The 138,059-nt window shown below is 52.5% G+C and overlaps 5 protein-coding genes and 1 long non-coding RNA gene across 9 annotated transcripts in view; 4 read left to right on the top strand and 2 right to left on the bottom strand.

The window, feature by feature from the left end:
• Positions 1-13,657, top strand: part of EIF3L (eukaryotic translation initiation factor 3 subunit L) — a 20,734-nt gene extending 7,077 nt beyond the window's left edge. Inside the window, exons 6-13 of the mRNA XM_069581606.1 lie at positions 956-1,025; positions 1,223-1,296; positions 3,849-4,020; positions 5,534-5,688; positions 6,415-6,585; positions 7,658-8,155; positions 12,502-12,582; positions 13,441-13,657. Coding sequence (XP_069437707.1) covers positions 956-1,025; positions 1,223-1,296; positions 3,849-4,020; positions 5,534-5,688; positions 6,415-6,585; positions 7,658-8,155; positions 12,502-12,582; positions 13,441-13,479 — 1,260 coding nt within the window. The 3' untranslated portion in view covers positions 13,480-13,657. The remainder of the gene's footprint in view (positions 1-955; positions 1,026-1,222; positions 1,297-3,848; positions 4,021-5,533; positions 5,689-6,414; positions 6,586-7,657; positions 8,156-12,501; positions 12,583-13,440) is intronic.
• A 14,178-nt stretch (positions 13,658-27,835) lies between these two features.
• On the top strand, positions 27,836-32,032 carry LOC138436093 (uncharacterized). Its single transcript, XR_011255331.1, has 2 exons — positions 27,836-27,928; positions 29,323-32,032. It is a non-coding gene; the product is annotated as an uncharacterized lncRNA (long non-coding RNA).
• A 4,097-nt stretch (positions 32,033-36,129) lies between these two features.
• Positions 36,130-63,632, top strand: MICALL1 (MICAL like 1). 3 transcript variants are annotated; one of them, XM_069581616.1, is made up of 16 exons: positions 36,130-37,219; positions 40,880-40,928; positions 41,384-41,525; positions 45,757-45,848; positions 46,901-47,043; positions 48,228-48,673; positions 50,639-50,696; positions 51,374-51,735; positions 53,134-53,549; positions 56,729-56,863; positions 57,415-57,541; positions 57,668-57,758; positions 57,912-57,985; positions 60,516-60,630; positions 60,804-60,850; positions 61,850-63,632. In XM_069581616.1, exons 1-16 carry the CDS (start codon positions 37,179-37,181, stop codon positions 61,969-61,971), a joined length of 2,460 nt encoding a protein of 819 aa, XP_069437717.1. In that variant the 5' UTR covers positions 36,130-37,178; the 3' UTR covers positions 61,972-63,632. The 3 variants fall into 3 exon arrangements, with proteins under 3 accessions (XP_069437717.1, XP_069437715.1, XP_069437716.1); XM_069581614.1 differs by having other exon boundaries at positions 36,130-36,637; XM_069581615.1 differs by having other exon boundaries at positions 36,130-36,637; positions 45,760-45,848.
• A 1,041-nt stretch (positions 63,633-64,673) lies between these two features.
• C3H22orf23 (chromosome 3 C22orf23 homolog) lies at positions 64,674-72,655 on the bottom strand. Of its 2 annotated transcripts, none has more exons than XM_069581617.1 (7): positions 72,420-72,655; positions 72,008-72,119; positions 70,729-70,791; positions 67,072-67,254; positions 65,764-65,895; positions 65,441-65,541; positions 64,674-65,291 (listed from the first exon to the last, which is right to left on the bottom strand). In XM_069581617.1, exons 2-7 carry the CDS (start codon positions 72,108-72,110, stop codon positions 65,220-65,222), a joined length of 654 nt encoding a protein of 217 aa, XP_069437718.1. In that variant the 5' UTR covers positions 72,111-72,119; positions 72,420-72,655; the 3' UTR covers positions 64,674-65,219. The 2 variants fall into 2 exon arrangements, with proteins under 2 accessions (XP_069437718.1, XP_069437719.1); XM_069581618.1 differs by having other exon boundaries at positions 72,328-72,508.
• Positions 71,418-82,114, top strand: POLR2F (RNA polymerase II, I and III subunit F). The gene is made up of 5 exons (XM_069581619.1): positions 71,418-72,795; positions 73,268-73,337; positions 76,078-76,208; positions 80,605-80,676; positions 81,170-82,114. Exons 1-5 carry the CDS (start codon positions 72,587-72,589, stop codon positions 81,258-81,260), a joined length of 573 nt encoding a protein of 190 aa, XP_069437720.1. The 5' UTR covers positions 71,418-72,586; the 3' UTR covers positions 81,261-82,114.
• A 2,945-nt stretch (positions 82,115-85,059) lies between these two features.
• On the bottom strand, positions 85,060-95,634 carry SOX10 (SRY-box transcription factor 10). Its single transcript, XM_069581613.1, has 4 exons — positions 95,437-95,634; positions 94,417-94,928; positions 89,294-89,562; positions 85,060-86,838 (listed from the first exon to the last, which is right to left on the bottom strand). The coding sequence occupies exons 2-4, from the start codon at positions 94,848-94,850 to the stop codon at positions 86,135-86,137; spliced, it is 1,407 nt and encodes a 468-aa protein (XP_069437714.1). The 5' UTR covers positions 94,851-94,928; positions 95,437-95,634; the 3' UTR covers positions 85,060-86,134.
• Positions 95,635-138,059: the final 42,425 nt, after the last annotated feature.

Consider the following 138,059-nt stretch of genomic DNA (forward strand, 5'->3'; position numbering starts at 1 on the left):
CATAATCTCATTTTTCAGAGAGATTAAATACCTTGTCAGACCCCATGGTTAGTAAGCTGTGGGACTGAGACTCCAAGGCAGTGTTCTTTCCAGTCCATCAAAAATACACCGTTCGTCATGTTGTTCCCCTGCTCAGACATGACCCGTGGTTCTCATTTACCAACAGTGTGAAGTCTAGCTCAGGGGTCAGCAGCCTTCTATGTACAGAAGCAGTTAGTAAGTATTCTGGGCCTCATTCAGAATCTGTTCACCTCTGTAGTAGCCATGGACAGTGAGTGTGCATAGCTGTGTTCCAGTTGAGCTTTTTATTTACCGAAACAGGTGATGGTGGATTTACTGAACCCCTGGCATAATTCTTGTTTGGCCCTAAAAGACCTCTGCATTTCTGGCCCATTGAAGCCCAGTGTAGCATTGTCTGCCTTACTCCCCAGCCCTCAAGCACCATCCACAGTTTTATCTCTTTGCCTCTGTTAGTCCTGTTTTTCCTTCCCCTTGCTCCTCTGCTTGCCAGATGTGCATGCCTGGTGTCTAAAGGTCAGTTAAGGGTTTTGGCATAAAATTTGACCCTTAGGGTCAGATACTCAGGATCACTTTGAACTGCTGTAGCACTTACTGTCTTCCCTATCACTGGAGTGCTCTTTACATGCTAAGAAGGGGGGAGCAGACACAGTTCTCATGTATGTTTGACCCTTGAACAACACAAGTTGGAACTATATGGGTCCACTTACATGCAGGTATTTTCAGTAAATATACTACAGAGTTGACTTTGCAGATAATGGAAAAACCAAGTGTATGGAGGGCCGACTCTGTTATACATAGATGTTTGACCAGAGGGTTGGCACCCCTGACCCGCGTGTTTTCAAAGGTCAGCTGTATTTGTCTTCAGCTGTCGGTGGCAGGCCGTGAGTGGAGTCCATGAGGTTAAATGTCCTTCTGTCTTCTGCTCTCTTTACAGGGAGGACCCTCCTTGGAGCAGAGGTTTGAATCGTATTACAACTACTGCAATCTCTTCAACTACATTCTTAGTGAGTCTGAGGTTATGATGAAACCTAATATTTGTCTTCATCTCTTTTTAACAGGATTTTAACATGCAGGTGGGAAGAGAGGAGGTCTTGAGATTCATGGTCCTTTTAAGAGAGGAATTAAAAATTGTGTTCTGCAGCCTTGCTGAATGGGCATAGTCGTTGACTTGAGTCTGACTTTTCTGTGGTCTTCTGCACAGATGCTGATGGTCCTGCTCCCCTTGAACTTCCCAACCAGTGGCTCTGGGACATCATCGATGAGTTCATCTACCAGGTAGCTGGTCAGCCTTGGCTTAATTTGAAATATTCAATAACTCGTCCAAACAAAGAACAGCTGTTAACAGTTGTTTGTGTTATTAAAAAGATATAGGGGCACTCTCCGTCCCCCTTCTGATGTCTGTGTCAGAAGCTTTTTCTGTCCTTTTTCACTTTAATAAAACTGCTACACACACACACAGAAAAAGATACATAATATAAAACTATCCCAGCATAGTGAGAAATAACCCTGTCACACTGAACTCTTTGTTGTGGTTTTCTGAGGAATTCAATGAGGTCTGAGAGCTCCATTCTAAACTTGGAAGTCAGGAGAGTTGAGCTCCAGACTTCTAACACTTTCTTGCCTGACCTTGAGAGGTGGTCTGTCTGATAGGAAGAATACAGGTTTCCTAGGCTTTGGAGTCAGCTAGAAGTGGGGTCTTGTGGGGTGTGGCCAGCTGGTGTCTCTGTAGTAGTGACATGTTTTTTCAGCTTTCTGAGCCTCACTTGGATCACCTACGGATCACAAAGTTTTTATATCTTGATTGTGGTGTTGGTGATGTGAGTATATTCTGGATTAGAGTAAAACAGGACATTTTTACCAAAGGGGAAATATTACCTAAGAGAACTATTACTAAAAAAAGGAAGTTGAACTTGGGGAAAAATTTTTTTCTAGTGTTTTACTGAGATAACATAGCTCTTACTGGGTATTTCAGGAAAAATCGGTTTGTTAATAAAGCTCTTATTTGAACTCCATGGATCAAAGAGACTCTAAATACCAAGTGCTGATGCGTTGTGATTGGAGAGCTGAGGAAACCTTCCTAGGGCCCGGTGAGAAAGAGGCTTCTTGCTCAAGACAGGCTTCAGTGCCTGTGGCCAGTGAGGGCCACAGAGCACACCGGCCCTATTTGCCTTCTCTAGCTCCTTGTCTTGTTTTGTTGTTGTTGTTGTTTGTAATTTATTTATTTGGCTTTACCTGCTGTTAGTTGCAGTTCATGGGATCTTCACTGTGGTATACAAACTCTTAGTTGAGGCATGTGGGATCTAGTTCTCTGACCAAGGATCAAATCCAGGTCCCCTGCTTTGGGAGCATGGAATCTTAGCCACTGGACCACAAGGGAAGTCCGTCCCTTGGCTTGTTACTTGGCATAATTTTAGAAGGTTGGCCATCCTGTTGGCTCACAGCAAGTCAGAGTCTGTGCTAAGGTTCTTCATCTGACTAAAGATAATCCTAATTCCCTAGGCTTAAGTGGTGCTCTGTTAACAGGTTTAAGTGCTCTCACTTCTAACAAAGACTCCCACTATGGGCTAGGTATGATTCCTCCAGCCAGTCTTTGTGAGAAGTGAGAGTGCTGTTAAGCCGCTTAAGAAAATGCCAGCTATATACCTCATGGGGTGAGTGGCTCCTCCCTACCACTTGTTCCTTTTAAAAAGAAGTGTTTTCTTTTTTTCTCTTTATTCCCCACCACTTTCATTTATTTGTGTTGATATAGTAATATATGAATTTGTTATTACTGACTTTTTTTAACTGCAGATTAAGTGAAAGTGTCTTCCTGCCTTGCCTTTGCAGAGATATCAATTAGGATCTGCAAAGACAATCAGCGTATAAAGGCCTGCCGTATTTTTTTGTGCCATCCATGTGATGTACCACTCTTCTGATCTATGTGCTACACATAAGTCTGTTTCTGGAGATGACTGGAAGTAGAGTTGTTGGCTGAAGGATATTTGCTTCTTAAATTGTTTTAAATCAGGTTTATAGAGTCATAAATTGCACGCAATAAAATATACCAATCTTAAGAATATAGTTGAGATCTAACGAATATATACACAGCCACAATCAAGAAATAAAACATTTTTGTCACTTCGAATTTTATTTATTTATTTATTTGAATTTTAATAAATAGTAATTACTACTCTCAAAAGGCTGTGTCAAATTATACTACTACTATCAGCATTAGAAAGCAAGATTTCTGTATTGGATGTTATTGGTCTAATTTTTGTCAATTTGATAGGAAAGAAATGGTAATCATTTTAATTTACATTTCTCTGAAAAGATTGAGCATTTTCTCTACTAACTGACCAAGCCTGTTCAAAGTAATTATCAGTATTCTTTGCCTGTTTTTCTGTTGGATAATCTTCCTCTTTTTGGCTTAATGAGAATTCCTTCTACATTCTGGATACTATTCTTTGTTTATTGTTAATTTAGAAACGTTTTCTCCTGCCTTCTTAGAGGAAGATGATGTTTTGAAGTTGAAGAGTGATCTTAGGTCATCTAGAACTTAGCTTCTAGCGGCCAGCACTGTGATGTCCAGAGACATTGAGTAACTAGACTGTGTTTGACTCCAAATTGAATGTTTTCTTTTTCCCACTACTTGTCATTTTAGAGATATTTATTTCACTGTGGAATAAGTAATATAGTAACGAACAAAATTCACAGCTTAATCACAGACGGCTTTCACAGAGCCAGCAGTGAGCGCGCAGATTGCTGTCGCGGAAGAAGTGGTGGCAGGAGCGCTGTGCTGTCCCTCTGGGTTTGATGCCCCTGCTACATCTCTCCCTCTTCCTCAACAGTTTCAGTCGTTCAGTCAGTACCGCTGTAAGACCGCCAAGAAGTCAGAGGAAGAGATCGACTTCCTTCGCTCCAATCCCAAAATCTGGAATGTCCACAGCGTCCTCAATGTCCTTCACTCCCTAGTGGACAAGTCCAACATCAACCGGCAGCTGGAGGTGTACACGAGCGGAGGTGAGCGCTGCCCGCTGTCGGTTCCCCAGGCACTGTGGCGTGGGTAGGAGGAGCCGCCGTCTCTCGGGTGATGGGCTGCTCCTCTGGTGTCTGGGGGCGAGTAGGAGCTGAGTGCTGATTTGGAGGCTGCTGGGCTTGGCCATCTGTTGGCTGACAGAATGAACCAGTACTTCCTAAGAGCTGCATTTGTAAACACTTCTGCTGCTGCCTCTCCAGGGCCTTTGTTTAGATAAGCACTTCTCAGACATTTTGGTGTGAGGACCACTTGACACTCTAAAAGATTAAGAATCCCAAAGTTTATCTCTATAAGCATTTTGTTCCAGTGAGAAGAGTGGTGGTTTTACAAACCTCTTTAAATGTGGCTTTGGGGAAGAGTGCTGGAGGAGTCTTCTGCCTCTTCCCTCAGTGTGTGGCAAGACACTGCTCTGGTTGATGTATCTGAGGGGACTCTGGCCTCACACAGATATTTAATTGGGACGGGGAAAAGAAACTTTGTTTATCAGCCTTTTCGCATAGCCCAGCTCTTCTTTGATTCTACACCACAACTTGACCATGGTAGTTTCTATAGGTTAGTTGCAGTGTGGAATCTGAAACCTTATCAGTAAACTTTTACTTTCTCATGTTAAGGTTTACTAGTCTGTCCTGCAGCCTGAGTGAATTTTTTTATCCATGCATGATTTTGTAAAATGAGCTAGCAAGATTTTCTGAAAGTTGACACATTTTATTATACAGTTTTTTGAAACCATATCTGTTACTTTGACCATCAACCTCATCAGATAAGTCCTTATTTTGGGAAGCTGTTTTTCATAGTAGCAGATAGAAGTTTTATGAAATTCTAATCTTTACTTAAAAGTTGATAAATCGGTTCATTGATACTTAACAGACATTGGTATCTTAACAAGTTCACTGAACTCATTTTTGAGAAAATGTCTGCTAAATACCCATGTCTGAATAGTCATAGTTTGTATATCAGTTATTCTTTTAAGTAACAATGGGGTTTTGTGAAAAAAGAGCGGCTGGTTCTTCATTGCAGGTGAGCGGTGGTAAAAAATACAGTGACGATAGTAGAGTTCGGTGCCACTGTCTGATTGATGCTAAGTTGCCAGTGGTTTTACCCGCATTGTTTCTGCACCATCAGTGCAAATGTCAACTCAGTGAGAAAGGCACGTGGTATCTTAGTGTTACTAGGAAGATAGCTTTGATCTCGTGGACATCCTGAAAGGAGGGGCCTTAGTGAGGAGCTCTTATTGATGAGAGGGGTCCTTTTGTGTTCTCAGGTGTGTGAGGGGACTGCCCCCCGCCCCCCCCGCCGACCAGGTGACATAACTGGTGAATGTAAGATTAGCACAGCTGGCGTGCTTCTTCCTGTTCATTCAAAGGCAGAGTTATTTCCTTTTGCAGAAAGCTTTGGAGACTGGCGGTAGGTTAAGAGTTCACTGAGTGACATTGAAGGTTCAGGCCTGCCCTTGTTCCCAGCCTCCCCTGAAGTGTACACTGTCTGTCTGTCCCTCAGGCGACCCAGAGAGTGTGGCCGGGGAGTACGGACGGCATTCCCTCTACAAGATGCTTGGCTACTTCAGCCTGGTGGGCCTCCTGCGACTGCACTCGCTCTTGGGGGATTACTACCAGGCCATCAAGGTGCTAGAGAACATCGAACTGAACAAGAAGGTAACTCCCTGTTTCCTCTGGCCCACATTTGCAGGGCCTTAAGAGAACATCTGATCTATTAGGACAGATTTCAAGGAGAAAAAATGAGTGACTCCTCCCCAGGGAACATTGAGACAAGAATTGGAAAACTACTGCAGGGAAAACCTGAATCTGGACAGTGTGGTTTTCTCTTTGATGCTTAATAACACCTCGGATATTCACCACTCCTATTGATAATATTTTCAAATCAGAATGATTAGGCAGATTTTTACCTTTCAGCTTTCACCAAAGAATTAACAAAATACTTAAGAAGTTCGGAGGTGGGAGAGAGAAGGTATGTTAGCAGTGGTTGTTTGCCTCACGATAGAAACATGATACATTTTTTGTTTGATGTATGTATCTTATCAGTCTGTTCCTTTATAGGGCTTATTTGGAAAAGCAAGAAAGAATGTACAAGTGAGGTGTAGAGGATTTCAGAGTTGAAAGAAATTTTAGGGTCACTTGGTCCAGTCTTTTTCTCTTACAGCCAAGGAAATGGAGTCTTCAGGTCACATAATCAGTTAGTGGTACGATCTACTCGGAGCCTCCAAGTCCAGAGCCAGGGCTTCCTCTGAGTAGTTCAGGGACTCTGCAGGGATCTCTTGATGCTTTTGCTTTGGTTAACACTAGGCCCTGCTGATTTTTACATCCTAGCTGGGATGAGTTGGTCTTAAGACTCATGGATGCCGCTTCTGCCCCCTTCCACAGAGCATGTATTCCCGCGTGCCCGAGTGCCAGGTTACCACATACTATTATGTTGGTTTTGCATATTTGATGATGCGTCGCTACCAGGATGCCATCCGGGTCTTTGCCAACATCCTCCTCTACATCCAGAGGACCAAGAGCATGTTCCAGAGGACAACATACAAATATGAGATGGTAAGGAGGCCTCTGACCAGCTGACACACCAGTGCCAACAGTTTTTGGGTAAACCAAAATTTTGCTATTTTGCCTGCTTTTTCAATAGGATGATTTCTTAATGGTTAGCCTATGCTGAGTTTCTTTTGTTACACACATTACTTTGGATCCTTAACACCTTGATGATCAGGACAGTAGTATCTTTTCTTTTACTTTTATCCCCCAGCAGTATCTAGGATGTTCACTGGGCTGTGGGTACTTAAAATCAGTTAGATATGGGTACTGCACTCGAGCCGTTTGCTTGGAGGATGATGGATCCAAAATAGGCCTAGGATTGAAATGATGGTGTGAGTGATTGAAACACAGGTGTGTGTGCTCAGCCACTCAGTCATGGCCGACTCTTTGCGACCCCATGGACTGTAGCCTGCCAGGCTCATCTGTCTGTAGGATTTTCCAGGCAAGAGTACTGGGGTAGGGTGCCATTTCCTTCTCCAGAGGATCTTCCCGATCCAGGGATCAAACCCACGTCGGCAGGCAGATTCTTGACGCTGAGCCACCTGGGAAGCCAGAACTGGGGGGAGGTTTCTAAGTAAAGCAGCGATGTTGAGACTTGGAAGTGTGACCATGTAGCAGCACAGTAAACCAGCTGGACTGAAAGGCAGAAGAAGAACCAGACTAGGGTGTTAGATTTTGTGATAACCTTTACTAGTCAGCTAAAGTATTTAATCTGTATTCTACAGGAGTTAAGTACCATCAAAAATTTCTAGATATTATAAGAAACAATTAAAATATTTTTCAAAAAATATTTCTAGATGACTTGATCGTAATTGGTGTAGGATTGACCTGCCTTGGTACATAGGGTGGACTGTGAGACAGAGACGGGGCTACCAGTAAAGAATCCAGGAGACAGGGAGGACCTGGAACCAGACCAGAAGTTCACTGGAGCTAGAGGGAGGATTGGGAGAGACATTGGGAAACTCAGCTGCTGGGTGTAAGGCAAAGGGAGAAGTCAGGAGGTCTGAACAGAGAGCGTTTGGGAGGGTACAGGGTCCTTTTCATGGGACCCTGCAGCAGTCTGTCCCCCTACCCCCAGATCAACAAGCAGAATGAGCAGATGCACGCGCTGCTGGCCATCGCCCTCACCATGTACCCCATGCGTATTGACGAGAGCATTCACCTCCAGCTGCGTGAGAAATACGGAGACAAGATGCTGCGCATGCAGAAAGGTGACCCGCAGGTCTACGAGGAACTTTTCAGCTACTCCTGCCCCAAATTCCTGTCGCCGGTAGTGCCCAACTATGACAACGTGCACCCCAATTACCACAAGGAGCCCTTCCTGCAGCAGCTGAAGGTGTTTTCTGACGAGGTGCAGCAGCAGGCCCAGCTCTCGACCATCCGCAGCTTCCTCAAGCTCTACACCACCATGCCCGTGGCCAAGCTGGCCGGCTTCCTGGACCTCACCGAGCAGGAGTTCCGAATCCAGCTTCTTGTCTTCAAACACAAAATGAAGAACCTGGTGTGGACCAGTGGTATCTCCGCCCTAGATGGAGAATTTCAGTCAGCCTCCGAGGTTGACTTCTACATTGATAAGGTATGGCTGGCCCCCCGCCCCACCCTGCCAGGCTAGGTTCTCAGGATGCTGCTCACTGTTGTATGCATCTGGGACATACTGAACAAAATCAACAAAGATTTCTGCCCTTGTGCTGATATTCTAGTGTTTAAAAAGTAGGTGGTAAACATTATCATTAATCAAACCATGTAATAGTTTAGATGTTGCCACTTGGCTGTGGAGTAAGTCAGATTGGTGGTAGTAGAAGCCACAGGTTGCAGTATTAAATAAGATGATGAGGATAGACTTTGTTGGGAAAGTGAACTGGCAGCTTAGCCTTGAAGGAGGTGCAGAAATTAGCAAGCAGATACCTGGAGGAAGAGCATTCCAGGCAGAGGGAGCAATTAGAGCAAAAGCCCTGAGGCCAGAGCGAGCCCAGACAGCGGCAGTGCGGTGCCAGAGAGGAGGCTGGGGTGGGAGAAGAAAGGGGGATGATGCTTTGTAGACTGTTGGAAGTACCTTACTGGCTAGGAAGCCATTGTCCCGAGTTGTACCACCCTAGCTGGGTGCTAGTGATTTTGAACTTCTTTTAAGGGAATTACGCAGGATGTGCTCTTTTCTGGCTGACTTCTTTGGCTCGACATTATATTTGAGAGAAATCACCATCTAGCGTTGTCCTATGGCGCAGTAGTTCAGTCATGCCTGTTCTGTGGTGGTCTGACATGTACTGCAGTTATTGACTGCAGCGTTTCCATTCTTCTGCTGGTGGACATTTGGGTGGTGGTATGATTTTATAGAGTGGCTGTCGATCGTCCATTTAAGTTTTTTTTTTTAATGATATATGTGCTTGTATATGCAAAGAGTCATTTCTGGAAAGATGCAGAAGCAATATAATGCATAGCGAAAGGCAGTTTGAGGAATATTGTTATTTGGTTTTTAATAATATTGTGTATAATATTGGTATTTAATAATATTGTGTTTGGTTTTTAATATTTATTAATTTATTTGGCTACTGCAGGTCTTAGTTGCAGACCATAGGACCTTCCTTGCGTCATGTAGGATCTTTTGTTGTGGCTCGTGGGCCTCTTTCTAGCTGTGGTGTGGGGCGCCCCTGGAACACACAGGCTCAGTAGTTGTGGTGTGTGGGCCCAGCTGCTCTGCGGGTTGCGGGATCTTAATTCCCAGACCAGGAATCAAACCTGTGTGCCCGGCTCTGCAAGGCACATTCTTAACCACTGGACACCAGGGTCGTCCCTCCCTGTTAGAGTTTACCTTCAAGCTGAACATTTTAATGTACTTGTAAGTTTTGTGTTTTTTTTTCCCTAAGTTGTTTTAAGTGAGTTTTTCCAGGCTTAAAATATGCTGGACTTCTCCAATTGTTCTTTGCATGAAATATCACCTTTCCCCTGTTTGTTTGCACCATGTACATAATACTCAAAAATGAATGAAACATTCTTTTTTCCCCTCTTTTCTTTTTGGGCTCATGGTATCTCAGTTCTCTAACCAGGGATTGAACCTGAGTCATGACAGTGAAAACCCAGAATCCTAACCACTAGGCCACCAGGGAACTCCCAAGAAAACGTTGTATTCAGACATGTTTAGAACCCTGATAAAGACTGAAAGAATCTGTTAAAAGTTAGTAGATCAGTATCTTTCATCTCTTCTGGAATATTCTTAGCCAGTAAGTCTTAGGTATTGTTTCTGTTCTATTCTCCTTCTGGAATTCTTTAATCTATGTTAGACCTCTATCCTTCATGTCTCTTAAACCTTTCTTCCATCTTTTTGTCTCCTCTCTTCTGGATACTTTTGATTAAAAACATCCTGTACCTCTTTCATCTCTCCCTCCAGTTCTGTTTCTAGCTTTCTCTTTTAAAAAGAAAAAAAAACTAATGGTGCAGTGTTTCCATATGTGCTTGGTTATTATTGTTCTTTTTTACTACATATGATTCGTTGTCCTTGAAAAAATATTTGTTGATATTCTTTGAAGCCAAGGATGAACATCTGTTCCTGTGAAGGGAATTTGTTTTTGCCTCCACAAGGTGCCTGGGAATATTCTTGGTCTGGGACCACCGTAGACTGAACTCAGCAGACTGAGGTTCCTGGGAGCAGCTGGGTGGCAAGGCCAGGCGGTAGACTGTCAAAAGAATATGTCTCAGAGAGGAGTCTCTTTTATGCTTCTTGCCCCACCCTTGGCAGGCTTTGCTTGGTGTCAGGAGTGGGATGGCAGTTCACTTCTGGATCACCTGTAGCTGAGGATGCAGCTCTTTAGGATCTCAGCGTTACAAGGATGGTCTTCCGCCCAGGTTTTCTAGGATTAGCAAATCCCCTCAGTGCAGAGGGGCTTCTGTGTTTTGCTCGCAGAATGGTTTGTTTTCTCTTAAATGATTCTTCATTCTCTTGTCAGCTCTTTGCTGCTATGAGGCAGTTTTTTTAAAAAATATCCTACATTTTTGGTCGCTTTCAGAAAGTATAATGTATTTAAATATAGTTGATTTCCAGTGTTGTGATGTTGTGTTAATCTGTGCTGTACAGCAGAGTGATTCAGTTACGCATATGTATATATTGTTTTTCATATTCTTTTCCATTGTAGTTTATTGCGGAATGTTGAATATAGTTCCCTGTGCTGCCCAGTAAGACCTTGTTTATCCATCCTGGATATAATAGTTTACTTCTGCTAATTCCAAACTCCCCATCCATCCTTCCCATACCCCCCTCTCCCTTGGCAACCACAAGTCTGTTTTCTACATCTGTGAATATAACAACTGCTTTTTAAAATTAACTCTTAGACCCATGTTCCAACAAAAATAACCAATCAACACAAAACTTACTTTGAAACTATCAGATTAAAAAAGTATTCATGTTCAGAAAACTAGTATGTCATTTGACCCATTCACCTTTGTGGATATTGTGATACCCTTATAAAAGGCAGAAAATCAGCTTAGCACAGCTGAGGCGGGGCTTGAGGGGTGAAAAAGGGAAGAAAGTGTGTTGTTCTAAACATATTACTTTTTGCTGGCAGTTTTTAAAGCTAAAATTAATAACAAACTTTCCTGGGTAAAATTCCATGATTAATTAGTATATTCACCATGTTGGGCAGCCATCTCTGCTCTAATTCCACAACATTTCTGACATCCCCCGAAAAGGAATCCCTGTCCATTAGCAGCATTCCCAGTTCCCCTGCCCCCACAGCCTCTGGCAGATCAGTAATTTGCTTTCTTTCTACCTCTGGATTGGTCTCTTCTTAATATTGTCTGAAAACTAGAATCATGAAATGTGTGGATTTTTGTGTTTAACTTCTTTTATTGAGCGTCTTTTCAAATTTCATCCAGGTTGTAGCAGGTATCAGTGCTTTATTCCTTTTTATGGCTGAATAGCATCTCACGTTTTGGACAAACCACACTTTGTTTATCCGCTCATTAGTTGGTGGACAGTTGAGCTGTTTTCACATTTTGGTCATTATGGGTAACACTGCTATGAAGTTTTGTGAACCTGTTCTCTTGGGTTTATGTACCTAGTTCTAGAATTGCTTGGACCGTTTGGGTAGTTTGCTTTTGGAAACTTACCTTGCTAAACCAGGTCCTCTCATTTTAGACTTCATGGCTTTTGGGAGGATTAGTGTTCAGTTCTTGGCTATCCCTGCCATGAACAGAAGCACCAAAAGTAGAGATGTGTCAGTAGTGAAAGTTTTAAGTTGTGTGGGTTTTGTTTTTTGGTGGTGGTGGTGGTGGGAAATTTTGGGGTTTTTTTGTTTGTGCTTTTTGCCATGCAGCTTGATGGATCTTAGTTCCCAAGTCATGTTTTTAAAAATCAAAACCGCCTCCCCCCTGCAGTGTTGCATCAGCTACGTAAAATTCTGTTTGAATTTATTCCCAATGCCTGACACTCTTGGGCCATATCAGTTACCTGCTACATTCCTTTTAGTGAGCAGACGAACTAGTCCCAGCCATCTCTGGATTGTCTTCTTCCAAGAGTTAGCAAGTTCTTTTTTTTTTTTTTTTCATTCTTGACTTGAAAAAAATCAAGAGATTCAAGAAGTTCTTGGGTCCTAAACTAGATTATGTAGGAATTTACAGATAAACAGAGCTCCACAAAATATTTTGAGCTAAAAAATCATTTAAAATCTAAACTAATTTGGAACTTATAAACAGTATATGAGAATAAAATGGTATGTTTTAAATGTTACTATTGCCACCAGATTCATGTTCATTAAAAAGACCAGAAAATAAATGAGTTAATGTGAAGTAAAACTCAGCATCTACAAAGAGCAGCACCTAGCTGTTAATGCTCCCCCATAGATAGGGGTTTATCTGGCACTTAGCACCACTGCTATCTGCAGAGTCCGTCAGTGACTCCTCCTCAGTGCTCCTCTGTGGTTGCTTTTCCCACAGGACATGATCCACATCGCAGACACCAAGGTCGCCCGGCGCTATGGGGATTTCTTCATTCGGCAGATTCACAAATTTGAAGAGGTGAGAGGTGTGGAGAGTGGTGTGGGGGCTGGAGACAGGAGTTGGGAATGGAGTGGGGAGCTTTTAAGTGTTTTATTTCTCATTTCTGTTTTCAAGAAAGCCTGAAATTGGCCTTTGAAGTTTCTGAGCTAGACTGGCTGGCTCCCTGGGGTCCGGGGGGTGGGGCTGGGCCTGTAGGAGTTGCTGCATCAGCCTTCTTTGGAGCATCTTTTCCCAAGATCTCTCTCTGCGGGTGGCCGGCTCTCACTTCCCTCCCTGTTATTTCCTAATATGGGTGGATTCACTGCCTGCTCTTACCCGTCCCTCCCCATCTGGCAGTTGGTTACTCTACAACTTAGACAGGTCTGGCCAGTCTTTACAGGCAGATACCTTGAAGCTCTGTTTTGACAGACTTGGTGCATTCCACGCCCTGCCTTCAGAGAGGCCTTGCGGGTCGCTGTTTGCGCCCATAGCTGGAGCCACAGCGTCCTGGTGCTTTGAGTCCTCCAGCAGAGGTCACTGCTGTGCTGTGGGCCATGCTACTGGATGACTCTGCAGGACAGTAACACAGTCCTGGCAAGTCTAGCCACCCTGAGGCCCTTTCCTATCTATAAAATGATTAGAGCAGTATAAGGTGTGTGTCCAGTGTGAAAGGCAGATAGAACAAGCTGCATGAACTGTGCGGCATTATGAGAATGTCGGGTGGAGGACCCAGCACTGTGATGGTAGACGCTGTGTTAGTAGTGATGCCGTGATAGTAGACGCTGTGACGTGTCTGCATCAGAGGGGTGGCTTGGTGTGGCCTCGTGATCATGCACACCATAGGAAAAGGTTAGGGGAAAAAGCCAATATCTGACTTTGCTTTTCCTTCCCTTCCAGCTTAACCGAACCCTGAAAAAGATGGGACAGAGACCCTGAGTATATTCACACTTGACACTACTCAGAGTAGGGGCTTATCTTGATGTCATTGTAGGGCATGTTCTGCCACCATGAAGGCTTTACCCAGCTCAGCCATTGGCCAGTCACCTGAGTTGAAGTTTTTTGAATTAAGGACTGAAGTGTTTTAAGTCGTTCTTAATAAAGGATCTTCTTTGGAGTCAGATTTGTCTTCTTGTTGGGGAGCGTCTGTGAACAAGAATACTATATGTAATTTCCCATGTGTCATGAGATATTATTTCCTGATGCATTAGTTATTGATGTTTAAATTGAATTACTTAATTCCTATATTCATAAAGCATTATACGGTATACAGGACAGTTTCATATTTAGTGTCTTATCTGCATCTCAAAGAAATCCTGTGAGCATTAATGACCTGCCGAAATTTGCATGCATATTTGTGCAAGTGCTGGGTGTTTGGTGGCTCAGAGGTTAAAGCGTCTGCCCGCAATGCGGGAGACCCCAGTTCGATCCCTGGGTCGAGAAGATCCCCTGGAGAAGGAAATGGCAACCCACTCCAGTATTCTTGCCTGGAGAATCCCATGGAGGAAGGAGCCTGGTAGGCTACAGTCCACGGGGTCGTAAAGAGTCGGACACGACTGAGCGATTTCACTTCACTTCTTCACTGAACACCTACTGCCAGGACTGTCCTGGGGAGTCCAGGTACACTTCCTGTACTGTACAGCTCAGGTTTGGTAGTAGGGGCCCCATTTTGTTGAAACAGACCTGGGGAGTTAAGTGACATAATCAAGGTCATGCAGTTATATTGGGTTGAGCAAAAGGTTTGTTTGGCTTTTTCTATAAGATGGCTCTAAATTCTACTGTGTTATGCTGCTAAGGTCTTGTGATTCTTCACACTGAAAACTTATGTTAAACAACAACAACAAACTTATGCAGTAGGCAGCTTCTCCCACCCGCAGTGAGTTTGAAACTACTGCTTGTCTGCCAGAACCATCACAGCCAGTCACTACGAAGCTGTGTCTGCTTTTCACATTCTTTCCCATCCCTCCTGTAAATGACCATATGGGATCTGCCATCTTGGAGACTTCTTTGAGATGGCATCTTCACCTCAAAACCTAGCAGCCTACACTATTATCGGAGCTGATTTCTAATCTTATCTTTTCTAACAGTTAAAGCACAGATCATATAGATCTGTGAAAGCTTCATTGAAGTTGTCTCAGGTAGCTCACCTAACCTACACAACAAAGATCAAGTGTTCCTGGATCTGTAGAAATCTTGTATTCAGAGGTGAGCCCTCAGAATGGTCTGCACACCATTTATGCATTATCTCACTCCAAAGATGTGGAATCCTGAACTTACTGATGAGGCTCCTTTGTCCATGGGGATTCTCCAGGCAAGAATACTGGCGGGTTGCCATGCCCTCCAGGGAATCTTCCCAACCCTGGGATCAAACTCAGGTCTCCTGCACTGCGGGCAGATTCATTGCCATCTGAGCCACCAGGGAAACTCAAGGAAAGAGGCTTAATTAAGTAGCTTGCCCAAGTCAAAGATGGTAGGTAGTGAAGACTGGTCTTTCATTTCCCAAACTTGTGTTTTTATCTTAGAAAGTCCTACCCTAAGACTGGTAGCAAGAAGAGCTTCGCTGGTGGCTCAGGGGTAGTCTGCCTGCCAGTGCACGAGATGTGGGTTTGATCCCTGGTCCAGGAAGATCCCACATGCCACAGAGCAACTAAGGTGGTGCCCCACAACTACTGAGCCTGTGCTCTAGAGCCCGGGAACCGCAACTGCTGAAGCCTGAGCAACCTAGAGCTCGTGCTCCGCAATGAGAGAGGCCGCTGCAGTGAGAAGCCCTTGCATTGCAACTGGAGAACAGCCCCTACTCACTGCAGCTAGAGAAAAGCCTGTGCAGCAACGAAGACCCAGCACCACCAATGATAATTAATTACAGAGCATCACATCCTTTAAAAAGACTGGTGGCAAGAGGTTAAATAGTAGCTATACCGTCAAGATCTGCAGGGTCTATATATCCCCTCCAAAGCAATTTCCCGGAACTTGGGAGGGGGTGGCTGGTGAGGCTCCTGCCTGCCACCCAGTGACAAGGTGGTTGTGAATTCTGAAGCTAGGCTTTGTGCTCACTTGGTACATGGCTGGTTTCTTTTAAGTTTTCTGGTTATAAGGAGGCTAGAGAACATGGAAGAGCCACTGTTTGGAAGGCATCACACCTGGATTCGAGTCTGAATTGTGTCACTAATTTACTGTGCAACCTCTGGGCTGGTAGACGTAGCTGAAAATTGAGATCTGCCTGCCCTCTGTTGAGAGATGAAGTGAGGAGGATTGGCCGTGTTGCTCACTGCTGTGCACCCGCTTGAGGATCCCTAGAGTCTGCAGCTGGGCAGATCTGGGCCTGGTCCATGGCCTCCGTGTTGGGACAGCGGTGGCTGGAACTGGTCATCTGGCTTCCTTATCTGGGATGTCGCCTGTCACCCTGGGGTGGATACCTGTATGGCTCTTGGGGCGGAAGCTCCTGCTCTCAGGTCAGTTCATCACTGCGCACTGTTCTTTGCTTGTAAATGAGGATGTTGTCTGATATCGCTCAGTCGTGTCTGACTCTTTGCAACCCCATGGCCTGGGGTTGTAGCCCACCAGGCTCCTCTGTCCATGGATTCTCCGGGCAAGAATCCTGGAGTGTGTTGCCATTCCCTTCTCCAGGGGATTTTCCTGACCCAGGGATTGAACCTGAGTCTCCTGCGTTGCCGGCAGATACTTTACCATCCGAGTCACCAGTGAAGTAAATGAGGATAGAGTCTGCTTTAATGGGGAGTCAGGACTAAAGGTGGACAAGGAAATGGCACCCCACCCCAGTGTTCTTGCCTGGAGAATCCCAGGGACAGCGGAGCCTGGTGGGCTGCCAACTATGGGGTCACGCAGAGTCAGACACGACTGAAGCGACTTAGCAGCAGCAGCAGCAGCAGGACTAAATGAGATGCTGTTATTTTTCCCACCCCCAACACTTTTAATTCATAAACTCTTCTGTGTCCTTGCTTCCTATTGATATGAATGCTGGTAGTTCATTCGGTAGTTACTGAATGCTGGTCCCCGAAAAGATACGCACATGTCCTAACCCCTGGAACCTATCACTGATGTTTGGAAAAAGGTCTTCACAGATGTGAGTTAAGTATCTCAATTTGACTTATCCTGGATAATCCAAGTGGCCCGTAAGTCCAATGACATGTGTCCTTAGACTCAGAGACACACAGGGAGGAAGAGGGCCACAGAATGGTAGAAATTAGAGAAAGGCAGCCACAAGCTAAGGGGCACCTGGAGCCCCCGGAAGCTGCAAGAGCCAAGGGAGTGCTCTCTGCCAGAGCTGGTACCTTGATTTTGGATTTTCAGCCTCCAAAGCTGTGAGAATAAGTTTCTGTTCTAACCACCAACTTTGTGGTAATTTGTTACAGCAGCTCTAGGAGTCTAACAATGCCTGCTGTGTATCAGGCCCGTTGTAGGATTTCATGCACAGAAGATTGGATCCTTTTTTCACCTGGTGAGCCAACCAGGTGTTGCTAGGCATGAAAGAAAGGAAGTGGGTAAAAAAGCAAAACCCATAAAAAACAAATAATTACTTTTAATTAAAAAGAAAAAAATAAAGTCCCTGGCCTCATCTTAAATTCTAATGGGTGGAGGCAGGTTATAAACCACGCAGAGCATGTTGGGTGGTGATGTATCTTATAGAGAAAAATCAAGGATAGGAGTTACTGTTTTGAACTGGATGGTCATCACCCTAATTGGCATCATTTGGGCAGAGAGGCAAGGAGGCAATGTTGCAGATACTTGGAGAATGTGTTAGGGAGAGAAAACTTGCAAGTGCAAGGGCCCTGAGGCCAGAGCATGTTTTATATGTTGAGAGAACGTAGTGAGAAGGCCAGCTGGAGCAGAGCCAGCAAGCGTGAGGGAGGAAGAGGTTCTGGGTCATATATAGGCCTTGTGGAGACTATTAGGGCTGTGACTGTGTCCGAGCTGGGAGGCCTTTCTCCACCAGGGAAGTTACATGACTTGTCCAAGTCCCAGGAACTAAAGAGGACCGAGGACAGAACGCAGGTCAGCCCAGTTTGAAAGCCTGTGCTGTCTCTGAGACGCAAGGAAAGCCAAAGGCAGGCTCTTTGTTAATATGTAATAAATCCAAACATTCAGAGAGCTCTTGGTAGTTTTCCAAACACTTCATCTGTTAGCTTGCTGGATTCTAACAAGTGGCAGAGTTGGGATCCAGTGCCAGCCAGGCCTCCTTACCACCCCCTCCCCAGGGCCTGTCCATTCTCTGGTCCCTGGCCTTCTTAAGGAGGGCTCGTGCAGTGTCATCTCTCCTGTGCCCACCACCCGTCCTGACACTGGGCAATGGTGCCTCACAGGATACAGACGCACCTGGGCGCCCCTGGCGTTAACTTGTTTTGAACTCACCACCAGAGATGCATAGTTCATGTCGGAGTCTCCTGTCTCCACCACTGAAATTATGCTGGCTCAAGGTGTGCCGTGTCTGACCCAGCCCCTCAGCACTCTTCTTACCAGGAGGCAGGCCATTTCAGGAGCCCAAGGTCACACAGAACCACTGTGTAAGCGCCTGGCTTGGGCCGCTTCCCAGTGTCTTGGCACACGTCCAGCCACAGTGCTGGGCAGCCGGCAGGCCTAGTGAGGGGGCAGGCACAGCTGAACTCCGCCTGGTACTGCTTGAGGAATGCAGGGCACCGAGCAGCTGCAGTCAGCTCGCAAGACTTTTATTCCAGCTTGTCTGGAGTGGAAGAAGCAGGCTTATGATCCTCCCATGTGTAATGGGAGTGAGGATTTTTTTGTTTGTTTTTAGGTTTAATTGACTGCACCAGGTCTTAGTTGTAGCGCACACAATCTTTTTGCTGTTGTTGTGGGCATGTGGGATCTAGTTCCTCGACCAGGCATTGAACCCTGGCCCCCTGCATTGGGAACGTGGAGTCTTAGCCACCGGACCACCAGGGAAGTCCTGATGGTCCCGTTTTACGATTTTATTAGCTGGGAATGGGGAGCTCTGGGTGGTGCCACTTACCAAACCTTCCTGTTCCAGAAACAGAAAGCAGCCCAGCAAAGTGTGTGGGCTCGGGCTTGGTCAGACCTGGGTTTGAATCCCGACTCCACACACTAGCTGTGTAACCGTGGGCCAAGTTACTTAGCTTCTCAATGCTTTATTTGTTCATCTATAAAACAGGGGGTAGTAGCATTTCCCTCAATTAAATTATATGAAGTACTTAGCATAGCACCTGGCCATCATGTGCAATGAACGAATGAAGTCCATTGTTATTAGCTGGTCATGACCTTGGAATTCAGAGTCATAGATTATATGGATAAGCAAGGCTGTTTCTTGGTGGAGCTCAGACTCGGGGCCTACTGACTCACCCAAGGGCTTTCTCTATTCCCTATTCCTGGGTGGACCCAAGGCAAGTCTGTGTTGAGACAGGGTAGAGGCCAATTCACAGAGAGGCTGAGGTGCTTGTCTAGAGTAGCCCAGCCATAGGGGAGCTCTTGCAGGGTGCTGGCAGGGGAAGGGAAAGAGATGACCAGTCCTCTGGCTTTTGCAGCTGAGGAGACAGTGGAACCTCCCATGAGATGGGGGCAGATGGGGCAGCTTGAAACAGGAAGCATGTGCAGGTGGGTAGAGAACTGGGTTCAGACATGCACTCAAGGCCCTGTGAGATGTTTAGGTGGACATGCCCAGGGCGTAAGAACTTGGGCAGCGGCCCTGAACAGCTGGGGCCGGAACCCTGATTGTCAGATCCCAAGGCTGCAGCTGGTTCCTCGCCACACAGACCAGCCTCTGGTGGCCTTGGCTCCCTGTCCACAGCGTGGACCGGACCGCAAGCCTGAGATGGGGCTGCTCTTCCCGGAATGGCCTTGACCTCGGTGGATGCTAACCATTTCCTCATCTGCAAAGTCAGTGGGACCAGCTGTTGTCCAAAGGCTGCAGCCCGACAGTTTTAGAGTGCTGGGTAAGACTGTGGGATCTAATGGGCCAAGACCTCCCCTGAACACCAGAGAAAAGGGGGCAGCAATGCGCTTTGCAGTAAGGAGAAATAGTTGGATGAATGAACGAATGATGAATACACGAGGAAGTGAGTGAATGAGGCTTATCAAACGAAACAATGTGAGTGTGTCAGTAAGTGGCGTGCTTTAAGTCCTTTCTAGAAGGCAGAGGCACAGGATGAATAAATGCTGAATGTATTCACCCTCTCCAGCAAACGGAGAGTGTGGGTGGGCCTGCGCTGTCTCCTATTCTCTGTGACCTTTCCGCCCCACCCTCACCTGCCCTGTGCACTGGAGAGGGGCTGGCATGGGCTGTTGCTTGGAGTCAGGAGCCAGGCTTTGGGATGAAGGGCATCAGGAAGAAGCTGTGAGGGAGGCAGAGGGCGGCCAATTTGAAGATCCTGTCAACTACAAATTGACACTGGCCAAGAGAATTTGCCAGCAAATGAACAAGAACAATAAGGGCATTTGCCGTCTGCCTAGAGGAGACTGAACCCTGTGTTGCTGCAGCTGATGGCTTTCAATACCCGCTGAGGGAGTTCAGGGTGGAGTGAGGCCCTCTGTGTTCCAGGGAATCTGGTGGGTCGGGCCTTTAGATAGATGTTTTCAGGAACTGATTTCATGACCCCAATCTCTGCATTTCTTCATATCTGTTGTTGTTGTTCAGTCGCTCAGTCATGCCCGACTCTTTGTGACCCCATGGACTGCAGCACGCCAGGCTTCCCTGTTCTTCACCATCTCTCGGAGTTTGCTCAAACTCATGCCCATTGAGTTGGTGATGCCATCCAACCATCTCATCCTCTGTTGTCCCCTTCTCCTCCTGTCCTCAATCTTTCCCCGCATCAGGGTCTTTTCTAATGCATCTCTGTGCATCAGGTGGCCAAAGTACTAGAACTGCAGCTTCAGTTTCAGCATCAGTCCTTCCAGTGAATTTTCAGGACTGATTTCCTTTAGGATTGACTGGTTTGATCTCCTTGGTGTCCAAGGGACTCTCAAGCATCTTCTCCAACACCACAGTTCAAAAGCACCAGTTCTTCGGCGCTCAGCCTTCTTTATGGTCCAACTCTCACAACCATACTGTTCAGTTCAGTCGCTCAGTCATGTCCGACTCTTTGTGACCCCGTGAATCGCATCACGCCAGGCCTCCCTGTCCATCACCAACTCCTGGAGTTTAGGAGTTTATTCAAACTCATGTCCATTGAGTCGGTGATGCCATCGAGCCACCTCATCCTCTGTCATCCCCTTCTCCTCCTGCCCCCAATCCCTCCCAGCATCACAGTCTTTTCCAATGAGTCAACTCTTCGCATGAGGTGGCCAAAGTATTGGAGTTTCAGCTTCAGCATCAGTCCTTCCAATGAACACCCAGGACTGATCTCCTTTAGAATGGACTGGTTAGATCTCCTTGCAGTCCAAGGGACTCTCAAGAGTCTTCTCTAACACCACAGTTCAAAAGCATCCATTCTTCGGTGCTCGGCTTTCTTCACAGTCCAACTCTCACATCCATACATGACTACTGGAAAAACCATAGCCTTGACTAGATGGACATTTGTTGGCAAAGTAATGTCTCTGCTTTTCAATATGCTATCTAGGTTGGTCATAACTTTCCTTCTAAGGTGTAAGCGTCTTTTAATTTCATGGCTGTAATCATCATCTGCAGTGATTTTGGAGCCCCCAAAAATAAAGTCTGACACTGTTTCTACTGTTTCCCCATCTATTTCCCATGAAGTGATGGGACCAGATGCCATGATCTTCGTTTTCTGAATGTTGAGCTTTAAGCCAACTCTTTCCCTCTCCTCTTTCACTTTCATCAAGAGGCTCTTTAGTTCTTCTTCACTTTCCGCCATAAGGGTGGTGTCATTTGCATATCTGAGGTTATTGATATTTCTCCCAACAATCTTGATTCCAGCTTGTGTTTCCTCCAGCCCAGCATTTCTCATCATGTACTCTACATATAAGTTAAATAAGGAAGATGACAATATACAGCCTTGACGTACTCCTTTTCCTATTTGGAACCAGTCTGTTGTTCCATGTCCAGTTCTAACTGTTGCTTCTTGACCCGCATACAGGTTTCTCAAGAGGCAGGTCAGGTGGTCTGGTATTCCCATCTCTTTCAGAATTTTCCACCATTTATTGTGATCCACACAGTCAAAGGCTTTGGCATAGTCAATAAAGCAGAAATAGATGTTTTTCTGGAACTCTCTTGCTTTTTCCATGATCCCGCAGATGTTGGCAATTTGATCTCTGGTTACTCTGCCTTTTCTAAAACCAGCTTGAACATCTGGAAGATCACGTATTGCTGAAGCCTGACTTGGAGAATTACTTAAGCATTACTTTACTAGCATGTGAATGAGTGCAGTTGTGCAGTAGTTTGAGCATTCTTTGTTTGGCATTGCCTTTGTTTGGGATTGGAATGAAAACTGACCTTTTCCAGTCCTGTGGCCACTGCTGAGTTTCCCAAATTTGCTGGCGTATTGAGTACAGCACTTTCACAGCATCATCTTTCAGGATTTGAAATAGCTCAACTGGAATTCCATCACCTCCACGAGCTTTGTTTGTAGTGATGCTTTCTAAGGCCCAGTTGACTTCACATTCCAGGGTGTCTGGCTCTAGGTGAGTGATCCCACCATCATGATTATCTGGGTCTTGAAGATCTTTTTTGTATAGTGCTTCTGTGTATTCTTGCCACCTCTTCTTAATATCTTCTGCTTCTGTTAGGGCCATACCATTTCTGTCCTTTATTGAGCCCATCCTTCGTGAAATGTTCCCTTGGTATCTCTAATTTTCTTGAAGAGATCTCTAGTCTTTCCCATTCTATTGTTTTCCTCTATTTCTTTGCATTGATCCCTGAGGAAGGCTTTATTATCTCTCCTTGCTATTCTTTGGAACTCTGCGTTGAGCACTATCTGGTCTAAATTTTGGAAGAACTGATCTCTTTAGTACTCTTCCCCTGTGGGAATAGCTCCTCTTATACCTTGGCCTTGAGACCAGAGCTCTCTGAATCACTTATTTAGACGATCTCCAATTCCTGAAACTGAAGAGGGAAAAAAGGGAAAGAAGCCTTTTTAATATTTGTTACTCCAAGTGTTATTTACAATTAGTGAGCTTTATATTGTGAAGTCTGATTCATAACTAAGTTGGGAAAGCAAAGCTGAGATCTCTTGTGTCTATTTGAATACATGTATGTCTCAGTACGTGTTTTTGTCTTTGGATAATGTTGCTGATTGCTGAGATCAGTTTGTAATGGGCTCTAATCTAATTGGCCTAAAGAAGAGTTGCTGCTCAGTTGCCTGGTCCCGTCTGACTGCTTTCCTGCCAGGAAGCAGCCGTCTGCTACTTTCATGGGTGCAGTTGCCACCCGCAGTGATTGTGGAGCCCAAGAAGAGGAGCTCTGTCATTAGAAAGAAAAGTTAAGTGCTTACAAATCAAACAATTCTAAATACAAGAGAAGTCAACCTAAATGAATTTCAGGTTCACGAGAACTGGGAAATACTCAGTGTTAAATACCTGGTGTTAATCTTTGTGATATAATATAGACAAGTCTAAGAGTTATTAACATTAAGCATAATATTTTCATTGTGCCTAGGTTTAATGTAAGTTAAATATTATTATATATTAATATATTACATTATATTTAATGTAAGTTAAATATTATTATATATATAATATTATATATTATTATATCTGTTACAAGTTTGTCAGCAAGGAAATAACTCAAGTGAAGAAACTTTTAAGGAAAGAAAATGTAAATGAAGCTTTTAGAAAAACTCTATTAAAAATTATACTTTAGGAATGTCTAAAATAGTCTCTCCAGATTTTGGTAACCTGAATCTTCAGCGTTGCGCTAAATGAAGTGATGAAAGTTTATTGAATAGCTAGGTCATTTCCAAATGAAATAAGATTCTGAAACACTGATTACTGAAAACTAATTTCCTCTTAAAGAGAAATGAAAGGGATTTTTGACTATTAATGAATAATGTTTGGTGCCATCCTGAGACGCTTTCTTTAAGAAAGCAAAGGTTTTTAAGAAATTATCCCTGGTCGTTACGCCCACCAATCTATAGAATGCTAATATAAAGGTAAGTTCTTCGCTGCTTAAGGCAAGTAGGATGCGGTTTTCAGTAAAGGTACAAGGAATGGAATTGCATTTTATGAAGGGAAAAGGAGGTAGGTCTGACTTACAGGTGGCTGTTTCAGGATGGGAAAACAAAGTAATGGGGACAGAAAGTAACAAGCTTTGTGGAAAGTGGACCCTGCAAAAGAGTTTTGGGTATGGTTAGGACTGACTAAATTTAATATAAATTTAGTTAAGCTTACTTTTAAATGAATTTAAAACTTGAATTCGGCTTTTCTCTCTGTTAAGGGAACACACTTTCTTCAGATGCTGGACTGCTTTTGATAATAGATTTAAGTTTCTTTACCTCTTAAATGATCTATTCTATATTTGTCTTTGAAATCCTTTTTTGTTACTTTGGCTTAGTGAATAAGCTATTGTTTCACAGTGACCTATAATCCCACCTAGACAAGGTCAGTTTTCATTGTGATCCCAAAGAAGGGCAATGCCAAAGAATGTTCAAACTACTGCACAACTGCCGTCATTTCACATGCTAGCAAGGTCATACTCAAAATCTTCCAAGCTAAGCTTCAACATTACATGAACTGAGAACTTCCAGATGTTCAAGCTGGATTTAGAAAAGGCAGAGGAACCAGAGATCAAATTGCCAACATCTGTGGGATCATAGAAAAAGCAAGAGAATTCTGGAAAAACATCTACTTCTGCTTCACTGACTAAGCTAAAACTTTCCACTGTGTGAATCTTAAAGCCTTCAGCTGTGTGAATCAACAAATTCTTAAAGAGATAGGAATACCAGACCACTTTACTGGCCTCTTGAGAAACCTGTATTTAGGTCAATAAGCAACAGTTAGAACTGGACATAGAACAGCAGACTAGTTCAGAATTGGGAAAAGAGTATGTCAAGGCTGTATATTGTCACCCTGTTTATTTAACTTATATGCAGAATGCATTATGCAAAATGCCAGGCTGGATGAAGCACAAGCTGGAATCAAGATTGCTGGGAGAAATATCAATAATCTCAGATACACAGATAACACCACCCTTATGGCAGAAAGTGAAGAGGAACTAAAGAGCCTCTTGATGAAAGTGAAAGAGGAGAATGAAAAAACTGACTTAAAACTCAACATTCAAAAAATGAAGATCATGGCATCTGGTCCCATCACTTCACGGCAAATGGGTAAACAATAGAAACTGTGACAGACTTTATTTTCTTGGGCTCCAAAATCACTGCAGACGGTGACTGCACCTATGAAATTAAAAGACACTTGCTCCTTGGAAGGAAAGTTATGACCAACCTAGACAGCATATTAAAAAGCAGAGACATCAGTTTGCCAACAAAAGTCTGTATAGTCAAAGCTATAGTTTTTCCAGTGGTCATGTACGGATGTGAGAGTTGGACCATAAGGAAGGCTGAGCACCAAAGAATTGGTACTTTTGAACTGTGGTGTTGGAGAAGACTCTTGAGAGTCCCTTGAACAGCAAGATCAAACCAGTCAATCCTAAAGGAAATCAACCCTGAAAATTCACTGGAAGGACTGATGCTGAAGCTGAAGCTCCAATACCTGGCCACTTTATATGAAGAACCGAATCATTGGAAAAAATCCTAATGCTGGGAAAGATTGAAGGTGGGAGGAGAAGGGGACGACAGAGGGTGAGATAGTTTGACTGCATCACCGATTTGATGGACATGAGTCTGAGTAAGCTCTGGGAATTGGTGATGGACTGGGAAGCCAGGCATGCTGCAGTCCACAGGGTCACAAAGAGTCGGACTCGACTGAGTGACTGAACTGAACTGAACTGATTTCTTCTGGGTACTAGAACTACCCAAGGCTTGGTGGTGTTATCCCCTCTAAGGCTCTGATTGGATGCCCCCTAGGAAATTTATTTTAGAAGAGAGTTAGGTCCTGTTCTGTGTACTCATGATATTACTAGATGGGATGCTGTCATCTGGCAAATTAACAACATCTGCTCTGACCCTGGTCACAAATTTAAGTTTTCTCTTAGGATCACTCAGACTCAATGAGAGCAATGAACTAAGTCAATCAAATACTGTAACCTGTCATCTATTAAAAGGAAAACTTCCACAATTATGGGATGGATCTCTATGGTTAACACCAGGCTATGATCATTTACATTCAAAAGCTTCTCTATGTTGGGAACAATTAAATCATACTAAGGACAATCAACCTAGTTACATTAGGAAATGAGGCTAGGTGCCTTATGAACTATGCTTATTATTACCCTTAGGGACAGTGATTGGTATGGAACTGACTAGGTCAGATGACCAGAGATTCACTGGATTGCATCTAATGGAACTCAGTACATTTGTGGTACTAATTTATGGCCTTGGCTTTTACTGGGATGGATAGGAAGGCATAGCCTGGGAGTCCTATGAACTCAAGGTCGTGTACGCAACAAATTGGAGGAAACTCCAGCCAATCTAACATTGATGTGAGCTTGATGAGTCAAGAGGTCTGTATTCTACTGGTATGACCATTCAGCAGCTATTTTTGTGCCTTCACTAGGATTAGAGGATATAATTGGCCATATTGAAGTCTTAAGAACTTTCAGTCAACAAGCTTTAAATGGTAGTAGCCCGGCTATCAGCTTCTTGAACTCTGAGGTCTCTATAAGGGAGGTGGTGCTACAGAAGCGCAAGGCCCTTGACACCTTACAGCATCTCAGGGAGGTGCCTGTGCCATAATTCAAACTGAATGTGGTGTTTTCATACTTGAGTCGTCCTCTAATATAACACGTTTGATGAACCATATGAAAAATCAGATTTCTGCCTTAAGTGACCCGTTCCCTAGTCTTGAAGATCTTTAAAAACAAACAAAAAACCAAAAAGAACTGGCTTGGTATGGGAGGCTCATAGCTGAAATATTTACTTATAAGTCCACTAATGTTATTAGCTACACTGTTTGTATTTTGCCTGATTTACAAGATTATTGTTTCCTGTTTTATCAAGTGTATAATGGAGCCTCCCATGAAAATAATGATAACTAGACAAACGCATAGCTTGATATGTGATCAATGGTAATAGTGTAACTCTAGATACGGGAAGATGCATTGAGAGGGAATACTTTCCTGAGCCGTAACTAGGAGACAGGTGTCCAGAGATCTTTGACTGTTAAGACCTAGTCAAGGAATAGCATATTGAGCAGTCCACCAGCAAAATCTTCTCCAGAACTAGGAGTGGGCCTTCCCAGCAACATGGGACAAAATAGTCATGAATGCCTCCTAAAGTATAGTTGGATTTATGACCGTGAGGGGGCCCTATCAACTACAAATTGGCACTGGCCGAGAGAATTTTCCAGCAACTCAACAACAACAAGAGCATTTGCCATCTGCCTCTGCAGAGACTGAACCTTTTGCTGCTGCAGCTGCTGACCTTCAAGATCCCCTGAGGGAGTTCAGGGTGGAGTGAGACATTTTCAGGTGGACAGATATTTTCAGAAACTGATTTCATGATCCCAATCCTTACATCTCTTCATACCTAGAAAAGCATTAAATCCCTTCATGATGACATCCGAAGAATGGTGACTGGCAAAAAAAACCCCTTGTGAAATAAGCACTTGATTGCATTGAACTCCCCCTTCATCAAAATCTTACATATAGACCTTGCCCCACTACCTCTTTGGAGCAGTCTCTCAGAGCTATCTGAGGTGCTGTCTCCTGGGATGCAGTGCTCATTTTGCCCCAAATAAAACTTAACTTGCAACTCTGAAGTTGTACTTTCTTTTTAGTCAAGAATCCAAAGTCTGACCAGCAAGTTTCCTGATTTTTCCAGAAGGCAGTGGTAAGGAAAGCAGCAAGTCCGCCTGGTTCCTATGGCTTCACACATTCCTGTCAAATCTGCAGCTGAAAAACCCAGCTTTCTGTATTTCCGGCCTCGCCCTTGATTAGGATACCTCCCTGCTGTTCCTACCCCCACTCCTATATCTCTCCCTGGGGCTATGGACCTAGCCGGTGGACTTCTCCCCTCTCTGGTCAGGCAGGCGGCCCAGCTAAACATGTCCTGACACTGCCCTCTTAGAAGCCGGGAGATTTCAGGCAGGTTGCTTAACTTCTCTGGGCCTCTGCCTCCTCATCTGTCAATGGAGAGAATAGTTCCCCCCCACCTGCCTCCCCGGGCCCCTCTAAGTCTCAGCACATGGAGCTGGAGCCGACACCAGTGTTTGCTGTTACTCCTGTCCGTCCCAGCTCTGTTGTGTTGCGTCATCTGGAGATGAGGTGTGCTCTCGCTAACATCTGTTCTACTTACAGGAAAAACAAGTTGCTCAGAGCTTCTGCAGAAAAGTCTCACTTTCTGTTTCAGACGGGAAGAGCTGCCTTGCTCAGTTTGGTGTAGACAGTCAGGTAAACGGGAGACAAACCGTCCTTTTCTAGTGTCTGACAGCCTTGGCAGGGGATCTGACCTTCTGGCTGACTGAAATCTCTCCAGCCTGACAGCCCCTTCCTTGTCACTCGGTCCTCAGAGGCGAGATGACCTTCCAGGGTCAGGAAGTCTCAGAAACCATTTCCCACCCTGCCTGCTTTTCACTAGCAAAGCTGGCCGGGTTGATTCTGAGGGGTAGTTGAGAGGGCTCCAGCACCCGTGACCTCTACTGTAACCCCCAGTCATCCCTAAAGAGTCTAAACCTAAACGGGGACTGGCTTTGCAGACCCAACTATAATCAGGCCTTCTGATCTCCCACCCCCTCCTTCCTGCCAAATTTCTGTTGCCAAGCCCCACTGCACAACCACAGGAGCCCAACTCTTAGGGCCTAGAACATCCCATTTGCATCCAAGCACCAAACTTATTAGCCTTCAGGAAGAACCCCAGTACCAGTCCCGTTTATTGCTGTCAGAAGTGAGTTGGAACAGCTGCTGGGGGCTGTGGACCTGGGGTCCCTGGGAGGGTTCTTGCTCAAAAAGCTCACTGGTACATAACAGCGAATGAACTTTCAGTGAAAATAATGTGTGCAGAGGCGAACCTGACACAAGGCAGGCCTCAGTCCACCAGCGGCACATCCTTGCGGTGAAAGTTTTTTTTGAAGTCAGAACCAGATAGAGTCCTGACCACCTTTTGACAGCTGTGTGGCTTCGAGCAGGAATTACCTCTCAGAGTCTTACCCTCATTGTAAATGGGGATCACATGACGCTCACAGAGTGGTGAGAAATCAAAGAGGGGGTGTACATCAATAAGAAAACACCCACCCCCAACAACACACACACACACACACACACACACACAATGTCTAGCGTAAGGTTGCTGCTGCTGCTGCTAAGTTGCTTCAGTCGTGTCCGACTCTGTGCGACCCCATAGACAGCAGCCCACCAGGCTCCCCTGTCCCTGGGATTCTCCAGGCAAGAACACTGGAGTGGGTTGCCATTTCCTTCTCCAATGCATGAAAGTGAAAAGTGAAAGCGAAGTTGCTCAGTCATGTCCAACTCAGCATAAGGTTAGTGCTCAATAAAGATTAGCTATCAATATTCTTAAGGAATATTGAATATTTTCAATATTCAGAAAACGAAGATCATGGCATCTGGTCCCATCACTTCATGGGAAATAGATGGGGAAACAGTGGAAACAGTGTCAGACTTTATTTTTGGGGGCTCCAAAATCACTGCAGATGGTAACTGCAGCCATGAAATTAAAGGACGCTTACTCCTTGGAAGAAAAGTTATGACCAACCTAGATAACATATTGAAAAGCAGAGACATTACTTTGCCAGCAAAGGTCCATCTAGTCAAGGCTATTGTTTTTCCAGTGGTCATGTATTGATGCGAGAGTTGGACTGTGAAGAAAGCTGAGCGCCGAAGAATTGGTGCTTTTGACCTGTGGTGTTGGAGAAGACTCTTGAGAGTCCCTTGGACTGCAAGGAGATCCAACCAGTCCATTCTGAAGGAGATCAGCCCTGGGATTTCTTTGGAAGGAATGATGCTAAAGCTGAAACTCCAGTACTTTGGCCACCTCATGCGAAGAGTTGACTCATTGGAAAAGACCCTAATGCTGAGAGGGATTGGGGGCAGGAGGAGAAGGGGAAGACAGAGGATGAGATGGCTGGATGGCATCACTGACTCGATAGACGTGAGTTTGAGTGAACTCTGGGAGTTGGTGATAGACAGGGAGGCCTGGCGTGCTTCGATTCATGGGGTTGCAAAGAATTGGACATGACTGAGCGACTGAACTGAACTGAACTGATTCTTAAGGATCTCACAGTCCAATGGGGAGAGACACATATACACAAATAAATGCCACATAATGGGAGCCACTGTTCAAATGCCACTTTCTCCACGCAGCATTCAGGGATGTGCCCTCAACCCCCAGCCAGGAGAGGAGAGGCTCCCTGTGGAAGTACTGTGGCGCTTTGTCCATTTCTATATCACCTCCCTTGTCTTGTCTTTCTGTGACTGTTTATTGTGATTATTTACATTCTGTCTCCCACACTGGCCTGCCAGTCTCTCCAGGGTAGGCCTGTGGAAAGGCCTCTCTGATACTGGCAAGGATATCCCCTTTAGTTTCCAGCTAATTCAAGGGTGGGATTCGGTGAGAAGACCTAGAGTTGTGGCTTCTATCTGGGTCTATCAGGGAAGGCTTTAGGGAGGAGGTGACATCTAGGTTGGACCTTGATGGCTGTGTAGGATTTGGAAAAGCAGCAACAGGCATTTCAGGGGAAGCCAAAAGGGGCGAGGGACAGTGTGGCAGGCTGAGACCTTGCAGGCAGTCTGTAGCTTGGAGAGCAAGGGTCAGGGGGAGGGGGTTCAGCCCCAGCCTCTCCTCAATGGCCTGTACCACCTTAGGTAAACACCTTCCCTCCTTGGCTCCAGTCTCCTATACCCAGAAGGTCTTTGCTAGATACTCCCTAGGGGTCCTTTCCGGCCTGGATATTTCAATGGCTTCTTTGGCCTTCCTTCCTTCCTGGGACAGACTCAAAAGGCAAAGTATTTCCCAGCTCAGAGAGAACCCTCCCAGTGCTGGGCAGTTGTGGTTCTCTCTACTCTGGAAGGTTCAGCTGCAGAGTTGCTTCATTTTGGAGTAAGGATGCAAACCTACTTGCGCAATCCCAGACAGATTTTCCAGAATGTGTCTGTGTGGGGAGCAGTAGGGCCTATGGAGAGTGGCTTGGAATAACTGCCTATCCTAGACTTTGCCGGGAATCTCGACTCATCCAGGTTGGCTGGGGCGGGGACGCAGGGTGCTGTCCTGACGTGCTCAGGGCATGCCTCTGGCCCACCGAGGATGAGGAGAGCTACGAAGCGGCTGCCACTCCTGTCTCCCGAGCTTCCCACATGCCTCTCGCTGCCCCCAGGCCCCGGCTTCCAAGTTTCCACAATGCTCCTATTGTCCACAGCTCTGCCAGGCTGCCCCCTGGAGAGCAGCTCAGAGCCAAGGGGCCGGGCCGGGGGCCTGATGCCTGGGGTGCAGTCTGGAAGGAAAAGCAGTGTGGTCAGATCCACGTGGATCTTGGAGTTGGAGAAGCTTAGAAAAACGAAATCCTAGAATTGGAAGCTCACAGGTGCCGGGGCTCTGGGCTGCCTAGACTGGAAGGATGGCCCAGTTCCTAAAGTCCTGCCTGTCATCTGTTCACTTTTTCACGATGAAGTTATGCTTGTTCTACCTGACTTACCCGGATTTCTTGTCTTCCAGTGATCTTCTGCGGCCCTGGTGCTGTGTGAACAAATTTCCTCTTGCTCATTTGGGGCTGATTTTATTTTAAAATTAGAGCCCCATTTGTTTCTAGCACCATTAATTAAACTGCAAATAATGTTGTGTTGGTATGGGAAAGTTCTCTGTTTTTTCAAGTGACTGGTTAAGATTATGACCAGAGCAAGAATCTAAACATTACTCAACAGCAAATATTGAATGATTCCACTTACAGGAGGTACCTAGAGGAGTTGAGGGCTGCCCTTGTGGCTCAGCTGCTAAAGAATGCACCTGCAATGTGGGAGACCTGGGTTCGATCTCTGGGTTGGGAAGATCCCCTGGAGAAGGGAAAGGCTACCCAGTCCAGTGTTCTGGCCTGGAGAATTCCATGGACAGTCCATGGGGTCACAAAGAGTCGAACATGACTGAGCGACTTTCACTTTCATTTTCAGAGGATTTGAGGGCTTCCCTGGTGGCTCAGTGGTGAAGAAGCTGCCTGCCAACGCAGGTGACTTGAGTTCAGTTCTTGGGTTGGGAAGATCCCTTAGGAAAGGAAATGAAAACCTACTCCAGTATTCTTGCCTTGGAAATCCCATGGACAGAAGGAGCCTGGCAGACCTGGCAGTCCATGCCATGGTGTTGCAAAAAGAGTCAGACCCAACTTAGTGACTGAACAACAAGGAGGAGGAGGTGAATACACAGAAAGTGAATATTGGTCACCAGGGGCTGGGCAGGGAACTTGGGGGAAGGGCATTGGGAGTCAGTACTAAATGGGTACAGAGTTTTGGGGTGATGAAAATATTCTAAATAAAATAATGATAATGGTTGCACAACTCTGTGAATATACTTAAACTCGCTGAATTGTACAGTTCACAAGAGTGAATTTTATGGTATGCAAATTATAATCTCTAAGCTGTCATTTTAAAGTTAAGCCTGCTGTTGTTACAAATTCAAACCATAATGACTTGTAAAAAGTGAGTCTACCACACTCCTATCTCACTCCCAGAATGAACCACTGACAGCATTTGGTTAGATTTTTTTCCCTTTCTTCTTGATGTTTTAAAACTCCATGTATCTGCATATGTAAATGTTTATATACATAAATATACATGATTTATATGTTTTATATGGGCTTTCCTGGGGGCTCAGTCGGTAAAGAATCCGCCTCCAAAGGGGGAGACCTGGGTTCGATCCCTGGGTTGGGAAGAGTCCCTGGAGGAGGGCATGGCAACCCACTCCAGTATTCTTGCCTGGAGAATCCCGGTGGACAAGAGGAGCTGGGGGGCTAAAGTCCACGGGGTCACAAAGAGTCGGACACGACTGAGTGACTAAGCACAGCACAAGAGGGTCCCCAGAGGCAATGATATTCTTTCCCCTCAGCCGCTGCAGGTGCCCTCCATGGCCGTTCCTCTCCCCTCCATCTTTCTGAAATGTACCCTGAGATTTGCATGTGAAAACAAATGTAAGCTGGGGGACTTCCCTGGTGATCCTGGTGGCTAAGATTTCAAGTTCCCAATGCAGGGGGGCAGAGTTTGATCCCTTGTCAGGGAATGAGATCCCGCATGCCGCAACCAAGAGTTCACCTGCCACAATGAAAGAGTCCACAAGCCACCGGGAAGGTCCTGAGTGCCCCAACTAAGACCCAGAGCAGCCAAATAGACAGATACACGAAATGAATGAATATAGATTAAAATATGAACTATAGGCCCTGGTCATGCATTCACTCAGCCATCCCCGTCCGAGCTCATTCTGCATTAGCTCCCTACCCCTTGGGCTTTTTTTTCATCCTCCCTTTACACTCGCGCCTTCACAGCCCTCCTTGCAAAGCAGCCTGGAAGGAAGAATGGGAAGTAAAAAGCCTTGCCCCCTTTCCCAGACTAGTCAGGGTCCTCCTTTAGACGCCTGTTCTTCCTTAGGGCTTCCTTTTCCCTTGCCCCTTATGCTGGACAAAGAGCATTCACTAGTCTGTCTCACTCACCACACCAGTCAGCGCTTCCCTGCCTAGATCCTGCCTGGCACTGTTACTGGGAATTTTTAGAAGTCAAACTACCTGCAGTGACATCTCTCACTGGCTTGCTTTTGACTTGCTTTCTTAGGGGGATGGGTATCACTCAGCTCAAATGTCCCCACCACAAGGAGGACGTCCCTGGCTGCCCTGACTGTTCCCATGGTTCTCAGTCACACTGTCTTGCTTTACTTTCTTCTAAGCCCCTTTCACCATCTGAAATGATCTTCGCTGATTTACTTGCTCCCTGCCTGCCTGCCCCGCTAGAACGTTAGTTCCATGAGGGCAGGGATCCTGTTCTATTCATACCTCATCTCCCCTTGAGCTCCCCAGCCAAGAAGTAGGTGCTGGGTCAAAATCTGTAGATCCATGTCTGAATATAAAAGCATGCACAAGGTCTGGAAGGCTTGGCTTCAAACTGACAACTGTGACTACATCATAGGAGGGGACTGGGGTTGAGGGAGTCAGTCAAATAGGAAATCTAGCTTTATATTGTTTTTAAGTTTTTGATAAGGAGAATGTATTTACTTAATGGGTAGTTAAAAAAATAAATACACCAGATGAAGAGCCCAAATCCCTCAATCCTAATCCTGAAATTGTGGCATGATTTGGGCCCATGACCTGACTTGTGTAACTATCTGTGGCTTCTGAACTCACCTGTAAGCACAGTCCCACCTCTAACCTGAATCCTGGATTGACAGTCTGCACAGCATTTTTACATTCATTATCTCACCTGATTACCCACAGCCCTGGGATGCAGGCAAGGCAAAGATTATTATGTCAATTTTATAGGGTAAGAAATTGGGGTTCAGAGGGGTGAGTTGTCTGGGCTGTGGTCATGCAGGCCCTTACTTCCCATCATGGTGAGCTGACTCAGATAATGAGTTTATAAACCCTACAAAGGCTAATTTGGACCGAGTCTGGGCTGGGTGAGCTATTATCATGGCAATGGGATCAAGGTTAGGTCTGAAGCTGTCTTCAGGGACCTGAAGGGAGCCCTTTAGGCCGGTGAGGACAGGATATAATCCCTCCTGGGTTTTAATGAAGAATATTGGTGGTCTTTGAAGGCCAAGGAGGGTGCTGGTATCAGAGTCCTGAGCCCAAGTCTCTGATTTAGTGAGAACACCTGGAACCCTCCTTTCTTAGAGGTGCTTTCCCACAGCGACAGGGCCGGAGGTGGCAGGGAAAGGCTGGTGAGGGGCCAAGAGGGCTGGCCAGGCAGCCTGGCTCATGGCAGCCCTTCCCTAGGTAACCTAAGAGTCTGTGTTCTGGGCAAAGATGGTGGCCTTCCAGTCTTGTTACAGATCTAGGGTGTGAGGCTCCCCCAGGTGGCAACCTGGGGTGCCCCACCCTGAGTCATAATTGTATTCTGGGCTGGAACTCAGTGAACCTTTGAGGAGGAAAGTGAAAGAAAGTGAAGTCACTCAGTTGTGTCCGACTCTTTGTGACCCCATGGATAGTAGCCTGCATCAGGCTCCTTCGTCCGTGGTATTTTCAAGGCAAGAATACTGGAGTGGGTTGCCATTTCCTTCTCCAGGGAATCTTCCCAGCCCAGGGACTGAACCCAGGTCTCTCACATTGTAGACAGACGCTTTACCGTCTGAGCCACCAGGGAAGTCCAGAGGAGGAAGGATTCCCCAGATCAGCCTCTTTCCTCCATAGTTTACTCAAAAAGGTCCAGGGGACAAGCTGGGTAACAAAACGTTTTCAATCCATTTTACGGCATTGTTATCAGGCGCTGGATATCAAGTTAGAATTTATGAGTGATGACTAATGGTGAGGCACCTCTTACTCCTCTCAGCCACTGTGTAAAGCAGGAATTACCTCATTTTTAAGATGTGGAAGCTAAGGTTCATGGAGACACAAAATCACATGGCTGAGTGAGCAGGAAAAGCCAGGATTCAAGCCTGAGTGGATATGACTCCCAAGCCCCTGTTCTCTCCATTCTTCCCAGGGCTGATGGCTGACAGAAATGACTAGGGCCCTGCTCCTTCCTATGGGGAGCGGTGAGACAGACTCATCCCGGCTTCAAAGTGATGTCACTGCCACGGCAGCCTAATGGAAGCTGATTCATCTCTCCTGGAGGTCATTAGAGGCTTTTGGGGAGGGTGGACCCAGGTCTTGATGAGGGAGCAGGAGAATGAGGCTTCAGAGGTTCCAAGGCCAGACACCCAAGGCCCCACCAGACAAGGGCCTGCTTCCCATAGGTCCTTCCCATGGAACCCCAATCCTCCACCACTCCAATCAGGATGCCCCAGTGGGGAGGGGTGAGATCCCTGAGCCTACACAGGGGGCAAGGAAAACTCTGCAGGACCCATTGTGAGGCTCAGTACATCACTGGGTAGACAGCTGGACTGACAGCGGTGATGGCGGGTGGGGTGGGGCGGGGGAGTCTCCCGCTCAGGCTCTGGGGAAGAGGGGGTAGAACTACCTGAAGTCAACGGTGCTTTGGAGTGGTGAGACACGGTGAACAAAGCTAGTGGTCAGCCGGTGAACAAAGCTAGTGGTCAGCCGGGGGTGCTTTGGGGGCTGCAGAGGAACTGCCTGATTGACTTGAGGTGGAGGGAATGCCTCCCCCCGAACTTCAGGCCAGGGGAATGTGAAGGATTTTCAGGTTCTTAGGCCAAAGAGTGGGAAGCACTCAGGATGGGGGAAAGAGGGTTCCCAGTGGGCAGCGTGGTGGAGATGGAAGAAGTCATTGTGGGGAGGGGCTAGTTTGCGGTGGGTGAAGGGTTCAGGGGCCATCTCAGAGCTCTTTAAGAGGGGGGCACCTACGGTGGGGGTGGTGGGTGACCGGGATCTCCAAGGAGAGGGGCGGTGGGGTGCTGGCCCATGTGTGTGGGAAGGGGGAGCCTGGGGGCGGGGGTCCGCGTCTGGGGGGCGGAGCCGCAGCTGGGTGGGGCGCCAGGCCACCGCCCCCTCCCCGCTCCCGGGCGGCGGCGGGCGGGGACCGAGATCAGCGGGACGCCCGGGGCCGGCCCACAGCTAGGGGAGCGGGCGGCGGTGAGTAGGCGGCGGCGGCCGGCCGGGCCGGGCCTCGCGGGCGGCGGCTGCTTGGGCAGGTCCGGACGGGCAGCCGGCAGCCGAACCAAGACCCTGCGCCGGGAGCCCGAGCGAGGACTCCCAGGCCGCGGCCCCGCCTCCTCCCCGCCTTAGCGCCCGCCGCCCGCGGGTCGCTCCCCGAGCTCCTAGCGGCGCCGGGGCAGAGCCGAGCCGCAGCCGCAGCCGGAAACCGGCCCGAGCCGAGCCTGCGGGTGAAGTCCCCGGGCCCGAGCCCCGCGCTGCTCATGGCGGGGCCGCGGGGCGCGTTGCTGGCCTGGTGCCGCCGCCAGTGCGAGGGCTACCGCGGCGTGGACATCCGCGACCTTAGCAGCTCCTTCCGGGACGGCCTGGCCTTCTGCGCCATCCTGCACCGGCACCGGCCCGACCTGCTGTGAGTGCCGGGAGGGCGGGCGGCCGGGGCGCAGGGCGGCGCGGGCTCGTTGCTGGGGACCCCCCGCCCCCCTCAGTGACGCGGAGCCGGGGCGGTGGCAGACGCCGCCCCCAGAGGCCGAGACGCCCACCCTTCGGCGGACCCCCAGCCCCTCGCGGGACGCCGAGACCCTCCGATCCAGGGCACCCCTCCCCCACTTGGCCCCTGACCCCGCCCACTGGAACGCTGAACCCGCCCCGCGTGCTGGTCCCTCTACCGGGGGCCTGGCCCCGCCCACAGGGCTCTGATTTCCGCCAAAGGGACACCGAAGCCCCCAAGGCATGGACTCTTTGAAAAGGCACCCGCGCCCTCCTCCGGGACCCTGGGCCTTTCTTACACTAAACAGGAGCTCTGAGCGGCCCCCTCCCCGTTCGGCATTGAGGTTCCCGTTCTCTTTGTGGGGCCCCCTTGCTTTGATTCCCCTGGGCCATCTCTTCTCCAAGGCACTAGCACAGTGCCTGGCACAGAGGAGTCCCTACTTTAGCAGAGGTCAGATGAATGGATGGAACACCCCTCCCCCCAGGACACAGCCCTGCCTCCCAGGTGTGTGCCTCAGGACCCAGCTGTCCTCCATGGGGCAGGGGGGCTGAATGAAGACTGCCAGGGTTGGACCTGCAGCCCTAAAGGGCTGCTCCAGGGTGTGAAATGGCTCTTTCTTGCCCTCAGCTGCCCAGTTTCCAGGCTCCGTCGGAGATTTTATCCAGAGCCCCCAGGGCAGTTGACTTGGGGTTTCTGCTCCCCCTACCTGGGGCCCTGGAACCTCTTCCACTCATTCATTCATAAAACAATACATGCTTATCTGGCACCTGCTGTTTTGGGGACAAGAGTCATGGTCCTTGCCCATCTTGCTTACAGCCCCTCGGATGGGGCTTCCCTGGCAGGGTCTGGAACCTTCTGTGTGTCTGTTCCACCTTCAGACCTGTGCTCCCCAAAGACAGCACCTGGGTGGCTTTGATGAAGGAGAGAAGGAAGGGAAGGATGAAGGATTTGATCCTTCATCAAGGAAGGGAAGGATGACCTCAAGGATTCGATAGTGTAGATGCTCTTAGTTTATTTTGTACCACGTGGTACCATGTCTGTGGGTGGTGGGTCAGGCCCTGGGGTGTGCCCTGGAGGAGAGGGTGTGGGTGTAGAAGTGAACGAGATGGGGTGGAGATGTAGGTGGGCCACTGTCTGCCGTGGGGCATGTGACATGGGGTAAGGGGGCTTAGGAGCCAGGGCTTGAAGGATGGAGAAGGGTACCCGGACTGGACCCACAAATTAGAGTGGAGGCCTGCAGGGGTCTTCTGTTTTGGCTGGAGGGCAGGTGGTGAGACAGGGCCAGGGTGTGAAAGGTCTCAAGTGTCAAGCTAAGCTACATCGTGGACTTGAGCCTGCCAGCCACAAAATGCAGGCTGCTTGGTTTGTGGTCAGCTCCTCTGTGTCCTAGGTGTGGGAAAACTAGTAGATCCCATCCGGCATCAGTTTCTTCACCTGTAAAGTGGGCTTGACAATAAGACCTAACCTCCCAGGATTGTTGTGAGGATTAAATAAGATGATGAACATTCAGTTAACATTAGTGATCGTAAGTAGTGTTATTAAGCAGGAAGGGATGATGCAAGTGTATTATTCCTTCATTTATTCCCAAAAGTGTCTGCAGAGTTATACTCTGTGCTGGGCACTGAACCTGCCGATGGAAATAGCTTCCAATCAACCAAGAGACAAACCCTACACAGTCTCCTATGGCCTGTGGGGGTGATAGATATATAAGCAGTGCTGAGAAATCCACGTGGGAAGTGCTGTGTCAGAGGGGCCAGGCTGGGGTGGCCTGGTCACCTCATCTTCAAGGAGATCGCAGGAGCCAGGTCAGAGAAGGGCCTTCCAGGCAGAGGATATCATGAGCAGAGATACAGGCAGCGCTGTTGGAGCCCGTAGCACAGGGCGGGGAAAACCGGGACATGTGGCTGGGCCAGAGTGCTTAGGGCCTCCAGCAGGCCAAGGAGGGTGGGTGGGGCCACAGGGAGGGACGTGGCATTAGTGTGGAGCAGAGAGGGGCTTCCCTCTGAGAAGAGATCCGGAATCAGGTCCGATCATTCATTTGCAAGGCAGGCCAGCATCTGGGCTGCCAGCCCATTGCACAGGATGAAAACTTGAGGCCCAGGTCCTACATGAGGCACAGAGAGGACCTCAGTGATAGGTAGGGGAAGATCTCCGTGAGAGTAGGGCTGGGGTAGGGGTAAGGACAAGCACTATCTTCTTAAGTGGTTCAGGCTGCTGGAGCGTTGGGCCCAGGCCTCTGCTGGAGGTGGGTGAGGGGGCTGACCCATCCCGCCTTTCCCGATTCAGGCATCTTTAAGCTCCCATGCGGGCAGGACCATGTGGGTTTCATTTTTGTGCTCCTCATCTCCCCCATGGCCAAATAGAACTTCCCAGGCCTTTGAAAACTCTCAGAAAATAGGCTTCCCAACCCCAGGTGTTGATTAGGGGCCAAGGTGGGGGAGGGAGAAGAAGCAGAGGAAAAATTGAAGCATCCTGGGGACCTGGACAGTTTTCACGCTGTTCCCATCATGTATGCATTCAGTAGACATGAATGGAGCGCCTACTAAGTACCAGGCAGTGTGGAGGGTGTTGGGTGCCCGGGGTGAACAAAAATGTGACCCTAGCCTTGAAGGACCACCACTGGGGAGACCAGGGCCCTGACAAGTTGCTTTTGTCTCATTTGGTCTCAGAACAGGCTTTTGTTGGGAGCTGGGGTGGTGTCACAACCCTAATCCTAACCCTCACCCCGAGGTTTAGAGAGGTTGTGTGCAGCTTGCTCAGGGTCACACTCTGAGGCAGTGGCGAAGCAGAGGGAGGAGTTAGGGACCCAGTTGAGGGGAGGGGGAAGCAGCCTGGCCAGAGGTGGGAAACAGAGCTGAAGTGCATACACAGCCCCTCCGCCTCCCAGCCCACCCGACCCTGGGCCTTGGGACAGCTTACAAGCGACCCCCTCCTATCTCGGCCCAGGGTTCACGGCACCTTGGACTCTGCCTGCAGGTGAGCAGGAGGAGGAGGGCTCTCTTGTGTCTGCAAGGCCTGCCTCCACCTATCTCAGTCTTCCCCACCAACCTGGGAGGTGGTACAAGGCTTCCCCCAATTTGCAGATGGGAACACAAAGGCCGCAAGGACTGTTGACTTGCCCCAGACCACAAGGGCTGGCCTGGAAGAGCAGAGCCTGGGACCCAGACTTGGGAGGCCGCGCTGGCCTGCTGCGGCCTCTGGGCCCATGTCTCTCAAGCAGTCAGACTGCAGTTTTCAGCCATAGAAGGACAAGACCCAGGAGGCTGCTGAGCAAGCAGGCTGGGCCTCCTCCGCCGGTTTCAGCTGCTCCAGCAGCTGGAGCGGGCAGGTGGGGAGGGGGGATACCCACAGTCAGGGTCCCCTGGCAGGCCCTGCCACTTCTCACCTGTCCCAGCTAAGAAACTAGGACACCCTTCGCTGCTCCGCCACTGAGGGTTCCCCCAGGAGTGGCCCAGCTGGGTCAGCCAGCCATTTAGTGCCGGCAGCTCTGGAGAATATACCATTTCTAGGCTGGTTCAGACTTGTTCTATTCCTGGCCCCATTAAAACAACTTTCGTCTTTGGGCTGGGTTAGGGATTCAGGAAGCTGGGGTGGCTTCTCCAGGTTTGTGACATGCAGTGGAAGGACGAGAAATGCAGATTCCCACAGTGGCTACCTCTCCCCACAGTGGCTTTCTCTCTCTGGACCTCAGTGTCCCCATCTGTAAAGTGGGGTGAATACCTGCCAAGTAGAGCTGAAAACAAATTGAATGCAGGAGCTCAGCCCAGTGCCCAGAGTGAGGTCAGCAATCCATGGCTGTCCCTCTCGTGACCAGCCTTGGACTTGGTCTTAGTTTTTACATTTGCCACTGAGTCAGGACATGGCTTCTTGGGAGATAAACTTGAAGCTGGGACTTTTTCAGCCCTGCCCCTTCTGAGTGGGTTTCCAGCCTCTACTAGGAGGCCCCCTGGGACAATGAGCTCTTCCTCTCTCCCACCTGGCTACCCCTACTCTTTTAGCCTGTGCTTATTCCCTCAGTTTCCTCCTCGACAGCCCACAGATGCCTCCCCAAACCCTGCTGAGGCCCAGGCTGGTTGGGATAAGGTCACCTCCCCTGGTCACGCTGTACCCATGGCCCTGCCCTCTGCTCAGTGCTCCTCCCCGCCGACCCCTTTTCTTTTGCAGAGATTTTGATTCACTTTCCAAGGACAATGTCTTCGAGAATAACCGTTTGGTGAGTCCCCCAGGCAGATGGAAGCCCACGATGAGGCTGTGTGTTGTGCAGGGGGGTGGGGTGTGTATCAGAGGGCAGGGGTCTTGCAGAACAGGAACTGATCGAGGGGCTCCTGGAGCAGCTGTCCTGCCCTGGGGCCCTGGCTGCTCCTCTCCCCACCCCCTGCTCCCCTCTGGCCGGCTTGTGCCTGGAACACCAGCCCTTCCCCACTCCAGGTCACAGTATGGGGCCAGAGCTGCCAGGAGCCCAGTCACCCCTGCTCTGGCCCCCTTATCCCTCGGAATGAGGCTGGGCCTATGCAGGGTAGCACCCCCTGACCCTGCCTCCTCTTCCTCTTCCTGTTGTGGCTGCTTCTGTTTCCCACCCTGCCCAACTTCTCCCTCCCCTACACCTGCCCCCATCCCTACCCCCCAACCCCAAACCTTCCCCCACCCTGACATCTGCCCCCACCCCAGGCCTTTGAAGTGGCCGAGAAGGAGCTGGGCATCCCTGCCCTTCTGGATCCCAATGACATGGTCTCCATGAGTGTCCCCGATTGCCTCAGCATCATGACCTACGTGTCCCAGTATTACAACCACTTCGCCGGCTCCGGCCCAGGTGAGAGGGTGCCCCAGGTGAGAGGGTGCCATCCTTAGGGGCGGGGCCCTGGGAGTGTGGCACCTGTTTTCTGAGCTGCAGACAGGGTGCAGGCAGGCAGCCCGTCATTCATTCACCACATCATCCATCCACTCACATATTTATGAGTAAAATAATGCTGGGCTGGGACCCCAGGGATTACAGCTGTGAAGGAGATCACTGCCCTCAAGGAGCTCACAGTCTGGTGGGGGAGACAGACCACAAACACGTGAACTAGTTACTGAGCGAAATAATGGCAGAAGAGGGACTTCCCTAGCAGGCCAGTGGTGAGGACCCCACGTTTCCACTGCTGGAGGCTTAGGTTCTATCCTGGGTCAGAGAGTTAAGATCCTGCAAGCCATGTGGTCTTGGCAAAACAGTAAAAAACAAAACAATAGTGTCAGAGGAGACAAAGCAGGGCAAGTTTATCCGCTGTCTGGGAGCTCACCTCGCTGGCTCCTACCCTCACTTCCTGTTTACAGACACTTCCCTGGGTTTTTTTCTCTCCAGCCAGGCAGTGATCCTGTGGGGCTATTTGGCTTCATCTTTCCCAGCAGTGACCTTCAAGGCCTGAGAACTGAGAACCTGGGGAATTGTGGGAGGTGGGGTAAAGGAATGGGGGTGGGGGTATAAGGGTATTTCTCTGCCCTGAGTCAGATGGCTACTGAATCTCCTGCCTGGAGCGTCCCCATGCAAGAATCTCCTAGACCCCAACCTTCCATAGCGAGGACATGGGCTCAGAGAGGGGAAGCGAGGAACTGAAGGTCACACAGCCGGAAAACTGAATCTGGGTGTCCTGACTCCTGCGCTGCGTCACGGCTGTCACGGGTCCTGTGGCCCCTGCCATGTCATTCCTTCCTCCTGCCTCTGCTCTCCGTGTGGACAATCTTATCTCATCTCTTAAAAAAAAAAAAAGAGTCAGGATATTTTTTCGGTTGTTTGGAGTAACACATGCTTACTGTAGAAAATTTAGAACATAGAAAAAAGCGTAACAATTTAAAAATTAAAATACTCTGTTACTCCCCATCTTTCCCATAATGCTAGGGATTAATATTATAATTGAACAAGTAGCATTATGTGTATTTGACTAGAAATCAAAATGAAAGTATTTTTCAACTGCTGAGTCTTTGATGAGAGGCAGCATGGTGCCTTTTACTGTCTGGGTGATAGTGGGTCACGCGGTCACCTCTCAGCTTAGGGTCCCCTTTGCAATGAGGACAGGATAGCGCCCAGGGGACTCCCCTGGTGACTCAGTGGCTACGACTCTACGCTCCCACAGCTAAGAGCTTGCATGTCACCAGCTAAAGACCCCGCGTACCACAGCTAAGATCTGTGTGCTCAGTCGCCTTAGTCGTGTCCGGTTCTTTGCGAGCCCATGGACTGCAGCCTACCAGGCTCCTCTGTCCACGGAATCCTCCAGACAAGAATACTGGAATGGGTTGCCATTTCCTCCTCCAGGGGATCTTCCCAATCCAGGGATCAAACTCGCCTCTCCTGCATTGCAGGTAGATTCTTTACCCACTGAGCCACCTGGGACCTGGCACAGACAAAAAAGTAAATAATAAATTTAAAAAAAAAGAAAAGAACAGTGTCCACCTCACAGGGTTGATGGGAGTAAGCGAGGAAGCATGAACCTGTGTCTGGCCCTTGTTTAGGACCCAGGGTTACTATTATTATTATTATTTTTTAATCCATTGGGTTAGAGTTTAGCTTGCTCACCTAGAATCACAGTTCAGTCTTTTCTTCTGGAGTGTTCCTGGTGGCCGAACCCCAGTCTCTCTCTACTAAGCTCTTCTCTGGAGGGCCACCTCCTGGGACCCTGTGGGTGGGTAGGCGGGTGGGCAGGACCCTTGGTAATACTATGTCTCACCAGGCATCCTAGGGGTGGTATCACTCAGGTGACCTAGTTCCCCTGGCTGTGCCTGGGTGAGAGCACCCTGTGGGCCTGCAGGGATTTCTTGTCACTAAAGGCACAGCTTGTGCTTTCCATGCAACTTGGTCCCTAAATGCAGACCATTTTTATCCCACCTGCTGCTCAACCAGAGGAGGCGCAGGGAGGTTGTTCCAGCCCTGGAGGCGAAGCTGGCATTTGGCCTTCCCCAGATGGTCGTGTTCTGTACTCTGGCCCAGGGGAGGGACTTCAAGGGTAAATTTGCCCAGGCTTGACTGTCTCTGCAGTGGGTACCTTGGGAAGCTGGCTGTGGCTGAGATACCACCATGCCATGCCTGTTCATCTTGTGCGAGCGCTCTGTGGGGGCCGGTGACCTTGGGCACATCAGCCGACCCCTGACCTCCAGGAGCCGCCATGGAATCTGGAACCAGTGTGTGAGGGAAGGAAGCCCAGTGGCTGAGGGAATCAGAGGAGTGGTACCCCGCCCCACCCCACCCCAGGGTGACAAGGGTGGTGTCATCAGCATGAAGCCCAGCTTCTTAGCCAGGCTCCTGAGGACCTCTCCCCGCTTAGCTTAAGCCGCTCACTGCCCCGGGTTGTAGTCATACTGAATTTCTTGTGCTGCTCTGAAGATATCACATTCCTTTACTGCTAAAGTCTTTCCTCTTGGTGATCCTCTAGTCCCTGTTCCCTGCCTCCCATGCCCTGGCACATTCTTTCCTACTCATCCTCTCATCTCCACATTTTGCCTCCTCCAAGCAGCCTGCCCTGATGTACTCCAGGTGCTCTTGTAGCTTCATACCCCTTGGTGAACGCAGAAGACTCTGGTTACAGCATCTCGATTACTCTTCTTTCCCCTGTAGACCATCTCTGTCGAGTCTACAGCTGCCTGACTCCAGTACCTGGCACTTACTCATTCATTGAACAAATATTTCTTTCGCTTCTGCTGTGTGCCAGGCACCGTGGGAGGTGCTAGGGAGAGAGTGGAGAATGCCACAGACTCAGAGCTTGCAGTCTAAAGGATGGGCGAGGGAGAGCGAGAACAAAGTAGTGAATGTAATTTCAGGTGAGCTGGATAAGGAAACAACATAAGGTAATGGTATAAAAAGCAATGAGAGGAGGAAGAGGCTATTTTTGGTGAGCAGTCATGGAGGGCCTCTCTGAGGAGGTGACAGTTGAGCTCAGCTTTGAATAAGGAGGAGAAGGAGGCTGTGTGAAGATCTGGAGAGGAATATTCCAGGCAAGGGGGAAGCAAGGGGCCTGTGTGTCCCAGGGGAGTGAGGGAGAATGAGGAGGTGAGGATGGTGGGGTATAGAGTGGGCCCCAAATTTTTGACCATGACTCATGGTGAACAATGTGTTTCCCATTATAATCCATGTTCATGTATACATATGTCGCTGAAACAAGGTTCAGGAAACGATTCTCCCCTTAGAATACAAGATGCCTACGGATATTTTCTTCTAATTCATCTTTACAATATGCTGGTTACAGTCCCCTCAGTTGATTTCAGGGTCCGTTAATGGATTATGACCCCAGTAAGGAAGTTGGGTTTTTTTTTTGGTTGACAGCTTGCGGGATCTTAGCTCCCCAACCAGGGATGGATTTTGTGTCCTGTGCAGTGGAAGCGCAGAGTCCTAACCACTGGGCCACCAGGAAACTCCCTGGATTTTATTTTTAAGAATTATCGTATAGCAGTGTTGACTTTTTTTCTTTTTGTATACAGTTCTCTGAATTTGTGGGGGTTATTTTAATCCCTGAGTACAGAGTAGGTGCCCAGTGGAGATTTGCTGAAGCAATGACGGGGCAGTCTTGGAGGAGGCAGGTGGGGTAGGGGCTGGGCTTCTTCTGGTTGGAGGGCACGAAGGCAGGGTTCAGGGCTGCAACTGGCCACCTGGGCAGGGGCAGGGCAGCTCCTCAGGAGCTCCCAGGGAGCCAACCCATCTTCCTGAAGCTTTAGGCTAGCACCGTGTGGTTCCTCCCCCTCCTTTCCTTCACCCGCTAAACTTGGTGGGAAGGAAGCCACCCGTCCTTTCATGTACTGGGCACCGTTGGTCCTGTGATTGTCCTCATGCCTTACTGTTCACACTGCTCTGGGTGGTGGGACTCACTGTCCCACTCTGTGGAGGCCCAGCGAGGTTGGGTACCTTGCCCTCTGCACTTAGCTTGGCAGTGGAGGCATCCCCTGTGTCTGTGTGAAGTGGGAGCCTGGTCCCACTGCCTCGGGTGGTTCACCATCAAGTGGTGGCTGGGGAGCCCAAAGCTCAGGCCAGGTTGGGCCTCCAGAATCTCTAGCTGCCTCAGGGCCCCTCTCTGGTCTCTCAGCAGCCGGTGTCTCATCACCCAGAAAGGGCCTGGCGCTGTCCTCCCCGCCATCCGAAGCATCTACTCCTGCGGACCCAGGAGACAGGGCTCAGGTAGGCAGTGCTGGGGGCTAGGGAAGTGGGGGTGGTTGGGGGGGACAGCTGCCACTGCCGAGTTCAGGGGGTGTTCTCAGTCCCTTTCCCGCTGGCTTTGGAAGTAGAGGTTCATAGGCCAGGGCAGAGGGCAGAGGGCAGGGGCAGGGGAAGGCCAACCCCAGAGGGGCAAGAGCATCCAGGGCACTGACCCTCCATCATGGGACTGGCAAGACTCACACATACAATACAGCAGATTCTCCCCTTGATTCTCATGAGACTGAACTGTCAACCTCTTAACCTGATTCTGCTTACTCCTCCCGACAACCCTGGGAGGTGGGTATTGTGTGTCCTGATATAACGAGAAGAAACTGAAGCCCTGAGAGGTTTGGCCACTTGTTCAAGATCTCTCAGCTGGGAAGTGGGGGTCACGCTGTCAGTTCCGAGATCTCATTGGGTGACCCCAGCCTTTCATATCTGGACAGCATTTCCCAGTATGCAAAGGGCTTTCCCCACCTGCTCCCCTCTGCTCCTTGCTGGAAGAGCTCCTGAGGGGCCGGGAGCCTGGCCCAGGGTGGGTGCCCAGTGAGCATGCGTGGTGCTGACACAGGCGGGGTTATAGAATTACACTGGGCAGGTACGGACCCAAGGCCAGCTTGCTCAAGGTCACAGTGCTTAGAAGCTGAGAAACAGATGTAAATCTTGGCTCCGGTTTGGGAGACAGAAGGCAGTCGAGGTGGGCCTCAGAGGACAGTCATCTGTGAGGGAAGGTTCACCTGCAGGGACAGGAGAAAGGCTCATGTAGCCAGAAGGTGCCTTCTTGCAGAGAGAGCCCCAGAAACTGGAAGCCAGGCTTTTTTTGTTCCATCCTGACTCAGCTTGAGCAAGTCTTTCCCTTTCTGGGCTTCCTCAGGGTGAAACAGTGACAGTCTCCTACCCTCTGCCTCTCCGGGGTTCTGGTGGAGCAGTTAGCACCGTGCATACTCGGGGGATGGCCACCATTAGAGCGGGGAAACGGGGCGCGTTCTTGAACCAAAGGGCCGGCGACCCTAACCTCACCCCATTCCCTGCAGGGTGAGGAGTGCTCCCCAGGCAGCCTGTCGAAGCAGGGCTCCCACCGGACCCCCAGCAGCACGTGCGCTGCCTGCCAGCAGCACGTACACCTGGTGCAGCGTTACCTGGCCGACGGCAAGCTGTACCACCGGCACTGCTTCCGGTGAGCGGGCGGGGCGGGAGCGCCCCGAGACTCAACACCGCGGGCTGCCAGGCCCCGTGCCCCGCCCTGCGTGTTGGAGCATCTTTCTTATCGCCGTTTTACTGACGGACAAACAGACTAGCGAAGGGAGAACGTTATTGGCTCAGTCCCAGAAATAGAAACAGAAACGGGGCCAGAGCTCCTCGAGGCTAAGTACCTGATGAGGATCAGGGCACAGAATATGCTTTAAAAGCCCGGAGAAAAGAAAGCACTTAAAAAATTTTTATTTTAGTTTTAGTTTTTTCTTCTGTTTTATTTTGCTTTTGTGTTTTCTAAAAAGAAAGCAGTTAAAAAAATCATAGTAACAACTTGCTTTGAATGTGTGGTTCCCGGGGGAAGTGACCATTTAAAGAAACTTGAGTAAGAGGCAGGGAATATATAAATAGCTTAGAGAATGTATGGAAACCGTTTTACAACTGAATAGTCAATGAGAACCAGTGAATGGGAGTTATAGCATGTATTCAGCTATGGGTGTGGGTGTGTGCGCGCGCGCGTGCACGTTCAGATGTAGTGCTGGTGGGACCAGCCTGATTGCAGAACTGAGGTGTCATGAGGGCCCAAATCTTGAGAAAAGCAAACACTGCATTGATGCTGTCATGTCTGGCTGTCAGGACAGTGTTTTAAAATCTTTTTATGGTAACCACCAGTAAGGCATGTTTGACGCCAGTTTTAGGTACATCCATGAAATCAAATTTGCATAAATCGATATACAACTGGAATTAGGGTCATAAAACAAGTGTGATACACTCTGATACATTGTACTTTATTCTATTTCATAGAAAAACAAAACAAACCTGGTTGGTTGCAAACCACTAAAGTGATTTTTTGAGCCACTAATGAGTGGTGGCTTGCGTACTGGATGGAACCTTGAGGGGGGAACCTTTGCTTCCTCTTGCAGCAGAAACTGAAGGCATGTTTCACAACTATGGTGTTGCTTTCGCGTGGTTTTTTTGTTCTACTATGATTCTGACAGTTACCATTTTCCTTTTCCGCTGGCTAGGTATGAGTACTGAGACAGGACTCCTCCGGGCTGGCAGCCGGGAGGAGTGGAAGGTACAGCTTTGGCTGCTGGAGAAGGGGTAGCCAGCACCCTGGGCTGGTTAAGTTGACACCCCCCCCCCCACCACCTCTCTTCTCGCTGGCAGGTGTCGGCGGTGTTCCAGCACGCTGCTCCCTGGAGCTTACAGGAATGGGCCAGAGGAGGGCACCTTCGTGTGTGCAGAGCACTGTGCCAGACTGGGCCCCAGTGGGCGATCAGGGACCAGGCCTGGAACCCCGCCGCAGCCAAAGCAGCAGCAACTTACAGAAGAAACCAAGGAGGTGGAGGGCGGCAGCCCCAGCCCTAAGGCGACTGCAGGGGCCGAGGCGGACGTGCCCAAGGCCAGCCCCGAGGGCCGACCCCAGGTCCCCACCAAGCCCCGGGTTCCCGGCAGACCACAGGAGCTGGCCAGCCCCCCGGCCAGCCGCCCCACACCCGCCCCCAGGAAGGCCTCCGAGAGCATAGCCCCGACGCCCCCCACGCCCCGGCCCCGGTCCAGTCTGCAGCAGGAGAACTTGGTGGAGCAGGGAGGCGGCAGCGGCCTGGTGAATGGTGAGCAGGGGTCCTGTTGGGGCTGGGCGCTCCCTGGGGTGTGGCTGCTGTTTAAATGTATCTGTACCGGGGGGTATCCATGGGGCCACGCTGTCTGTGCCTGTGTGTGGTGGATATGCTGGGGACAGCTGTGGCACTGAGGTTATTAATTCATGCAGAGGCCGCTCTGCATGCTCTGTTCTCCATGTTGGGGGGATGGGATGTAGACCCCCGTCTCTGGCCTGGACCGCCCCCTTCTATGTGTCCCAGGTGTGTGTTCTTGTGTGTCTGTATTGTGAGCTTTGGTTTCGGGGCGTGTAGCGAGTGCACACCACAGGTGCCTGTGTCCCCAGTGTGTCTGGGACTCTGTGTGTCCACACTCAGGTGACCTGCCCCCACGCCCAGCCTGTGTGTTTGTCTACATCTGGGTGTCTGGCAAGGACTGCTCAGGGGCTGGGGAAGCTGTGTCCCTGGTCAGGTGTACCCTGGGGTGCTCCCCAGGCTGACCTCCTGCCCTGCAGTAGAGATCTCTGCCTCACCACCCCGCCCCTTAGAATCTTCCCACGTGACCTCCCTGGGCTTCATGAGCTCATAGGAACAAGGTTCTCTGCAACCCGAGACGTGCTGGGCAACTCTTATCTGTAGAGGCCTGGGGGAGGGAGGCTCCCTGGTTTCCTCCCTCTGGGATTTGTTCTGTTCCACGCTCATGGAGACTGGTTCCTGAGTTGGGCATTCAGACCTATTTGTGCCTCGGAGGCGCTGCCGGTCTCCGAGGGGCGTGGAGAAGGAAATGGCAACCCACTCCAGTACTCTCGCCTAGGAAATCCCATGGGCAGAGGAGCCTGGCAGGCTATAGTCCGTGGTGTCGCAAAGAGTCGGACACAACTTAGTGACTAAGCAACAGCAATAATAAGGGGTAGTGGGCGGTGGTATCATCTGATGAAAGGAGATTCAGAGCTGAAACGAGGGGAGAAAAGGGGGTGCACAGAAAGAAGCAGTGGGGGTCAGGGAGGACCCTGCCCCGTCCCCACACTCAGTGGCACTAGGGCCACGGGGGAAGACAGCCTGACTTGAGAGGTTGCAGGGAAAACTGTGTCTTCAGGGACAGTGAGGTTGTTAGCGCCAGAATGTGAAGGGAGCATTCAGGATACCAGGGATTTGTTTCACTGATGAAGGTTCCAGGAACTAGGAAGGAGTGGGAGACAGGAGGAAGCAATGTCTGGGACCTGGATGGCAGGCCCAGTGTCAGTCTTGTGTCCCTCGTTGTACTGGAGGCCCCAGTCAGCTGGGAAACACCAGAAAAAAAAATGAGAAAGAAATAAAGCGTTATTTTCGGGTAATAAAATTGTCTAGTGAGAAAATATTAAAAGAATCACACAAGTATAAGATGAATGTACTCAATGCCACAGAATTGTATACTTTATTTAAAAAAGTTACATGCACTGTGTAATCCTGTTCCACTTCATGTTATATTTTACCCTTTTGTTTAAGTTTGAGGTTTTTTGGTAGATTTTTTCTTTTTTTGAGGAAATTGACAAGTTGATTCTAAATTTATATGAAGGAATAAAGAGTCAAAACATTCCTGAAAAAAACAACAGAGGAGCAGAGGCTACTGTGGAATTCACGGAGGACACTGGGGAGTCAGGGGAGACTTTCAGGAGGAGGTGATCTCCTGTCCACTTTGGGAAAGTGTCAGAGGGGCACTTGGGTTCCCCCTCCTTAACTGAAAGGCATGAGGTCAGGGGGTGGTGGTCTCCAGGTGTCCTGGCCTCGTGGCTTTGACCTTCTCTACCTGTTACCTCTGGTGTTTAATCTCCCCGAGCGCTGGACTGGGGAGGTGCAGGGTGCAGGGGAGGTTGCCATGGCCACCTGGAGTCCACGACCTACCGGGTGGGATGGAAGGGCACTCCTAGGTGAGGCAGGCACTGGGGTTGGCTCCCTGACTGCTCCACTCCACTACCTGGCTCACTCTCCTTTCCCACCTAGGGAAGCTGCAAGAACCCCCCATCCCCAAGCCCAGAGGGACCCCCAAGCTGTCAGAGAGGTACGCTGGCTCCGAGGGCTTTCAGGGCCCTGGCGGGGTGGGGGGAAAAGGGAGTACCCCTTGGGGGTCTGGGTCGGCAACAAGACCATGTGACCCACCAGCGCCCCCTCCCGAAAAGGGGGGGCTCCTCTCTGGTGGGCAGGAGCCTGTGGCCACACCCCCTTCCTGTGTGGCTCCCCTGGGATCCCTCTCCCCGCGGGCAGCAGGGCCTGGTAGCAGGCTGCCTCCGGAGTCCCTTAATCTCCCCAAGCCTCTGGAGTGTGGGAGGCCTAGGCCTCCTAGAGTAGTTTTAAGAATTAGTAGCAGAGTATAGAAAGACCCAGCAGAGCTCCACTGTATGCCAGACTCAGAGCTTCCTCCCCCTGGAACCCCACATCACAGGCAAGGAACCTCGATTTCCAGTTCTTCTTTGGGAGCTGTGCTTTCCCTGTATGGTCCCTGAACAGGGGGGCAGGGGGTGGAGAGAGACAAAGAGAGGCAGAGGGAGGGGAAGAGAGAGGGCCCCCCACTCTCTCCATTTGGGCTTTGGGCCCAGACGAGCCCCACCAGACTGGGGTGGGAGAGGGGAAGGGTGCCGTGTCTCACCTACCCACTGTGGGATGCACTGTCTGGGGAGAGAAGGACGCTCCCCTTCCTTGCCTGCTTATGGGTGCTACCTCTTCTTGGCCTCTGTCCAGGACGCCAGCCCCCAGGAAAGACCCGCCTTGGATCACACTGGTGCAGGCAGAGCCAAAGAAGAAGCCAGCCCCGCTGCCCCCGAGCAGCAGCCCCGGGCCGCCGCCGGGCCAGGAAGGCAGGCAGGTGGAGAACGGAGGTGTGGACAAAGCGGCCCCACAGGGCCCAGAGCCCAAGCCCTACAACCCCTTTGAGGAAGAGGAGGAGGAGCCCCCCGCTGCACCCAGCCCGGCCCCCGGCCCTGCCTCGACCCCACTGGAGTCCACACCCAAGTCGCTGCACCCCTGGTACGGCATCACCCCCACGAGCAGCCCCAAGACGAAGAAGCGCCCCGCCCCCCGAGCACCCAGCACATCCCCCCTCGGTGAGTGCCGTTCCTGGGAGCTCCCTGGAGAGGGGCCCTGGGGTTGGGCACCTGGGTGAGCCCAGGGCCCGGGAAGGGCAGGGGTGCCGTGGGACGCCCCTCCAGGTCAGGCGCTGTGTGTGCCCTCAGTTAATCGGAGCAAACCCTTGGGGTAGGTCGGGCACTCTGTTTTGTGGTTGAGGAAACTGAGGCACAGAGAGGGCGAGTGATTTGCTCAAAGCCGCACAGCACTTAAGCGGTGGAGGCAGAATTTGAACCCAGGCTCTCCGACTCTACTCTCAACCCTTCATAACCCACCTTGCAGGACGGTTGTGAGAATTAAATGTGTTATCCATTGATGTGCTTATTAACACAGAGTCAGGCTTGAGGAAGGTGCGCGACAGGGTTAGCTCCAGTCCTGCCCACCCAGTCACTGCCCTCCAGTTCCAGGCGCCTGAGGCTCTGACCCAGCTGAGGGACGCGGGCGCTAGTGACTCTGAGCAGCTCGTCCCCTGTGTGTGTCCTCAGTCTCCCCGGAAGATGGAGGTGGTGGGCCAGGTCCCGGGTGCTGTGCCTCCCTCCGCCCGGCCGTCCCTCTCATCCTGCAGTCTTCTCGGGCCCAATGCCCGGTCCCCTTCCATCACCGCGGGGCTCCAGCTGCCTCGGAGACCTCAGTGGGAGTCCCTCAGACAGTGAGGCCGAGAGCACGGTAGAAATGACAGGAGGCCAGTGCTCAAGTGGTCCAGGTTCCCCCAACCCCTGCTAGGGCCCTGGGACCCTCCAGCTGAGCATGGTGGGTCGTGCGTGAGTCGGCTGATTGGAGGTGGTGGGCGGTAGAGGCAGCCAGTGGGATGAGCTCTGAGTCAGACACAGCTGGGTCCAATCCCAGCCCTTCTCTCCAAGTCTGTCGTCTCACCTGGAAAGCACAGAGGATACTTTGAAGTGTGGCAGCTGTCGTCCATGAGGCTGAAAGTGCCTGGCCAGGAGCTGCCTGCTGCTCCTCCCCTGTTGCTTTCCCTCCACCTCTGCTCAGTGCGAGGCCTTTTTGCCTTTTCAATTCGGCTTTCTTTGGGTCAGATCAGTCAGTCATGGGAGGGGAAGCAGAGGCTGTAGCACACTAGAGGAGGAAGCAAGAGCCATAAGGAAACGAGGGCTACAGCTGCACCACGAGGCGCAGGCCAGAGCCCAGAATGTGCGGCATGAATTTGGGTGATCTGCCTGCCAGTGACCTTAGTCCTGTCCCACCTTTGCTCTCCTTGAGGCTCCTGCCTGCCTGCCTGGATGTGGAGGACTTGGGTTTCCTGGGCCACCTCTTACTTCACTGTCGAGAGCGAAGTGTCAGGCGAGGCCAGAGGGCCTGTCTCTGCGGCCTGTCTCTGCCCCCTCGCTCGGCACCCATTCGCGGTTTGGTTTGTGCAGCTCTCCATGCCTCCCGCCTGTCCCGCTCGGAGCCGCCTTCAGCTACCCCATCGCCAGCCCTCAGCGTGGAGAGCCTGTCGTCCGAGAGCTCCAGCCAGCCTCCCAGTGAGGAGCTCCTGGAACCACCCGTTGTGCCCAAGAGCTCCTCAGAGCCTGCCGTCCACGCCCCTGGCACCCCTGGGACCTCTGCCAGCCTCTCTGCCAACTCTTCCCTGTCCTCTTCCGGGGAGCTGGTGCAGGCCAGCGTGGACCAGACGCCTCAAGCCAGCCCTGGGCTTGCCCCCAATGCCAGGGGCAGCCCGGGTCCCCCACCAGCCAAGCCCTGCGGTGACACTGCCCTCAGCCCCCTTGTGCTGGTTGGAGACAAGAGCCCTGCGCCTTCCCCTTTAGCCTCATCCCCGCAGCTGCAGGTGAAGGTGAGTGTCTGCTGTCCTGTCTAGCAGACGTGGGCCTGGTCTCGGGGCAGGAATGTCCAGGGCTGGCCATCGTTGCTGTCCCTGACTTGTGGGGTGACCTTGGCTCTGCCCGTCTGGCCATTCATCACTCCATGCACTGAGGTACAGCTCCCTCTCAACATCCTTTTATCCGCTGGCCAGACCTCCTGTCCATCTGTTTACCTGTCCACTTGCCCGACCTTCCATGTCTTGAGACATCCAGCTCTTATTTACCTGCCGAGCCCATGCACGTGCCTGTTGGAGACACACACACCAGCCACCACTCACCCACACATCTTCCATCCGCTTTCCATTCACTGAAGCCCTATTTGTGCTAGAACCTGGCACAGCATCATTGAGACCCTGTCCTTGCCCTCCAGGGGCTCACCCTCTGCTCAGGGAGACAGGCCTAGACGATTGTCCTTCCACCTGGGGTAGAGAGCACAGAGGGGAGGGGATGGTGCCCTTCTTGGGGTCGCGTTCCTTCTCCAGAGACCTCAGTCTCCCCTCCTATAGAACGGGGCTGATGGTGTCGATGGAGTCGCTCTTGTGTGCACGGGCTGGCCTGGGCTCCCAGGGTGATGGCTGTGGTGGTCCTTGTCCCCAGGTGCTCATAGCCAGGTTGGGGGTGGCGCACCGAGATGACTGTGCCTTGTGTGGAGTTTGTAGTGGGGTGGACTTGTAGCGGAGAGGTCAGCTCTCAACAGGCAGAGGGCCCAGGAAACAGCTCTGCTGGGAGCCTCTGTTGTGGCCACTCCGGGGGTACAGACAGCCCCTGCGGCCGCTCCCTTCCCAGGCCCCTCCCAAGCTGGCCCCACGCTCCGTCCCCTCCGGGGGCTGCAGTGGGCACCCGCCCCTGGCAGCTTGTTTTCCAGATGACCTTTGTGATTGGTGGAGCACCTGTTTCTCAGGGCCCCGCCAAGAACCAGGGGTCACCGGGGGCAGGACACTCCTCTGGGCACCTAGTTTACCAAGAGGTCTCTCCTTTGCGCCACCAGCATCTTTTCTTTTTCTTTTCTAAAATATTTATTAAAGGACCAGAGTCCCTTTGTACCACCAGGGTTTGTTTTTTTTTTTTAATTAAAGGACCAGAGTCCCTTTGTGCCACCAGGGTCCTTTTTTTTTTTTTAAATATTTATTTATTTGGCTGTGCCAGGTCTTAGCTGCAACACATGGGATCTTTAGTTGCACCATGCAAACTCTTAGTTGCTTCATGTGGGATCGAGTTCTCTGACCAGAGATCGCGCCTGGGCCCCCCTGCAGAGTCTTAGCCATTGAACCAATAGGGAAGTCTGAAGCCACCAGCTTCTTTTTTAAAAAATTATTAATTGATTATTTTTGGTTGTATTGGGTCCTGTAGCGCGCGGGCTTTCTCTAGCTGCAGGCGCGGGGGCTGCTCTGTTGCGATGTGCTGGCTGCTCTTTGCGGGGGCCTCTCTTGTGGCGAGCGCAGGCTCTTGGCGCACGGGCTTCAGGTGTTGCAGCACGCGGGCCCGAGAGCGTGGGCTTCGGTAGTTGTGTGCAGGCTCAGTTGCTCCGAGGCATGTGGAATCTTCCCGAACCAGGGATTGAGCCCGAGTCCCCTGCGTTGGTAAACGGATTCTTAGCCACTGGGCCACCGGGGAAGTCCACCAGCGGGTTCTGATCCTGCACTTGGTGCCGCACTCTGCAGTCCTTTGAGGGCCTGGGGCTCACCTGCCTTGGGTGGAGGCTGGCCCCAGGCTGGCTGTAGTCCTGATCTGACCAGCCTGACAGAGGATAGTCTGCAGAGGAGCCGGAGCTGTTGGTTTGTGCACCTTTCAAATGCCATCTAACCTTCTTTGGTCTGGGTGACCACCCCCAGCCCAGCTGTCACCACCTGCTGTGTGTCTTGGACAAGGTCCCGCCTTTTCTCTGGGCCTCCGGATGTTCTTAGGGGTCCCAGGGTTCCTTGCTGAGTGGGTGGAGGAGAGAGCTGATTGTGAATCCCCCCCATCCCCACTACAGGCAGCTGGCCGTTTCCTGCCTTGGGGTGTGTGAAGGGTTGGTTTGAAGTTCTGTTGCCGAGAACCCTTGAGGGACTTGGGGCCTTCGGGCTGTCTGACCCTGTTGAGGTGCTCCAGGTGTGATTGTGGAGGGTGAGGGCAGAGCCCCAAGGGGGCTTCCTCCTGGGGTGCCCCATCCCTTACCCTCACCCTAGGATTCAGAGGGAATCTGAGACATTGAGGGCGGGAGACAAGGCCCTTGGGTAGGTGCTGCCCTGCGGGGACCAGACTATCTCCCAGCCGCGCCTGGACTCCTACGTCAGCTCCCAGAGCAACTTGCAGCCTCAAAGAACTCCCCCTCCCCCACCTGAGCAGCTGGCACAGGTGAGGTGAGCAGCTCTCCCCTCCCCCTTCCTCCCCCAGCTCTTGGAAAGCCAGGTCCTCCTGGGAGCACTCCATGGCCTCAGGGACGCCTGTTTCTGATGAGCTGGGGGAAGTGGTGGGAAGATGCTGGCACTGCCCTCGTGGCAGGCAGGGTCTGTTCCCGTGCTGGGCCTGCCCGCTCTGCTGGCCTCAGAGAGGACAGAGATCTCCCTGGGGAGGAGCAGTGTAGGATGGGGGCCTTTCCTGGGTAGGGCAGGGGCTGCCTCCCTCTACTGAAAGCGGGATTCCGCTTTTGTACTTCCTGGCTGGGAGACCCTGGGCAAAGTGCTGAGCCCTGTAATCCCTGCTGGGAAAGGGGTGTTGGTGAGGCCTGGGTGAGCTACCATTGCTTCGTCCTGCCCTAAACTGCACGTCCTGACCACTGCCCCCAGCGCCGGAGGGCTGCCCGGCCTGAAACAGACCAAGTCACACTCCAGCTTGGGCCCTTGGGAAGAATGTGACCTTGGGCCAATTACTTAACCCCTCAAAACTTGAGTTTCCTCACCGGTAAGATGGGCAGACATGACCCACTTTGTGGAGTGGTTGTGAGGATTAGACAAGCGTGTAGAACAGCACCCAGTATGGCAGCTGCACATGAGGGGTGCTGGGAGGTGGAAGTCTTTGTTGAATGACTGGGTGCCTCAGACTGGATGCTGGGAGATTCTGCCTGAGTCCCACCCGCCCTGCTTTCCGTGGATCCACGTGATCAAGCTCCCAGGGTCCCACTGCCCCTTCCTGACTTTTAATATCTTCTGTCATGTTTCCCTGCCTTTAGTCTTCTTGCAAGGAGAATCCTTTTAACCGGAAGCCATCACCCACAGCATCCCCAAGTGTAAAGAAGGCCACCAGGGGCTCGAAGCCAGCGAGACCACCTGCCCCAGGACATGGCTTCCCACTCATCAAACGCAAGGTATCTGCTGGGAGCCCCAGATACCTGGCTACCTGGGCTCCGGCCCCATGCCTTGGCGGCCTCAGGCTTCCTGTGGGACCCTGCGACAGGGTGGTCCGTCTGGGCAGCTTCCCTGAGATGTGGGAGGGGGCGTGCCTGGGAGGCCCAGGTGGGAGATCTGACTTGCAGCCAGGGGGAATTTTGAGCAGATCAGCTGCTCTGACCAAAAGCACTGGGTGATGCATTTAAATTGTTGCTAATAATAGTGCAAGGATCAAAGCCTTCACATGACATACTTCTACTTAAACAGCTTAAGAGTGTTCTTGGTTTCTCTCTCCTTTGGGTCACTTTCTCATATTATGATGTCCTTTCTGGAGTGCCAGAGGAGGGGAGGAAGTTGCCAAGAGAGGCAGAAAGTTGTGTCACCCTCTGGGCATGCCTGATGGCACTGGGACCCAGGGCATGGGGTGTGGGACAGAGCCTGGGAGGCCAGCACTGGCCAGAGGGAAGCTCCTGGCGGCAGACAGACGGGAGGGCGGGCTGATCGCAGGTGACTGGGCGCTGTTGGGCAGGTCCAGTCCGACCAGTACATCCCCGAGGAGGATATCCACGGAGAAATAGACACCATCGAGCGCCAGCTGGATGCCCTGGAACACCGTGGGGTCCTGCTGGAGGAGAAGCTGCGTGGCGGAGTGAACGGTGTGGGGGCTGTGGGGGGCTTGGCAGGGGGTGGGGGGGACTCAGGTGGGGGAAGCCTCTTCCCCAGGGTGGGAGCCGCCATGGCATCCTTGCCAGCCCTGGCCTCAGTGAGCACCTGGCTTGCAGAGGGCCGTGAAGACGACATGCTGGTGGACTGGTTCAAGCTCATCCACGAGAAGCACCTGCTGGTTCGGCGGGAGTCCGAGCTCATCTATGTGTGAGTCCTGCCTCCCCTCTGTCCCCGCCCGGCTCCCCCCGCCCTGAATCCACAGAGCTCAGGACTGAGAATCTTCACCTTCTTCCCTCATCAGCTCAGGGCAGGGCAGGCAGCCAGGGTAGAAATAACAGTCACCTTCTTCCCACTTTCCAGCTTCAAGCAGCAGAACCTGGAGCAGCGGCAGGCCGACGTGGAGTACGAGCTCCGGTGCCTTCTCAACAAGCCAGGTGACAGTGGCCATGGCCCGTCCCCAGTCACCTGCCCTGGGGCCTGGTGACACGGAGGAGTGGGCTGGGGAAGGACGGACAGAGCCCTGATGGGGAGGCCTGAGCAGACTGTGGGAGCAGGGCCAGAGGACATGGCGGGAGGTGCTGTCTGGGTCCTAACAGGGGGTTAATAGACTCAAGCCAAGATGGGAGAGGGGACCCGCATGGGGCTGTGACATCTGTGCGTCGGATGACGGGCCTGCAGAGAGCTCTCCAAGGCCAGGAGCAGACTGACCTTTTTTTTTTTTTTTGACATTTGGGTTGTTTTTACTTTTTGTCAGTCATGAGTAATGCTGCTATGAGTATTCACATACATGAACAGGTATTTCAGACTGACCTTTTTTGGCCCCCTCCTCCCCTGGAAGGTGTGGGTGGGTAGGTCCTTGGGTGTAGGGTTGGGGGCAATCAGTCTCCAGGGCCCTGGGCTGCCTGGATGAGTGAGGAGAGCATGTTTCTGTCCTGGGGCAGCTCTGGGCTCATGGCCGTTAGGTCAGAGTGTGGCAGGACTCTGCTGGTGCAGGGAGGGCCAGTGGGAGGGCCCCCTGCACGGCATGGCTCAGAGCGACTCTGGGAGGGAGGGATGGGGTGTGCTGAGGATGGAGGGGAGCAGCTGGGAGGGGCCGGGCGTGGAGCCACACCGTCCTGTGCGCTGCGGGAACTTGCTGGTGCCCTTAGGATGTGTGTTGGCTGCACATCCCGGGCTTGGCACGCAGTCTCAGTGGCTCCGTGTGTGACATAGGAACGGAGGTGCCCACCTGGGAGGGCTTTCTCAGGAACAGGAGATGGGATGTGGAAATGTGCTGCGCCCTTGGAGGGGCTGATGCTTACTACGTGACCAAGTTGTGGTCTGCCCACGACGTGGGGTGAAGCACAGCTGTGGGCTGAGAGAGACTGCAGGACTGTGGCACGTCCAGAGGCAGGAGCCAGGGCTTTTGACCACTTCCTCTGGCCTAGGTGGTTAGGAATCGTTGTTTCCCATTGAACAGATGAGGAAACGGAGAGCCAGAGAGGTTGAGTCTTGCCCCTTGGTGGGGGAGCTGGGCTTCTTTCCGAGTCTCTGACTTGGCTGTGTGCCTGCACACACACAGTCCCTCCTCCTGTCTGGGATGGTGGCCCTGCTTTCCCATTGACTGGGCAGCTTGGGAGGCTGGATGAGACCCAGAGTCAGGAATGCCCCCGGGGAAGTCACAGAATGTCCCAGCCCTCCACTGCCCTCTATGAGTCACTCCCAAATCTCCGGAGGCTGGGGCGTGGCCACCATGCCGAGGGAGCCGCAGCGACACCTTGTGGCTTGAGAGGGGCCCGCACCTCTGTTCTCCAGGCCAACCTGGCCCCGGGCCTTGTGTGTGTTACTTCTCCAGTCCCGTGTGAGATGGCAGTGCATCCTGGGCTTGTCTTCCCGTCCTGGTTGTTGCCTTTGGAGGGTGATACTGGTTTAAAGGCCCCAGGTGGGCCGGAGATCCGTAAGACACTGTAAGGCTGTAGCTTGGGGACATGGGGCTGCCCGGAAACAGGCACTGGCTCCACCCTTGCCTTGGGACACTGATCAGGGACTTAGCTTCCCTGAGCCTCAGCTTTCCCCGTGTAGGCTGCGGACATAGCTTACCCAGGCCCCAGATTCGAGAAACAGCAGAGTAGGCTTTGAACTGGAGTGATGACTCTGAAACCCACATTGTCCCCTGGAACTGTGCTGGGCCATTGGTCCAGTTTTGGCAAGAGGAGGCGGTGTGGGTTTGGGCCATGGCTGAGGGGTGAGGAAGCCTGTAGTGGCAGATGTTGTATTAGGAAGGTCATATGTGGGGGCATCCGTCCCCTGGAAATCTGCAGGCTGGGTTAGAGGAATACCAAGGAGCAGGTGGGTCTCTGAGGGTGTGGTTCTGTGGGATGGCCCGGGTTCTTGAAATCAGGAGATGGGGGCGGGGAGGGCAGCAGGTGTTTGAGATATCAGGGACACTTCCTGGCAGGTCTCCCAACCCCCAGGGTCCATTCTAGTCCCCCCTCCTTCCTGGCATTAGATGGGTGTCCGAGGATGCCTCTTGGGTCACGTTGCTTCTCCTGTATGTGCTCCCTGGGGTTCCCTGGTATCTCCCCACTCCCGCCAGCCCGCCATTGGAAACTCTTAGCAGGCCCAGCCCTAATCCTGCCTCCCCCAAGAAACCACCTAGTGAACACTGGTTGCATGAACGCAACCAGGAAAACTGGTTTACATAAACAGGAAGCTCTTTGGGCCATGCTGCTCTCTCTTCGCAGAGCCTGCGTTGTACTGGTCCTCTCAGAGCCCCCTGGGAGAGTCTCTTTGGTAGGCAGACTGGTATTCTTGGTCTCTTCTGCAACAACCTCCGTTTCTCCAAAAACTGTAATCCCCACCCATCTGGGCTTCTCCTTGTCCTCATGGTGTCCAGCGTGGGGCTGATTGGCAGTCACCCTTAGCACTTAGGTGTTGGTTCCTTGCTTCCTGGGCCTCATGTCCCCAGCTTTTCTCCTTGAGCAGAAAAGGACTGGACAGAGGAGGACCGGGGCCGAGAGAAGGTGCTGATGCAAGAGCTCGTGACCCTCATCGAGCAGCGCAACGCCATCGTCAACTGCCTGGACGAGGACCGGCAGAGGTGACTTGGCTGGGGACGGGGCTCCCGGGGCTTCCTTGGGGATGAGACCTTCACTGCCAACCATCTCAGCTCCCCCTTGCTCAGCCTGTGTGGACTCAGAGAGTCTGGAGGGGCCTGAGAGATTATCTGGCCCTTCCTCCTGTGGGACACTCAGCTTCCCTGTCTCATTTCAGGGAGGAAGAGGAAGATAAGATGTTGGAAGCCATGATCAAGAAGAAAGGTGAGGCCCCTCCTGGGGCTCTGGCCCGCTTGAACTCCTGCAGGGTGGGGGGGCCGGTTGAACACAGCGTTGGAAGGGGTACCCACAGGGACAGTGTGTGCAAGCCTTTCTTTTGCCAAGAAGGTCATGTGTAGCAAGGCAGGCCAACCTATGGCCAGGAAGATGGGTGTGGAATGCTGTGGTACCAACAGGGAGGGTGGTGGCGTATGGGGCCCTTTCCCAGGGTATGTCTGCCTTGAGCTGTGCATTCCTCCTTGAGATCCGCAGCTGGTTCAGGAGGGGTCTGTGGGTTCAAAGAGCAGTCCCCTAACTCCCGCCCTTGGAGAAGATGAGAGAGCACTGGACTGGGAGTCAGGAGGCCTGGGCCTAATCTTGGTTCCCTCAGTGATTCATTTTGTGGCCTTGCGGTTCCGTCTGGGCTCCAGTTAGACTGGAATCTGGTCCCAGCTCTGACGTGTCCCAGCTGGGTGGCTTTGTGCCAGCGCTTCACCCCTTCAGGCCTCACTCTCCTTGTCTGCAGGATGGGGGTGAACAGAGGCACCCACCTCCCGGGCGGGTACTGAGGATGACTGAGATAACCTGTATAAAGCACTTAGCCATGGCCTGGCACCCACAAAAAGCTTGGCTGGTGGTAATCTGTTTCAAACTCACATTTTCCTTGTCCATAATAAGTGAGGGACTGGGCCAGATGACTTCTGCGGTTTCTTCTAGCTCTGACAGTCAGTGTTTGTGTTGTGAGCCACAGAGCTGTAGAGGAATAGAGGCTTTTCGAGATAAAACATCAGCCGTGCTCTAGGGCTCCCCCACTGCCTTCGTGTCCCGATGCCTACCGAAATGCTGGGAAGGGGTGGGGTCCCATCCTAGAGGTGCAGAACTGGAGACGCAAAAGGATGAAGGGACATGTCCATGGTTCCAGGCGATGTGGGGGTGGTGGTGGGCTGAGACTGTTGGCTGCCACTCCCTGGCCCGCCCCAATCGACTGCCCTTTCCCTTCTGCAGAGTTCCAGAAGGAGGCTGAGTCCGAGGGCAAGAAGAAGGGCAAGTTCAAGACCATGAAGGTGCTGAAGCTGCTAGGAAACAAGCGTGATACCAAGAGCAAGTGCCCCGGAGACAGGAGCTAACGGTGCAGATTGCCAGCTGGGGATACCACCACTGCACTGGCTGCGCTCTGCGGGGCGGTGGGGGGAGCTTCTGTGTCCCTTCAGGATCAGTCAAGAGGAAAGATGACTTAGGGGAGGGAGCCTCTGGGTAATGGCCTCTCCCTCCTCAGGGTCTTCTGGCTGGTCTGGGCCAAAGAGTTTTTCTTCCCTCTCCTCTGAGCCCCCCGCCTGGCTCTCCTGACTCCAGATGCTGTGACCGACCCCAGGAGCGAGCAGGGTCTCGTCCCATGAGCCCCTGCCCTTGGTCCCGCTTCACTCCTGTACCTCGTGCGGAGGGGAGCAGAGGGTCTGTCTGCCTATGAGGGTCTGCCCGTGGTCGACCCTCTGGCCTGGGTCTCCTGCCCTCTGGGCAGGTCGGCAAGCCAGACTCGGCCACGCCGGCCCCTTCCCGCTCCCTGCCGTCCTGGGTCTGAGTCCCTGTCATCCTGGCAGGGCAGGCAGCCTTGCCTCTCTCTCTCCGCACTCAGGAGCTCTATTTATGAAGTCTCTTAATTAAAGTTGGAGGTAGTTACTGTGTCCTCAAGACCTGAAGGGGCCTCATGGACAGACCCTTCCCTTTGTTCCTCGAAGTCTTAGGAGGTACTTCCCTCACCTCCCCTCATTCTGCAGGAAGTCTCCCTGCCTGAGACAGGGTGCTGGGGCGGGTGGGGTGCCCGGGAGCTGAGCCCCCCAAGGGCAGGCCTCGGGGGAGGCGGGCGGGCCCCAGACCAGCAGCAGGCAGGCATGCTGCCTGTAGGTGCTAACCCTGGCCCTTCACCCCACTGTGGCCCCGGCCCCTCCCGTGGGCTCTCCCCACCATCCCAGGGCTGGGGTGCGGCGGACCTGCTCCTGGTGGTCAGCGCCAGCCTGTCTCCTCACAGGCGCCTGTTGTCTGTTCCCTCCCGACTCTGTCGCCTCCAAAGGACTGATGGCCCCTCACCCCCTGGGACGGCTGTGGGAGAGGAGGAGCCGATGGGGACCAGCACCTTCACCCCAGGGGACGTGCCCAGCAGCTCTTGGGGCAAAGCACTGTTGCTATAAGCTATTTCCGGGGTGCCTTTAGGGCCCTTCCCTCAGCACACCTCCAGGGAAAGATCACACTGTATTAACTTGAGAGGGTTTTCCTCACTGACAATAAACAGAGACCACCTCAGCTGCCAGTGCCTTGCAGCCCTGGGCCGCCCTCCGCTTACCAGGCCTCCCTTCTTCCCTGCCTCTGCCGTGCCTCTTGGCCGGCATCTCTGCTGGCCCAGGAGGGCGTGGAGGGGCTGTCCACCGCCGGGGGCCCTGGCCCCTCTCTCCCTGCCGCTGGGCAGGACGCCTTCCTCTGCCGGGACCAGTGCTGCCTCCGACCGTCTCCTTGCTGACGGGCCTGTTGGCCTGCCACGGGGGTCACCAGCTCCAGCGCCTTTCGGGGGCCAGGCGGGTGACGCACGTGAGCCCTGGCTGGGTGTGTCCTGCAGGGCGGCCCCGTCAGGCTGCCTTGGTGTCAGGACACCTGGGTGGCAGGGACTGGGGTGAACTGGGGTAGACACACCGCAACCACAGGGAGAGGTTGTCCCTACCCAAGTCAACTGTAGCCTGTGGGATGTGGGCCCAGTGGGACCAGATCTTTGCATTTTTCAAAAGAAACTGGAAATCCAGTGGAGCGTGTGTGTACTTTGTAAAACTGACTTGAACTGAAATCAAGGGTATGTCCTACCGTGTCAGAGTGGGCTGACTCTGGCCCGGGTTCTCCAGTTCACTGCCTCTGGGCCGCGTGTTGCGGCCTTCAAGGTAGAGGATGGCCGTCCTCCTCAGGTTGCGCCCTGAGCCCTTGGCTTCTTGAGGGACTGTGGACACAGGCTCCCCGTGGAATGTTCCAGAGCCCCAGCCCTTGAGCTGGTCCTCTCTGTTTTGTTTGTGGCTGCAGGACCATGTTGATTCTGCAAACCCCAACTGGGATCATGTGGCCTGAGAGGATTATATGAATCCCTCCAAGTGGGAGGCTTGGTTGAAATTTCTGAAATACTTTGATTTACGGGGACGGGAAAATGACAGGATACTGGAGAGCGTGAGGCCTGTGGTTGTCAGAGTTGTGGGGACTGTTGCATGCTGTGTGCCAGGCCTGGGATGCAACTCCTGTGGGCGGACATCTCAGCCCCCAGGCCTCACAGGCAAGCTGCTGGAGATGAGGCGGGTGGGCTCAGACGCACGGGCTGGGGGTGGATCTCTGAAGCAGGGCTCCTTCAGTCTGGATCCCGCCCACCCTTTGGGTTTCTTTCTACGGGTTGTGGGTTTGGTGGTGGAAAGACCGAAAGCTAACTTGGAATCCCGAGGAGGCCACTTGCTGGTTGAATGCCTCTGGTTGGAGTCTCTGGGTGAGTCCTGGTTTTCAGCAGGGCTGATGAACCATCGCGGGTGTTTACGGAGGGAATCAGCCAGGAGCCACACCGGTGCCTAGCACAGCACCCGCCCATGGGCTGCTCCGGGAGCCTTGGTTCCATTTTTACTGGAAAAAAACAGCTAGAAACCAACTGGGCTTGAAAAATTCTAACTCCTCGAACAAATAAGCCTTATCCCTCTGAAAACAAAATGGTGTGTGTAATGACCTACGGCAAATGTGTTTTATTAGCCAGTTAATCATAGTGGTTAAATATTTGTCCAAGGCTGTAAGAAGTCAAATAAGTAGGTCCTGAGACGGGTAGGAAGAAAGGAATCATATTCATTACTAAGTTCAGAAAACCTAATTTGCGGGACTCAGGGACACACAGTGGGTGAGGTGTTGGGAAGAGGCCCTGGTGGACACCCTTAGACACACACCCAAGATGGTTCAGACCTGGACTTGGCTTCACTGTGTATGCGGGTACATGTGAGCATGTCTGTGTGTGTGTGTGTCTGGACTTGCTTTCACCGTGTGTGTGTGTGTGTGTGTGTGTGTGTGTGTGTGTGTGTGTCTTTCCCTGAGAAAAGACTGGGAAAGTGTGTATGTGGGTGTCTGGATCTGTGACTGGTCTCAGAGGCCCAGCTGACCCCAGATCCCTGGGCAGCGTCTGGAGGAGAATCAGCTCACTTTCTGAGATGTGGTCCATTTTCTAGGGTGCTTTGTCCAGGGTACTATAGGTGGAGGCAGTGCTATACAACCGTTTCCATGGCTGAAGGGCAGGCTGGGTGGGCTGACCTGGGGGTGACCCTGCTCGGCGAGGGGGTGGGCTCCCCGGCCCTCCAGGGGGTGGAGCATAGGTGGTAGATTAAGTGGTGGCAAGAGCCTTCCTAAGGTCCTCGCTCCTCTTGTGGTCAATGTCTTCCATTTCCTGTAGTTTCTGCAAAGGGCATTGGGGAAAGCTGGGTGTCAGGGCGGATGTGAGGCTAGAGCGGGGCCCCCCGAAACGGCCCCAGTGGACCTCCACTTCAGCTCACGTCTCACCCCCCACACTCACATCCCGTCCGCCTTCCCTGGTGCTTCTCCTACCTGGGAGATTTCAGCAAGGATGATCCCGCGGTACTGTCTGCCCTGCCCCAGGGCCTCCATGTCAGCCAGGAATTCTTTCCTCTCCTGAATTTCCTTCACCACTGCACAGGGAAAGGGCCATCCGTGTACAGGAAAGCAGGGGACCCCGCGCTCCCGGGAGGGGTGGTGGGGCGGCAGGTTGCCTCCCGGGAATGGGAAGCAGTTCTGTGGTCCGTTTCTCACTGGATGGCCCTCAGGGATTCCCCCCTTCCCCTGCTCCCAGGACCCTTCCACACACACTCCGCCTTCCCCTCCCCAGCATAACTGGCCCCTCAGGGGCTCACATTCTTCAAAGCGGTCCAGCTTAGGGGCTGGGTCCTCTTGTCGCACAGGATGGGGCTTTCTTTTCCGTTCCTCCGGCTCCTTCCCGGTGGCAAAGATATTCTGGAGTCTTCGCTTCTCCTTCTCCAGATCCCCTGTCGGGCCCAGACGTGGCTTAGTTAAGGTGGGCGGGGCACCCTCAATTCCTGGAGCATGCTTGCTCCAGGGGGCCTGGGAACCTGGTAGGGCTTGTGCAAACCCAGCACCTCCTACCCTGGGCCGCTTCTGCGCTGGTCAAGTCACAGTAGGCCAGAAGGTGTTGAAAGAACCCAGAAGAGAGCGTCATCAAAGTCCACACACTGGGCTTCCCCAGTGGCTCAGTGGTAAATGTGGTGGTTTAGTTGCTAAATCGTGTCCGACTCTTGGTGACCCCATGGACTGTAGCCCTCCAGGCTCCTCTGTCCATGGGATTTTCAGGCAAGAATACTGGAGTGGATTGCCATTTCCTTCTCCAGGGGGTCTTCCTGACCCAGGAATCGAACCCGGGTCTCCTGCATTGCAAGCAGATTCTTACATGCAGGAGTCGTGGGGTTCGATCCCTGATCTGGGAAGCTCCCACGTGCCACGGAGCAACTAAGCCCATGCCCACAACTACTGAGCCCGTGCTTAAGAGCCTGGGAGCCGCAACTCCTGAAGCCCAGGTGCTCCTCAAGAAAAGCCGCCGCAACGAGAAGCCTGCCCGCTGCTGTAGAGACTAGCCGCTGCTTGCTCAACTACAGAAAAGCCAGCACGAAGACCCAGCATGGCCAAAAATACATAAATAAAATTATTTTTAAAAAATGCACAGACTGCCTGGGTGCAGGGCAAGGCTAAGGAAACTCAATGACTGCAGTATAGCCTGGATGGGGAGGCTGTGTGGAGGGGCCAGGAGTCACGTGCCAAGTGGAAAGTGGGGGGATGTAATGGCTCTCTGAAACAGGCTGGGCACAGAGGAACCCGGGCTTCCAGGCACCATATGAGTTTGAGAGAGCAAGAGCTGTGATACCTGACCTCCAAACATTCATCAGAGTTGGGGGTGGGGGTGGGGGGAAACCAGTTAACTGTTAAAGAGAATTCTGGGAAAATGTATAAAAAGTAACCAGCTAACTGGTTTCCCACGCACCCTGAATGCCTCTAAGCTAACATGTGCCGAGGCTCGAGAGCACTGGTATAAGTGGCCTGAAAATCTGATTAGCTGCCTACTCAGCACCCTGTGGGCTGTTTGTCTCCCTGCCCCCCTTAACCCCCCTCGGAGAGTAGAAGAGAGGCTGTGGTCGAGGCTCCTTACTCACGGGTGGCTTGAGGCTTGAACTGCTCCCGGCTGTAGGCCCCGTTGGCTTGGCATCTCCTGGCAGGCCGGAGGTGGGACCGGGCTGCCAGGATGGGAGGCAGGTAGATGGCTGAGCTTGGCTGCTTGGAAGGCAAGACCCTCTGGCTGGAAGTTGGGTTGCACTGCAGGGGGAGAGTGTCTCCTCCTGGGGAGGGAAGGGTCAGGGTCAGGGGGCCCACCTAAGTGGTCCCTACCTGTTAAAACAAGTCAAAAGGTATGGAAGAGTCTTCCCTTCTCCCCTCCACACCCTCCCCTCTACAATGAGCCGTGGTAACAATTTGGTGGTCTCAGCCGCTTCTTTTCGATGCTTACCTAAACATGTTCAAAGATATATGGGCATCTATAAGATTCCTTTTTTCAAAGAATGGATCACACTGCATTCTATTCAGTAATAGACTAACAATCTTCCATGGGTTCGCAAAGAGTCAGACACAACTGAGTGACTGAACTGAACTAACAATCTACCATGAACATCTTTCCAGATCACTCCATTTATCTATAACATCTTTATATTTTCGGCCGTGCCACGTGGATCTTAGCTCCCTGACCAGGGATTGAAACTGCGCCCTCGGCAGTGAAAGCTCGGAGTCCTGACCACTGGGCCGTCAGGGAATGCCCCCCAACCGCTGTTTTGATTTGGCTCCTGTCTACCTCCCGTACCTTTCCAGCCTTCTCTGTCATCACCCAGCAAGTAGTATTGAGCATGTACTCTGAGCCAGGCCGGGGACTCTGGGGGTAAAGAGGTCAGACAAAGCCCTGCCCTCACAGTACTTAATCTGGGGTTTAGATGAAGAGAACAGCAGTGATGTTGACAGCAGAGCACCAGTGCCAACACAGGGATGGGCCACAGGGTGTGTCAGGGCGGGATTCACGGTTATAAGTGGGGTGGCCAGGGAAGGCCTCACGGACACGATAGCATTTGAGAAAGGATCCATAAGCGGTAAGAGGCCAGCCAAGGTGATATTTTAGGGAAGAGCATTCTAGACGGGGTGGCTCAAGTGAAGGTCCTGAGGTGGGAATGTACCAGAGCATCTGAGAACAGACAGCAGACTAGGGTGCTGGGAATGGACTGAACCAGGGGTGGGGTGGAGTGGGAGTACAGGTCAGAGGTCAGGGAGGGCAAGAGATGGACTGGGCCTCATAGGCCTCTGGAAAGACTGGCTTTTACTGTGTGTGAGGTGGGAAGCCATCGAGGGTTCTGAGTCGAGGAGTCACCCCTTTAGCTGCCATTGAAAATACATTGTTGGGAATTTCCTGGTGGTCCCTGCTTCCACTGCAGGGACCACAGGTTTGATACCTGGGCTGGGAACTAAGATCCCTCAAGATGCGCAAGTGAAAAAAATTTAAAAAACATAAAAATAGAAAATACAGTGTTGAAGGTCAAGAGCTTCCCAGGTGGCGCTACTGGTAAAGAACCTGCCTGCCAATTCAGGAGACATAAATGATGTGGGTTCGATCCCTGAGTCGGGAAGATCCCCTGGAGGAAAGCATGGCTACCCACTCCAGTGTTCTTGCCTGGAGAATCCCATGGACAGAGGAGCCTGGTGGGCTATAGTCCCTGGTGTCACAAAAAGTCAGACACAATTGAAGCCACTGAGCACGCATGCACGGGGGTCAAGGGCAGAGGTAGTCACAGTTAGGATATGGTTTGAAGGTCAAGCAGACAGGACTGCTGGTGGGTTGGATGTGGGGTCCAGGAGAAAGGGGAAGAGGGGACAGGATGACTCTGATGTGTCTGCCTGGAAGAACCACAAGAATGGAGCAGCCATTGTTTCCCGCTGCCTTTCCTTTCTCGTGCCCTCTATCTAGGGCCAGCCACAGTTTTTCTGTCTCCTTTGAAGAGATGCTATGCTTCCTCTTACTGTGTCTGCTATTTCTACTTGTCCAGTGCCAAATGCCACCTTTTCTTTTGGCTCAGTCTCAGCAAATAATTAGAGCCCAAGCAATTCTGGGAGTTCAGGTGAAGGAGAGGAATTTGTGGCTTGCAAAAGAATTTAAGCCTCAAAGAAGTAGGACTGGTTAAGAAGAGAGTAGAGAGGGGAAGCTGGGAGAAGAAAGTAGACTCAACACCAATGCTTGGAGGCAATATTTTAAAAAGAAAACATCTAAGGAGAAAAAAAAACTGGCAAACTGTGACTTGTGTTGACCTAATCACTAATCCAATTAGTTTTTCAATAAATATTCAGCACCTCGGAGTCAAGGACTTCCCTGGTGGCTCAGATGGTAACGTGTCTGCCTACCAAGGCGGGAGACCCAGGTTCAATCCCTGGGTTGGGAAGATCTGCTGAAGAAGGAAATGGCAACCCACTCCAGTATTCTTACCTGGAAAATTCCATGGACGGAGGAGCCTGATAGGCTACAGTCCATGGGGTTGCAAAGAGTTGGACACGACTGAGCAGCTTCACTTTCACTAGGAGTCAAGGTACAATGGTGAACAAGGCAGGCTCAATCCTTGGTCTCCTGGTGTTTACTTTTAATGGAATTTCTAGTACATTCTCTTTATGGTCATGTTGTAAGGAAGGAAGGAAGGGTTAGTTGCTCAGTCATGTCTGACTCTATGCAACCCATGGACTATAGCTGCCAGGCTCCTCTGTCCATGGGATTCTCCAGGCAAGAATACTGGAGTGGGTTGCCATTCCCTTCTCCAGGGGATCTGTAAGGGACATCAGATGATTAGTAGATGACTTGAGTTTGGAAATTGAGTTATGTGACTCAGCTGTGTTGTGGTGTTAGGCTCTGGCAGCCTGAGTTGTCCTTGTCCACAAAAAGGAAGGAGATCTGACTTCTGAACTGACCTGATGGAGCCTCCCTCCCCCAGCCAGCGCTGGGCAGTCAGTATTTGTCTCTCTGACTCTCCCATTCCAGTTTCTGTGGTTGACCAGATGCCTCCTGATAGGCACCTTCTTTCTTGAAAGAAGGCAATAGCTATTGGTAGATTTGCGTGAAACCTGGCAGGCTTGAACCTTCTGGTATCCTCTTAAAGGTAACTTTACAGATCTCTGTTCTGATCCCCTAAAAGCTGATTCAATTAAATCTCAGAAAGCAAGGTTGTTCTCAAGATCTTAGAGGGCACCTTGTTACCTTCAGTTTTTTTTTTTTTCCTTAAAAATAAATAATACAGTGTGTGGTCAGAGGTGAAAGATGGAAAAGTTTTGCATAGTTTTCCTAAGTTGGAAGCCTGCCAGTAATCGTGTTTCTGCCAGCTAAGCTAGAATGAATAAAACTATGCATAAGACACACACAGGCCTCTCGTCTGGAGAGCTCATATGTTATGTGTGTAAGAGGGTGGGAGAGATTGCGGACTTGACAGCGTTCAGACTGTCTGACTGGGCAGGAAGTCCCGAATGGGCTGATGCCCTGTTGGGAAGGCCGGCTAGAGCTGGACTGTGGGAGAGGCTCATGGACTGGGACCCATGTCTTGTGAAGAAGCAAAGACCAAGACCCTGCAAGGTCAATTCCCCAAGAGCAAGGGTCAGAAATACTATTCAAATTTTGTTTGTGTGTGTGTGTGTGTGTGTGTGTGTTTAAAATTAGGTCCCCTACTCCTCAACATGGAGAGAGCATTAAAATGTGACCCAGAATTCCTCTCCCCGGGAAGCCTCTGTGGTCAGCCTCTTACGTTTCATGGTGTCCATGATGTGGCGCTGTTGGAAGTTAGTCAGTTTGGATTCCTTCATCATCACTGCAAAACAAAGCACCTTGGTGAGGCTTCCTGGGCTGCAAGCAGACGCCTCATCTCACCCCACTGAAACTTAATACTGTATCGCCTCCTGCTCCCATTCTGGGTGCCTGCGTACTTGGCTTGTGGGATTTGAGTTCCTTGAACAGGGATTGAACCTGGGCCTCCCAGCACTGAAAATACTGAGCCCTAACCACTGGACCACATGGGAATTCCCTTCCTTTTCTACATTTTTCCCCCTATACCACTCATCACCATCTAAGTTCTATATACCTTATTTATTATTTGTTACTTTCCTCCTAGAATATTAGCTCCAAGGGAACAATAATTTTTGCTTATTTCTTTTCTTTACCGCTGTGTTTTCAGCACCCGGGATAATGTCTAAAGCACACAGTGGGCTTTAAAACTATTTTTGTTGAGTGAATGAAACAGTGAATGAACAAGTATTCATTGAGCACGTGCCAGGGGCTGGAGCTACAAATGTGAGCCAAAACAGGCATCATGCCCTGATGGTGTTCATGAACTGAATGTTAATTCAATGTTAATTCAACGGAACACACTAGGTATCTGAGTACAGGTTGCACTAAGCCCAGTGAAGGAAAAGGTATTTGGTAGTGTGCAGACTATTAGGAGAAGGCAATGGCAACCCACTCCAGTACTCTTGCCTGGAGAATCCCATGGGCCAGAGGAGCCTGTTGGGCTGCTGCTGCCCATGGGGTCCCTAAAAGTTGGACACGACTGAGCGACTTCACTTTCACTTTCCACTTTCATGCACTGGAGAAGGAAATGGCAACCCACTCTAGTGTTCTTGCCTGGAGAATCCCAGGGACAGAGGAGCCTGTTGGGCTGCTGTCTATGGGGTTGCACAGAGTTGGACACGACTGACGCGACTTAGCGGTAGCAGTAGCATCAGTGTGCAGACGCATAACAGTTGGTTCCACTGCGGTGATGATGGGTGGAGAGGAAATAAGTCTTCCCTGGGGAAACTGAAAGTGTGATCTAAGGGGTTCATGGGAGTTAACCACTCTGAAATTCTTAGTTCTTTGACTTTGGGTCACTTCCAAGTTGTAGGAGCTGGACGCCTGAACCTTTCTGAACTCCAGGCTTCTTATCTGTAAACTGAAAATACAATTACTAAGCCATAAGTCATGTAGGGGAGAACTGAGAAACAGAGGGTAACTGTGACCACCGCTCTTCTTGTGCCCTTTAATGCACTGACCTCTGAGCAGCTCGCAGGTCCCTGGGGTGTAAGTGGTCGGCTTGGGACAGCGCCAGAACCCTGTTCCTTTGGTCACCGTCTCCACCCTCTCCTGGGAAGCCATGGGAGGGCTCTGAAGAGGGAAAAACCCAATGAAACATTCCCGGTCTCCCAGATCCAATCTCTTCTCACACCCTCAACACCACCCAAAGTTTGGGAGCGGGTGTAGGGTCTCAAGAGATCGTGATGCCGCCTGTCAACATCGCGACAGTGCCCGATCCTCCCACCTCGAACAGATCCACTGGCAGATATATACACGCGAACAGAGACCTCATCCTGACCTGGCGCCTGTGGCAGGGAAGCCCCCTCGCGAGGAAAGGGGAATGAGGGTAGCCGTGCCCGTTGTGTGATACGCCCAAACGGGAAACCTCACCCTAAAGTAAGACCCCGGCTGGGTGGCCTCTCTCCTCACAGAGAGCGGCGGCTGGGCTCCGGAGATCGTAACCAAGGCTCTGAAGCAGCAGCCGCGCCTGGTCCCTCCCAGAAATACTTTTGAGATCTCAGCCACTAGAGCTTGCAGCAAGCGCGGCTTCGGCTACCATGGTAACGCAGACAAACTGCTCCGCGCATGTGCCTATTTCTCGCCCCGCCTGCCTCCCGGAAGTGATTACCGCTAGGTCACGGCGCAGGCGCCGAGTACTCTTGGCATCGCGCGAGGCGGTGGTACGCTGTTCGCCGGTCTCCGCGCGGGTTTGGGTCTCGGAACCCGGTGGCTGCTGCGCGGGCGTCATGTCAGACAACGAGGACAAGTGAGTGAGGGAGCGAAACGACTTTTCCGAAGACTCAGAAGGGGCGGATGAAGCAGGAGCCAGGGTCGAAGGAAGTTGAGCCAGAGGTTTAGACTGGGGGTGGTGAGGGTGTCCGCAGAGCCGGAGAAGGGAAAGGCTGGGAACTAGGAGCATAGACCCGGCCAGAGGCTGGGCGCGGAAAAGGCTCCGACTCGAGGGTCCAGAGAGGATCAGTGAAAAAGTATCTTTCAGCAAACTTCCACTGAGTCGGGCTCTATGTCTGTCTGTACCAAATGTTGATTCAGCTGGGGTCTCTTTCTAGAAGAGGCCCATAGTTAAGATGAGGACGTCAGATGACTGATTTATTGAATGATTCACTGGTTAGGTGGATATTTATTGAGAGCCTCCTACGTATCACATGAGACTCAGATTTCTGCCCACTTTGATTCTAATAAGTGATGCTCTAACTAACGGGCTTCTTACACTTGTTCAGTTTTGATGGAGACGACTTTGATGACGTGGAGGAGGATGAAGGGCTCGATGACTTGGAGAATGCCGAGGAGGTCAGTACTGAGCCTTGGGCTCCCCTCTCTGCAGCCCAAGCTGCCAGATAGCCCGGCCAGTGATGGCCGACTGCATGCCTCTGCCTCCCGTTTGTGGTCAGGGTACTGCCACTTAGAAAGGGGAGATCTAGCCCTGGGTAGTGGAGGAGTCCTACAGGGTTGGCCCAAAGGCTTTTGTCCTCTTGGACCACAGAGCATGACTTCTGGGGCAGTTAATTTACTCAGTTGAAATAGCCCCTTCATTCATTGTGCAGACATGTGGTGAATGTTTATTATGTACCAGGAGCTCAGCAGGGTGGGGCTAAATAAAGAGCAAGGGGGAGAGTGACCTGGGATAAGGCTGGAGAGGTGAGGGCCAAGATTAGCCAAGATTTTGTAGCCTAGGGGTAGCGGGAAGCTGCTGATAAGTTTTGGGGATCTGGGGAGTGGCATGATCCAGTGAGGAATGAGTTGGGTGAACCAAGAGTCAAAGAGAGCCCAATTAGAGTGCAATCCAGGTGACATCTGTAGCTTGCACTTGGGTGCTGGTAGTGTTTGTGATGAGGAAACAGATGAGAGAGTTTGGTGGATTGGATGTGGGGCTGAGAAAGTGGGAGATGGCAGGAATGACTCCCATGTCTCTGGCTTGAGCAGCTTGGTGGATGAGTTACTGGCGTCATAGATAAAATAGGGTCTTCTGTGCTGTGTGACTGGTGGAGGAAGAAGTGCTTTATGTCTTCTGGAGAGAGGAATCCTTTGATTTTTTTTTAGATTGGTAATGTGAAGGCCCTCTTTTGTGTGGGTTTTCCTGTCTGCCTAACACTCTGAGGTTATCTGTTCACTGAGTCAGAAGCCTTCTTCTCGGTTCTTCTGATGCCTTTCCATCTCTCTCCTCTTGATTCTGCCTCCTCCATGTAGTTCAGTCCTGTTCCCGTTTCTCTATTCCTAGTGCCTCAGCCTGGTTTAGATCTTTATTGGTTTTCATCCGCATTACTGCAGAAACTTGTTACCGGTTTTCCTGCCTTGAGTCTGCTGTTTGCCTTTCTGCTGCCAGAGTCGACTTTTTCTCCTACCCACATGATTGGTTACTATTGGTCTTGCTCAGTGTTCTCTCTGCTTCAGCCCTTAGCCTCTACAGAACGTTCTTAACAGAGTATCCAAGAGTGATCCTTTTAAATCTTCAGTCACTCTGTCTCTCCTCTGCTCAGAACCTGCGTCTGGTCACTTCTCATCTCATTCCGAATAAAAGCCAAGAACATGCACAAGGTCCTCCGTGATCCGACCGCCTGCTCCCTCTGTGGTCTTATCTCTTCTTGGTATCGCTGTCATGCCAGGGAAGTTCCAGCTCAGGACCTTTGACCGTGCTGTTCCCTCTTCCTTTTCCCTTAGTTATGCACACAACCTGCTCCTCAGCCTCCTTCAGGTCTGTGTTACATGTCACCTCAATGAGGCCTTCCCTGACCATTCTGTTTCAAATCACTGTATTTGCTCCTTCCTCCAACATCACCACTCGGACACTCCCTGTCTTTTCTCTCTGTTTTTATACTGCACATTTTACTACTTATTTTATTATTGTTCATCTCACTGTATTCCTGGGTTGGAAGATCCACTGGAGAAGGGATAGGCTACCCACTCCAGTGTTCTTGGGCTTCCCTGGTGGCTCAGCTGGTAAAGAATCCACCTGCAATGCAGGAGACCTGCCTGGGTTTGATCCCTGGGTTGGGAAGATCCCCTGGAGAACGGAATGGCTGCCCACTCCAGTATTCTGGCCTGGAGAATTCCACGAACTGTATAGTCTGTGGGGTCACAAGGAGTCGTACAGGACTGAGTGACTTTCACTTTCACTGTATTATAATGTAAAGCTGTATGGGAGAAAGAACTTTCATCTGTCTTACTGCTCTGTGTCAAGCACCTAGAATGCTATCTGACAAAGAGTAAGCACTCAGTAAATATTTGTTGGCTTAATTTTATATTACAGAATTTATTCTCCTGTCTACCCTGTTTGCACCTTTTGGGCTTATCATACCCCATGATTAGGCATCCAGGCTGAGTACACTCTCTTCCCTCGTGTGTCTTTGCACATATGCAGTTCAGCCTGTCTGGAATGCCCTTTCTTTCTTTCCTTGTTAGCTTGGCAGCTCGTACTCATCCTTGGAGACTAGCCCAAGTCTCATCTCTGGACTGTATTCCTAACCCCCAGGATGAGGTAGATGCCCCTCACTTTCTTGTGTAGTTTGTGGCACACTGCCACGCTTTCATAGCACTTGATGTTTTGTTTACTCTTGCCTTTTCGCTGGACTGTGAATTCTTGGCGAGCAGAGACTCCGTCTCAGCACCTTTATCATGTCTGGCACATGACAGATGCTTAATAAGTGGTTGTTAAATATATACATGTGTAAAGATGGGGTGCTTCTTCCTCTTCTTGGTTTGGGTGAGGTTGTCTGTGCTCAAGGACTTCTTTGTATGGGACCAACTCTCTCTGCTGGATGAGGCGGCTGGCTTTGGACTCCTGATCACGATTCCTCTTTCACTAGCTCTGAGACTTTGGCCACGTTGGCTAACTGTCCAGCCCTTTAAAATGAGCATTGTAATCCCCACTTGATAAGGTTTGTGTGAGGATTAGGTGAGGTGCTAATAAGGCAGTTGTGTGGTCACTGGCATGCAGCGTGGAGGCGCTCACAGGCACTGTTGTCGTTGTCCTGCCCCTCACCCCCAGTGATACAGCCTGAGAGTTTCCCCTCTTTTCTGCCTTTGTGTCCAGGAGGGCCAGGAGAACGTTGAGATTCTCCCTTCTGGAGAGCGACCGCAGGCCAACCAGAAACGAATCACCACACCATATATGACCAAGTATGAGCGAGCCCGCGTGCTGGGCACCCGAGCCCTTCAGATTGCGTGAGTATGAGCCCCCTCACCATCGTGTCCTTTGGTCAGGCCACAGGGAGCCTCCGAGCTGTTGATAATGGCCCGGCCTGGCAGCAGACCCATCCCTTTCTCACAGGCTGAACAAAGGCGGTGCCATCCCCATGTGCCAGGCGCTGTGCTAGACCCCTGTTCTCGGGGAGATTGTTGGGGGAATAGGACATAAACAGCAGAGAGTGACTGTGAGTGTACAGAGCGTGATGACCGCCCGTCAGGTGGGGAAACGAAAATGAACGCAATAAGATCAGACCTAGACCCTTGTGGGCTGGGTAGTTGGGGTGCCGCCACAGCTCCCGCTGGGCTTAAGGTGGTTCTTGAGTAGACTGGGGCCAGCCCAGGGGAGTGAGAGAGCCCTCCACGTTGAGGCTGCACTAGGAATGTGGAAGCACAGAGCAGTGGTCGGGGGTGTGGGGGGTTGAAATTAGCAACCCTTCCTTTCTCTCCCAAGTTGGGAACTTGTTGAAGAACAACATGATTTGGGAGCCAGCCAGTAGCCAAGTCAGGTCAGGTCAAAATGTGCGGTGCTCACATGTCCACCCATGAGCCACAGGCATTGCAGGGGTCAGAGGCCGTGTCTGCGAGGGCGTGGGCCTCGTGCAGAACAGATCCAAAAGCAGCCCCCTGAGGGCAGGTGGCTTTGAGGAAGCAAGGGCTCTTGAAGAGGCTGGGCCACAGCTGCTGGCTTTCCCTGCCAGGCTTCCCTGTCAGATGAACTCCTCCTCTGTTCTGGCGAGAGTTAAGTGGGAGGACACAGAGGGCAGGCGTGTTACTGTTGCTCTCATGGCAGGTCCTGCCCAGGGAAACAAGAGGCTGCAGAAAGGAGCCCTATTTCAGACTTCTTACCAGCTGCTGGGGGAAATGGTGGACACCTGAAGGAGGGGTGCTTCGAGAAGAGAGGAGTGGGAAACAGGCTTGAAAGAAAAGCTGGGGTCAGAGTTGTGGGGTGATAAATATGCTAGGGGAGCGGTGATGCTCAATCTGTGTGCTCCCTGCCCAAAGTTTTCAAACAGTGTTGGACTTTATCTGTGGAGTGAAGGTGACCACTCGGTGGAGGGTCTTATTGGGGCGGGAAACTGTTGTTCTTCACTCACTTGGCAGCAGGAGGCCTCCTGCCAGCCTGGTTGCACCCCTTGCTGGTCTGGGTGAGTTGAGAGCCGCACCCCGTATGATGATTTCAGTGTTGCTGGGGTCAGGATCCTCTAGGCCTGCACCACAGGTATGGTCACTGCTGCCTACATTTGGCCATTTAAATTAAGTAAAACTGGATAGGAGTTCATTGGAGAAGGAAATGGCAACCCACTCCAGTGTTCTTGCCTGGAGAAACCCAGGAATGGGGGAGCCTGGTGGGCTGCCATCTATGGGGTTGCACAGAGTCAGACACGACTGAAGCGACTTAGCAACAGCAGCAGATAGGAGTTCAGTGTTTCTGTCTCCTTAGTCACATTTCACGTGCCCAGTAGCCTCTGTGGCTACCGTGATAGGTAGCACAGATAGAGGACATTTCCATCCTTGTAGAGTGCTAGAGGGGTAGTATTCATGTCTGCTGAATGCCACCCAGCAGGAAGAATAATTCATAATCTGTTTTTTAAACAGATAAAGTGTATGCAAGTTAAAGTCTTTCAGCACCAAATAAGATATTGTGCTCATGCCTTTTGGAGGTGTAAAGAGGATTAAAGACACAATTCCCTAGTCCTCTAGATGTTTACTGTCTAGTAGGGAATGGGAGCCCGTTCTAAATACTCAGAACCCAAGGCAGACGAGGCTGATGCTTTACAAGAGAAACAAAAGGAGAGAAGAGAATAAAGCGACGTGGTTTTGAAGGTCTCCTAGGTGCCAGAAATAGCACTAGGAAAGTGAAGGCAGACATGTGTGGATTGTGGTGGAGGAATGGCAAGCGCTTGGGGCCCAAGACTGGAAAAGATGCCACTGGTCCCTTGAGTGACAAGTTTAGAAGATGGGCATGCGTTGGGTGGACAGTCGAGCAGGCATTCCAAACAAGGCCCAGGGTCCTGCCTTCCTTTGGAGGTTAAGACTCTTGTCCAACCCTTTGGGGCTGTAGCACTCCTTCAGATTAAGAGCTCAGAGGCTGTCTGGTGGTTTCCCAGCTGCTGTAAGCCCTTGGACAGTCAGGGCTGGAGCTTGTCTTGAGTTATGGGCCTGCAATCCTGCACTTAGTAAGTGTTAGTTGTTCAGTCGTGCCCGACTCTTTGCGACCCCATGGACTGGGGCCCACCAGGCTCCTGTGTCCATGAGATTTTCCAGGCAAGGATACTGGAGTGGGTTGCCATTTCCTTCACCAGGGGATCTTCCCAACCCAGGGATCGAACCCGGGTCTCCTGAACTGCAGGCAGATTCTTTACCAACTGAGCTACAAGGGAAGCCTGTGCTTAGTAGTAGAAGCTGAACAATGTTTTCTTGGGTATTTGTGGATGAAGTCTCACTCCAGCTCATTAGCCCCATCTGGTGGCTGAATGGTTGCAACTGTGCTGTGCTGTGCTCAGCTGCTGAGTCGTGGCTGACTCTTTGCGACCCCATGGCTGCTTCCCAAGGAAGGTTGCCACTTGGAAGCCCTGGTGGAGACATTGAGGGCACACTCTCACATTTCCTGTGAATGTAGCAGGGCTGGATGAATGACTGCTCTTGAATTATTCATATCTTGAAAGAAATAAGGCATATGCATATCAGGGAAAGCAGTTTGCCACATTCTTAAACGTTGGGGGAAGTTTAAATAATTATTGAGAGAAGATATAGAGAAAGTTAAATACTTGGTTTCTGCCCCTGGGGAATTTTCAGGCTTTGGGGAGTAACAGACATCAGAATATTTAGCAATAAAATTAGTAGATCATTTAGTGTAAACTGGTGGCTCTCAGACTGGCTGGTTATCTGAATCACCAGGGGAGCTTTGCTAATATAGGTTCTCAGGCTCCTTCACTAGAGAATCTGTTCAGCGGGTCTGGGGAAGGACCTGGGAACCTGTATTTTTAGCACGCTCTCCTATCAGGTTTGGGGTCCATTAGTGTAAACTTGAGTTGGAATCAATAAGGGTGACTTCCTAGAGGAGATGGGCCTGGAACTGGTTTGTCTGCTTTTAGACCCTCTGCTGTGGGCCAGGTGTTGCACTAGAATAGAACTTGGGGTCCTGGACCACCAGGTCTTGTTTGGAAAACTTCAAACGGGAAGTCACAGTTTAGTGACAGTGGTGTTGAGAGAAGTGTGTGTGAGATGAGTCAGGGCCCTGAGGCTTCAGCGCGTGCTTTCCAGGGTGGAGACCTCTGAGCCTCTCTCAGGCCTGTAAGAAGAGGAAGCAGTCGTGTGAGGATGCAGAAGGGAAACAACAGGGCCTGCATAAGAAGCTATAGTGGTTTGATGTGGCTGGAATGTAGGGTGAATAGAGGCAGGTAGCATGAGAAAGTACTGCAGAGGTGAGTGGGGGCCAGAGGAGGTCCTGCCTGCCTGTTGGCCATGGGGTATCAAGGAAGAGAGGTAAGCAGGGGAGAGCCTGACCACAGGCCTTGTGTAGGGGCTAGAGGAGCAGGACCCCTGCAGGGGGTGTTGCCAAGACAGAGAAGGAAGACGAGGTGAGCTAGGCCCTGAGGCAGGGCTGGGGGTTGAGTAGAGTGGTCAGAGGGTGAGCTCTTGCACATGTGGGTCCTTTGTGTGGGAATATTCTGCTGTGGCCGTGGGCTCAGGAGTCTGTGACAGGCCCTGGGGAAGGTCCTTGGCCAGGGTAGTGGACGTGATGAGTGTCACACGACCCAGTAATGACAGCTCACACTTGTCCCTTTCACAGTACCTGGCTTCAGTTTGTGGATCACCAGTTTTTTAATGGGAGGTGTTACAGAATAGTAGAGAGGAGTCTTCAGGGTTCAAATCTTGGTTCTACCACTCACTGGCTGTGTGACCTTGAGGAAATTACTGACCTCCCTGTGCCTCAGTTTCCTCCTCAGTAAAACGGAAGTAGCAGTAGTGCTTACTACAAATGAGACATCCACGTGGTGGGTGGAGAGCAGCTATGGCGCCTAGTGAGGCTTTGCTTGTAGCCAGCAGCATTTTAGCATTATTGTTGTGTAGGCGTGGCAGGGCTTTTTGTCTTCATTTTCAAATGAGGATGCTGAGATTTGGAGAGACATTCAGGGTCTTTCAGGCCCAGTTTAAGCCTAGTCTACTGGCTGCCACTCAAGTACCCTCACTGTCAGCAGCCCTGGACCGCTGCTCCGCACCTGCCGCTTTTGGGAGGTGCCCTTTCTTGGGGCCCTTTCTAGGTGAGCTCTGGGGCGCTGATCCGATCCTGTTTGTGAAACTGCCCAGCTTCATGCTGGGCCCTCTCCCTGTGTGTGTGATCTCCCCACACCTGTCCTTACACCTGCAGGATGTGCGCCCCTGTGATGGTGGAGCTGGAGGGGGAGACAGATCCTTTACTGATCGCCATGAAGGAGCTCAAGTAAGTCACCCAGATCCTGGTTTGTGGCTCCAGAGCCCTGGGGGCATCCCTTGGGTGCTCTGCTGCGCGCCTTCCCGCACTTCCCTGCTGGGGACGTGTGGTCTTGTTCCTGTAGACCCTTAGTTTGGGAGTCAGCCCTTCACCGGGGAGGAGGGGATGGGCCAAGGGGGAGGGGAGGACATTGACGAGACATGGACCGTCCCTGTCTGTCCCATCGTCCCTTTTTCCTGCTGCAGTTGGCCTTACCAACATCCCTCTGCTTTCTGCCTCGCCCTTCGCTGTGGGATGGCAGGCCCTTTGTAGATTTTGGTCCCACACTCAGAGAAGCAGGGACTTTTCTTTTTTTTTTGCTGAAATTCCTCACCTACGAAGTACATCCGTGGTCTCAAGAGGATGCTCCTAAGGCTTCTCCTCCCTTGCCTTCTGCGCCTGCTGTCCCTCTGCTGCAGAGCCAGGGTCAGCACCCATGTACCTCGATTTCCCCCGGTCACAGGGCCCGGAAGATCCCCATCATCATTCGCCGCTACCTGCCCGACGGGAGCTACGAAGACTGGGGCGTCGACGAGCTCATCATCACCGACTGAGCTGGAGTCAGCCTCTGGACTGGGCCTCCGCCCGTGGCTCATCTCATAGTCTTTTTATAGTCTTTATACGTGTAAATAGTAAATTCTTCAACCTTTCAACCCCTTCTGCCTCCCGCTGCCTGTGAGGCCCACCTGCGTCTTCACTGTTACCATCCTGCTGCCTGGAGGCTGTGCGCATCCCAGTGGCCCTGGGACCATCAGCTCTTTAAGAAGCACCAGAGCCCTGACCCCCTGGGCTCCCCTGCGTGCCCCCCTCCATCTCACAGTCCACCAGAGCAGAGGCTGCTGCAGGAGACACCTCGGCTGCCTTCCTAGCAGACAGACGCGCCTTTGTGCCCAGGAAGCTGGTTGCCACGGAAACCCCCAATTTCCTTTCCAGTGTGGACTGGCTGCAGGGGCTTCTCCCTTCTCAGGAGTATCACAGAGCAGGTCTCATCAAGCCACCCATTGTTCTCCTGAGGACCTGCCTCGAGCCTCTTATCGTGGGCTGGGATCCCCTTTCAGGAGCCAGTGCCCCCAGCAGGAAGCTTGGGGACGCAGTGATCTGCCCTCCCCGAGAGAGCCCCGCTGGGCAAGTCAGCAGCTGGAGCAAGGGCTGAACACCTGCCCATCCCAGCCGCACTGCCCCTCCCATTCCCCACCTGTCAGACCACTCCCAATACGCCAGTCTGTTCTCCACGACCCACCCATCTGGTCTGCCACACCCATACTCTCTCCTTCCCCAGGCTCTGGAAGGTGTCCTTTCCCTTCTGTGTGGAGCCCCTGATCCCTCTAAGGATGGGTGCTAGGCTGATGGTGGGCAGGGCAGCAGGGCTTCTGGGTTCAAGGCGTGACATTAAATCCAGTCGATCACACTGGTTCTTCCCTCCCTTGGGGTGCGGGGGCAGACAACAAGGAGAGGGTGTATACTGACACCAATAGGGATGGGAAGGAAACCCATCTCTCTGAATATTCCAGCCTTGACCTTCAGTGTGCTGCCAGCCCTCGCTTCTAGGAAGAGGAAGAGCCAGGCCTGCCTGACCTCTACAAGAGGTGAGGCCCCCGGGGTGGGTGCAGCCTGGACAGGGTGGAAGTGATGAGCATCCCCAGGAGTGGGAGGGGTGTTCGCTGCTCTGGAGAAGGGTTAATTCAGGGAGCAGTGGACTTCGCACCCCCTTCCACCCTCCTCCAAGGCTGTGGAATCCTTTAATCAAGTTGGGTGCTGAAATTTCAGCTCTGAAATGCCGCCTTTGTGCTGGCATCCAGGCGGCCGCCCCAGAGTGCGGGGGTCACTTTCTCGGCCCCGTTTCTCTAAATGGTCTCTTTGTTCCTGCTGGGCCGCTCAGTATCAGATGTGATTAAAGGGAGATGGGGCTGGGGTGGCAGAGGAGAGAGGGACTGGGGGAGGGAGGGGGTTAACCCTTAGGGGATAAGGTGCAGAGGAGATGGAGAAAGGGGTGTTTACCCTCCCACCTGCCCCCTCCATTCTGCTCCGCTCTCACGGAGTCAGGCCCTCGCTACTCAGCTGGCCTGGCCAGGGCTCCATCTCCTCGACCCTGTCCAGATCCACCTGCCCCTTCTCTGTTGACTGCGGAGCCACTACTTGACTGAGGCCCGAGCTCATCACGAATCTCAGGTCTAAAGCATGAGCGTAAGCCAGGTCTTCTGACTTCTGCGGGCCATTCCCTCCCCTGTATCCCCAGTGACTCTCCATTCTTGTTGAGGTCATGCAGGTGGTGATTTCATCTTGATGTAGCCCCTCCCACCTGCCCTGCCCGCTCCACAGGCACAATCCCAGTGAGCACGGGAGCACATAGGAGACACTGGCCAGGCTAGAAATGGACTAATGTCCTGCTTCTCAACAGAGGGAAAGGGAGGTTGTAAGAAGTAGGAGCGCATAACTGACCCCCTAACGAAATTCTAGAATACGCTATTGCATATTTGAAAACACTCGGATAATAAAAAAGATTCTGGAGCTAGCATAGGGTTTCTAAGAATATCACCAAGGGAACCGAATTTTCTATTTTCCAATGGTTACCGGCCTGGTAGGTTGGAGGAATGCCACAGATACAGGGAACCTTGATTTGAACAAGGCATTAGGCAGTCTGTGTGGCTGTGATAGAGAAGCAGGTACTTCAAGGTGACAATTAGATTCAGAATTGACTGGACAGCTTTACGAGTATAGATGATAGAATGGATGGAGAGGTTTTCAATGGTGGACACAGGGTCTGTCCCTCTCATTCCAATCTTTTTTCATTAGTAACCTGAATGAGGATATTCAAGTTTCAAACATGAAGCTCAGGAGAGCTATAAATTGGATTCAGAATGCCAAAGGATCTAATATAGGTGGGAAAATGGTCAAGTGCAAAAAGATGAAATCTGTTCAAAACCAGTAAAAAAGTCCTGCATTTATCTACAACACATCAGCCAAGCAGCAGAAAACCGCTTGTATACAGTTCAGGGTGGTCCAGCTTGGCCGCAGGTTTTATCTGCAAGAGGTAGGATTTGTAGTTACCACTACACTTCATGGGAGCCAGCAGTTTTGGCGAAGTGGCCTGAAGAGCTTGCATGGCAGCTTCCAGGTGGCAGTCTGGCCACCCTGGAGGACTGGGCTAGTTCTTGGTGCCCCCTTCCCAACCCGAGGTCCTGAGGGGCTGGAGCCCACAGATAGAAACAGATACTGGATCTAGGGATGCTGGTCTGGAGCCGAGACGGAAGCACAGCCTCAGATTACAAGTGGAAAAAAGGCAGGTGGAAGAGATGATGGTTAAGGAGTGCAAGGTTTGGAGTCAGCTGGTTTCAGATTGTGTACCAGTACTTCTTAGCACCCACCTCTCAAAGCGTCAAGACCCCGTCTGGGAAATGGGGATAATGATTGGAACACTCCCTCACAGGCCAGAAGGATGTAAAGCACTCAGCCAGGGAGCAGCCAGTACATGGGAGCTATTAATGTCACTATGAACTGGGTGGAAGGGGAAACTTCAGCCATCAGAGCTGTCCATCGATGGAGCGTGGAGAAGAAATTTCCCCTGTCTCTGAGGTGGAGGAGCCCCAGGTCCCAGAGTGCAGGTTGGAATTCTGCTGAGCAAAGAGCTTTTGGGGAGGAAACCCCAAGGATTAGATGGTTATTATGTCTGCCATCCTAGTTTATACTTAGACATGGGCAGCTGCTAGATCTTGGTGTGGACCTGTGTGTGTGTGTCTTGCTGGGGGAGGTGGCAAGTGGAAGGTACAGTGAGGGAGTGCCCACTCACTCTCCTAAAGGACCAGGCCTACTGACTGCAGACAGCAAGACAGACCTGATCTACCTTTCACATACTTGTTCCTTGAAGTCTTTGCAAGGCCCCTTCTCTGCTGGGTGAGAATGGGCTGCTTGGAAGGTACTCATGCGGAGTTCCAGCTGAGCCGGCAAGTGGCTCACCTGCAGTGTGGACATAGCTGGGCTGGGGGCAGAGCTCCGGTCTGAGGCCTCAGTTCTGAGCACCCACTGACCCCACTGTGATGCCGGCTGTTCTGAGCTACTGCACTGGGTAAGAGAGGGGACCTTTGGATTATCTGTCCTTTGCATTGTACCCTCTAGCTACTTCCAGAAAGCATTTAAGGAAGCAGAGGTGCAGGGATAAGAGACCAGGTCAGGCCCACCAAGCAGGTAACCGGAACCTTTAATTTTATTATGTGGAATGCTTAATGCAGAGTTAATAAGGGCTGGAGTACCTAGCAGAGGGGAGGGTGGGCAGAGGGAGCTACTGAGATAAATAAGAGGGGGGGCAGTAATGAGTTACATGTGGACTTGGGGGTGGAGGGATGCAGAATAGGAAAATGGGGGCAGAAGAGAGCTACATACTTTATTCAAATACCACTGGGAGGCAAAGGGCAAAAGGCCAGGGCAGCATGTACATGTCAGGAGTTTAGTGTCTTCAGCCTGCTGCCAGCAACCAGGGTGCTGGGCCCTGGGTCTCCCCCTGGAGCCGAGGGTTTGGGCCTGAGCAGCTCTAACTCTCTGGGAAGCCCAAGGAGTTGGGGCTGAGAGCGCACGGACCACAGAGCCTGGCGAGGTTGGAGAGCAGGGGGCTGGTGGGAGCCGGGAGAAAGGCTCTGTGAATTGTCTCCGAATCCTTTCCTGGGGCCCCGGCCTCCTCACGTCCTGGGTGTGCCTCAAAGTTGGGAGGTTGTCCTGGAGTGGGACCTGGGCCCTTTTGCTCCGTTAGACAAAGAACGAGGTTATTGGCATTGAAATGGATCTGAGGGCCTCTGTGCCAATTCCTTCCTGTGTTCAGGAGGGCAGGGGGCACTGAAGGGTTGAGACTTCCCTCTGAGCTCCTATCCCACCCCCACTCCCTTGAGGCGATTCAAAGCTGTCCTCAGCGCCCCGCACCCAGGGGCAGACGGAGCCCCAGTAGTCCCTGACGCAGGTTTCTGGTTGGCCCTGCTCTTAAGACACGTGGCCTGGGTGCACGGGTTAGGTCAGACCCCCTATTCCTCGCGGAAGAGGAAACACAGACACGGGTAGCTAGGCCTCCGATTCCCATCCGACCGACCCTGGGTGCTTCACCCTCCCAGAGGAGGGTAGGCGAGGCCTGCTCAGATCCTGGGATCGAGGGTCATTCCTGGGGGGGAAGGTACAGCCCCTCATTTTTCAGTTTAGGGGCAACAAGCTACCTCCTTCTCCTCTGCCCAGCCGAGTAGCCCAGGGCTGCGCCTGGGTCAGAGCCTGGGTAGGACGGGGTGGGGTCATCAAAGGCAGTGAGCCAGACAGAAGGCCTTCCCCTCAGCTGTCAGCCTCTGCAGCCTCCTCCTCTGCCGCCACCGGGCCTGAGATGGGCGAGGAACAGGGCGAGAGGGCTGGGGGAAGGGGCAGGGCAAGACGGGTGGTGACGGGGGTCGGGGGGCCCCCCCTATGGCCGGGACAGCGTCGTATATACCGGCTGCTCCCAGTGTGTGGGGCTGTGGGACTGGGGCCCTGAGGGGCTGGGGTCAGAGATGGCCGTGTAGAGGGGCCGCTGTGAGGGCCCCATGTAGGAGAAGGCCGAGTAGAGGCCAGAGGTCTGGCCCGAGTGGCCGTAATAGGGTCCTGAGGGCTGATGGTCAGAGTAGTCAAACTGGGGGCGGGAGATAGAGGGGAAGGCGGAGCCGTAGTGGGGCAGACTGAGGGAGGTGTAGGCGATCTGCGAGGTGGACGGCTGGTCAGCGTAGTGTGGGGGCCCCTGGGGCCCCGCGGTCTCCGTCTTCACCTGGGCTTTGGCGTCCACGCCAGGCGGCGAGACCGTGGGCAGAGCCACGCCTGGAGGCTTGGAGATCCAGGCAGAGTGTCCGCTGGCCACAGCCAGGGCGCTGCCCAGCCCATAGCCAGCTGCTGAGTAGCCGCCCACGTGGCCCGGGTGCCCGTTGGGCGGCAGGTACTGGTCCAACTCGGCCACGTCGAAGGTCTCCATGTTGGACATTACCTCATGGCTGATCTCGCCGATGTCCACGTTGCCGAAGTCGATGTGAGGCTTCCCGCCCTCCCCCAGGGAGCGCCCATCCCGCTTGGGGTCTGCCTTGCCCGACTGCAGCTCTGTCTTTGGGGTGGTCGGAGGGGTGGGCGGGCCATGGCTCTGGCCTAGAGGGCGAAGGGAGACACAGACAGAGAGAGAGAGGAAGCAGGAACTAAGGTCAGAGGCTGATGGTTCATTTTTCAGATGCGATGCCTCCGGGAGGCAGAGGACCCGTCACGGCACGGCCTTGTTCGTTTTAACGTGTTTGGGGTGGCCTGCGGTGGCGTTTGGATATGTAATGATCTTAGGTTGATGTCCAGTCATTTATGAAATTCCTCAGTCCTAGGAATGAGTCTTTTCTTCTACCAGGATAGGATTCCCCTCTCTCGCCCCCGCCCCCTCCCGGAGAGGCCTGCTTCATTTTGAGCAAGTTTCCATTATCCCCATTGGAAGGTTCTTCCTCACACCAGCTGAAGTCGGGTGCCCTCCCAGTGCTCCTCAGCTGTGCAGCCTGATGCGGTCTGGCCTGTAGGCCCCGGCTCGTCTGCTCTCTCTTAAGCACACTCGGCCTCTGCTGGTTGCCTGCCCTGCTCACCTCTCAAGCCCTTTTCACTTTGGCTGGCTCGTCTGCACACCTCCACCACCCCAGGCCCCGAATGGCGATGCATCACCTCCCACCCCAGCCCTCCACCCAAGGCCACCTCAAGTGCCCTTTATTCAAGGAAACCTTCCCTCCCACCCAGCGCCCCCGACCATGCTCTCAGCTCCCATCACGCACCACGCGGCCCCACTCTCCCTCCAGTTGCCTTCTCCCTGCCCGTCCAGGAAAGTACTGACGTGAGTGACCTGTGCTACGCCGTCCCTTCGTCTGTCCGTTTGCCCCTTCCCAGGTCCATTCAGCAAACACTTAGGGGGCACCGCCAAGCTCCAGGCACGGTTGCCAGGCATAGGGGAATACAAACAAGTCAAATGGTTCCTGTCTGCACAAGCTCCTGGTCTTGGGGTGGGGGATCCAGGGATCCACCCAGGGCTGGAGGGCAGCATCACAGGTGCTATGGTGAGGGATGGGTGAAGGGCTCAGGAGACCAGTGGAGGATGCCGCTTGCCCTGCCCTGGGGACGTGGGGAAGGGCTTGGGGAGGAGGAGTAGCTGGGCTGTTTATGGGGAAGAGAAAGCCAGGCCCACAGTAATAGAGTGAGTTGGCTCTGTACACGATCCAGGGTCTTGTGTGTGTGTACTCCTGAATCTCCGAGTGTGAGGGAGGGATGGCTGGATGGGGGATCCCGTTGGACAGAGACCATGTTCATGGTCTAGCAAGCCAGGCGCTCCTTGAGGGCAGGCCTGTGCCTCCTCCATCAGACCAGAGGCAGTGCTGAGTCCTGTGCTGGCCAAAGCATCTGGACTCTGAATTTGAATTCTCGCTCTGTCACTTACTGTGTGACCCTGGGCAGACCCCCTATCTTCTCTTATCAGCTTCCTTATCAGTAAAGCAGAGATGATACCAAGCAGTTGAGAACATGTCTTCCTTCTGGAGGCTTTCCTTGACCAGAGACTGGTGGGCAGCTGGATATTTTTGGAGACTGACTGGGTGGACAGGGGGGTGACTCCTGCCCAGAGGTCATGCTCCCTCTGGATCTCGCATGGGCTTCACGTGCCCTTGATTCTTCCTGTACTTAATTCACGTGCTTTCATCATTGCTCATCCCTCTATAGAATGTGGGCTCCTGAGGGACCAGGGACCATGGGAGGCGACAGGAGGCTCCAGGGACCGTGGCGTCTCTGGACGCCTGGTGTCTGCTTCCAGGTCTGGCACAAAGGACTCGGAGTGTGTCTTCTGAAGGCAGAGCTCTGCTCACCGACACTGGCCAGGAGCCTGGCCCCAGGCACGGTGTCCTATAAGCTACAAGCACAAGGGACGTAGCTATGGTGCCAGCAGAGGCCCTGGAGCCCTCAGCTATACAGCAAGTTACCCTCAGTTTTCTGTACGGTCTACTCTGTAGCATGGGAGTGATTTGCCACACAGCTGAGGTCTGCATGCAGGCAGCGGCTGCCTCGTCACAGTGTAGACGATTGAACGAGCTCACACACGAAGCAAGCAGCACAGTGCCCGGCACAAGCGCTCAGTTAACATTAGCTGCGCTCATCGCCAATGAGAATGAAACAGGATGCCTTGCGTCTGGCTCCTCCATGCCACGTGCTCAATGTCACATGCTGTGTCTTCCCCGTCAGACTGGGAGGTGGAGGAGAGGCCACGCGCTGTCCTCTGTCTGCCCTCCTGTTTCTCAGAATCGTCCTGTCCCACCTTTCTCTGGTGTAACTGGCCCACTGGCCTCCTTCACGGGTCTCTTCACCCCAAACCAATGCCCCTCCTAGCAGTCCTGGCCGCAGCCCTCTTGCCCAGCTGCCTCCCCTGACCCCTGAACCCCCTCTGAACTGCCACTGGGCCCCTGCAGCCCAGCTGGGCCACAACTCAGCCCAGCCAGCCCTTCCCAGAGCCTCGGGTCTCAAGTCCTCCTCCAGCCTTTGCCTCTCCCCGCTGCCCACAGCCTCCTCCCACCCGAGCTCCCAGCCCCAGGCTCACCCGAGGGGTGCTCAGGGTTTCCATCTGACATCGGGGAGCCCTCGCCCGGGTGCCGGTGGTCCAGGTGGGCGCTCTTGTAGTGGGCCTGAATGGCGGCCGCGCCACCCTGCTCAGCCTCCCCGCCTGGGCACTCCGACTCTCCCTGGGCTGCCTTCCCGTTCTTCCGTCTCCGTGGCTGGTACTTGTAATCTGGGTGGTCCTTCTTGTGCTGCATCCGCAGCCGCTCGGCCTCCTCAATGAAGGGGCGCTTGTCGCTCTCATTCAGCAGCCTGGGGTGGGGTGGTTGGGGTGGGGGAGACAGCAGAAGGGCCACCGTGAGCGCCTGCCCTGGAAGAAATGAGGCCTGGGGGCTGGGGGAGCCTGGCGGGCAGGGTCCCGGGTGGGAGTCGTGCTGCCTGGCCTAGGGACTGGAGGATGTGAGCCCGAGGCACCACAGCCTCCGAGGGCAGCCATCTCTGCCCCCAAACCTCTCAGGGGCTGGAGTGTGAGAGAACCAGCCTGCCGCTCCAGGCAGCCCCTGAGAATGGGGTTAGAATAGAGCTTACAATAGAGCTTCCTTCAGTTTGAAAAGTGAAAGTGAAGTCGCTCAGTTGTGTCCGACTCTTTGAGACCCCATGGGCTGTAGCCTACCAGGTTCCTCCGTCCACGGGATTTTCCAAGCAAGAATACTGGAGTGGGTTGCCACTTCCTTCTCCAGGAGATCTTCTCGACCCAGGGATTGAACCTGGGTCTCCCACATTGCAGGCAGACGCTTTACCATCTGAGCCACCAAAAACTCCTTCTTCAAAGCTGTCTGCAAGTGGAGCTGCCTGCCTCGTTAGGGGGTGAGCTCCCTGGAACTGGAGATGTGCAAACAGGAGCGGCACGGTGAGGGGGAAGAGCCCAGTGTCTGCTACTTCCTAGTTGTGTGACCGTGGGCAAGTCACTTCTCTGAGCTTTAGTTTTTTCACCTATAGAACAAGGGTAACACCTACTTCCAGGCGTGGGAGTGGCCAAGATAATGGCTGTGAAGCCCTGTGCATGGGACCTGGGACCTAGGGACTGGGGGATGGGGGGGGGGGCAGCACCTCAAGAAACAGGTGCAATTCTAATGCTGCCTGCGAGGTGGTGGGCAAGAGGACCTGCAGTGGAACCCCTCAGCTCTGGAGTCATTTTTGTGAATTCCAGCATGGTGGGGCCGAGGGGGGCAGGATGCGTGTGCCCCTCACTACGCACGGACCCCGACCTCAAGGGGCGATCGTATCTCCTTGTTGAGGGAGTGAAAGAATGTAAAGGAATCTCCTGTCTTCCAAGACCCTGGATGGGGGCATTCAGACTCTCTTCCCAGTCTGAGCCCAGCCAGTGGAACGCAGCCCCTGCAGACCGTAGGCCCACCCACCTGACTCCAGCCAGGGCTGGGGCCACAGGCAAGTTCAGGGCTGGGCTGCTGCTGGTGAGGAAGACAGGAAGGATGCCTCAAAGAGGGGCTCAGGGGGAAGAAACAGATTCCCAGATCCCCAGACATAAGGGACTCTCCAGAAGCAGCTCTGTCCTTTAGCCTAAAGGGCCTCTCTCTCCAGCTGCCCCCTATACCCCCCTCCCCCGTGGGTGCCCTCTTCACCCAGTCAGGAGAAGGCAGGGCCCTCCCTGCCCAGGATGGGAGGGGGTGGTCATACCAGGCACCTCCTAGCGGGCAGCAGCATTCCTCTCCAGCTTAGCCTGCTCGGCTGCCCTCCCCCCGGGCCGTGGCCCAGCCCAGCCCAGCCCAGCTCTCTCCAAGGGCCCCTCTAGCTGAGTGATGGGATGGGGACCCCAGACCATCAGGGGCTGGGAGTGGGATGCAGCCCTTCTCACCCTAGCTGCGCCCTCTCCCCCGCCCCCAGCCAGCCCAGGGTAGGTGGGGCAGGCCCAAAGGTGGGTGTCTGGTGAGGAGGGGAGGTGGCACGTGGGGGTGCCTCAACCAGCCATAGCCCCGGCACAGAGGCTCCTAGAATGGCGGGGGACCCTGCACTCCCTCTCCCACCCCAAACCTCCCCTGTGCCCTCTGCCCACTGGCAACTGGATGTGAATCCGCAAGAAAATGGCAGGGGGCACGGAGTGCAAGCGGGGGCACAGGCTAGAAGAAAGGGAAGACTCCAACTGCACCCATCGGTGCCTCCCAGCGCTAGTTCCCACCAGCACCTTAACTTGGAGAGAAACCTACCTGGGGGTGGGGGTGGGGTCTGCCAGCCCCAACCCCAGTCCTAACTTGAGCCCAACGCCAACCTTACCCCCAAACCCAACCCCAGCCTCACCCAGACCTTCAGCTTCAGCTCTGTTAAGGCTCTTTCCTGACCCCAAACCCGTCCTCCCCCACCACAGAAACCCAATCCCAAATTTCATCTTGACTCCTGCGCTAGCCCTCGGTCACCACAGCTCTAACTACAAACCTTGTTTGCTTTTCACCTCTGGGTCTCCAAGGTCTGAAACGGAGAGGGAAGGGGTGGGCTGACTCCCCACCAGAACTGAAATCCCCAACTGGTGGGGGCGGGGGGCTTCCACGCTAGGGCACACTGGCTCCGCTACCCCTGCTCCCGTGGGGGCTCACCTAAGGGCCCTGGGAGGTTCCAGCCTGTGACCCCACCTTTCCTGTCTCTTGGCTATAATTATCCTCCCCAGGAGGGTCAATCAATACACTGACCCCCCAGCACGATGAGCTCAACATCTAACAGGCCTTTCCTGGGCGGGCACTGAAGGTTGGCAGTTGGCATACTCCCCTAGCCACTTGCAAGCCAGGGCCTGGACGCTGGTGTGTCTGACCCCCTTCCAGCGTCCCACACAATCTGCATGTCTTTCTCTTTTCAGGTATAGGGCCTCTGATTGCCAGTTCTGCCCAGCTAGCCATCCCCCTTCTTGATAGCCTGAGATTCATGACACGGTGGAGGGGCGGGGCGTGCAGATTTCAGGAGAAGCCCCTAGAGAGGCGGGCTAGCTTAACCCAGTCCAGAGGTCTGCGGGGTCCCCACCCAGGATCCGAGTAGCCCACTCCCTGTTGGCATAGCCTTTGACCCTTGTCACTGTCTGGTCACCCTCCCACTGCTGGGGTGGTCCTGAGTAAGCAGTGCCTGCTTTCCTAGCTGCCCGCCCTGCCACTCAGGTTGGCCCCTGTGAGTCACCTTGGGCCCCTGTGCACACAGCCTGAGGTGAGGGGCAGTCAGGAACAAGTCCCTTTGAGGGAGGCCAACGTGGGGTTCTGGGCTGGGGGAGCAGGGACAGACAGGGACAATGGAGGGTCCAACCTTAAATCCTTGGCAACAGCGTGGGGGAGAGGTGGGAGGGGGGCGGTCCATCCTTGCTTTGATGCTCTTACTGGGCTTACACTGTGGTCTGCTCATGGTCCCCAAGGCCCGTTCTGTCTGCCTGTCTGCCTCCCTCCTGGTTGTCTGTCTTGCACTTGCTCGTCTCTGTCCCATGGCACCAAGGGTCCTGGCTTGGGCTGAACCCTGCCACGATGTGGATGGACTTTGGGCAGAGGAGCTGGCTTTGACCTCTGATCCTGGGCAAGGCTAGACCCTCTGAGTCCACGCAGCAGTTTGACCACTGAGCCCAGGGCCTGCTGGGGTGAGCCGAGTGTTGAGGGGGGAGGGGAAGAAGCACCAGGCCTTTGGCAAACACATGGCCAGGGCCAGGCCCAGGGGGCTGGATGCGAATTCCTCTTGGTCTCTTGGGGGCTTTCCTGCTCCTTCCACCACCTTAAGTCTTTGGTCTTCTAGGCCAAGCTCCACTGTGTTGGGGCTGGCAAGGGGAGGGGTGGCAGGCTCCCCTGACACTTTCTGCAGCTTGGATGCTCCCCATTCCTGCTCTCCTCTGCCCTCACCCCACACCCTCCTGATCGTGTCTTAGAGGGCAGGGGTGACCCACTTCTGTCACCAAGGATAGTGTGTGGGAAGACCACTGGCTGAAGCGTCAGGAGACCTGGTTCTGGCCCTGGCTCTACCACCAGCTGTTACATGGCCTGGGCGGGCCCTCTGCCTTCCTGGGCCTATCTCATGGACAATCTAGCGGGGAATCAGGTAACCTCTGCAGACTCTCACCTTCTGGAGCCCCTGTTCTCTTTCTGAGCCACCCAGGACTTCTTGGGGGGCGGGGGTGGCGTTGCCCTGGTCAACAACGTATTCAAAAGGGAGCAGCCTAAACCCCAGACCAGAGGTGAGGCCGACTTCCTTCTCAGGGGCATGTTTTTCCCCCAAAGTCTGAGCTGCTTCCAGAGAACCTGGGACTCTGAGGGACTCTGGGTAGGAAAGGGGCCAGCCTTTCCTCCTGGCCAGGGCTGTCAGCTCCAGGGCTGGAGGGGTAGGAGGTTACTCAATCCTGGGTGGGGCCCTGGAAAGGAAGATGGCGCCTGGACTGGGAGAGGGAGGGAGGGGAAGAGACCAGCCTGGCAGCTCTGGGACCTGGTGGGAGGGGGAGTCTCCTCTCCATGGGTCCCCTTTCCTGGGGAGATCAAGAAGCCCTGGGTCTGAAAGAGCTCAGAAGGGTGCAGAGGAGGCGGCTGGGGTAGGACAAGGGCCTGCAGCGGTCGGCTTGGCCTCCATACCTCACCCTTTCAAAGACCCGGACCTGAATTCCTTGTCTGCCCCCATCTCAGCCTTGCAGTTCTCCACTGCCTGCCTCAGTTTCCCTGCCTCTCCAGCTAGGCTTTCAGTTCTTTCCCAGACGTTTCCCTCGCATTCCGCTTGACCCCGGGGCAGTGGCACCCTTGAGTGGCACCTGCGGAAATGGGGTTAGTGGACGACTATGGTGTGGATGCCTCCACCAGCCTTCCCTCCCTTCCACCTTCACTCTCGCCCACGCGGCCCAGAAGCCCAGGCCCCAGCTCCCGCCACCGGCAGAATTCCAACCGCGAGGGGGCGCCTTCCAGCCCAGTGCCCCAGCTGGGGAGCGGGGCCTAGGCCGCCGGAGACCAGCGCGAGCGCAACCCCAAGGGGGTACTGGGGGAAGGGCTGGCCCGATGCCCTCAGCTGGCCATCCAGTTCCATCAAGGAGACGGCTGCCCCAAGAGAAGGGCCCAGGCCGTGAGCGCCTCTCCCCATTCCACCCGCGGGTAGAGGGCCCGGGTAGAGGGCCCGGCGGGAGCTCCCCGGAGACGGGTCGGGGGCGCTCACCTCCAGAGCTTGCCCAGCGTCTTGCTGAGCTCGGCGTTGTGCAGGTGCGGGTACTGGTCGGCCAGCTTCCTGCGCGCCGCCTGCGCCCACACCATGAAGGCGTTCATGGGTCGCTTGACGTGGGGCTTGCTCTTGCTGGCGCCGTTGACGCGCACCGGCATGGGCACCAGAGTCCAGTCGTAGCCGCTGAGCACCTGGCTGACGGCCTCGCGGATGCACACGGGGAATTTGTCATCGTCCGCCTCGCCGTCCTGCTGTTCCTTCTTGACCTTGCCCAGCTCTCCGGGCCCCGGGCTAGCTCGCAGGCCCGAGCCGCCGCCGCCGCCGCCGCCGTCGGGCCCCAGCGAGGGCGCGCTCCCCGGGGACAGGCAGCGCGGCTCCTCGGAGCCCACGGGGCTCAGCTCCACCTCGGACAGGTCCTGCTCCTCTGCCATGTCGCCCCCGGCCGCCGCCGCCTCGGCCGCCTCCCCGGGGCCCGCCGCCGGGGTCCTGGCGAAGAGTCCAACGTTCACCTGGACGATGGGAAGGAGGGCGTGATGGGCGGCGTGCGCGCAGCCCCGACGGCGGCCTGGCACGCGACTCAGGCACAGTCCCAAGGTGGGGCCGGCAGGCTGCCCCTAAACCCACCGCAGCCCCTTGGGCCCCCGCACATGCCAGACCGGGGCTCGGCCTCTTAGCTCCCGCCTCCATGTCTTACCCCCACCTGGTCCCAACCGCCTCTTGCTGTGGGTGGGTTCGGGTTTTTTTTTTTTTTTTAAAAAAAAACCTCCTCTTGGGTGGAGGTTTGTTGATGGAAAGGAAGAAAAACGGACTCTTTCTTCTGCTCTAATCCTGGCTCCTGGAATTTCCCACCTTTTCGCTCACCTTTCCTTCTTCCCTTCCGCCTGCCCCCCGACGAGGGGACTAGAAGAGGAACTGGGCTGGGGGCACGCGGTGTCAGCTTCTCTCCGCCCCACGCCCCACCGCAGGGTCCCAGGCCTGGGCCCCGGGAAGGGAGGAGCGGGCTGCGCACTCACTCACCTCCTCGGACCTCTCCTCCAGTCTAGGGCTCGTCCTGAGGAAGTGGAAAACCGTGTCCCAAGGTGTGCGGTCCAGCTCGGGGGCTGGGGGTGGGGGACGCTGGTGGGCTGGTTGGGAGGGGCTGGGGGCCCCCGAGCCACAGGCCACGGGCCTTGTCAGGACGGAGCCCGAATCCTCACCACCAACCACCCTGGCCGGACAGCCTGAGACTGACTGAGCGCTGAGCTGCTGCCGAGGGCTGGGGAAGGAAGGAGGGGGGAGAGGGGAAGGGGGAGGGGAGGGAGGGGAGGGCAGAAGGTGGAGCCTCCAGCGCTTTCCTTCATCCCCAACACTCTGGGCTCCTCCACCAGCCGCCCCCACCCCAGCTCCCTGCACTGCTGGCTGCCCCCAGGCCCATCCTGGGAAGGTGTAGGAGTGGGGGTGGTCAGGCCAGGAAAGCCAGTGGAGGCAGGTGGGCAGGGTCACAACGTCACCCTTGGGGGAAAATTGGGCCCACCTGGGACCCCCAACCTCTGTCTCAGGTGTCGGAATGGGCAGCTGGCAGAGGAGAAGGCAGGGGACGGCTCTGTCACATGGGGGGTGGCACTGGCCAGTGTTGCTTCACTTAAGACCTCTTATTGCGTGCCAGCCTGTCTCACCCCGCCTCCTACCCCCCACCCAGCTGTCCTGTTTCTCAGACAGCAAGAGAGGAAGATTACACGTCCATACCTGGTGAAGCGGGGTGCAGCTGGATACCCGCTGCCCGCTGCAGATGCCCCGGCTTCACCCCCAGTCTCCTCTCACCGGACACCCAGCACCACAAGGCCTGGGCTGGCTCAAGAGAGACAGACTAAAGTGTGCGGGAGGCTGGGCCAGCGCTGGGCTGGGGTCCTCTTCAAGCAGATCTGAAAAGCTTCTGGGGCCCCATTTCCTGGGACCCAACTCCCTCCACCCTGGTAGGGGGAGTCCCAGTCCTGGTTGTCAAGACACCCCCCACTCCCCCACCCGGAGAAAGGGTGAGGAGTCTTCCTCCTCTCTGCCCACTTCTCCACTCAACCCCACTCCCCGCAGCGGGGTGACTCCTTCATTTTTTTGTCCTGCCCATCATCTAAGGCTTTCACAGGCCTCTAAGACCACAGCCCCTCTCTCGTCTCTAAAGGTGGGTGCTGAGGCAGAGGTGTGGGTATGTGAGGAGGACAGATGGAGCCGGGGCCGCGATGATGACCATGGACGGTTCTGAGCTCCTCAGCGGCTGGGCGAGGCCCCGGGCCCAGCCCAAGGGAGTCGCGTCTGGAGCGGGGCTGGAAAGGGGGTCCAGGAAAGGCCTTCTGCTTGGGAAAGGCCAAGGGGGTTGGAGGGGGTGGGTAATGGGACACAATGAGGTAGTCACACGAGGCGAAGGCATGTTGGGGGTGGGGGGAGCGGACACTGGAACACACACACACACACGCTCGCACACACAACCAGCCAGACAATCGGGCCAGTGTGTCTGGGGCCTCGGAGCCCAGTGAATTAGGAGTTTGATAAGGGTTTTCTCTTTCTCTCGCTCGCCGGCCTTGGACAATCTCCCCCCAGTTTTCCTCGACGCCACCCCCGGCGCTGCCAACCCTCCTCCCCCCGCCTCCCTTCTCTTCCCTGTGCCCAGACTCTTGTTCGGGGCCTTGAAACAGTGAGCTGTCTTTGTTCGAAATACAGGTGAACGGCAATCATGTGATTAACACACACACACATAAAAAGCTTTTTAACAGCGCCCGCCCGGCCTCAGAGCCGCCCAGAGAGGAGCCGCCCTGGACGGACAGAGGGACGGAGGGACGAGCATCCCGTTGGTCGTGTCCGGCTGCCCGTGGCAGTCTCCGACACCCGCTGTGGCCCGTCCGCCGCCCGCTTGCCTGGCATCCCTCGATCCCGGTGGGTCCCTGCTCATCCTTCCAGCCCTTGGTTCCTCCTCTTGAGGAGGTGTGGTGTCTGTGGCATCCCTGACTCGGCCTGAGACTCCCCCTGGGGCGGGGAGGGGTAGTTACAGAGGGTAAGAAGCCAGGTGTGGGGTCCCATGACTCCCCTTTTGACTGCCTGCCTCCTCCCTTACCGCTCCCCCCTCCTTGGCCCAGCTGTGCCAGGATGGGGGTGGGGGTGGCGGTGGGCGCTCTGGGTCTGCAGAGAAGCCAGGCTGGACAGAAGAGTCTTCTCTCTTCCCCTCCCTCTGTCTCTGTCTCTCCCTCTCTTCCTGTTTCCAAGTGCTGTGCTGGGCTCTCTGCTGAGAGGTGCTGGGTGAGGAAGGTGGGCCTGCAGGGGTGTGGGGCAGGGGGCGAGTGCTGTCAGATGCCCAGGGCTGTGGATGGGCGTGCACACTGTACTGGGAACACACTGCCCGCCATGCTGGCAAGTCTTGATCCCCTCCATCTATTCCAGGTCCCTGGGGCCCAGCTTTCTCCAGCAGGGGAAGGTTCATCCCTGGAGAGCAGGGGGTTTGGAGATGGGGAGGGTTCCTGGAGGAGGACGACGAGGACCCGGGGCCAATGTCCTTGGCAGAACCAGCCTGGTGGCCAGCGCCCCCTTCTGCTCCTTTCTCCGCTGGAGATGGGAGGGGTCCTTGCCCTCTCATTCCCGACCCTCCCCCAGGAATGCTGGTGACCCCTTACCACCCCCCAATCCCACGTATACCCATCCTGGGAGAGGTGTGGTGCTGGGGAACTCTGAAGCCTGTTCTCTTTCCCCAGAAGGGAGGGTATAATGGTAAGGTTCAGGCTGGCTACCCTGGGTGGAGGCCTTTCAGGACCGGCAGGGTTTTTCTGGGATCCAACCTGGGTTCTGTGGAGCTGGTCCCAGATTTACTCCTGAGATAGGCCCCTGAGAGGAAGAGAGCAAATGAAATTCTGTCCATCAGATGTAAAGCCCACTGATGACTCTGCCTGGTGGAGCTGCTTTGGGTCTGCCGTGACCCTTAACCCTTTAGCTCCTGAGTCCTCTTCTGGGGGGCACTGGTCCAGCTTTGTGGAAGGTCCCCGTCCCTCATCTGTCCCCTGGGGCATTGGTTACCTCCCCCCACCTGCCTCCCAGATCCCCAGGTAAGCTGTGATGGGGAAATCTGCTGTTCAGCTGAGCCAGGGCCAAGCAGCAAGGCCCTTCAGCACCTCCAGGCACGAGGAAGAGACCCGCATGGTTCAGCTTGTCCTCTCACTCCTTCCTCAGGCCTGTGCCCAGCTCTCACTTTCTGACCAGCTCCCAGCAATTACCTCGAGCATCGAGCATCGAGCATCGCTTCTAAATCTTGCTGCACTTTAGGGTCACTGTGGCGTCTTAAAGAAACACTGAAGCCTGGGTCCCCTACAGACTGGCTAATTCTGAATTTCTGGGCATGGGGTTCAGAAGTGTTTGCTTCTTGCAGCACCCTGGGAGGCCTTGCTCTCCCTGACTGGGGTTTTTGGAACCCCGAGGCTGTGGTGACCCCCTGCAGAACCCAAAATCTCCCCAGAGAAGGGAGGGGGCTGGACTCTGGACCCCTGAGCTGGAGGCCAGAGCCGCAGTGACCCTGTGGTGTTTGGGGAGCTGTAGGGTTTGGTGGGGGAGGGGCTGTGCTTGGGAAGGGGAAAGGCTGAGGGGCACAGGTCAGGGTCAAGGGTACAATACTCACAGACAGAAGCTCAGTCTGGGAGAGTGTTTGGTGGGGAGGGAGGCGGGCGGTGGGAAGTCCCTTACCTCTGGTCAGACATGTTCTTCCGGGGTTTGGGTACAGTGGAAAGAGCACTGGTCTTGGAGTCAGGAAACCCTGCTACTCGTATCATATGGCCTTGGGCAGATTATGCTGTTAACCTCTCACACTTGGTTTCTGCTTGTATAAGATGTTGAGCATTTTATATATCACTATATCCCAAGTGGATGGGAGAATTAAATAAGAATACACAGGCACAGAACTTTTTGACTAGGTTAAATGTTCATTTAAAAAAATTTTTTCTTCCAGTTTTACTGAAATCTAATTGACATGCAGCACTGTATAAGTTTAAGGTGTATAGCATAATGATTTGACTTACGTACATCAGGAAATGATTATTACAGTTAAGCTTTGTGAATATTCATCATCTTTTAAGATACAAAATTAAATAAATAGAAAAAGTGTTAGAAAAAAAAAAAAGAGTATGCAAGGAGTTCCCTGGCGGGCCAGTGGTTAGAACGTGGCTATTTCACTGTCGAAGTCTTGGGTTCAAACCCTGTTTGAGGAACTAAGATTCCACAAGTCACGCTGCACGGCCAAAATAAAAAACAAATGAAAAGAATACACACACTCTGAGTGTTTGGTGCAGAGCTGTTGTTGTTGAGTTGCTGAGTCGTGTCCGACTCTTTGAGACCCCATGAATGCCTGGCTTCCCTGTCCATCACCATCTCCTAGAGCTTGCTCAAACTCATGTCCATCAAGTCGGTGATGTCATCCAAGTATCTCATCCTCTGTCGTCCCCTTCTCCTGCTTTCAGTCTTTCCCAGCATCAGGGTCTTTTCCAATGAGTCAGCTCTTCACATCAGGTGGCCAAAGTATTGGAGCTTCAGCTTCAGCATCAGTCCTTCCAATGAATATTCAGGGTTGATTTCCTTTAGGATTGGCTGGTTTGATCTCCTTGCTGTCCAAGGTGCAGAGTAAGTGCTCAATAAATGATAACTAGAAAAAATAGTTTAGAGACTGGGAGGTGGGGGTGCTGTTGACTTCAGTTCAGGCGCACAGGTGTTTACAGAGCAGCGACCGTGGATTAGAGTCAGGGGTTTGTAATCTGCCTGTTGAATCCCAGAGTCAGACCAGAGCGGTGTGACAAGTGCTTCATGGGTGGGCCTTCCCTGCCGGTGGCCCCTCGACAGTGAAGACCACACTTCCAGAGGCCCCTGGGCCGGCCCCACCCTAGACACCCCTGTCCTGGGAGCCTCAACAGCTCTCCCTACTCAGGTGCCATCCTTATTCTCCTTCTGGGAAGGAAACTGAGCCTCAAAGACGTTCAGTGATGAGCCCGAGCTCACGCAGCTAATGATGGGAGGGCCTGGCCTGGTACCCATAGCTCCCCCCCCAGCCCAGCCTCTGACCACTCTGCTCTGCCACCGCCAGACCCCAGGCATAGCTTCCTGCCGCCTGCACCCCCCACCCCTCCCCGAGGCCTTTGCACTGGCTCTGTGCTTTCCCTCCCCCTCGTCGCTGCTGGCAGCCCAGCTCAGAGGCCCTCTCTTCAGGACACGCCTCGCTTGGAATTCTTTTCCTGTATTCCTTTCCCGTGGAGGAGAGGGTGATGGCTCTGTAGCTGCCTCACCCCCTCACTGCACAGCCTGGCATCCAGGCCGATCTCCACCTCCTCCTGGGAGGCCCCCCTGAGGGCAGGGACATGCCTTCCTCTTGGTTTCGGCTCCTCCAGGCCCCAGCATAACTTCAGGGAATCTTCCCTGAGTGGACGTGTCACCCGAGTTGAGAGAAAAAGATGGGGAAGGCTGGGGTGGACCGGAGCGGCTACCTGGAGGTGGCAGCCTGAGCGTGGGTGGGGGTGGCGGAGGGGAGGACAGCATTCCAGGCCTGTCCTGACAAGGGTTCTCGCTGGCCCTTGTTTTTGGTCCAAGCTGAGGGTCGCGGACCTGGGCCAGGAAGGCGGCTCCTGGGGCCTGTGTCCTCCTTGCCCTCCCAAGCCCGCCCACTCCGGGAACAAGGAAGCTGGGGCCAGTGCCCAGGGCTGCCTCGGGGCGGTTGGCCTCTGCCCTCTTCTTAGAAGCCCTCGGAGCTGCTTGTTCCTGTCATCCAAGCCCAGCTGCCGGAAAGCCCTTCCTGGTGTCTCCCCGAACCTCTCACGCTGTGGTGAACTTTTGTGAACGTACCCTCTGTGCAGGGCCCTGGGCCAGGAGCTGGGGTAGGGAGGTGGTGGTGGAGGCCAGACCTGGCTTTGAGGAGCTCAGAATTTGATGAGAGACCTGCACAGAAACCCGGAACCCTGGCATGGCCGAGGTCCTCCACGGCCAAGCGGGGGTGGGGCAGTCAAATCCCAGCAGGGCTGTGGGGCACGGGAATGCCTCGGCCACTTTCTACCCTCTCTAGGCCTCGGTTCCCCACCTATAGAATGTGGGGGCAGCTAGCTTATCTCCAAGGCTATTTCCAGATTCAGTAGCCCATGAATTATATTTCAAAACCAGAGGCCAATGCCTGACCCAGCGTTTCCAAGGTGGTGCTTCAGGGCGCTCCGTGTTCCTCAGGCATTGATCAGCTTCTCTTGAAAAGACAAGTTTTGTGGGCAACTGAGTTTGGGAAACACTGCTTTCCACTTTTTCTTTGTAGAGAGGCAGGGCCTTAGAGGGTGTGAAGAGCTCTAACTGCTATAATGAAGAGATGGAACTTTTAAAATTCTTACCCCAACTCCTCTTCCTCCTCACCCTTCTCCTTGCGGATGAGATGGAGATTGACTCATTCCTTCATTCTCCTGAGCCCTTTCCTCTGACTCTGGGCCTTTTCTCTCTTCCTTCCTTTCTCTTAAGAGTCAAGAAGAAGGTGCAGTTGCCCCCGTGAGGAGCCTGGGCACCCCTTAGGGCACAGTCCTCAATCCCACAGAGCTCCACCACCCCCTGTCTCCCTGCCCCTGCACTTGACCTAAGCTGCAGCTCTATCCACTCTCCACCCCCTCGCCGTCCCCCGTGTGACCTGAACCCAGCGGGCCAAGTCCTCCCACAGAGCACCTTGCCTGTTGGCTAAGGCCTGGAGCCTCCCCTGTGTCCTGCCTTGGTCACCTTGCCAGCAGGACATCGTCCCTGCGGGGTGTAGACCTGTGGGGAGGCTTTCTCACCTTCCTCCAGGATGCTTGGTGCACAGAGGTGCAGAGTGATGCAAGTGATGACTTGATGAACAGACCCAGGGGCACTGGTGTGGTGCTGTTGAGTCAGGCAGCTGTGAGTTCAAATCCTGCCCCTCCCCACCCCCACTTACTAGCGGTGTGTCCTTGGCAAGTGACTTAATGTCTTGAATCTGTTTCCTTCCAGGTCAGGGTGAGGATTAAACCAGTTAATGTATGTAAACATTTAGGACAGTGCCTGGCACATGACGGGGCTCAGTAAATGGCCGCTATTGTTATTAGCATCTCGGGCTCTGCCTCAGAAGGTGGCTGTTGGTTGACCTTGGGTTTGACAGGAGTCACCGCTTCTTGTCCTGCCCAAGTGCAGTTGTCCGATGTCCTCCCATCGGCAGGATCGTCATCCCATTGAACAAAAGCAGAAAGGGAAGTGGTTGGCCTAGATCACAGGACTAGTTGGTCTTGGAACCTGACCGCTTGGTCAGGACTTTTGGCCCCAGGTTTCCCGAGGACCCACCCTCTGCTGTCGGTGGGGTGGTAAAGTGGGGTGAGTGCTCAGCTTGTGTTCAGGGAGCTTGTGAACAAGCTGGGAGTTGTTCACTCGTGCAGACTTTCCCACACACCTTTAGGAAGATGTGGTGCAGGTTTGTGTAAGGCTGAAGAGAGTGGTGATGATGGAGGAAAGAAAGGATGGGTGGAGGGGGGGAGCGTACCGAAGCTGGCCTTATTACGTGGGACCCTTGGTGTTGTCCCTGGAGGGGGCTGATGCTCTGGACAGCTTGAGGGGAGGGACTTATCCAGGTTTCCCAGTTTAGGAGGTGACTGGAATAACTAGGTCTTCCCATTCTGGACTCCCTGTCGTTTCACTCTGTCATCTAGGAAATTTCCCAGGTCCAAGGCTGTGGCTGCCAAAGAGCAGGGGACTGGATTGGGTGTGAATGGAGCCAGATGCCCATTGGAGGTTTGTGCTGGGAGTGTATCTCTTATCTGGCAAGTTTATCTCTGGCCCCTGAAAGTGAAAATGGATGAGCCAGTGGGATTTTAGTGTTCATGTGTGCGCTCTAAGGGGCCTCCCCATGATAAGATTGCCTTCCTATCATGCCTTCTCTGTTGATGTCACTTTATAACGAGAAATGGAGCTGAGTGATGATGATCGTGAGCGTGTGTGTGGGCTTAGCCGCTCAGTTGCGTCCAACTCTTTGTGACCGTATGGACTGTAGCCCACCAGGCTCCTCTGTCTGTGGGATTTCCCAGCCAAGAATACGGGAGTGGGTTGCCATTTCCTAACCAGGGGATCTTCTTGACCCAGGGATCAAACCCACGTCTCCTGGGTCTCCTGAATTGCAGGTGGATTCTTTACTGCTGAGCCACCAGGAAAGCCCAATAAGATTGAGACTCAGAACCAAAGGGACCGGAGTTCAAATCCACTGCTAACCAGCTGTGGGATCAGGCCAGTCACATTATCTTCCTGTGCCTCAATTTGTACTTCTGTAAACCGGGGGATCTTCCCAACTCTGGGATCGAACCCGGGTCTCCTGCATTTCAAGCAGATTCTTTACCATCTGAGCCACCAGGGAAGCCCCCAAATGAACGTAGCACTACCTGCCTCATGGGAATGCAAAAATGAGAGCGACGAGGACTGGCAGGTGTTTCACACAGCGCTTGGGAACAAAGGCAGGCGTGGGCATTGCCGTCTCGAGTCCTATCTCCACTGTCAGTTGATGTCCAGAAGTTTCACAGTCACGCCGGGTGGAATAATGTCTTGGATATAATGCACCGAGGAAAATCTCTTCCCTTCCTAGGGTCAAGAGTTGCATTTACTGCAATAAGAGCAAAGGACTTGGCACAGCCCTGGGGTACATTGATTCAAGCAGGAAGTATAATATATCCTTAAGTCTGCCAGGCATGGGGATTTTGTATCCAGGTGGCAGGCTGAGAAGTCAGACTTTGAAAGTCTCCTGTTTGGGGCTAGAACCCTGAGCAGAAGTCTTAGTACCTCAGCACCTTTAGCAGGGGCTGTGGGAGAAGCTGCTCCCAACTCCACCCCGGTCTCGACTCTTGCTGTGTGACCTGGGGCAGGTCAGTCTCCCTCTCTGGGCTCTGTCATTACTTCATCTGTCCAATGAGAGAGCTGACCTCTAAGATCTCTGGAGGGACTTTCAGATTTACATTCAGGGATATGGGGGTTGTATACGAAAATGCCCACATCCGTTTTTTAATTTTTTTCTCCCTGAGGCAGCTGCTAAGGGCTGGGCATGTGAGCACACAGAGGGTGCTCAGAGTGTGCTGGTTGAATCTCGTTGACAAGAGAGAGAATCCACGGAGAGCCCTGCCCTGGTTCTCCTTTCCCCAGAGACCTGGTCCACTGGACTAGTCATAGCATCCTGTTGGCCCTTTGGGGGCAGGACCCACGGTTCACTCTCCACAGTTAGCAGTTTGTTCATTTGTTCCTCTTAATTTTTTTTTTTAATTTTTGAGGAATCCCAATTTACTTATTTTTCTTTTATGACTAATGGTTTAAAAAATATTTATCTTAATGTATTTATCAGGCTGTGCTGTGTCTTAGTTTCGGCCCTTGGAATCTTCAGTTGTAGCATTCGAATCCTTATCTGCAGCATGTGGGATCTAGTTCCTGGATCAAAGATCGAACCTGGGCCCCTTGCTTTGGGAGTGTGGAGTCTTAGCCACCAGACCACCAAGGAAGTCCCTCACTCATTTGTTCTAAAACACACAAATGCTGCAGACTCACATGCACGTAGGGAAATAAAATCTTAGATTACAGACAGATCAAATGAGTATTTTCTTCTCATGGCTCTGAGAAAATCCCAAATCTTTAGCCTGGTCCGGCATGACCTGCCCCACTCTCACCCCGAGACTCTAGCCAGAGCGTCCCTCCTCTGCTTTCCTCGACTCAGGCCTCCAAGTGCCCACAAATGCTCTTCCTTCACGGGACTCACTTCCACCGGCACCTTGTTGGCTTCTTTGGGCTCAAGCTAAAGTCTGCAGAGTCCCCGCCCCGATCCTCCAGGGTCCGCTGTTCTCTCTGACAGCCTTTTCCTTTATACTATTCACGACAATTTATGATGATATATTTATTGTGGGATTAGTCATTCTTTTTTTTTTTTTGTCTGCCCTTTGTGGCTTGTGGGATTTTTAGTTCCCCAACCAGGGATCGAACCTGGGCCCTCTGCAGTGAGAGCAAGGAGCCCTAACCACCAGATCTCCAGGAAACCCCTGGTATTGTTTCTCCTCCTACAAGGAGGTCAGCTTCACAAACCTCTGGGGATCAGCTGAGTGCCAGGCACACCAGAGGTGCCTGATGAATGAATGAATGAATGAACACACAGCCTCATGGAGAAGACGGAAAGGGGGAGGATTAGAGGAGAGGAGGGAGGCCGAGGATCAGAGCGGGAGCCCTGCCCCGGGTCTCTCGAGCAATGTAAGCGTGTGTCCTGATTCCCGTCCAGTGTTCTTCCTCTTTTCAGAATGCAGGGCACCTGGAGGGATAGGCTGGGTAGTCTAGACACCTATCTATCAGGGAAAGATCTATCAGGGATAGACTATCAGGGATAGTCGGACACCAAGCCCCTGAGGAACTAGGGAAGGGGAGGAGGGAACGGGGCATCTGAGCCAGCTCCCCTGCCAGCTCCACCCCTTCCCCCAGCAGGCAGGAAGGACAGGGCAGCTCTGTCAGCTTCAGACACCACCGCCCCAGGGGACCCAGCCCTGAGCCCAAGGAGGCTGAGGGAAAAAACCAGGGGTGTGTGTGTGTGCGCGCGGGGGGACAGGAAGCCCCGGGTCTTCCCCTCCTCCCTCCTGCCCCACCCTCCACCCCCATCTCTGGCTGGAGCTGGCAGCCCCAGGCCTTGGCACTAGGGGGATGGGGGTGGGGAAATGGGGGAGAGAAATCCCACTCTGGCCCAAAGCCTTCCTTCCCCCTCCCCGTTTGATTTCTGGCTCTTCGGCTGCCCCGGCTGCCCCTGGAGAGCTGGATCCGGGGCCCTGAGAGTAGAGAGGGACAGAGGGAAAGGGAGACGGCACTGCCCGCTTTAAGCCCTTCCTGTGTGCCTGGCACCGTGTGGACCACCCTCCAGCCCCTGGGCTGGGACCTGAGAGGCCTCACTGTGAGCCCCGGCTCTGCAGGGAACTGTGGTGTGACCTTGGGTGGGGCACAGCCCACCTCTGACCACCAGCCTCACCCACATCTGTCAGTGTGGCCCAAAGCTCATCGGCAAGCTTGTTCTAAATACTGATTCCCAGGTCCTAATTTGAGCCGTAGATTTGGGTGGATTTCTTTTTCAAAGCTCCTCTGTGATTATGCTGCAGCTGGTGGGCGAACTATTAGAATAGAGGGTCTCAGAGGCCCCCATCCTCAGCCTCAAAGCTCCTGCCTCTTGGGCAGGCTGGGCCCCTGGACTTCCATGGTGCCCTCCTCCCTGCTGTGTCCTCAGCAGGCATGGCTTGGGCCCTTGGAAGCCAAGGGCTGAGTCCTCCTGTGTGGAGCTGGAGTACTGGAGGTGTGCAGGCTACGGCAGCCCGAGGGGGCTTCGTGGGCCTGGGGGAAACGCAGAGGAGCCTGGGAGGGGCCTGAGCAGTACAACCAGGGCAGCCCATCTCCCCACCCCTCAGCCCCTCTGTTTCCTCCTGACCTTCGCTTTTCCCCTTTTCCTCTTCTGTTACTGCCTCATTCACGGCCCTATTTTTCTGTCTGCCTGGATTTCCTTCTCTCCCTCCATTCATTTCAGTTCAGTTCAGTCACTCAGTCGTGTCTGACTCCTTGTGACCCAATGGACTGCAGCACGCCAGGCCTGCCTGTCCATCACCAACTCCCGGAGTTTACTCAAACTCATGTCCATTGAGTAGGTAATGCCATCCAACCATCTCATCCTCTGTCATCCCCTTCTCCTCCTGCCTTCAATCTTTCCCAGCACCAGAGTCTTTTCCAAGGAGTCAGTTCTTCGCATCAGGTGGCCAAATTATTGGAGCTTCAGCTTCAGCATCAGTCCTTCCAATGAATATTCAGGACTGATTTCCTTTAGGATGGACTGGTTGGATTTCGTAGCTGTACAAGGGACTCTCCAGAGTCTTCTCCAGCACCACAGTCTGCCTGGATTTCCTTGTCTTCCTCCATTACTTCCAGTTTTTCCTCTTTCCATCTGCAGGCCCCTCTCTGGGAGGCTCCATCATTTTGACCCCAAAGGTGGTGGTTGTGTCTAAGTGTCCTTGCCTTTCTGGCTCTCTCTGCCCTGCTGGCATCTTGTCTGTCCTCAGCTGGACGGCTCTCTCTCTCCAGCACCTGGCCCTGCTCTCAGGTGCTCATCTTTCTCTCTGTTTCTCCTCTTTCCCCACCATCCCTCACCTGCTCTGTCCCTGTGTACCAGGAGGTGTGTGTGTGGGGTGGGGGGGTAGGGGGTTGCTGCCAAGGGGTGGAGGGTCCTGGGAAAATGAGAAAGATGGGGAGAAGCGACTTAGAGAGGCTGAGATTTGTACAGAGCAGCTCTTGAGGCCGAGGGTGCAGGGCCTCCTGTCCCGACCTTCAGGGTCCTCCCCACCTGGCTCCACGCCACCCCGCCCAGTCCACCGCCATGCCCTGGGCCCCTTGCTGCTCCCTCAGGCCTGTGCTAGGACTGTTTCCATCTTGTTTCCAGAGTTACCGCTGCTGCCTCTAGGGCCCTTCTCCCTTGCCCCCACCGCGCTGAGTCTGGGAGGAGGACTGGCGGGAGATGGGGCTGGAGGATGAGTTGATGAGTTCGGGCCTTCCTGGGGCCGTCCTCATTGAGTCAGACCCAAGGATTTGTACCTGATCCTGGGGCAGGAGGCAAAGTTTGCAGATACTGGTGGCAGAGCTGGTGTCTGGATCCTTTCGTGTGTTAGTTTTCCAGCGCCCAGAGAGTCAAGCTGATTTGCGCAAGGTCACGCAGCAGGCCCGTCGAATTGGGACAGTGGCAGTGGGATGGTGGAAGGCGGAAATGGAGGGGAATGGGGAAGGGAACAGGGTCTCCGTCCAGAAGCCAGGGACTTGGGGACAAGGCTGTGCCACGGACTTGCAGAGGGATGGGACCATGCTCTCCTCCCTCTGGGCCTTAGTTTCCCCACCTGAGCAGTGAGGGCTGGCCTCGGTGGCTGGCCTCGGTGGCTGGCCTCGGTGGCTGGCACAGTATTTCCACTCTCACGTCTAAACTGGTAGGGGTGAGGGTAGGGTAGGAACAGGGAAGGAAGAGATGGTGGGTTTTGACTCAACAGACCAGTTCCTCCCTGTCCTCCAGGCTTGGAGGATCAAAAGAGGCCACGGGCACCTCTTGTCTCTCCTCAGTGACCTGCCAGGACAGGTGGCGTCTGGGCTCCCGTCCTGTTAACCCCCTCGAGGCCTGGGACGGGGCCAAGGGCACATGCCTTCCAGCTGCCCCTTGAAGGAGCCTCTCTGGGGACCAAGATGTCAGTCTGGCCCCGGGGTGAAGGCCGTAGACCCTGGACCTCCCACACTTCGGTGGAAAGGCCTTCTGGCCACCAGGGTCTGGCAAGAGCCCTCAGGCGAGGGGCTGGGGTCAAGCTCCTCTGGGAAGGTTGAGGTGGCCCTGCTCTCCCATCGTGGGGATGTCTTTCCAGGAGCTGTGAGCTGTAGGAGCCCTTGTTTCTCTTTGACACCCTTTCTGCACCCCACCCCCTGCCGGCCCCCTGGCCCTGGGTGTGGGGACATGCAGAGGAGCAGCCAGGAGAAGGGTTAAGTCAGAGACTCTTGGGATGGCTTTGGCCACGGCTATTCCTCCGGGAGAGGAGAACAAGGGGCCCATTCTGTGTGTGGGAATTAATAGCAAAGAGTCATCTGGGGTGTCATTCAAGCCCTGATCGGCTCCCAGAGGAATGCAAGGGAGAGAGAGAGTAAAGAGTTGGGGTGGGGGGGGGCTGTGGAGATGAGGCCTGAGGCAGAGATGTCAGAGGAAGGGCAGCAGGGTCCGGCTGGGAACTGGAGCCGGCCCTGGCGGGAGGGTCTGCCGCCCTAAGATGAAGTCCTGCTTTTCGTCACAGATGTGCCCCTCAGCCTGGAGAACTCCCCCCTGCACCCCGCTCCACCTTCCCTCGCCAAGTGTCTCCTTCTGTCTTCCCTCTCTCCCAGAATGGCTGTACCCTGTACCCCCACGTGACTGTCTCCCTCGAGCCCTGGAGCTCAGCCCGGGCCATGGGCCTGTCGGGGCGGGCCTTCGGGCCTGCTCTCCGGGCGGCCCCGGTCCACGCCCACGTCCGCCTGAGGGTCCCTGGTGCGGCCTTCCATCTGGGAACAGCCTCGTGGCCGGTGCCGTGGAGTGCCAGCCTGGGCTCCCGAGTGGTCACCTCTGTCCCGGGATCCTGTGGCCTGGCTCCGGGTCCCGTTCGGACACATTCCTGCCTGGTGACAGCAGGCTCCTTTGGCCGCGTGCTTGTGGCGGGCACCGGGGCACTTAAGTCACCACAAGGCTGCAGCCTCCCCGCTCTCTGCCAGCCTCAGCCCATGGCCCGTGCGCCTGCAGGCCTCCGAGGCATCCTGAGTGTCACGGCCTGAGGAAGAGCCTCAGGGAAGCTCCAGGTCAGACCTCTGGTTTTGCAGACCTGCAGGCTGAGGCCCAAGAAGACACCGCCTGGCCCCTGGGTCACATACCTCTCAGCCCAGTGCCCTGACCCCACCCCCCGGGGCCTCCCGGCCACTGGGCAGCAGTTGTGGGCTTCGGGGCCGTCAGAGCAGGGGACTTGCTTCCTCCTTGTGTGGTGGGGGCAGAGCTCCTTAGTCTCTTGAGCCTGGGGGGGTCTCGTCTGTAAACGGGTCCTGTAACACTCACCTGACAGCTCTGTTGTGAAGTGAGAGAAGGTGACAGGTGTACAGAGCCTGACACAATAGAGGCTGCTGAGTGCTGTCGTTGCTTGTATTGTGATTATCGTTATTTTTGGCGGTCTGGGCGGCATCCACTGCCCTTGGCTGAAATCCGCCCCAGGCAGGCTGGTTGCATCTTCGTGGGCTAGTCTTAGGAATCCTATGGTCGCCGCTCCTGGGCTGTGGTTTCAGTGGGGGTGAGATTCCCAGCCCCTGAGCCTCCTGGTGCCAGCATCATTTCCACACCTGGTGACTCACCCCGCGGGTCCTGCTGGAACCTGGTGCCTCTCCGCCTGATAGCCAGGTGCAGGGACAGAGTGTGTGGCCGCCGTGGGAGCTCTGGAAAGCTTTGGGCCTCTGTCTCTCCTCTGTAACAGGGCCAGCCTCCTCACCGTGGTAGCCTCTGGGCATGTTGAAGCTGAAGGGAGCTTAGAAGTTGTCCGGTCGGATCTTCTTATGGTTGAGGTGGGAAATGGAGGTTCAGGAAAGAGGTCTTTCTGAGGGACGGAGAGCTGAACAGAGCTCCCAGGCCCCTCTGTGTTGGGCTAGAGTCTGGACTCCCAGGTCCTGGCCCCAACTCTGCCTTGAGGAGCCAAGGGGGCCTGGAAAATTCCTTATCCCTAGCTGGGATGGAGAGAGGGTCAACTGAAAGAAAGAAGGGGGAGCTTTTTGCAAACTGTAAAGTGCTCCATATTTGGGAGGTTCTCAGGAGGGCCCTTTTGGGGCCCCACTGGCCTAGAGGTCCAGGAGGAGGGCAGCAGGTGGCCAGGCATCCCTATGCTCTTCTGCAAACTCCGTGTAGTGGTCTAGGGTCCAGAGGCTGCTGCAATGAGGCCCCTCCCAGAGAGACAGACTCGACTGGTAGGGCAGGTGGGGCAACCCAGGAGTTCCCTGCCCAGCCTGGGAGGTGGGCCCAGTGTTTGAAGGTGACATTCTCCAACATCCTCAAAGGGAAGGGCAGGCAGATAACGTCCCACTGTCTCTCTGCTCTAGGCTCAGTCCCTGCCCTTGAGGAGCTCACAGCTCCTTGACTATCACTCATTCAATCCCATAGACCTTTCCTGAGTATTAGGCATGGTGCTGAGTACTAATGGCATTGATTATTTTAGTTCAGGTTCTCAGCCTGGTGCTCAGCTCATGGTACTCAGGAAAGGTCTATGGGATTGAAGCAGGTGATAGTTGAGACAACCTCTCCAGTGGCGGAATGGAGTGTATAGGTGGAGGCAAGGTCTGCAGCTTGTCTGGGAGCACAGTGATGGACGTGGAGTGAGGACGTGAGGAGCGATGGTGGGCCCTGTTGCCGGTGAGGGAGGGGTGGGGAGGGATGCTGAGACAGTGAGTCAGACAGTCCTGAGTTCATGGCCTCAGTCTGCGAGCTCCTACTTGCAAACCAGCACCCTGCTCTGAGCCTCAGCTTCTTTATCTGTCAAATGGGGATAATAGGATCTGTGTCACAGAGTCGTCCTGAGGCTCCAGAGAGGTAAGATGTGCAGGCTCTCAAGGGCATGCACGCTGGACACTCACACGGTGTGACGTGAACAGAGGTCTTTGGAGTGAATGGATATAAATTACAGAAATATGTTATAAAATTATAGTCGACAGGTACAGAAGTAAATGCAAGTTGTGTTGTCTTAGATTCTTAGAGCTGAAAGATAGATTTTTAGGGGAATTCATTAATTTACCCATTCTGTGGACAGTGCCTGAGTGCCTGCTCTGTACTGGCTGGCTGCTGGCCATACAGAGAGAAATTAGGCACTGTGTTGACACTGAGGTTCATGGTCCTGAGAAGGGCATAGATAGACAAACACCTAATTCACTGCACCCAATACATGGGCAGCACTGGGCGGGGTAACAGCACCAAGGGAATCATCTTAACTTTTGGGAGGAGAGGCTTTTTTTCTTTCTAGTTTTTTTTTTTTTTTTCGCTGCACTCTGCATCATTGGCACCCTACTTCCCTGACCAGGGCTCAAACCCACGCCCCCTGCATTGGCAGTGTGGAGTCTTAACCACTGGATGGCCAGGGAAGGCCCCGGAAGGCTTTTGATCGACACATAAAATGTTTGAGAGCTAAAGAAAAAATCACTAGCTTCAAAGTATGTAAAGAACCAAAAAAATAGGGAAATTAATCAAAATTTCAAATGAAGAATTACAAACATCCTTTAAAAACTTGTTTAAAGCCAAATGATTATATTTAGTATGTAACATGAATACATTTTAACGTGTTTGATTATGCTGTGGGATCAGTCTGGTACCTACGAGGGTGTGACGAAATGATTCTACACGCCAGGAATTGAGGGTGCTCAGCAAAGGGAGCTGTCTGATTGTCTGGGGCAATCAAAGAGGGCTTCTCAGTGGAAGTGATATTTGGGGCAAAGCTGAAAGAGAGAGGAGGGGTTGAACAGAGGGAAAAGCAGCCTAATGGTAATTGAAGGAGCTGCGTGATCAAAGGTACAAAGGAAAGCACGTGAAGAATTTGGGAGAAGAGCGGGATGTTTTGGTTTTAGGGTGTGGTGAACCAGCGAAGGTCCAGAGTGACACTAGCGAGGTTGGCAGGACACTTCATCTCGAGGACAATGGGGAGCCAAGAAGAATGCTTAGGAAGGAGAGGGGCGGTGGCGTGGTCAGACTTCTCCTTTTGGCTGTGTTGGGCCTTGTTGCTGTGCGCAGGCCTTCTCTAGTCATGGTGCGTGGGCTGCTTACTGAGGTGGCTTCTCCTGTTACAGAGCATGGGCTGCAGGGCACATGGGCTTCAGCAGTTGGCATACGCAGGCTCAGTAGTTGCAGTGCTTGGGCTAAATAGTTGTGGCCCATGGGCTTAGTTGCCCTGCAGCATATGGGATCTCAGTTCCTGGACCAGGGATCAAACCTGAGTCCCCTACATTGGCAGGCAGATTCTTAATCACTGGACCATCAGAGAAGTCCCCAGAGTGTTTTTTAAAGTTCACTCTCAAAGCATCATGAACGATGCATGCTGTGTGGAGGAGAGGGAGGTGCTAGAAGAGAAGAGAGGCAGGAAGGCCAGTTGGAAGGCTGAGGTGTTAATCCCAGTGAAAGATGAGGACTTGTGCTGGGCAGGGTCAAGATGGGGAGAGAAGAGGAGGAGAGATTTGAGGAGTAATCAGGCAGTGATTGGAAGGAAAGATGCTGGAAACAGGTGGTATACCAGCACCTGCTAGTCTCCCAGACTTCTGTGGGTCTGACATTTTCATGGTGTATCTCCTGGCTGAATCCCCATAAGAGGAGGCGGGCTTCTCTTAATGGAAATTTGCATTATGCGATCCTTCAACTAACCATAGTCCTATGTGCCTGCATTTTAAAAAATGTCAATAAGGAAAAATAAAAAGCCCACATGTAAATGATATACAGACAAACTAGAAAATACAGAGAAGCAAAAATAAGAAAGTAAAACTCACTCTTAATTCCATCCTTCGGAGAGTGGTGACAGTTTGGTATAAATGTGTGCAACTAAGTGTACATCTGAGCGTTCCTGTGTGTCTGCCTGCCTCAGCAGTTCAGTGCACGGTGGATGGGCTTGTCTCTAGGTGGAGGACAAGGTCGATGTTTGGGGTTCATCTCTGTACCACGAGGCTCTGAGTGTTTGGGTTTCCATCAGCTTCACGGACAGCAAGCTGTTCTAGAAAAACAACTTTTTGCTCACTGCATCTGTCAGGGACTGAGAGAAGCTGGGTCAAGTTCCCTATACTTTTTTTGGTTTGTCTTTTTAATATACATTTACCCTGCCACTTTATTTTTCAATTTAATTTATAAATTATTTTTTGGCTGCATAGCACTTGGGATTTTAATTCCCCTACCAGGAGGAGAAGGGGACGACAGAGGATGAGATGGCTGGATGGCATCACTTACTTGATGGATGTGAGTCTGAGTGAACTCCGGGAGTTGGTGAGGGACAGGGAGGCCTGGCGTGCTGCGATTCATGGGGTCGCAAAGAGTCGGACACGACTGAGCGACTGAACTGAACTGAACCAGGGGTCAGACCTGTGCCCACTGCAATGGAAATATGGAGTCTTAACTGGACCTGCCAGGGAAGTCCCCCTTATTCGTAGCATACTTCAATTTCTCCTTGAATCTTCTATAGGTTCCATTTTACAGATATTGACACTATGTTATTTGGTGCATAAATATTTATATTTTTATAGCTTTATTGCATTTAGTTTTAGCTTTGTAAAGTCTACTTTCTCATAATTTTTAATGGTCTTTGACCTAAATTTAACTTTGCCAAATCATAAGGTTGCAAACCCTGGTCATCTGTGTCTTCTTGGTATGCCTTCACCATCAGCAAACAAATATACACTATAGATATTTAAACGTTTGAACTCCAGAAGTCAATAGAACTGAGTTGGAATCCTGACTCTGATACTTGTTGGACATGTGACTGAGTCCCTTAAAGTTTCAAATCTTTATTTAAAATTTTTAAAAAATTTATTTATCTATTTGACTACATTGACTAATAGTTGCATCACTCAAGATCTTTCACTGTAGTGCACGGGCTCAGTAGCTGCAGAGCGTGGCCTTCTGTCTAGTTGTGGTGGGCAGGTTTAGCTGCACCGCGGCATGTAGGATCTTAGCTCCCTGCCTAGGGATCGAACCTGTGTCCCCTGCATTGGAAGGCAGATTCTTAACCACTGGACTATCAGGGAAGTCCCTAAATCTTCATTAAAAAATTTTTTTTAAAGTAATTTACTTATTTGGCTGAGCTGGGTCTTAGTTGAAGCATGCAGGATCTAGATCCCAGACTAGGGATCGAACCTGGCCACCTGCACTGGGAATGCACAGCCTTAGCCACTGGACCACCAGGGATGTCCCCAAATCTTCATCTTTTATGAAAGAGACTCATAACAACTACACAGGGTTGTTGTGACTGAAGGAGAAAAGTCCAGCATTAAAAATAAAAGATGGTCGTGAGTGGGCACCCGCAGGCTCAGGGCCTTGTGCTGAGGGCAGTGCAGGAGTTTCTAAGTAGCCACTCCCGGGGCCCATGGGGCACGAGCATATTCACTAGCAGGACTGATCACAGTGCCAGGCGGGGCACCTGTTTTCTACAGGAGTGGCCGGGGGAAGGGCTGCTGGAGCGCAGAGGATGGAGGCAGGCACCCTAAAGGTCTTCGGGGAAGACCGAGGGCTCGAAAAATCTGGAAGGAACTTGGATTTTACCAGTCACAAGCACTCCATTTTTCAGTGAATTAAACAGAGCGGTTCGGAGAGGGCCAAGGATATGTCTGAGGTCACCAGTGGGAAGCAGTAGCTTGGGTCCTTGAACCTGAATCCTGACTTGAGGTCCAGCACCCAGCACCAGGCACCCCGGAACCCGGAGCAATATCGCAGCAGGGACTGTGTCTTTGGTAGGCCCCCCCGACCTCTTCCTCACAGGGTCCCCTGACAGCACCTGTCCTGAACTGCACCTGGGTGGGGAGCACCTCCTGAGGGGGTGGCAGGTGGAGGGGAGCAGGCGCGGGGACAGGGCAGACCACGAGGAGTGGGCAGGGTGGCTGCCGGGCAGGAGGGGCACCCAGCGGCAGGGACTGGAGTCCTGACTCATGAGGACGAGCCGGAAAGAGGAAGGCCCGGGGCTCAGACAAGGCGGGAGAGGTGCAGGGGCCAGGGTAGCAGAGAAGGAGGAAGCCAGAGAACCCGGTGGTCAGAGGAGGGGCCAGACCCAGCCCAAACTGTGGGGCGGCCCTGGTGCCTCCCAACCCTGCTTCCACAACCGCAAGATGAGGGTGGGGGTGATGCCTCCCGGGGGTCCTGGCTGGGGACAAAGGGCGGAGCTGCTGCCATGGGTCCTCTGGTTCCCAAGAAGGTGAGCCCGAGGCCCTCTGTGCCTCCCAGGGACCATGTACACGGAGCCTGTAAATACTTGCTGAATAGCGAAGCGGGAACCCACAACTGCCCGAATGAGGGGCAGAGGGAAACTAGTTCTAGCCGAGGCCAATTTCTGTCCTGAGGACTTTGAGAATTGCAGCCCTGTCGGCTCCCCATGACCCGTGGGCAGGATTGAGCCCCATCAGAGTGTGGCCTGCATGCTGCCCACTTACCTGCAGGGCCCTGCCCCCTTTCTAATGAAGATGTTTGTTGTTGTTGTTGTTTAAAATCTTATAAAGAGGTTGTAATTATTTATTTGCTTATTTATTTGCCATACCATGAGGCATACAGGATCTTTGTTCCCCGACCAGGGATCGAACTCCCACCTACTGAAGTAGAAGCACAAAGCCTTAACTCCTAGACCACCAGGAAAGTCCCAAGCCATTTATATTTTCTGGACCCTTCTGCTCTCCCTCACGTTCCTCTTGGACCAAGGCAGAGAGAACACCAAGAGGAAACCAGGAAGGATTCTGATTGTTGTTGTTATAAGATCTGGTTCAACCTCTGGAATTGGGGTGGGGGTGGGGCCATTGGCGTGGTTTGGAGGAATCAGGTTGTAGCTGTCGGGTGTGACCAGAAGCTGTGACCTGGTGAGCTGGCCACTGGGGAGGAGTTGACAGAACACTGGCTTAACAGCAAAGCTCTGGAGTAACTCTGGGCATGCTTCACCTCCCTGTGCCTCAGTTTTCCCATCTGTAAAGTGGGGAGAATTATAGCACCACTTCTGGAGGTCACTAGGATCTATGAAAAACACTTAGAACCCCTGCAATAAACATTCCTTTAACAAACATCTATGGAGCACCTACTTGGGATCCTCAGATTAAATCAGGGAACTATAACAAAAGCACAAATGCAATTGAGGGAAACAAACAAAGCCCCAAATAAGTGAATTCTATATGGTTTGATGAAGCAAAAGGGGTGTCACAAGTAGGGGGAAGGGTGGCCCACAGCTTTAAGCAGGGCCATTAATGCAGGCCTCACTGAGAGAAGACCTGAGGTTTTGGGGGTAGTTGAACATAGGGGTCTCTGGAAAGAACATTCCAGATAGAAGGGGCAGTCAGGGCACAGGTGAATTCAGAGGACAGGCAGATTCCTGGCTGTGTTTGTTTTCCCTTTTTAAAAATCACTGTGTTTTAACATCTTTATTGAGGTGTAGTTAACATACAATGGGCTTCCCTGGTGGCTCAGAGGGTAAAGAATCCACCTGCAATGCGAGAGACCTGGGTTCAATCCCTGGGTTGGGAAGATCCCCTGGAGGTGGGCATGGCAACCCGCTCCAGTATTCTTGCCTGGAGAATCTCATGGACAGGGGAGCCTGGTGGGTTACAGTCTATGGGATTGCAAAGAGTCGGACACAACTGAGCAACTAACGCTAACATACAATAAACTGTACGTGTTTAAAATGTGCGCTTTGATGAGTTTTGACACATCCATATACACATGTGAAACCATCACCACGGTCAAGAAAATAACATATTTGGGGACTCGCCTTCCAGCACAGTGGGCCTAGGTCCCATCCCTGGTCAGCCTCACTGGGTCCACCACCTGTCCTCGGCCTTACCTCAGCGGCTTCCTCACTGGTCCCCTGCTTCTGCCTGGCCGCTCAGGCCGGTCTCAGCCCTCCTCACTCCCTGCTCCTGTCCCTCTAGTGCTCAGCACTCCCCACCTGAGGGCCTGTGCCCTGCCTACTCCTTCTGCCCGGCAACTAAGCCCGAGTGCTCCAGGGACGAGCCCTCGTGCCGTGAAGACCTGATGTAGCAAAATAAAAATGTGTCCCTGTCCTTTAAAGAAAGAAAATAATATATTCATCACCTGCAAAACTTTCTTTCTGTCCCTTGGTTATCCTTTCCTCCACTTCCGCCCCATCCCCAGGCAACCATGATCTGCTTCTGTCCCTGTAGAGTAATTTGTATTTTTTAGAGTGGTATGTAAATGGAGTCATACAGTATGTACTCCTTTTTTTTTTTTTTGGCTTGGCTTCATTCACTCAACTTAATTGTTTTGAGTTTATCCATGTCACTGTGTGTATCGACAGCTTATCCTTTTTATTACTGAAGAATATTCCATTGTATGGATAGACCACAATTTGTTTATCTGTTCACCCGTTGATGGACGTTTGAGCTGTTTCCAGATTTTGTCTATTACAAATAAAGCTACTGTGAACATTCATGTAGAGTCGTTGTGTACATATGTTTCCATTTCTAGTAGGTAAATACTAGGAGCGGAATGTCTGGGTTGTGTGCAAGGAGTATATTTAACTTGTTAAGAAACCATCAAACCATTTTCCAAGGTGGTTGTACCATTTTGCATTCTCCCTGGCAGAGTATGAGAGTTTGACTTCCTCCACAGACTTGGTATGGTCAGCCTTTTTTTTTTTTAATTAAAAAATTTTTTAAAGTTGGCTGCTCTGGGTCTTCATTGTAATGCACGTGGGGTTTCTCTAGTTGCAGATCACAGGCTTCAGAGTGCCTGGACTCCACAGTAGTGGTATGAAGTTTAGTTGTCCTAAGGCATGTGGGATCTTAGTTTCCTGACTTGCGTCCTCTGCATTGGATCAAACCTGTGTCCCCTGCCTTGGAAGGCAGATTCTTAACCACTGGACCACCAGGGAAGTCCCTGGTCAGTTTTTTTGAAAAAATTATTTATTTATCAGCCATGCCAGGTCTTAGTTGGGGCATTTCGGATCTAGTTCCTTGACCAAGAATTGAACCTGGGCCCCCTGCTCTGGAGCATGGGAGTCTTAGCCACTAGACCACCAGGGAGGGAAGTTCCCCTGGTCAGTTTTTCAAATGATAATTTTAGCCATCTAATAAATGTGTAGTGACTTTAATTTGCATTTCCCTCGTGATGAATCATGAACTTCTTTTCCTGTACTTATTTGCCATCTGTATATCTTCTTTGGTGAAGTGTCTCTTCAAATCTTTTGCCCATTTAAAAAAAGGGGTTTATTTTTTTATTATTGAGCTTGGAGTGCTCTTCATTTATTCTGATTACAGTTCTTTGTTAGTTATACAACTTGCAAATATTTTTCTCCAAGTTTTTGGCCTGTAAAGTTGTCTTTAGAAGGGCAACATTTTTAAATTTTGAAGAAATCCAATTTATCATTTTTTTCTTATGGGTTGTGCATTTAATGCTGTATCTAGGAAATCTTTGCCTGGCTAGGGTCCCCAAGATTTTCTACTATATCTTCTTCTAGTTTTATAGTGATCTGTTTGGAGGTAGTGAGGGTTTTGGTTTTCTCCTGCAAATGGCTATTCAATTGTTTGAGTGCCATTTGTAGAAAAGACTGTCCTTTCCCTGATGGTTCATCTTTTGTACCTTTGTTGAAAATCAGTTGACCATATGTTTGGGTCTGTTCTTGAGCTTTCTATTTTTCCCGTTCATGTTTTTCTTTATGCTAATACCACACTGTCTTGACTACTGTAGCCTTATAAGTCTTGAGATCAGGCTGTATAATTCTTCTGACTTTGTTCTTTTTCAAATTGTTTTGACTATTCTAGATTCTTTGAATTTCCATATAAATTTTAGAATCAGCTTGTTAATTTCTCCAAAATAGCTTGTTGGGATTTTTGTTAGGATTTAAACAAATCTATAGAGCAATTTTCGCGGTGGGGGGTGGGGGAACTGATGCCATAATAATATTGAGACTTTTAATCCATGAATGTGTTATATTTCTCCATTTATGTCTTTTCTAATTCCTCTCAACAATGTTTTACAGATTTCACATAAATTTTGTCCAATTTATCCCTAAGCATTTTGTATTTTATGCTATATTAAATGATATGATTAAAAAACTTTTTAGTTTGAAATAATTTTAAACTTACAGAAGAGTTGTGAAGACAGTACAAAAAGCCCCTGTATATATCCTTCATCCAGTTTCCACTAATGCCTGTTTTTTCTCCAAGATCCAAGTCAGGATCCCACATTGCATTTAATTGTCGTGTTTCCTTAGTCTTCTTCCATCTGTGACAACTCAGGAATCTTTCCTTTCATGACCTCAACATTTTTGAAGAATACTGGTCAGACATTCTGTAGAATGTCCCTCAGTTTGGCTGTTTCTGATATTTTCTCGTTATTAATCTGAAAGTATGAATTTTGGGGAAAAACACTACATGGGGAGGTCCCCTTCTCATCACATCATGTTAGGCGTATGTGCATGCTAAGTCACTTCTGTTGTGTGTGACGCTATGCACTCTGGCCCCCCAGACTCTTCTGTCCGTGGAATTCTCCAGGCAAGAACGCTGGAGTGGGTTTCCATGTCCTTCTCCAGAGGACCTTCCTGACCCTGTGATCAAACCCTCGTCTCATATCTCTTGCACTGGCAGGTGGCTTCTTTACCACTAGCGCCTTCTGGAAAGCCCCTTGCATTAGGGATAAAATGATATTGATATGGCTTGTTAATGGTAATGTCAACTCTGACTCCTTGGTTAAGGTTGTGTTTGCCAGGCTCTTCCATTATAAGGATACTGCTTTCCTGTTTCTTACTCTATCTGTTAGATGTGCGTCACTAAGTCTGGCTGACAGTTGAGGAGATGGAAATTAAGCTCTACTTCCAGCACGACCTGGATGGGAGACCTGGGGTTGATCCCTGGGTTGGAGATTCCTTCTTCCTCTGGAGAAGGGAAAGGCTACCCACTCCAGTATTCTGGCCTGGAGAATTCCATGGACAGTATAGTCTATGGGGTTGCAAAGAATTGGACACGACTGAGTGACTTTCACTTTCCAGCTCAACAGAGTTTATTTAGGCTTTCCCTATTATTTGTAATCTGTTTCTCTAACACAGAGAAATAGAGCTCTTATTATCTATAGCATATTTACCTATTTGTTCAGTGTACATATAAAACAGTCTCAGAATTGCTAACCCATGCCTTGTAAAAAACAAATTCACCATCTAATATATAGTATTTGTAAACAGTTGCTTTTGTCTCATGCTTTACAGTGTCTAGTAAAATCACCATTGTATGACGTTCCATAGGTCAGGTCTTCTCTACTTCTTAAGTGTTATTATGTCATGAATTTATAATATGAATTTATCCCTATTTCACATTTTATACTTTTATTTTAAATGACATGGAAAATCTTAAAACTTCTAGTTTTATGAGTATATAAAAATATAGTTGATTTGTTTTGTATATTGATGTATTTTGCAACCTTGCTAAACTCACTAACTTTTTATACTAGGCTTTTTCTGTAGATTATTTAGGATTTTCTATAGAGATGATTCTGTTGCCTATGAATAAAGATAGTGTTGCTTCTTCCAACCTATATGCTTTCTATTTCATTTTCTTGCTTTATTGCACTGGCTAGCTCTTCCAGTACAATGTAGAATAGAAGTGAGACCAGGCATTCTGGATATGTTTTGAAGGTAGAGCTAATCTGATTTCCTAAAGGGTTGGTGTTTAGTGATTATTATGAACACGGCTTTCTTCTGCTGGAGGAATAGTCAATGCCCACATAAGGAGCCTGGGGCCCCAGCAGGGGTGGTAGGGATGGTTTGTTGGGGGGCAGGAATGGTCAGAGTGTTATCAAGAGATCCCTGCTTAGCAGAGGTGAGAGGTGGGTGAACAGGAGACTTTGCTATGCTTCTTCCTTCTTCCAGTTTGGGCTTAAATGTGAAGGGACTAAGAGGATTCCGTGCGATTTTTTCTTTTTATTGAGGGAAGACAGGCTGAAGTTCATTTTGAGATTAACTCCCGAATAGGTCATTAAGCACTTTTCTGTCCCATAATCCCAGATTCCTAATTTGAATGTCCATCCCACAGCAGTTGAGTAAGCAGGATTCCTGGGTTTGGAGTATGGAAACTTGGGTTGGGATCCTGGGTCTGTAAGCACCAGCTGTGACCCAAGGGGAGTCCCAGCCTCATCTGCCCATCTATGCAACCATGTTATGAAGCTCAGGGTGGCTGTGAGCACCACACCATCACCACCATCAACTGTAATAATAATGGCCACACCAACTGAAATTTAACTACATGCCAGGCTCTTTTCTAAGTATCTTATTTGTGTCAGTTCATCTTTCCAAGTATCCTTTGAGGTGGACATTTTTCTTGTCTCCAAGTTGCTAATGAAGACGTTGTGGTCAAGTGGTGGGGCAGGATATGTGATTCCTGACCACCTTTGGGGACTGTCTTGCTGGTGCTGCCTCCTCAGCTCAAACATTACCTCCTGCCAGAACTCTCCCCTGATTTTCCTTCCCTGGGCTCCCCCACACCCATCAACCTGTGCTTTCCCAAATTAGGAACGATGTCTGGCTTATCCTCACACCCCAACATCTAGGGAGGGACTCAGCACCCACTAGGACCTTGGAGAACAGATCTTTTGCCCTGAAAGCGCGGCTCAGGAAGCAGCCTGTGCCGCCATCTTGTAGATCAGCTGTGGCTCTTGTCACACCTCTGGGGTCACTAAGAAGAAGGCCTCCGTCAGTGAGGCTGTGACTCCAGATGAAGCCCGTGGCCTGAAGGCATCTTGGAGCCTGCTCCTCCCCCTGCACCATGGCCAGGCAGCTCCAGGAAGCGTTGTGCATGACACACGCCCCCCACTCACCACCTCCCAGAGAAGGGATCATTGTGTCCGAAGGGTTAATGAGGGATGCAAGGAAGGGGCCCTCTAGCCATGATGCCCTCTGACCTTTCATAAATCAGTGGGGATGGGGGACAAGGGGGCTGCTTGGCAGGACTTGGTGGGGTGGGGGCTTAGAAGCAGCTGCGCGCGACGTTGACATTGTTCCCACCATTCTAAGTGCAACAAATCCCTCTATTGTGTTCCTGGTTTATCTGGTTCCTCTTGTTTATTAGCAGGGCTCCTTTGGCAGCGGTTCCAGCCCTGGGCGGGTGGAAAGAGTGCTGGCACGCACCGTGGGGGGAGGGGGCTGCGAGGGGGCCTTCGTCAATGCCCGCATTGTCCCGACACTTTTTGTTTCTACTGTAATGACATGTTGGAAGAGAGAGAGGAGGGGAAAAAAAAGACGTGAGTTGGGGAGGGAAGAGGAGGGCAGAAAAGAAAGAGGGAGCGAGGGCCCTGGTGTGGATTGATGTCTGAGCTTGGGCGGATGTGCGGGCAGCTGGGCGGCCGGTGGATGGAGCCAGGCCGGGATGCCTGGGGGGGTGGCGGCACAAGGGGCCCTCCAGCCCCCGATCCAAGCCTCTGCCGCCTGGCACCAGGTCCCCCCACCATCCTCCAACCCCTCTGGGGCAGCTGTGGGGCTGTGTGAGTGGGGCAGGTGCCAGGGTCTGGGGTCCACATCCTGACATGCCCCTGCCTGGCTGTGCCACCCAGGGCAGGCCACTCAGCCTCTCTGGTCTTTGTGTCCCAAGTCGACAAAATGAGGATGAGGGGAGGGCAAGGCCGAGCGGGCGTTTTGAAAACAGTGGCAAATGTCCTCCCAGTTCTGGGTGTGTATTCCTGAGCCTGGGGCGGAGCAGGGACTCACACTGGGACAGAGAGCCTGTCTGGGGCGGAGTGACAGTGCCCGATGGCCAGCTTGGCAAGGTGGGCCTTGTCTCCCGTCTATGCCTGGTCCAGACAACATAAAGGGCTGGTCAGAGGAGTTGAGCAGGGAAGGGTGGAGCTCTGGTCCCACCTGGTGGGGCTGGGTCTCTCCCTCCTGAGATGGTGGCCTAGAGGCCTTCCAGGTGTGGCCATCAGGGTTGGGAGGAAGCTCTTGAGTGAGGCGTGAAGTCTCCTTGACAGCTCGGGGCTGGGGGCCCCTCCACTTCCTGTAGGCCTCTCGCCAGCCGACAAGTCCCCCGCCTCTGTTGGCACGCCTCCAGTGACATGGCGCTCAGGCCTCTGCACGCGGCTCATTCTGTCCTTGCCCAGCCCAGAAATTTGGGAAATGCTTTCTGAAATGTCTCCCTACAGTGTCTGCCTTTCACTTCCTGTTCTATTCATTGGAACCACAGGGAACAAGTTAAGCCCCCGTGCGAATCGGTTTCCTCACCTGTGAAGTGAGGATGGACCCCACCTCCCGCCACGTGGCAAGGGCTGTCATGTGGCTCTTGTGGAAAGTTCTGCAAGTCTTCCTAGGCTTCAGCTGAGGTTTCCTGAACTTGGGAAAGGAAGGTGGGGCCAGTCCTTCTGTGAACAGAGGCAGAGTTTTCTGAGAGGGCTGGCTCAGGACGAGGCCTTGGGCTTTGGTCAGGATCAGGGCCAGGCTGCAGTCAGGGTTAGCACTCAGTCTGGAGCCAGGGTCAAGGCTCAGGCTGTCGCTGGGGTAAGAGTTCATTCTGGGAGAGGTGAAGGGCTCTGTCTGGGGTCAAGATCGGGACTCGACCTTGGGCCAAGATAAGGGTTCACTGGGGTCAAGATCAGGGTCATTGTGCTTTGGAACAGCGTTCAGTTTACAGACAGTGAAATAGTTGATTTTGGAGTTGGAGTCATGCCTCAGCCTGCCATTAGGGCTCAGGCTGTGAACTAGGAGAGTGTTCATGTTGGGTGTCAGGATCAGGATCAAGACTGTGGCCAAGATCAGGGCTTTTTAGCATTCATTTTTGGTTTAGGGTCCGGCCTCAGGTTGTGGCCAGGGTCAGAGTCAGGCTGTAGGCACAGAAGACCAGGGTCAAGGTTCAGGGTATCAGCCAGGTTTGATGGACAGTCTCTAACTGAAGTCAAGGCTCCATCTGTGGCTGGTTTGCGGTCAGGCTTAGCTGTGATATGGGTCAGGACTTGGTTGGAGGCTGTGTTTTGACTACTAGGTGACATTCTTCGGGGCTGAACTCCTGAATATGCATTAAAAATTTTTTTGGGGGGGCTGCACAGCACAGTTTATGGGATCTTAGTTCCCTGACCAGGGATCTAACCCACACTCCCTGCAGTAGAAGGGTGAAGTCTTAACCACGAGTCCACCAGGGAAGTCCCCTGTACACACATTTTTTGCATCTTACTCCCTAATGGCTCAGCTCACCAAGGTTTTCATGGCAAATTCCAATCTCCAGGAGCCGTCACCAGAGCTGGAGGCACCAGGGTGTGCCACGAGAGCCCAGCAGGGAGACACATCGCTCCATGCAGCCCAGGATGTGGTGCATGTGAGCAGAGGAGGCTGGGGGTCAGATACAGGGTCAGGGTCAAGATGGCCTGGGCAGGTGAAATCCTGACTCACCAGGTGTGTGAGAACCAGGCTACCACCCTCAGGATTTCCAACAAATTCTTGGGGGTAGTATCGTGGTTGGAACACCTGGCTGATGTGGAAAAGAATGGCCAGGGTGGGGTGGAAGTGAAAGAGGGTGGAACAGGAGAGAAAGAGTGGTTTCAGGGGCATCCAGCCCTTCTTTCTTGCTTGATGAATAGTGAATGTGTGTGTAGGCTTGGGTGTCTGTGTGGGGGCTGGGAAGGCTTTGATGGGGAAACACTTGTGCCTGTGAGCCTGAGTGTATGGATGTACCTGTGTCTGAAAGTGTGATGGTGGCAACACACACGTGTTTGGGTGCACAAGTATGGCTGTGGGGGCCTCCCAGGCAGCGCTAGTGGTAAAGAACCCATCTGCCAATGCAGGAGACGTAAGAGACTCAGGTTCAATCCCTGGGTCAGGAAGATCCCTTGGAGGCAGGCATAGCAACCCACTCCAATATTATATTCTTGCCTGGAGCATCCCCATGGACAGAGGAGCCTGATGGGCTACAGTCCATGGGGTCACAAAGAATTGGACATGACTGAAGCAACTTCAGTTCAGTTCAGTCACTCAGTTGTGTCTGACTCTTTGCAATCTCGTGGACTGCAGCACACCAGGCCTCCCTGTCCATCACCAACTTCCGGAGTTTACTCAAACTCATGTCCATTGAGTCAGTGATGCCATCCAACCATCTCATCCTCTGTTGTCCCCTTCTCCTCCCACCTTCAATCTTTCCCAGCATCAGAGTCTTTTCCAATGACTCAGTTCTTCGCGTCAGGCGGCCAAAGTATTGGAGTTTCAGCTTCAGCGTCAGTCCTTCAGTTCAGTTCAGTTCAGTTGCTCAGTTGTGTCCAACTCTTTGCAACCCCATGAACTGCAGCACGCCAGGCCCCCCTGTCCATCACCAACTCCTGGAGTTCACTCAGATTCATGTCCATCGAGTCAGTGATACCATCCAGCCATCTCATCCTCGGTCGTCCCCTTCTCCTCCTGCCCTCAGTCCCTCCCAGCATCAAAGTCTTTTCCAATGAGTCAACTCTTCACATGAGGTGGCCAAAGTACTGGAGTTTCAGCTTTAGCATCATTCCTTCCGAAGAAATCCCAGGGCTGATCACCTTCAGAATGGACTGGTTGGATCTCCTTAGCACACACATATGGCTGTGGGTGGCATCCACGAAGAGTAGGTTGACACTGTCCTCCACCCTCTCCACCCTCTCTGTCCCCAAGTTGCTGGTGCCCTTTTTCAGCTCCCAACTTCTGCATGCCCCGAGGGTCCTGGCCATCCCTCATGACTGGATCAGCTGAGAGCCCGTGACCCACTGCCTGGTAGCAGGAGATACTCTGGGCGCAGCTGTCTCAGACACAGTCATGGCCTTGCGACATCCTCAGGAGATGGTGGGGGAGTGAGACTCTCAGGTCGTGGTTGTCACCCTGTGGAACACACAGCTCCCAGGTCACTCAGGAATAGCTTAAAACTGGCTCCATTTACAGGAACCTGCTGAGCGAAATAGACCAGCCCAAGGCAGGCAGAAGGGGTGCCATGTGAGGACAGGGGTGGGCACAGAGTGAGAGCACCTGCTGAGCTCAGGCCATGGTCAGGGAGCAGGATGGCCTTCCCTCGTTATATGGATGTGGCCCACTACTGTCAGGGTCTTTTTTTTTTTTCTTTCAATTATTTATTTACTTGACTGTGTCAGGTTATGGCGAGTTGGATCTAGTTAGCTGACCAGGGATCGAATCCAGGCCCCCTTCATTGGGAGTGCGGAGTCTTAGCCACTGGACCATCAAGGAAGTTCCTTCAGTGCTTTTTGAGAAGGTCGGGCGGGTTTGAAGGTTTCCTGCTCGCCCCTCCCCACTGTTTCCTTGCTTCTGTTTTACTGTCAGCATCCATGAGCGGAACAAGCGGAAAGGGGCCCTGGACGTCTCTACCCCCTCATACTCTTGTTTTCTCCTTTTCTTAGCCCCTCTTTCCCTCTACTTCCCCCCATTGCTCTGGGGTTTCTTTCTGATCCGAAGGTCAGCTGCACATTGACCTTCCTCGGGGTCAGGGTCACGTAGAGTGTCGTTGTCCGAAGGGACCCAAGTCCCACACCCGCACGTGTGGCTGAGTAGGAAGGCTGCTTGCGCGTGTCACTCCTGTGCCTTCACGCAACTGCTCACTGAGCCTCATCATGTCCCAGACGTGCCAGGCCCCTGGCCAAGCAGCCCGGCACAGTGGGGGGTCCTCAGGGAGCCCACTGCCACCTCGGGGGGACTATAGCCAGCAGAGGGAAGGCCAGGCTAGGGGAGGGCCCACCTGGGGAAAGGCAACCTTGAACCTGATTAGGTGTGTAGATAAGGCGGAAATGGCCAGGCAGGGTGTGTGTGTTGTGGGGGAGTGGCCCAGAACTTGCTGATAAAGAGGGAACTTGGCTTCAAGGCTGCATTTGCCAAGCTCCTCCTCGTGGTGGCTTGCTGGGAGGCACTCTGGAACAGTATGTTGTTGTTCAGTTGCTCAGTTGTGACTCTGCAACTTGAATAGCATAGTCCGAGGATTAGATCCAGGTGGGGTGTCTCGACTCTGACGTTGTCTAGCGTTGTAATCTTGAAGAGTGTGCCTTTCTGAGCCTCGGTTTCGTTATCTATAAAAGGGCATAAGGGCATCTGTCTCCTGGGATCGATGTCTCCTGGGAAAATTATAGTCTCACCTCTTCCATCCTTTAAATGGGGCCGTAAGACTTCACTCCTCCAATGGTCCAAGCAGCTCGCTCTGATTTTTTAAAATAACCAGCTCTCTCTCTGATTTAAAAATAAATAAATAAATATTCTAAAACGATTATTTATTTGTTTGGCTGCTCCGGGTCTTAGTTGTGGCCTGTGGGATCTTTTTTAGTTATGGCATTTGAACCCCTAGTTGTAGCATGTAGGGTCTGGTTCCCTGACCAGGGATGGAATCTGAGCCCCTGCTTTGAGTGTGTGAAGGAGTCTTAGCCACTGGGCCTCCAGGGATGTCCCTGATGCTTTTGATTGTGTATCCTTTACAGTAAGAATGTGGGGGCACAATGCCCCAAATTTGTACAAATATTCCTCACTATCAGAATCTGTTTGGCTCCTCAGTTGAATGGCAAAAATCAGAGGCCAAGTTTGATTACTGAGGACATTATAGAAATACATTGGTCTGAAATATATTGGTTCAAATATATTTGAAATATATTCAAATATATCAGATATATATTTGAAATATATAGAAATGTATTGGTTTCTGAGTTTGGGGTGTGAAAGATATCACAAAGAATTTCTCAGAATCTGTTCAGTTCCTGAGTCAGATCTAAAGGCATTTGTTTGTTTATTAATTTACAAATTACACATGTGGACTACTATAGAAAGGCTTCCGTGGTGGCTCAGTGCCAATGCAGGAGACCTGGGTTCAATCCCTGGGTCAGGAAGGTCCCCTGAAGAAGAAAATGGCAATCCACTCCAGTATTCTTGCCTGGAAGATCCCACGGGCAGAGGAATCTGGCAGGCTATAGTCCACGGGCTTCCAAAGAGTCAAAGAACTTAGCGACTAAACAGCAACTACTATAGAAACATACACAACGTAGAAGTTTCCAAAGAATAAGAGTAAACGTACGAATGGAAAGACATGCTGACCTTTCTGCAGCCACTGGGTCATTTTGTATTTCCCTGGGGTGCCCTACCCCTCTCAGAAGATTCCTGGGCTGAAATGACTGTGTGGGGAGGGAAGGATGCATCCGGAGTGGTCCCCCCAGAGGATCGAGGGAACCTAGTCAGAGAAGCCATTGGTCACCAACACGCCTCGCTGTGCATCGGAACCACCCTCCCCCTGTGCTGGGCCGGAGACGCCAAGGAGACACGTCTGCCTGAAGGGAGTGGGTGACGTCCGTTCATCTTTTTCTATTATTCCTATCGGGTTACACAAAAAGAAAACTGTTTCCTTTTATTTTTTTTTTTAAATTATTTTTTATTGAAGTATAGTTGATTTACAATGCTGTATTAGTTTTAGGTCAGCAAAGTGATTCAGATATATATATGCATATATATGTATTCTTTTTCAGATTCTTTTCCCATATATGTTATTACAAAATATTGAGTATAGCTCCGTGTACTGTACGGTAGGTCCTTGTTATTTATCTATTTTGCACACAGTGGTGTGTATCTGTTACTCCCTACATTCCTCGTTTACCCCTCCTTCCCACCTTTCCCCTTTGGTAACCGTAAGTTTGTTTTCTATGTCTGTGAGTCTATTCCTATTTTGTAAATAAGTTTATTTGTATCTTTTTTTTTAGATTCCACGTATGAGTGGGATCATATGATAGTTGTCTTTCTCTGTCTGACTTATTTCATCTAGTAATGGTGAAATCTTAGCAACGATGGTAATCTCCAGGTCCATCCATGTTGCTGCAAATGGCATTATTTCATTCTTTTTTATGGCTGAGTAATGTTCCCTTGTCCACATATATCACATCTTCTTTACCCATTCATCTGTCGAGGGGCATCTAGGTTGCTTCCGGGTCTTGGCTACAGTACATAGTGCTGCAACGAACACTGGGTACATGTATCTTTTTAACTTATGGTTTTCTCCAGATATAAACCCAGGAGTCAGATTGCAGTATTCTATTTTTACTTTTTTTTTTTTTTACCTTTAAAAGAAACCTCCATACCGTTCTTCATAGTGGCTACACCAATTTACATTTCCACCGACAGTGTAGAGGCGTTCCCTTTAAGAAAACTGTTACTTAAAATCTAAAAAGAACTTCCTTGAAAAACTCTTTGCCTGGTGCTTTTTCCCCTCAGTGGTAAACTATACACGGCATAAAATTTACCATGCTAATCATTCTTAAGTATATTTAAGTACACTTTAAGTACATGAAGTATGTTTATATTGTTTATTATATGTTTATATTGTATAAACATTATATATTGTATTATATATATTTATATCACCACCACCCATCTCCAGAACTTTTTCATCTTCCAAACAGAAATTCTGCCCATTAGACAATAACTTCCCATTCTCCACTCACCCCACAGCCCCTGATAACAGCTGTTCCATTTTCTATCTCTATGAGTTTGACTACTGTATGTACCTTCCATGAGTGGACTCTAACAGTAATTTCCATTTTGTGTCTGACTTCTTTCACTTAGCTCCCCATTTTCAAGGGTCACCATGTTGTAGTCTTTGAGAATTTCCTTCATTTTTAAGACTGAATGATACTCCACTGTATGTATAGACCACGTTTTGTTTATCCATTCATCTGTCAATAGACACTTCGTTGTTTCCATCTTTTGACTATAGTGAATGATGCTATGACACAGGGGTACATATACCTATTTGAATCCCTGTTTTCAATTCCTGGTGCCTTTTACAGAGAGGATTCTTGGACAAGTTTTCCCGCGGTTCTGAGTCCAGGGACCACAGTTTTGTAAATGACGGCATGCCATGAGGATGGTCTCAGATGCATAGGCGGGCACAAGACAGAGTTATAGGGATGCAGGAAGGCAGGGGAAGGGATGACTCGGGGCAGGACCAGCACTCGGCTGCTGAGTGACTAGGATTCTCCAGTCAGATCGCCGGGGGAGGGCAAAGCTCAGAGTGTGGCGGGAGGGTGGCTGGAGGGACCAGAAAGGAAACCAGTGTGCAGGGCAGGTGAACTGACCCGGCTGAGAAGTGGGAAGAGCAGGGTGGGGACCAGACCACGGAGGGTGTGGTCGACCCTCCGAAGAACCTGGGTTTCTCCTGGAGGGAAGAGGAAGCCAGGGAGAGTCTTGCATAATCATGGGAAGGGGGCCTAGGTAAGGGCTCCACCCAAGACTGCTGGTGCCTCCTTGAACTGGGGAGGCCTGGTGGGGAAAAGGCCTCGGCCCACAGCTGCTCTCTCCCTTCTTGGTGCCTCGTGGCCTCTTGCTCACCCAAGGGGCCTGGTCTCCTTTCTGGTCCCTCCAGCCACCATGAGAGAAGGTTTTCCAGCTGCTTGGCCACTTCGTGCATCTGACCTTTCAGTCTTAGCTCCATCCCCTTCCCCAAGAAGCATCCGGGTATGATCCTGTGTCCACACACACACACACACACACACACACACACACATGCTCCTGTTCCCGCTCTCTCATGTGTGCACTTGCATACAGCCACAGCACCCCCCCACACGCACAACTCACCCTCTCACGTGCATGCTCACACTCACAACACCTCTCACTCTTACCCGCACACGTACACACAGTCACACAAACACTCGAACACTCGCACATCAACACACTCGCACATCAACACACTCGCACATCAGCACACTCGCACATCAACACACTCGCACATCAACACACTCGTTCATACAGGCGCACACATGTAAGCACAACACTCTCTCACATACACAATCTCCCCTCCCCAACTTGCTCCCATCTTTCTCATTTCCAGACTCCTTGGGGGTGGCGTGGGGTGGGGCTGCAGGTCTAACATTTCCTGAGAAACTCTGGGGTGTCAATCACTGGCTCGGCTCTTCCGCCTTGTCCTCACAGCAGTCGTCCTGGGTGGTTACCATTCCTGTATCCCACAGATGCACAAACAGCTGGGGAGCTGGCAGTCTCACGGGACCTGCTGAGCCCTAACTGCACCCTCATGCACTTTTCATGGCCAGCTCAGGGTTTTTCCTTCTGTCATAAACTCACTTTGTCTAGTTGGTAAGATCTCCAAATGGTCAGAATCATGTTCTCTCCTCTGTGCCTCTTACATGGGCTAGAACTCTGGAGATGCTCAATACATTCTCTTAAAAAAAAAAAAATTATTGTCTGTGCTGGATCTTCGTTGCTGCTGGGCTTTCTCCAGCTGTGGCAGGCTGGGGCTACTCTTTGTTGTGTGCAGTTTCTCATTACGGTGGCTTCTCTTGTTGAGGAGCACAGGCTCCAAGATGCGCGGGCTCGTGTGGGATCTTCCTGGACCAGGGATCGAACCCATGTCCCCTGCACTGGCAGGTGGATTCTTAGCCACTAGACCACCAGGGAAGTCCTCAATAAATTGTCTTAAATCAATGACTCCAAGGTCAAGCGGTGGTGTCGGGAGTTGCAGTTGTGCCCTTGGGCTGTCTCTGCTGCCTGGAATGTTCACCCATCTCACCCTCAAACTCATCTCTCAGGGCCCAGCCCTTGGGCCATTTCTGGGAGACTGCCCTGAAGATCCCACTCCTCTGTGTTCACAGGGTTCTGTTTGGACCTCACCTCCCCACGGGACTCTTTCATGCTAGTTGTTTGCTTACTCATCTGTCTCCCCTGGGGGACCACAGAGCTGTCTCTGATTCACCTTTGGGAGCCCAGATGCTCCCAGGGTCCACACAGAGCCGACTCCTGGAGAATGTGCCTTGAGTGGGATATCAATGCGGGATCCCAAACCTCCGAACGTGCATTTGGTTCAAATGAAGCGAGGTCTCCTGCCTGCTCCTGGGAAGGCTTTGCTGGAGGACTCCCGACTGGCGCCACTGTTTGAATCTCCCATCGCCCCACGCATGCTGCCTTCAGATCCATCAGGATGGGGAACAGGCGGGCTCGGTGGGTGCCCCTGGCCATCCTTCTGGGCACTAAAGCCCCAAGTGGGGAGCTTACTAGCAGAGCCACCCAGTTTCTTTCTCTTTTTCATTCCTAGGGCAGCTGGCTGGGTTGATCTTGGGGACCTGGGATCCCATCCCTGAAGCCCCTTCTCTTCCAGCATGGACAAGCAGTGGGTACAGATGCAAGAGTCCAGAGTCCTGGATCAGCCCTTTCTCTGCCACCAGCCACCTCCCTGGGCCTCAGTGTCCGTCTCTGTACCCCTGAAGGGGAGAGGGTTCCCTGACCCTCGGGCCCTCCCCAGCTGTGTCCTTCTGCGACTGTGAGATTCTGAGAGCAGAGGCGGGAAGGAGCGATGGCCCCTCTCCCCACCACCTCTCCCTGTCCCTCAGGGTCACCCCAAAGACACCCCCTCCCCGGCTCCCTGGAACTTCCCTGCAGCTGCAGGCCTGGTGAGACAATTGGGTGTTTTAGAGAAATACATTTTTGGGCTAATTTGCCATGCATAAGTGTTTCTCTTACCCTTTAAAGGCGGAGAACAAAGAGGCCTTTCTGAACCCGTGCAGGCTGCTAGGGAGGGGACCGCAGCTGTACCGGGCCGAGACCCTCCTCCCTCATCCCTTCGAGCGCCTCGCCATGCCGCCCACCGCCCCCCAGGAGAGAGCCTGGACTTTCCCAGCCTCCCCCAGTCCCCTGCCCCCACTGCCGCCACCAAGGCCCCTCTGGCCCTGCCCCGCCCCAGCCCCCACCCTCCCACCAGCTGCCCCAGGCAAGAGGGAAAGTGTGCGTGGGTGGGAGGATGGATGGGGAGGGGGCACAGAGGAGAGAGAACAGCTTTCCACGTGGCTCGCTGGGGTGGTGAGGGCCTGGCGCGGTGTGTGTCAGAGTTCCTGCAGCTTGGGCCCTGTGGTCACAGGGTGCGTGACGGGGTCCATCATCCGGTGAGTCGCCAGCGTGTAGAGGGATGTGGCAGTCACCGCCTTTGTTCACTCATTCATTTGCTCTTTCAGTCATCCAGCGGATTGCTACCGAATCCCTGCCGCGGGTGGATCTTGGGCATTCCTGTCGGGGAGTGATAGAGAGACCCCAGTAACTACAGGGGAGCAGGTTAAGTTTACACATTGTTTGGAGGAGATGATGCCGATGGGCAGGGGGCAGGTGCTGCATGGAGGAGGTGACACTGATAGGCGGGGGCTTCACGAACAAAGGCCCAGAGACTTGAAAAGCAGGTGCGTCGTCCTGCGTGAGGCTGGGACCTCGTGCGTGAGGCTGGGACCTCGTGCATGAGGGGGCACAGAGTGTGGAGAGCAGCCCCCTATCCCGTGCTGGTGGTGATGGTCCTGGAGCTGGTGGGTTCTGCAGCATGACTCTCCCCACTCTGGACCACTGTTCCTTATCACCAAGGCCTTTGGCCCTTGGATTTCAGGACCACCTTTGCTCAGGCCACTCCTCCACCTGGAACTCCCTCCTCTCACTCTCTTCTGAGGCCTCACTTCTCCTCCTGGCCCCCCGGCCCTCTGCCATCAGGGCTGGCCCCTCAACTGACCCGGCCTGTCTCCCCGGCACACACAGAGCCAGAGGCCCGTGTGTAAAATGGAGGTCTGGGAGCTGCTCTCTCCCTGTCTGCACCCTCCCCCACCTTCAGGAATCCACAGTGGGCAGGACCGTGGGTGTCTTCGCAGCACCCAGCACAGGGGCTGTGCTCAGGAAAGGAGCAAGGAGGGCTGCCCTGCCCTCCCCTCCACCATCCCGACTTCTAGCAGCAGCGCTAATATTTCCTGAGTGGACACATCTGTGAATTCATTCAGCCGCGACAACTTAATAAGGCAGGAGCTGTGACCTAGCACTGTTCACAGATGGGGAAACAGATCCGGAGAGGTTTAGGATTTAGCTAAAGATCATGCAGCTCCTGGGAGAGGAGACATTAGAGTCTGGGCTGCAAACCATCATGTCTGCATCACCCTAGAGACACTGCTCCCTGGAGCCTTCTGGGCTGGACTGGCCCACACTGCCTTCTCTCTGCACGTCCGTTGGTTTGCTCTGTGGGCTCCATCCCTGGGCCCTGAGTCTGCTCCAGGCACCTGTGAGAGATGGTGAGACCCTGAGTCCTGCGGCAGGGGGTCGCCTCACGAGAGCTGCGAGGGGCTTGGCAACTTAGACAGAGTCAGGACTGGGAAGGGTGGGGTGGGGGAGCGGTGGCTGCGCAAGGCTGCCTTGGGGCAGGGACAGCCTTCGGTCCTTGGATATCAGGGCCAACAGGGGATTCAGAGCCCCTTCCAACAATCCCGTCAGGTCCCCTCTTTATCAACATGCCCGATAGCATGAGTGACACCTCTCGAAACACCGGCATAGGGAGATAGCTCCGCAGCTTCACAGCTGTCCTGAGTGCACGTGTGTGTGTGCTTGCATGCGTGTGCTCTTGCATCTGCCTCTGGGTGTGCTCAGGATGTGAGGGCAGGGCAGAGAGTGAGAGGGGACAGTAGCTTCACAGCCACCCGAGTCCTCTGCGTGGGCTGGGGAGGGAAGGGCTGCCATCTACCGCCCCCCGCCAACACACACACACTACTGTACACACGCACCCTATGAAAGTCGGAGCAAAACAGGCAGAGATTGGGATGTGGCTGTTAGCCCTGGGGGCTCAAGGGGGAGCTAGGCTGCGAGGGGCTGGCTGCTCTGGGCGAGTCTGAACAGGGATGTTGAGACTTGCCAAAGGGCCCTGCAAGTTCCAGCTGCTCCCTCACGGTCCATTGATGGGTGCTTACGGATGCTCACGTCTGGCCTGCGGATGCGCCAGACCTCTACTCTTTCTGATGAACCTCTAGTCTAAGGGAAAGGGCACCCAGAAAAGTGGAGTCCAGGGGTCTCAGGCCGAGCAGTGCATCTGCTGAGGGGTGTTTGGGGGAGAGGTGAAGGTGGCTGAGGAAGGGGTGTCACCCACTAAGGAGTTAGAGAGGGAGGCTAGAAGGGGGGAGACTCGTGGGGAGGGGCGTATAGTCACAGAGCCCTAGAATGTGAGAGGTGGGTTCTCGGTGATTAACCTCGTTCAAGTCTAGTGCATACCAGAAGACAGGGGAGCGAAGGCCCTGGGGAGAAGAGGTGACTTGCCCAAAATAGTGATGGAGCCAATCCAGCATGCAGTTCCTAGACTTCCCTGGTGGTCCAGTGGTTAGGCCTTCATCGCTGGGGGCACGGGTTTGATCCTTGTTGGGAAGATCCTGCGTGCTGCTCAGAGTGGCCAAAAAACTCCCAAGCAGTCCCTAAGTCTGTGGAGCACCGGGCTGAGGACTCAGCCTTAAATAAGGCCTGAAAGTGTTAATCGTTCAGTCATGTTCAACTCTTTATGACCCCACGGACTGCAGTCCGCCAGGCTCCTCTGCCCATGGGATTTCCCGGGCAAGAATACTGGAGTGGGTAGCCATGCCCTTCTCTAAGAGATCTTCCCAACCTGGGGATCAGACCTGCATCTCCTGCATTGCAGGCAGAGTCTATACCATCTGAGCCACCTGAAGCCTATCCTGCTTCAACTGGCTGTAATCTAGTGGATGATGGACACACAGACAGAGAAGCACCGCCCTGTGCCATGGGTGCAATCCTAACAGCATGGGGGCGAGGGGGTGACGGAGGGCTATGATCTGGGCAAGACCTCTTGGCAGAGGTAGCATGTGAGTTGGGCTTTGAAGGATGAAGAGGAGTTCAAAAGGCTGAACACGGAACGAAGGGATTCATTTCCAGGTAACCTGGGTGGTTTCAGTTGATTGCTGCTTTTGCCGCCCCTGAGGGCAGCTATCAGTCTGAACTCCATTAACACCCCATCTCCCTGGAGACCACCAGACGCCTGAGATCGGCAGGAGGATTTTGGTGTGTTTCCGTCCTGAGGCAGGGAAATGGATTCAGGGTTTCCCAGAGCCCTAGGCTCTGCCAAGACCCCAGTTCGGTCCTGGATGCAGAGGCTTCAATTCACCCCTTTCTATTTAGTCAAGGAATATTTACTGACCACCAATTATAAATAAACCTGACAGGGCAGGGAAAATCGCAAGAGGCAGAGATGAGGGATGGGTATTCCAGGAGTGGGGAATGGCATGAGCAGAGGCCTGTTCTGGAAGAATTGCCTTTTTTCTGCCACTGGAGCACAGGGCAGGAAGGGAGCAGTCCGAGATCCGGCAGGAAAGACCAGCTGATGCTGGGACTGGAGAGCCCTGTGGCGAGAAGGAGATGCCGCTGGATTTAGCACAAAAGCAACTCCCCCAAGAGCCCAAGACTGGGCTGGGTGCTTGGGAGAACCCAGAAACTTCCAGGGGAGTCAGGAGGCGGGACTGCTGGGCAGTGGTGTGCCGGTAAGTGCTTAACAACCAGCTCTGTCAGGAAGGGGGTGGCCATAGAGGAGTGGATTGCCAATGTTCACGGAGTAAAAGTCTCACTGGGGCCAATTTCAAGCTTCCAAGGTGATATAACAGGCTTGGAAAATTCCAGATTTAGCAATTGGCTCTCACGGGCCGACACCAGCACATGACTGCACCCTGAGTTATAAGCTGTTCTTATAGGTTCTGGTGCTCAGTCCTCCTTGTCCCCTGGTTCATTACCAGGGTGACCGCAAAGGGGGGGCCCAGGGATGGAGAAGTATGGAGAGCGACCTGGTTTGCCCAGACCTCAGAGGGCTCTGCCAGGGTCTGAGACCCCAGGCCCTGTGGGTTTGAGCCTTAGCTCAGCTGCTCACGTGCTGAGTGGTTCAGGCCAACCCCTGCCTCCGCGGGGCTGACTCACTTTTTGTGGGATCACTCCTGGGATGAGAAGACAGTGCCGTGGGGCAGAGGGGATGGGGCAGGACAGAGCTGTGAAGCCCTGGGAGCAGGTGAGAGGGGACAGGCCGCACCCCCACCCCTCCACCCCGGCTCATTCATCTGACAAATCACCAGCAAAGGGTGGGGTAGGCAGGTGGGGCCTTGTGAAATGAGGGGCCTGGGGACAGGGTGGGAGGCGGGGTAGGAGGCCCAGGGTGAGAGGTAGGAAGGTGGGCTACAGACTAAGCCCTCCAGCCCTGCTGACGGACGGATGGTCTTCTGGGCCTTGATACACGTTGATTCCTCTGCCCCATGTCACCCCTCCCTCCTTGTCACTTGGAAAACTCCTACACATCCATCAGGCTTCAGTTCCAGAACACTGCATCCAAAAGCGGGCCTTAAGAGCAAGAGTTTGGGCATCATGAGACGTATGAGGCCCTGGACCAGCTGCTTAGTTTTCTCAACTTTATCTGTAAAATGGGGACAATGCGTCTGCATAGCTTGTGGGCCGGTTGCTAGAATTACAGGAGTTGCACTTTGGGCAGGGGCCCCACTTCTAATAACCCTGCTATTACTATTCCTTGGTTACTCGCCCTTCCCTCACACCCCCTGCGTCCCCACATTGCCTTGTGGACACCCCATCAGTTTGTAGTGATGCCCATGTGTGTCTCTCCCAGGGGACAGTGACTCTGGTCTCAGTCTCCCAGGGTGA

This window comes from Ovis canadensis, chromosome 3 (assembly GCF_042477335.2).
Source record: "Ovis canadensis isolate MfBH-ARS-UI-01 breed Bighorn chromosome 3, ARS-UI_OviCan_v2, whole genome shotgun sequence".
NCBI classification, from domain to species: Eukaryota; Metazoa; Chordata; class Mammalia; order Artiodactyla; family Bovidae; genus Ovis; species Ovis canadensis.

Excerpts from the sequence above, each read along its gene's own strand:
- MICALL1 (XM_069581614.1), top strand. The coding sequence starts at position 36,492 with ATGGCGGGGCCGCGGGGCGCGTTGCTGGCCTGGTGCCGCCGCCAGTGC. Across the intron at positions 48,674-50,638 it reads CGGCAGCGGCCTGGTGAATG|GGAAGCTGCAAGAACCCCCC; the intron begins GTGAGCAGGGGT and ends TTTCCCACCTAG. Across the intron at positions 51,736-53,133 it reads ACCCAGCACATCCCCCCTCG|CTCTCCATGCCTCCCGCCTG; the intron begins GTGAGTGCCGTT and ends TGGTTTGTGCAG.
- C3H22orf23 (XM_069581617.1), bottom strand. The coding sequence starts at position 72,110 with ATGGCTTCCCAGGAGAGGGTGGAGACGGTGACCAAAGGAACAGGGTTC. Across the intron at positions 70,792-72,007 it reads GACCTGCGAGCTGCTCAGAG|TGATGATGAAGGAATCCAAA; the intron begins GTCAGTGCATTA and ends TTTGTTTTGCAG. Across the intron at positions 65,542-65,763 it reads GCTGGACCGCTTTGAAGAAT|TGGTGAAGGAAATTCAGGAG; the intron begins GTGAGCCCCTGA and ends TTCCCTGTGCAG.
- POLR2F (XM_069581619.1), top strand. The coding sequence starts at position 72,587 with ATGGTAACGCAGACAAACTGCTCCGCGCATGTGCCTATTTCTCGCCCC. Across the intron at positions 76,209-80,604 it reads ACCCGAGCCCTTCAGATTGC|GATGTGCGCCCCTGTGATGG; the intron begins GTGAGTATGAGC and ends TTACACCTGCAG. Across the intron at positions 80,677-81,169 it reads ATCGCCATGAAGGAGCTCAA|GGCCCGGAAGATCCCCATCA; the intron begins GTAAGTCACCCA and ends CCCCGGTCACAG.
- SOX10 (XM_069581613.1), bottom strand. The coding sequence starts at position 94,850 with ATGGCAGAGGAGCAGGACCTGTCCGAGGTGGAGCTGAGCCCCGTGGGC. Across the intron at positions 89,563-94,416 it reads ACGCTGGGCAAGCTCTGGAG|GCTGCTGAATGAGAGCGACA; the intron begins GTGAGCGCCCCC and ends ACCCCACCCCAG. Across the intron at positions 86,839-89,293 it reads AAACCCTGAGCACCCCTCGG|GCCAGAGCCATGGCCCGCCC; the intron begins GTGAGCCTGGGG and ends TTCGCCCTCTAG.